At 43.8% G+C, this 130,000-nt stretch overlaps 7 protein-coding genes and 1 long non-coding RNA gene across 10 annotated transcripts in view; 7 read left to right on the top strand and 1 right to left on the bottom strand.

The window, feature by feature from the left end:
• Positions 1-6,439: 6,439 nt before the first annotated feature.
• On the top strand, positions 6,440-14,214 carry klf9 (Kruppel like factor 9). The gene is made up of 2 exons (XM_079515732.1): positions 6,440-7,873; positions 13,817-14,214. Exons 1-2 carry the CDS (start codon positions 7,009-7,011, stop codon positions 14,140-14,142), a joined length of 1,191 nt encoding a protein of 396 aa, XP_079371858.1. The 5' UTR covers positions 6,440-7,008; the 3' UTR covers positions 14,143-14,214.
• A 3,127-nt stretch (positions 14,215-17,341) lies between these two features.
• Positions 17,342-32,241, top strand: LOC306934175 (tripartite motif-containing protein 16-like). 2 transcript variants are annotated; one of them, XM_079516698.1, is made up of 8 exons: positions 17,342-17,897; positions 23,609-24,154; positions 24,887-25,054; positions 27,167-27,253; positions 28,992-29,225; positions 29,692-29,836; positions 29,938-29,985; positions 31,331-32,241. In XM_079516698.1, the coding sequence occupies exons 2-8, from the start codon at positions 23,672-23,674 to the stop codon at positions 31,900-31,902; spliced, it is 1,737 nt and encodes a 578-aa protein (XP_079372824.1). In that variant the 5' UTR covers positions 17,342-17,897; positions 23,609-23,671; the 3' UTR covers positions 31,903-32,241. The 2 variants fall into 2 exon arrangements, with proteins under 2 accessions (XP_079372824.1, XP_079372825.1); XM_079516699.1 differs by having other exon boundaries at positions 23,612-24,154.
• A 5,075-nt stretch (positions 32,242-37,316) lies between these two features.
• Positions 37,317-38,390, bottom strand: LOC306933720 (UDP-galactose translocator-like; the record flags this gene model as incomplete). The annotated part of the gene is made up of 1 exon (XM_079516030.1): positions 37,317-38,390. One exon carries the CDS (start codon positions 38,388-38,390, stop codon positions 37,317-37,319), a length of 1,074 nt encoding a protein of 357 aa, XP_079372156.1.
• A 2,968-nt stretch (positions 38,391-41,358) lies between these two features.
• On the top strand, positions 41,359-50,514 carry LOC306934191. The gene is made up of 2 exons (XR_013791298.1): positions 41,359-41,457; positions 48,257-50,514. It is a non-coding gene; the product is annotated as an uncharacterized lncRNA (long non-coding RNA).
• Positions 50,515-54,555: 4,041 nt separating this feature from the next.
• Positions 54,556-67,592, top strand: LOC306934177 (uncharacterized protein). Its single transcript, XM_079516702.1, has 3 exons — positions 54,556-54,640; positions 63,816-63,984; positions 65,685-67,592. Exons 2-3 carry the CDS (start codon positions 63,816-63,818, stop codon positions 67,088-67,090), a joined length of 1,575 nt encoding a protein of 524 aa, XP_079372828.1. The 5' UTR covers positions 54,556-54,640; the 3' UTR covers positions 67,091-67,592.
• A 10,071-nt stretch (positions 67,593-77,663) lies between these two features.
• LOC306934183 (uncharacterized protein) lies at positions 77,664-102,099 on the top strand. The gene is made up of 6 exons (XM_079516709.1): positions 77,664-77,776; positions 80,007-80,829; positions 95,747-95,941; positions 99,263-99,332; positions 99,697-99,939; positions 100,441-102,099. The coding sequence occupies exons 2-6, from the start codon at positions 80,422-80,424 to the stop codon at positions 100,716-100,718; spliced, it is 1,194 nt and encodes a 397-aa protein (XP_079372835.1). The 5' UTR covers positions 77,664-77,776; positions 80,007-80,421; the 3' UTR covers positions 100,719-102,099.
• Positions 102,100-112,109: 10,010 nt separating this feature from the next.
• On the top strand, positions 112,110-117,669 carry LOC306934111 (uncharacterized protein). Of its 2 annotated transcripts, XM_079516589.1 has the most exons (3): positions 112,122-112,832; positions 115,047-115,152; positions 116,331-117,665. In XM_079516589.1, exons 1-3 carry the CDS (start codon positions 112,470-112,472, stop codon positions 117,464-117,466), a joined length of 1,605 nt encoding a protein of 534 aa, XP_079372715.1. In that variant the 5' UTR covers positions 112,122-112,469; the 3' UTR covers positions 117,467-117,665. The 2 variants fall into 2 exon arrangements, with proteins under 2 accessions (XP_079372716.1, XP_079372715.1); XM_079516590.1 differs by lacking the exon at positions 115,047-115,152 and having other exon boundaries at positions 112,110-112,832; positions 116,331-117,669.
• Positions 117,670-122,179: 4,510 nt separating this feature from the next.
• Positions 122,180-130,000, top strand: part of LOC306933721 (uncharacterized protein) — a 31,675-nt gene continuing 23,854 nt past the window's right edge. Inside the window, exons 1-5 of the mRNA XM_079516031.1 lie at positions 122,180-122,308; positions 124,329-124,462; positions 124,809-125,005; positions 126,890-127,052; positions 127,660-128,273. Coding sequence (XP_079372157.1) covers positions 122,284-122,308; positions 124,329-124,462; positions 124,809-125,005; positions 126,890-127,052; positions 127,660-128,273 — 1,133 coding nt within the window. The 5' untranslated portion in view covers positions 122,180-122,283. The remainder of the gene's footprint in view (positions 122,309-124,328; positions 124,463-124,808; positions 125,006-126,889; positions 127,053-127,659; positions 128,274-130,000) is intronic.

Genomic DNA, 130,000 nt, shown 5'->3' on the forward strand with positions numbered 1-130,000 from the left:
TACCATCCCTCTACACTGGGGGTGCTGTTTATACCATCCCTCCCCACTGGGGACGCGGTTTATACCAGTCTCTCTGTCATACCATCCCTCCCCACTGGGGGCACTGTTTATACCAGTCAGTCTGTCATACCATCCCTCCCCACTGGGGGCACTGTTTACACCAGTCAGTCTGTCATACCATCCCTCCACACTGGGACCCCACATGTGGCCCCCACCTTCACCTAATGCGGCCCGCAGGTTAATATCAACTGGCGGCCTGAGGGCCACATGTGGCCCCCACCTTCACCTAATGCGGCCCGCAGGTTAATATCAACTGGCGGCCTGAGGGCCACATGTGGCCCCCACCTTCACCTAATGGGGCCCGCAGGTTAATATCAACTGGCGGCCTGAGGGCCACATGTGGCCCCCACCTTCACCTAATGCGGCCCGCAGGTTAATATCAACTGGCGGCCTGATCTAACCTCTTAATTTTGATCTCAAAGTGCACCAGATTGAAGCATTTTCATGGCAAATTTACAGATTTTTCTGGACCCCCCTTGAGGGGGGGCTCATAATATTATGTTGCTTAGGGCCACTAAACGCCTAGAACCGGCACTGTTTGTATCATTTATGTTGTTCTGTAAAAGTGGTGGTATTAGGGCTTGTTTGTGTGTGTGTGCCTCGACGGAGTGGGTGGTAGAGTTTCTGCTATCTGCGCGCTGGTTGTGGTGGGCCGGTCTGGGCCAAATTCACGCGAAAATGACCGGGCCGAATTTTTGTCCCAGTCCAGCCCTGGCTGCAATTTGAAACTACATGGCCCACGTAAAATCTGAGTCCCCACCCCACCCCCACCCCCTTTTCCCCTTATTGTATGTTTTTTGCACAATTTTTACCCTCTGATTTCCTGTTTTTTTAATATATAGAAGTGTATATGTGTACATCTCTAAATGTTCTGATGAATTGAAGATGGTGGACCCTGTTGTAAACAAGTGTAATGCTTTTCCAGCATGTCGTCCACAGTAACAGTCTATGTATTGAGTTGTGCTTTTTTGAAGTAGCCGACTAATAAAACAACATGGGAACGATTCTACAAATGTCAAGGACCCCCAAAATGATCTGTATATTACTAGGCCTTATATTACTCAACTACAAGGGAAAGTCACTTTAACTCAAGCTTACTCGAGTTAAAGTGGTAGGCTACTAGAAGTACCGGTAGTTGCTTTTAAAAGTACTTAAGCATTCAGAAGTGAATGCTGTTTAAAAATAGTAATACACTTAATTTAACCCATGCATTTAGGATTGAGGCAGATTCTAAAAACGCCTTCTAAATGCTGACCTATAGGTTTTCTGAAAAAACTTAAAATATCAGCATGATTTTTAAAAACATAGGGACATACATATGGACAGACTCAAAATAAACAATGGAATACTGTAGGCTACATACTGTTCGAATAATATACAAATATGTATGAACAGGAAGGACTGTAGTGTCAGTTGTATCCAATGTAATCTGTGAAATGTGTCATATAATCCCATATGGGATGGGCCAAAGTGGCATGACACGAAAATAAATATTTCATTCATTCATTCATTCATTCATTCATACTGTGTGTGTCTACAGAACCGGTTCCCATCTAGCAGTGTTGTTTTTGGCAGCAAATTTTGATTTTAGTTCATAGTCGTAGTCTTTTGAATAGTTTTCATTTAGTTTTAGTCACATTTTAGTCACCTGGAATGTCTTAGTTTGTTAGTGTAGTTTTAGTCGACTAAATATCATAAGATTTTAGTCGACTAAATCTACAGTTGATTTAGTCGACTAAAATGTATTTCGGCAGGCCTTGATGCCGTCGTAATGACGAAAATAGCCGATCTACAAGCTCACAACGCGTGTAGATCGGCTATTTTCAGCATGCAACCAAGTGTAAAATGACTTCTACTGGATCTCTTGTCCTTCCTTGACCCTTCCTAACATTTTAGTCTAGTTTTTATTTGTTGATGGAATCCTCGGTATATTTAGTCTTAGTTGTAGTCATCATAATAGCTTAGTTTTCATGTAGTTTCCATTTAGTTTCCGTCAGTGGAAAAAGGTAGTCGACAAACATTTTTCGTCGTAGTTTTAGTCGACAAAATCAACACTGACTCACTCTGTGCCTCCTGTGGGCGCTTCCCAATCACAAACCTGCCTGTAGCATGCACTGATAATGCCACATAAATAGACTAATATCTTAATTCCTAACCCATCATCGACACAATAAACCTGATCTACAGTAGATTGTAGATTTACGATGTAAACAACAAAAAGTCCTTTTTATTTTCTTCATTTTTTTTTATTGCAGTATAAATAGCAAAGTAGGGCTAAAGTGGTTTACCTGATTTTGATACTATGTCAAGTCATTTAGCTGGAGACCCCCCCCCCCAGACCCCCTCAAGGACCCCTGGCCTTGGACCCCCCCGGGACCCCCTCAAGGACCCCTGGCCTCGGACCCCCCCCCCGGGACCCCCTCAAGGACCCCTGGCCTCGGACCCCCCAGGACCCCCTCAAGGACCCCTGGCCTCGGACCCCCGGGACCCCCTCAAGGACCCCTGGCCTCGGACCCCATCGGGACCCCCTCAAGGACCCCTGGCCTCACCTTTGAGGACCACTGCTCCTGTACTGCTAGGGAGCTAGCCTGGGCAGCATTCCTTTTTCGGGTTCATGAACCGGTCGGGAGGATGATATCGCTACGTCATGTTGTAGTACTGTTTTGTCATCAATCTTCCGGAACTTCCTTTCCCCTAAAACCGATTTTTCACAATAAAAGCCGCAGGATACGAGAGCGCTTTTATCGTTATTCTTCCCGGTTTGAGGGAAAAGGAAGTTCCGGATGATTCTTCCTGCCTGATGACTACAAAACAATACTACAACATGACGTAGCAATTTACAATTACAATTTACCATTTAGGCATTTAGCAGACACTCTTAATCCAGAGTGATTTACAATAAGCAAGAACAAAAAGCATGGCAATACATCACATACATAAAAAATAGTTATCATGAAACATGCGTACGCTAAGAACATAACAGTGGAATTTATCTATATAAGGAAACTATATGTATTAAACTATACATATATAATATACTATAATATACCAGCGGTGGAGCCTGCAGAACCATTGCGGCTCAAGAATCCACCACTCCTGAATGAAGTGTCTGGTGCTGGGAGTCTGGTGCAACGCACAGGCCCTCGCTGTACTCCTGGTGAGAGCAGGAGTGGACCAGGTGAGACGTAGGAGGGGCCCGGACAGGAGGCAACCCACAGAGCCTAGTCCCTCCACATGCCAGAATTGTACCTCTCAGTCCCGGCATAGTAGTTCCGGAGTGGTTCCAACTGATTGTGCGGCCCTGTCTTTCCCTAGTGGGTCTGAACGAGGGTAGCTACTGGGACGTAAATCGGGACTTGATCATGATATGATGTTTGCGAGACCCGAAACCCCGATGACCTTGGGATACATCACTGAGGATACGTCCCAGTTGCATCCATGTGATATTTTCGTTCTTCATATACATATATACTATGAAGTTCTATGACTACATAAAATGCAATTCTAGTGCTGTCTACGTAACATGCTATAAATCTGTATAAAATGCTATCCAAGTCTATATAATGCTTAATGTAAATCGCTCTGGATTAAGAGCGTCTGCTAAATGCCTACATTGTAAATATAAAGTGCTATCTAAAGGGCTGGGGCCATGATGGAGTCTGAAAAGGTTGGGTTTTCAGACTACGGTGGAAGATGGGGAGTGAGGCTGCAGTTCTAGCAATATCATCGGCTCCAGACCGGTTGGTTCACACGGCAATGTTGTAACACAGACCAGGCTTTCCTCCGATACGAGGTGGAAAGCCCGGTGACGCGAGGTTACTAGGGAGCACATACAATGTAGCGACTGGAGAGAGGGAGGGGAGGGGTATTTTTGAGGGGAGGGCCCACCCCCATGCTCCTCCAGGGCCCGCCCCCATGCTTCTAGGAACTTGAATGAAGGACCTTGAATGAACCCAACCGTCTCCAGCAGCTCCTTGGAAGGGTTTGGAGCACAAGGATCCTGTTACGTTTCCAAGCCCGCCCCACCCCCGCCACCCCCCACCCCCCTGCCCCCCCCTTCCTCCTCCTCTCAATTCAATTCAAAGGAGCTTTATTGGCATGAGAAAACATACGTTTTTTACATTGCCAAAGCAAAAGTGGAACAAGACAATCAAGATAAAACAATAAAATAAAGGTGTAAACAGAGATGTGTAACATAATTAACACTTTGAGTTATACTATCTTGTGAAACTATATAAAAATGATTTAAAAATGCATTTTCTGTCAGAGATATAACTTTATACATCCATATAGGAGACATTAGCTTTAGACTGTTGAAAGTTGACAGCAGTATTTCAATGTTATAGCATTCATTTAAACATTTGCGTGATTTTCAAACTGTCCTTGTGTGATTGTAATCCGTGGGAATGGGAAGTATATGTCTCTGATGTCTTGGTACAGTGGGCATATGGTTAGGAAGAGCAGCTCAGTCTCTACCTCTCTCTCTCCTCTCTCTCACACACACACACACACACACACACACACACACACACACACACACACACACACACACACACACACACACACACACACACACACACACACACACACACACGAGAAACAGACCCGTCTTTATACATGACTATAGAGATCACCGATTTTGAGCAAGACTGAGCAAGAACCCCTAAATTGCTCCCGATTTGTGCAGATTTGTGCCTTGCATGGTTTCCTCCGCCATCGGTGTGTGTGTACAGTATATGTGTGTGTGTGTGAATGGGTGAATGTAATGCACAATCTATGTAAAGGTGTGTGAATGTGTGTGTGTATCCAAGGCGCTTTACATAGATAGATGCATTACATTCACCCACTCATTAGAATGGGTGAATGTAATGCACAATCTATGTAAAGCGCCTTGGATAAAGGGCGCTATGTAAATGCACCATTTTGCCATGAAAGTGTGGTGGTGCATTGTGTGATGGATGTTAACGGTGCAGGTGTGCTGTGAAGGGCACCAGAAGGTCATGACCTCTGCACGGCTTGCTGCATGGCTGCATGCTGCATGCTGGTTCCTGCAGGCTGCTGCAGGAACAGCATACAGTATAAACAGTACAGTACAGTATATGAACGTTGACGTCGAAATTTAAAAAAATGTCTTCTAAACGGTTTTCTGAAATACCTTATGTTTCTGTATCAGTGCATGGTGCTCAATATTTTCACGATTTTTCAAAAATAGCAGACCTACAAGTTCATAGCGCGGCACTCGGTGCCGCGCTATGAGCTTGTAGATCTGCTTTTTTTCCAATAGCTAAATAGTATAACATAGTGCTTAAAACACCAAAAGGGGTTCCCGCCCAAAATGTGTTAAACCTTTTATCCACATCAAGCGCCATTATTTATCCCATTTACTAGACCTGAGGATGATTTTACAAATGTCTTCTAAATACTAAGAGTTTCTGAAAAACCCTATGTTTCTGTGTCAGTGGTTCTCAAAACATTTTCATGTCAAGGACCCCCCAAAAAAATATATGTAATTGGCCGCCGCGACATCTACACATATGTTGTTCCCCAGAAGCAAAGATTTGAGTTAAAATCGTTCGCTCTGAAAGAATATGTATTCAAGGATTTGCACACATTTTCACGATTTAAAAAAAAATAGCAGATCTGCTAGCTCGTAGCGCGGCACTCGGTGCTGCACTATGAGCTTGTAGATCTGCTATTTTTCAATAGCTAAAGTATAACATAATGCTATAAACACCAGAAGGGGTTCCCGTTCGCCTTTCAGACCCAAAACTAGAGAATATATTTAGTTGTCATTGGATAAGATTATGTCCACATTTCCATGCTGTATTGATGTTAGGAGGAGAGATGTAACAGGCAGACGTTGGATCAAAATAACAATTATTCTACATTCTCTAATTGTATACACTTCTTGTAAATTAAGTAATGCAGATGTTTAACAATAATGTAACTCTTGAGAGTGTAAAATTAAACCAAATGGACCTGGTTTCTTTTTATACACTCAAGATTTTTTTTCCCCCGAAGGGGTCAAAGTAAGCATATTGCTGCTCTCTCTCTCTCTCTCTCTCACACACACACACACACACACACACACACACACACGCGCGCACGCACACACGCGCGCACGCACACGCGCGGGACCCTGCCCCCTCTCCGTCGCCGACGCCGATTGGCCGCTCGCTACTACTTGACGTGGGGGGCTATTCCAAGTGCCGCGTCACCGCTCCCTCCTTGGCCAATCGGTGCGCGTTTCCGTCGTGACGCCGTGGGATTCCGCGAATTTGGTTCTTGGAGAGTTCAGAGAGAGAGAGAGAGAGAGAGAGAGAGAGGCTCTCCAACATGCAGTAAAATAAGGACAAGTTGACGCATGTGTCACAGAGAGAGAGAGAGAGAGCGAGGACAGCTAAGGACACAACACCATCGATTATAGGAGAAGGAGGAAAAAAAACCGTCCTTGGTTTAATCTGGTATTTTAATCAGACCAGATTATATTGTATAGGCTATTTTATCCAGCCAGAGCTGCATGGGGGAAACACACGATTAGCACAACTTTAAACTTCATTTTACGCCGGGGGAGAATATTATATCTGCCTAATACAATACAACACCACCGCAATCATCACATTGATTTTTGACGAGAGAGCACGAGACACGTGTATCTAAGGCTATGAGAGAGAGAGAGAGAGACAGAGGAGGAGCACATGTTTCCCGGCGGGGCGAGCTAGGACGGAGGCAGTGCGGTGTGTGTGTGTGGTGATTTATTTATCTGTGATCTGTCACATGTCCGTTTGATCGGGTTGATTTCTGGAGTTGGAGAGAGAGAGAGAGAGAGGGAGAGAGGGGAGCAGCATCTGGACTGGATCTGGTCATTAAGTCATTTCTCTCACAGCGGATCATAAACATTAACGGTCTCATCCATCCATGCATGGATGGTGAATTCATAAAGTCAAGATGATGTCGGAGGTGGATTTGGCCGCAGAGACGCATCATCATCATCACCACCACCGTCTCTCGGTGTGCCTGGGCCCGGGTGAGGTGGCCCTGGGTCCCGGGGGAGGGAGCGTCTCCCTGGGGCCGGCGGCGGGTGAGGTCTCCGGTTGTCCCGCCGGCGCCGACGCGACGCTGCCGGCATCGGAGGAGGACAGCACCTCGCTGAAAGAGAGCCAGGAGAGCAGGACTTTACTGATGGTGGCCATGATCCTGCTGGACCTGAACCGATGCAACCACAACAACAACAATAACAACAACAACCACCCCGACTTGAACAACAACCGCCACGGGGCCGCGGGGGACAGCGACCACCACGGACACGGGGCCGCGGGGGACAGCGACCACCACGGACACGGGGCCGCGGGGGACAGCGACCACCAGCAGGACATTAAGATGGACCCGGTCCCACCACCACACCCACCGCCGGGCATCGCGGGTGGGATACCGAGCGGCGGCGGCCACCAAGCCCGGTGCGGCGTCCCCGGGGTGGACGCACCGCCACCGGGTGGTTCAGTGTCACCGCCACCGGGTGGTTCGGTGTCACCGCCACCACCGGCAGCTCGAGGGTCTTCTCCGCGGAAGAATCCTACCCGGAGCCTGCACCCGGTCCCCGTCGCGGTGACCCCCCTGGCGGCCAAACGGCCACGGAGTCACCGCAACAAGAGGGCGTTATTATCAACCTCCGCCGCCACCACCGGCTCCTCCACGCCGGGACACCGGCCTCCTCCTCCCGGTCCAGAGAAGAGGCACTGCTGTCCCTTTGCGGGCTGCGGAAAAACCTACGGGAAGTCGTCGCACCTCAAAGCGCACCTCAGGGTGCACACGGGTGAGTGTGTGTGTGTGTGTGTGTGTGTGTGTGTGTGTGTATGCGCGCGCGCGTGCGTGCGTGCGTGTGTGTTTTGGGGGGGGGGCATACTGACGACAATGACAACAAACCAATCATGCATGTAATTTATATGATGTAAAAACAAGTACACGAAACGCTAAAACACATTTCTCAGTTTTTTTCAAGGTGTAAAAATAGCCGATCGCTACAGCCCCCCCCCCCCACACGCACACACACACACACACACACACACACACACACACCCCCCCCCCCCACACACACACACACACACCCCACACACACCCACACACACACACAAATTGGCTGTTCTTTACTATAAGCCCCCCCCCTCTCTCTCTGTATGAGAAACTGAAATATGATATTTATATGTTCGTGTTGTTTAGGCGACAGTTCATGTCAACTGACACAAACATGCGTGCCAAGGAGAGAGAGAGAGAGAGAGAGAGAGAGGAGAGACACGTTGTGTTACTGCAAATGGATAACAGATTATAGGAAAGGAAGAGAGAGGCCCTCCCATGAATTGGCACAGCTGGGGGGGTGTGACCGCAGCCGGCGCTGTCGTGTCACTGTGTGTGTGTGTGTGTGTGTGTGTGTGTGTGTGTGTGTGTGTGTGTGTGTGTGTGTGTGTGTGTGTGTGTGTGTGTGGAGATGTTGACACGCACACAGAGATTGTGTTCTGGGAACGTACTGTCTCGGGCTATATAATATAAACGCCACCGCCCATTATGCGTGCGTGTGTCCGTGCACGCTATTACACGACATTGCAACTAAAGTGTGTTGTTGTGCACATGGTGTGTGTTGTTGTGCACATGGTGTGAACTGTGAATGATAGCCAGCCTGTAGCTGTAGGCTATAATAACACACCACAACAAGGTCAGATATTATTACGCATATCTTATTCTTATCCTTGCATTTGTTTTGTATTATAGGCCTAATAATACGTAATTGACATTTATCAAGGTAAATGATTAAAACAAAAGAAGATTATTGGTTGTTTGTTTGTTTTAGGCTAGCCTCGGTCCCAGGCTTACTTATCTGCGAAAAGAAAAGCCTGTCCACAACGTATAAGGCAGCGAAGCTATCGGCGGATGTATCCTCCGGAACGTCCGTCGGATGTATTTCCCCCGGAGGCCCGGATACGATATTTTCCCGACCAATCACAACACTTGTTTCATTCGCGGATAATGTAAACTGATTTGTAAAGCATCAACGTCATTTCCTTATGCGATATTTCCGCTAAAATCCCGCAACATCCGCCCAAACAAATGATAGCCTAGTCTACAGCATAGGTCTTGCCGAGGGTGGGCTATAGATAGTCTAATCTGCCGAGAGCATGTGTCTGATAGGCTAATATCAGTGGTTTTAAACCAGTGGTCCGAGGACCACCGGTGGTCCCTGAGGGGGTTCCAGGTGGTCCCCATGCAGCTAAATGATGGAGAGTTAATTGGTAACCAGGAACTTTTAACTCTTGAGAGCGTAAAATTAAACCAAATGGACCCTCATTTGGTTTCATTTTACGCTCTCAAGAGTAATTTTTTTTGTTAAACACCCGCATTACTTAATTTACAAGAAAGTCTACAGAATTAGAGAATGTAAAACAATTATGTTGATGGACGTTTGCCTGTTATCTCTCCTAATGCTATATCGACCTACCAACGTCAATACAGCATGGAATTGTGGACCAAAATCTTGTCCTGCATGGGTCTGGGGATCAGGCTATGAATCTCATCAAATGGTGCTCTGTCTAGTGTGGCTCAAATGGTTAATACATAATGGGCCTTGAAAAGGGTTGAAAGCAAGCCCCCAGTAAGGCTATCCAATTAACGTTGAAGCTGCCACTACCTACTGGCGAAAAGTGGAACTGCAGCACTTTCATGGAGGTGGACGGGGGGTGCATATACTTAGTTTAGACTAGTCATTGGTTAGACATGGGTTAAGGTTAGGTTTAGGTGTGCTGCCCCGTGGGAGGTTAGGTTTAGGGTGAGGGTTTGAGATAGGTTGTAGTTGATGACTGGTCTAACCAATGACTAGTCTAAACCAAAAACTGTCTAAACTAAGTACTGCACCCGGTGGACGGACGTCCAGTGACGTCATGTGCGTAAGCCCCGGACATCAAATTTGAGGTCCGGGGCTTAATTTCCGCTCACTCGAGCCATTTAGTTATAAACTTCCGGCAGTCTTCTGGGTGCTTCAAAACGCCACTGAGCAACTTCTACTGAAGGGGGGGGGGGGGGGGCTGACGCTCCGGTTCAGTCTCTACCCTTTTATTACTCTATGGTTGAAAGCCACTGGGCTAAATGAATACTGTGACCCGGCCACCCGGGACATGATGATGCCACATTTGCATATATATCGTAAAAAACATCACAAGTTATTAATGTGGCAGACCTGCAGCTGCTGCGAGACACTTTTGATGCTGTTTTGTTTTGTGTGACGCTGTATCTTAGTATGATCATGGATCAAGTATAGGAGCTTTTTCCCAGACAGAGTACGAGTACAAGTACTTCATTTTTAGTACTCGCCGAGTACCGATACGAGTACTTTTTTTTTGTTTGTTGAGTAACTACTTATTTTACCCCCTTTTTCTCATAGTTGCAGATGGATCTCCGATCTACACTTGTATGCTTGTAGATCGGCTGTTTTTTTGGAGATTTGCTGCAGTGTTGGGTCAGATTTATCTCCCGTTGCATTCGTTTAGCCTATAGTGTCAATTGGATGTTTTGGTACTCGGGTCACACACACACACACACACACACACACACACACACACACACACACACACACACACAATGTGGAGATAAGTCAGTGAACACATGCGGGGTCACTGCGACACTGCTGGCTGGCTGCATGGCTGTGTTGCCAGATTGTGTGAGGGAAATATATTTTTAGATCTAGGCCCTATAGGGTCCTTAGTTGGACAAATACAATATAATGTGAGGGTCCTTGACACGGAAATGTGTGAGAATCACTGATTTACATTAGGAAACAAGCCCAAATCAGCAATTATTACACGTTTAGAAACAACTTAACCCTGCAAGACCCGGATGTATTTCTACCTGCAAAAATGAGATTTCAACCTTACTACTACTTATACTACTAGGACTTTGTAGAGGAAATTAGGTAAAAAAAACAAAGAAAATGCAAATGTTATGCACATTTATAGTAAAAAAAGATTTATTTATAAACCCAGCTTAAGTCTACCAATATTTACAAGCAACTATACAGAAACAAATCCCAAAAGGTGCTTATAATAAGCGGACATGGCAACCCTGGCTGGCTGCTGTCCCCACATGTTCCTCTGACTGCACGGTGGTGTTCGGAGGTAACCTTCCCCTCCCCTCCCATCCTCCCCCTCCCTCTCCCCCTCCCCCTCACCCGCCCCTCCCCCCTGCACCACTACAGTTCCTCCTAGCTAGTAGCGACGTCATCTCTGAGGTTGTAAACATCACAAGAGCAGACGTGTTTTAGAGAGAGAGACAGAGAGACAGAGAGAGAGAGAGAGAGACAGACAGAGAGACAGAGACAGAGAGAGAGAGAGAGAGAGAGAGAGAGAGAGAGAGAGAGAGACAGACAGAGAGACAGAGAGACAGAGAGAGAGAGAGAGACAGAGACAGAGAGAGAGACAGAGAGAGAGACAGAGAGACAGAGAGAGAGATAGAGAGAGAGACAGAGAGAGAGACAGAGACAGAGAGAGAGACAGACAGAGAGAGAGATAGAGAGACAGAGAGAGAGAGAGAGACAGAGACAGACAGAGAGAGACAGAGAGAGAGACAGAGAGAGAGACAGAGAGACAGAGAGAGAGATAGAGAGAGAGACAGAGAGAGAGACAGAGAGAGAGACAGAGAGAGAGACAGAGAGAGAGACAGAGAGACAGAGAGAGAGATAGAGAGACCACGTGGGTGGATGGGTGGGCGTGCTGGTGTACTGTAGTCTGTTACAATGTGTTCTCTCTGTGGTTTGTTGTTGTAGGATGTGCTATTTTTATGTTCGCATGATGTTCTTTTTTCTGCACGGTTGGTTGTAGACAGTCAGTGGTGCAAAGTCACTAATAAGTACATTTACTCAAGTACTGAACACATTTTTATTTATTTATTTTTTACTTTTACTTTTACTCCACTACACCTCAAATATTGCACTTTTACTTGTGGCTATATCATTTATTATTTGAAAACAGTACTTACTTTGTAGATTTTAATTATCATTATTTATTACAAAACCACTTCAGACTACCTTTGGAAATCTGGACATAGTCGATCTACCAGCTCACAACGCGCTGTGAGCTGGTAGCACTGTGAGCTGGTCGATCTGCTATTTTCAAAGGATTTGTATACATTTCATGCATTTGAAAACTCGTGACATGGCCAGGATCTTCTGCATAATTGTGCGTTGACACACCATCGTCATGTTGCTGTGCTTCCATTGACAGTGAATGGTAGACTTTATCTTTGCATCGTCATGACGTTGTGCTTCCATTGACAATGAATGGTAGACGGCGTCATTGCGTCTGCCCGTGTGAACGCACCATAACGAGTAGCCTACTTGCTCCCGATGTGCTAGTTGGTGCCTTGCATGGTTTCCGCTGCCATCGGTGTATGAATGGGTGAATGTAATGCACAATCTCTGTAAAGCGCCTTGGATAAAGGCGCTATATAAATGCACCATTTACCATTTATTTTAATCATAGACTGTTGTACTTATACTCAAGTACATTTTGAATACCGAACTTTACCTGTAACAGACAGCGTGCGTGTGTGCCTGCGTGCGTGTGAGGGTGTGTGCGTGCGTGCGCGTGTGTGTCTTTTATCAGTGTGCTGTTATGACTCAGTATTTGTCAGTCGAGTTGGGACGTTTGCCAAATTATGTTCCTAGAAAAAGTGCTGTGACAAGCAGGACAGGTTTCCTGATAACAATTGAGAAACCGCTTCAGCAGTGGCATAAAGTCACTGAGTACACTTACTTAACCCATTCCTGGTGGGAACCCCTTTTAGTGTTTTAACTAAGCATTATGTTATGCTTTAGCTATTGAAAAATAGCAGATCTACAAGCTCATAGCGCGGCACCGAGTGCCGCGCTACAAGCTTGTAGGTCTGCTATTTTTGGACAGTTTTTGCTAGTTTTGGACATTATGAGATATTTCCCCCCCGACAGAGACAATGTAGTTTGACATTTATTTACAATGACAGTATATGTAATGTACTCTTATTGTATATGACGTGGATTACTCATGCAATACAAAAGTCAACAGTAAAAAGAAAAAATCACACCCGTGTGAACTGAGTGGTGCAACTCCCCTCTCCCCCTGATCCCCCCCCCCCCCCTCTATCTCTCTCTCTCTCTCTCTCTCTCTCTCTCTCTCTCTCTCTCTCTCTCTCTCTCTCTCTCTCTCATTAGCAGGCAACAGTGCAGCACTATCTCTCTCTCTCTGTTTCTGGCACAGCAGCGCCACTTTTGCCCCTACTGGTACTCATAGTAACATAGTCACACATACATAGGTTAACACGGACATTGCTGTTCCTTGGAGTGGTTGCACCACTCAAAAAGAAAGAAAGAAATAGACCAAAAATTGGTAACAAATTACCAAATTTATTTTCTACAAGAAAAGAAGAAAAAAATAGTTAAATGAAAGCATGTATTTCAAGATTCAAGATGTTTATTGTCACACAGTACAAAAGTACATGCGTTTGTGAAAACGGGGGGGGGGGGGGGGGGGGGGGGGGGTGCTCCACAATACACATAAATATTTTGTCCATTTATCAGTTTTCGTCTAACTTTACTTTTCCCTTTTTATCTCCCTCTTTTTTCCGTGTGTGTTTGTGTTGGTATGATGTGTGTTTCGTTTTATGTGTGTGTGTGTGTGTGTGTGTGTGTGTGTGTGTGTGTGTGTGTGTGCGGTGTGTGCGTGCGTGCGTGTCCCTCCTCCAGGCGAGCGCCCGTTCGAGTGCACGTGGCCGGACTGCGGCAAGCGCTTCTCGCGCTCGGACGAGCTGACGCGCCACTACCGCACGCACACGGGCGAGAAGCGCTTCGGCTGCCCGCTGTGCGCCAAGAGCTTCATGCGCAGCGACCACCTGACCAAGCACGCCCGGCGCCACGCGGGCTTCCATCCCAGCATGCTTCGCTGCTCCTCCTCCTCCTCGACCTCCTCCTCCTCGGGCGGTGGCGGTGGCGGCACCGCCGCCAAGAGACGGCGCTGCTCGGTGTCCGTGTCCTCCACAGACTCGGGGGACCAGAGTCCCGCTGGGCCGTGAAAACACACATGTGTATTATTATTTTTATTTTTACCAGCTGCTGCTAAGCTGCTGGCATATATAGTACTCAAAGTCAAAGTCATACAAAGTCCTACGATTTGTCAAACACGTTCTCCGCATTTGATCCTTGATCTCCAAGGAGCGGTGAGATGCAGCCGTGCCGCGCTCGGGAGTCATTTTGATGAGTTGATTTGTCTCTCCCCCCCCCCCCCCCCAATCCAACCCATTGATACTGAGTGCCAAGCAGGGAGGGCATTGGGTCCCATTTTTTACAGTCTTTGGTATGACCCGCGGCCGGGGATCGAACCCAAGACCGCCCAGTTTCAGGGCGGACACTCTAACCACAAGGCCACTGTCTGGCCGATGCCGAGCATACTCACGACCGGACTCACGACCGTAGTAGACACTTTTGTCATGATTGGCTGCCTCGTCTCTAGGCCACCAGACACTTTTTCCATGATTGGCTGCCTCGTCTCTAGGGCCACCAGACACTTTTTCATGATCAGGGAGAACCCAAAAGCCATCGTCTGAACGGACATGAAATCGTCTAGTCCGAACGGCACATTTCGCCCCGCCGTCGGTCGGTGTGTGTGTGTTTTTTTTTGTTCTTCTTATTTTTTTAATTGATCGGATACTTTGTCAGTGGTACAGTGAGACTTTAAAGCTAAAAGTACAACGCAAACGGACTTGTATACATCTCCCACACACAGATGGACCATAATAGTCGGACTGCTGCCTTCTCAACGTTATTTGCCTTTACCCACTTAGTTATCACCGATGATATCACAACTCGTATCGTGCACACACAATATCGGCGCCTGTCAGCAGGGAGTGTTGGGCGGGAGGAGCAGGACGAAGGCCCTACTATGTACGTCCTCCCGGTGGGGGCTCCTCACTGGAACGTGAGTCAGTGGGATATACAAAACCATATGGAGTTCTATGAACTAGATGGCGGACTGCCCCCCCCCCCCCCCCCAATGGAAGTTGCCTCACTGGCGTTCGACCTGAAGCACCCGGAAGAACGCTCCCTACTTCCACATTCTTCTTGATTTGGACACCAACATTTACTTCTACAAAATGTAGTTTTCATGTACGGAATAAATCAATAAACTCTGCACAGTTTTTCCTCGTCTTTCTAATCCTGAAGAAATTTTTTGGTTCTCACGAGGAAATTGGTACACGCACACGCACGCACACACACACACGCACGCACGCACGCACACACACACACACACACACCCGCGCACGCACGCACGCACACACGCACACACACACACACACGCGCGTGCACACGCACACACACACACACACAGTTAACTTGCCACTGCAAGACAAGGTGAATGTATTATTAATTATTGTTATCATGTAAATAGATCGAATTAATTAACTATTTGCCAGATAGAGCTTATTATACTCAACGTGACCGGAGGGTAATATTGGCAACGTTTATGATATGGAGAATTAATGAGTGTGGCCGGGGAATATAATTGACTTAACTGTAATTAATCGAATCAGGTTTACTGTTGTGGACGGTAGACGATATTCATGGTCGGTGTGATTCTCAACTCATGTCATTGCATTAACGGACTTCCATCTCATGTTTTTTTATTTTATTTTACAGTAATTGTAGCAATTATCTCTAAATCTGTTGTTTGACACGGTCATGATATACAATACGAAACCTAATGATTTATTTTATTTTATTTTTTTACATAATTTCTGTACATAATAAGTGGGAATCTGTACATTTATAGAATTATTTCTTTTGCATACCTGGATCTTCTATGGTGAATGGAACACAGTACCATTCTTAACCCATTCAGACCGTACGGCGTGTGGGAACGTCATAACTAATCCACTGTTGGATTAGTTATGACGTTCTCACACGTCATAACTTTTCATTGATATCAAACGAGAGAAAAATATTCTGATTATGTTTTTTTTTTTTTTTTAGTTCTGCACCATACTCCTTGCTCTTCGTTCACTTGTTTACGGCTCAGAAAGAATAGCCTGGTTAATAAACCAGACCGAATCAGCCGTTGGCAAAAAAAAGTTGCCTACCAGCGGATTACGGTCTGGCGAGGCTCAGTAGCACGCCTCTTTCCTACAGCAGAGAACAGGTCGGACCAATCGGGACACGGTATGCAATATAGGCGGGCTTTGGTACAGTGACGTTCAATGCTTGAGACCTTTGACTGACAGTAGCTCTGACCAATTGCGTCAAAGAGAAAATGTTCCCCGGGAAATGAAATCCAAGTGGAGCCAGCCCAGACTGATATACCGCGACAGTGTTGTGTGATATTAGTCTGGCTTATTAGCCAGGCTACAGAAAGAATGCCTCGTATCTGCTAATCTAGGGAGCTCTCCGTGGTTTTGACCAGATGGATATACTAAGCTCTTCATTTCTGACTGATTTCATGCCTCTCGTTCAAAATATGAACGCGAGGGATTATTCAGCGATTTTATCGTAACGATAGCGAGGTAAGCAAGCACAAGTATTTCTCCCGGTTTTTGTCCGGAACTGAAGGACAAAGAGTAAACTGAAGGACAAAGAGTAAAAGCGGCCATATCTGCGAGGCACCCCGAGCTGTTATTTTGAAAGAAATCCCGGTGCTGATTGTGCTAATGAAGGCTCTGTTCCATTCTGGACAAACAGAATCAGGGTGCTGCTAGTGTGCATGTTGACTCACTGGAAACACTGCTAGTGGGTCTCAAAGTGTTCTTGAGTTTGTTCCAAATGGCCCTGTAGTACGGGTGTGTAACTGTCTCTGAGAGTATAAATGGAACCAAATTTGGTTCCATTTGTCCAGTCTGAGTTACGGGTGGGCCCTTGAAATGATAATGTTTGAGACAGTATACCACTGCACAGTCAGTGCACACTAAATGAAACAGAGCCTTAAATATTTATCATCAGTAACACCTGTGAAGGAAGGAATACCGGAGAACTCGCCAGTTTACCAAGTCGCCGCGGCGAAAATTCTTCATCAATGTCTTCATCGTTATGCTAACATGCTGTCTTCATCAGTGTAGTATGTCAAACTCACAGATGCTATAGTTCATTTCAAATTGAGTGATCAAATTATTTTGTGCAATGAAATGGTCAGCTAGATGATGATAAAAAGGTGTGTACGTGAATACCAATGATAAGTATAGGCCTACCATTTCAGGATATGTTTACTAATTAATTACATGGTTTCGGTACTTTGGTGTTTAAACTTTTAGCATTCCTACTTTCTCTAGTGTTAACTCTAAACTATCCTCTCTCTCTCTCTCTCTCAATTCAATGCAATTTAAATGAAGGTGAAGTAAAACTAGAATGCACTAAATCGCGGCGAGTTGGTAAACTGGCGAAGGAAGTAGGAAGAGTGCATAGAGCCCGTTGGTTTCATTTGTACACTCAGAGATACAACAAATGGATAGATTAACACTTGGGGGATGTTACTGTGAAAGAGTGACTTATTGCCCATTTGCAGACCGCGGCCATGTTTCCATCAGAGTTTGGAAGCACTCGTTTTCTGTAAAGGAACGTCCTGCTGTCTCTTGCATTATGTGCTAATTATAAACAGGTGGTACACACTACACAGGGCAGTTGAGTGATATCTAACGAGCACTTCCAAACTCCAGCACTTCGAAAAAGAATCACCTGCAAGGATACTAAGTAGCTCATAACATGTCTACAGTGGATCTTTATGAAACAAACACTTAGATAGAAAGAGAATAATTCAAGGCAAGCTTTCCGTACAGCTGCAATGTTGGTGAGTTTGACGTTGTGTAATACAATCAGATAGGACTTTTCTGTTTGGATGAATGGGCTGCCATTGGAAGTTGCACTATAGGTAGCACCTTGCCATTAACTTATATGGTAAGATGGCCTCGGTCTGCATATGGAGAATTACAGGTCCTGAAGGGCGTAGGCCTACCATACGTGGTGCAGAGTTTTACCAACAGCTGTCGTGTGCAACTCAAAACTTTTCCCACTTCCTGCCTGGTGCATATTCATCATCAGAGAGTATAATGTTAGATGTGTTGCTACTCAGCCCCTGCCCGCCCCCTGGTGGTGGTAACTTGGAAGCACAACATTTACAGGAAAAACAAAAAAAGAAGGTTTTGTCAGATAGAATAATTAATAACGTCTTTTCTGTATCCGAATCTTTCACCAGCATTTCTCACGCTTGTATGAAACAAATTATTCCATCTGTCATCATGTAGCATGTATGCTTATGTCTGGCCAAAACAAATGTATGTTTATTTCTTTGATAAAACATATTTTATATAACAGCTAATGGGGTGAGATGTAAGAGAGGTTTTTGACACTTATCGCCACGGAGATGTATCATAAGTGTTGAAGTAGTGTATAAACATAAATAATACCCTCAACCTTAATCTGTAAATGTGTATTATGATGATCAATGCCGTTTTAGTTTTTTATTATCAGCATTACAACATGGCAAGCAACTATGATCCAGATGTCAGTGCCTTTCACAGTGTGAAGTTGTTTGTGTTTTATGCTTCTGTACTGTAATCCACTGGGTCCCAAACGGGGTCCCCCCCCAAAAAAAAAAAAAAAAATCACACCCGTGCGAACTGAGTGGTGCATGGTCTTATATAGCCTGATCAGCTGTGGTCTGACGTGACATACTAACCATAGCAACCATGCTCGTTTTTGAGTGGTGTAAACCACTCCTACAACTGGCTTTGTTAGTCTGTCTGTCTGTCTGTCTGTCTGTGCTCAAAAAATGAGCATGGTTGATGCCGATTGGTTGATGCTGATTTCATTACGTCAGACATTACGTCAGACCACAGCTGATCAGGCTATATAAGACCTTACACCACTCAGTTCACACGGGTGTGATTTTTTTGGTACGAACAAACACAGGTACAAAGCCAGTTGTTGGAGTGGTTTGCACCACTCAAAAAGGCGTATCAAAGCATATCAAAATATGCTCCTCATTGATTTACATTGAACGCTGAAACAGCTCTCAAAGTCACTCTTTTAGTACGTATACAAACGCAAACAAAGTTGATTCAGACAATATATTGTATAGAGCATCACCAAAACTCATGCCGTTTTATTTATTTTTTATAAAAATGTTAACTTACTGTTGATTGACTATTGGATACGGATCCAGTCCTAATAGAAATGGCAAAATATTTTCATAATATTTATCTGTGGAACAGAGTCAAACCAAATGGAATGATAACTACAATAGGCCTATCTCACAGAATTTCCCCGCCCCCTTTTTACGCCCCCCTTTCGGGGTTAGTGGTGATAGTGTGACGTCACTCCATAGACACTACATGTTAACAGAGGTTATTTAAGAAGTCTACAACTTTTGTTTTCTCAAGGTAAGGTTTGTTCTATCTGTTCGAGCTGATTTACCATCTTGTTTGCTTCATAATAATATTGGTCTGTCACATTTTTACATTAGGAAATGTACTTAGATTCTTCAGAGAAAAAAACGTGTAAATGCTAATGTTAAATGACACCACTATCTACCGGAAGGGGACGTGGAAAGGGGGCTGTGAGATAGGCCTATTCCAAGTGCTTGTCAGGGGGGGGGGGGGGGGGGGGGGGTGTCGCGACGTGAAAAGTTTGGGATCTATTTCTGTAATCAGGGAACGTTCTCATCATCACAGACCCTGCGATGCATTATCACAATGTCCATAGCTCTGTAATTATACTGCTTAGAAAACCTTTAAACATTAAAATGACTTTCATTTCTTAATAACGCTCTCAAGTTCATCCTTACATGCCAAGTTGAAGTCACAAAAAACATTTCTATACCACTGAGGATGTTTCTTTCATATCTTTAATGACATGGATTGTCACACAGATTGTCTACTCTACAGCAGGGGTTCTCAACGTTTTTGGCCGGGGACCCCCGGAAATGCTTTGGCAATGTCTCGGGACCCCCGTCCCCTCCCGATCCCCAATATAAATTGACTGCTACAATAACCTTAATAATAATAATAGAGACAATACACCATAAATAAATACTGAAACCAGGTATAACCATTAGGGAAGGTGTATGCATGTATATGTGTACTATGTAAACCCTTCATTTCCATTTTCCAGCCATTCAGTTGCAAAAAAAAAAAAAGATTGCAGGGGGTAAGTCCCTGCGACATACTAGCGTCATGTTCATGGGGTGTACTCGTACATCAAGCTGCCTCACGCTACAGAAACAGGAGATAGGCTCCTGCCCTATGGGCCTCATGGCTACAGAAACAGGAGATAGGCTCCTGCCCTATGGGCCTCATGGCTACAGAAACAGGAGATAGGCTCCTGCCCTATGGGCCTCATGGCTACAGAAACAGGAGATAGGCTCCTGCCCTATGGGCCTCATGGCTACAGAAACAGGAGATAGGCTCCTGCCCCTATGGGCCTCATGGCTACAGAAACAGGAGATAGGCTCCTGCCCTATGGGCCTCATGGCTACAGAAACAGGAGATAGGCTCCTGCCCCTATGGGCCTCATGGCTACAGAAACAGGAGATAGGCTCCTGCCCCTATGGGCCTCATGGCTACAGAAACAGAATATAGGCTCCTGCCCTATGGGCCTCATGGCTACAGAAACAGGAGATAGGCTCCTGCCCCTATGGGCCTCATGGCTACAGAAACAGGAGATAGGCTCCTGCCCTATGGGCCTCATGGCTACAGAAACAGGAGATAGGTTCCTGCCCTATGGGCCTCATGGCTACAGAAACAGGAGATAGGCTCCTGCCCTATGGGTCTCATGGCTACAGAAACAGAATATAGGCTCCTGCCCCTATGGGCCTCATGGCTACAGAAACAGAATATAGGCTCCTGCCCTATGGGCCTCATGGCTACAGAAACAGGAGATAGGCTCCTGCCCTATGGGCCTCATGGCTACAGAAACAGGAGATAGGCTCCTGCCCTATGGGCCTCATGGCTACAGAAACAGGAGATAGGTTCCTGCCCTATGGGCCTCATGGCTACAGAAACAGAATATAGGCTCCTGCCCCTATGGGTCTCATTTTTGGTGGAATAGGCGGGTTCCTTCCTCTTTAAGTAGTGTTGTTTCTGGAGAAACACTGAAGCAGGAAGTACTTTCACGCACGCACGCACGCACGCACACACACACACACACACACACACGAGCGCACACACGAGCGCACACACACACACACACAACAAAGAACTTGTCAGAGCTTGCGGCCTGGGCCCCCATGTGTTCTGCTCTCGTTTTCACTGAAACGAAACTCATCTCTGCTTCTCTTGTTCCTCCCTGTTTAATACCGCCCGTTACTGTTTCTGTCAGCAGACTGACAGTGCTTGCTTGTGTGAGTCTCCTACTCAGTAAACATAAATAATAAATAATACCCTCAACCTTAATCTGTAAATGTGTATTATGATGATCAATGCCGTTTTAGTTTTGACCTGAAAAGTTTGGGATCCATTTCTGTAATCAGGGAACGTTCTCATCATCACAGACCCTGCGATGCATTATCACAATGTCCATAGCTCTGTAATTATACTGCTTAGAAAACCTTTAAACATTAAAATGACTTTCATTTCTTAACGCTCTCAAGTTCATCCTTACATGCCAAGTTGAAGTCACAAAAAACATTTCTATACCACTGAGGATGTTTCTTTCATATCTTTAAGATGTCGCCTTCATGACATGGATTGTCACACAGATTGTCTACTCTACAGCAGGGGTTCTCAACGTTTTTGGCCTGGGGACCCCCGGAAATGCTTTGGCAATGTCTCGGGACCCCCGCCCCCTCCCGACCCCCAATATAAATTGACTGCTACAATAACCTTAATAATAGAGACAATACACCATAAATAAATACTGAAACCAGGTATAATCATTAGGGAAGGTGTATGCATGTACTATGTGTACTATGTAAACCCTTCATTTCCATTTTCCAGCCATTCAGTTGCAAAAAAAATAAAAAGATTGGGGGTAAGTCCCTGCGACATACTAGCATCATGTTCATGGGGTGTACTCGTACATCAAGCTGCCTCACGCTACAGAAACAAGAGATAGGCTCCTGCCCTATGGGCCTCATGGCTACAGAAACAGGAGATAGGCTCCTGCCCCTATGGGCCTCATGGCTACAGAAACAGGAGATAGGCTCCTGCCCCTATGGGCCTCATGGCTACAGAAACAGGAGATAGGCTCCTGCCCCTATGGGCCTCATGGCTACAGAAACAGGAGATAGGCTCCTGCCCTATGGGCCTCATGGCTACAGAAACAGGAGATAGGCTCCTGCCCCTATGGGCCTCATGGCTACAGAAACAGGAGATAGGCTCCTGCCCTATGGGCCTCATGGCTACAGAAACAGGAGATAGGCTCCTGCCCTATGGGCCTCATGGCTACAGAAACAGGAGATAGGCTCCTGCCCCTATGGGCCTCATGGCTACAGAAACAGGAGATAGGCTCCTGCCCCTATGGGCCTCATGGCTACAGAAACAGGAGATAGGCTCCTGCCCTATGGGCCTCATGGCTACAGAAACAGGAGATAGGCTCCTGCCCTTATGGGCCTCATGGCTACAGAAACAGGAGATAGGCTCCTGCCCTATAGGCCTCATGGCTACAGAAACAGGAGATAGGCTCCTGCCCTATGGGCCTCATGGCTACAGAAACAGGAGATAGGCTCCTGCCCTATAGCCTCATGGCTATACAGGGGCAGCGGTGGCTCAGGGGCAGAGTGGATGGCAACTGCAAGGTTGCCAGTTCGAACCCGGGCTCCCCCAGAGTCAGTGTCGAAGTGTCCTTGAGCAAGACACTGAACCCCTAATTGCTCCTGATGTGCTGGTTGGTGCCTTGCATGGTCTCCGCCGCCATCGGTGTATGAATGTGTGTGTGAATGTAATGCACCATATACCATGTTGGGCCCGGCGTTTTCATGAATGCAATTCTGTGATGTTTTTAGGCCCCAACATGGGCAGAGACCACCACTTTTCCAACCCGGAAGAAGGGGTGAAAAGGGAGTATATGCACTGGGTAAGCAACTCCATTCAAGTGAATAGGAGGGGATTTCCGGTGCTGTCTCTTATTTATAACTATGGGCTTACCCCCCTTGTCCGGCAGAGGAGATAGGCCTTTGTTCTTCATTGCAGAGGGCCAGAGGCTACAATCAGACTTCATTCATTTCTTCCAGTTGCTATAGTTTAAATATTTTTGCACCTTGTACAGTATGGGGTGCATACTTAGTTTAGACTAGCCTTTTTGTGGTGTCGAGTGAAATGTATGCCATAGGCGGGTTCCTTCCTCTTTAAGTACTTTTGTTTCTGGAGAAGCACTGAAGCAGGAAGTACTTTCACGCACACGCGCGCACACACACACACACACACACACACAAACAAAGAACTTGTCAGAGCTTGCGGCCTGGGCCCCCATGTGTTATTCTGCTCTCGTTTTCACTGAAACGAAACTCATCTCTGCTTCTCTTGTTCCTCCCTGTTTAATACCGCCCGTTACTGGTTCTGTCAGCAGTGCTTGCTTGTGTGAGTCTCCTACTCAGTAGTAGACCACCACGTACGTGAAACAGCAGCGATGGCCGAGGAGGGGGACAACAAGGAGACCAACATCTCTGTGTCTCAAGACCACTTCACCTGTGCTATCTGTCTGGGTCTGCTGAAGGATCCCGTGACTGTACCATGTGCACACAACTACTGCATGGGCTGCATCACAGCCTGCTGGGACCGGCAGGAGGCTGAGGAGGACGGCGGGGCGGGATGCCGGTGCCCGCAGTGCAGAATGACTTTCACCCCGAGGCCCGTGCTGTGCAGGAACCCCTTGCTGGCTGAAATGGTGGAGAAACTCCGGGACACGGCAGGTGGCGACGGAACTCCAGCTGTCGTCGCTGCTGGTGCCGAGGTTGCACTCGCAGCGGAGGCGGCGCCAGGGGAGGTGGAGTGCACGGCCTGCGTGGGGAGGAAACGCAAGGCCGACAAGTCGTGTCTGGACTGCCTGGCGTCCTACTGCGAGTCTCACTTCAACAGACACGAGGAGCTCCACTCGGGGAAAAGACACAAGGTAGAGTTACACACGAGACACAGAGTTATAGTGTCGAAGTAGCCTGGCCCAGCCAGCGTGCTTTCTGGTCTAGAGGGGCGGGTAGCCTGGCCCAGCCAGCGTGCTTTCTGGTCTAGAGGGGCGGGTAGCCTGGCCCAGCCAGGCTTATAATATTGGTTCACCGATCTGTCCGATCTTGGTGCCTTGTATGGTTTCCTCTACCCTCTGTGTATGAATGTGTGTGTGAATGGGTGAATGTAACGCACAAACTATGTAAAGGTGTGTGTGTGAATGGGTGAATGTAATGCACAAACTATGTAAAGCGCCTTGGATAAAGGCACTATATAAATAAATAAAAAATCACAACTGTGTGAAGTGAGGGGCACTAATATATTAAAGTCTAACTCATATTGATTAGGTGATGTAATGGTGATCTAAAACAAACGGTGCCAACACAAACATTAAACGCCATTAACAATAAAGAGACAATATGACGTAAACGACACATTATGACGCAAACTTTCCCTTCATTGTCAATGGCATTTACAAGACAAACATTGAACTAAAGACAAACGTTAAACCTGTGTATAGGAGGGACTTAACCTGACTCCGCCAGATGCATCAAGTCTGCCTGAGAGTTCCCAGATGGGAGCAGGAGGGGGGAACCCAGTGTACTCTCTGCTGCCCCATCTGGCGGAGTCAGGTTAGGAGGGACTAGCGCCTCTCAATAAACATAATTTACCATTTACCAAGGTGGTGGCGGCGGCGGCTCAACTGGACGAGAAGCTGTGCTCCAAGCACAGCAAGCCGCTGGAGGTGTGGTGTCGCACCGACCAGGTGTGTGTCTGTCCGCTGTGCATCATAGACGACCACAAGGGCCATGACGTAATCACGGCCGCTGCAGCCAAGGCTGAGAAACAGGTAGGGGAGGCATAATATGGACCACAAATCAGAAACAGGTAGGGGAGGCATAATATGGACCACAAATCAGAAACAGGTAGGGGTGGCATAATATGGACCACAAATCAGAAACAGGTAGGGGGAGGCATAATATGGACCACAAATCAGAAACAGGTAGGGGGAGGCATAATATGGACCACAAATCAGAAACAGGTAGGGGAGGCATAATATGGACCACAAATCAGAAACAGGTAGGGGAGGCATAATATGGACCACAAATCAGAAACAGGTAGGGGGAGGCATAATATGGACCACAAATCAGAAACAGGTAGGGGAGGCATAATATAGACCACAAATCAGAAACAGGTAGGGGGAGGCATAATATGGACCACAAATCAGAAACGGGTAGGGGGAGGCATAATATGGACCACAAATCAGAAACAGGTAGGGGGAGGCATAATATGGACCACAAATCAGCCAAAGCAAAATGCAACCAGGTGTGCACTGCACACTATAGTCTATAGTAGACTATAGTCTACTATAGTAGACTATAGTCTACTATAGTCTACTATAGTAGACTAGTCTACTATAGTCTACTATAGTAGACTACTATTATAGTCTACTGTATAGTCTATAGTAGACTACTATAGTAGTCTACTATAGTAGACTATCAGACAGACAGACAGACAGACACTATAGTCGCTGGGCATGGTAGGCTGCCATGCACAGCGACATTGGCAGGGGTTTCCACAGCTACCCCACACTGCAGTGCAGACAGCAGAGCAGGGGTTTCCACAGCTACCCCACACTGCAGTGCAGACAGCAGAGCAGGGGTTTCCACAGCTACCCCACACTGCAGTGCAGACAGCAGAGCAGGGGTTTCCACAGCTACCCCACACTGCAGTGCAGACAGCAGAGCAGGGGTTTCCACAGCTACCCCACACTGCAGTGCAGACAGCAGAGCAGAAGCTCTCAATGTTTTAACCATAATACTGCAGCCCGCCCTAGCCCGATGGTAAGTCCGCCTCTGCGCATGCACATGCACGGATGTACACGCGCAGCGTGCAGGCACGATAGAACGCGTTCCCCTCGAATCTCGATGCATGGATGAGCCAAATAACCAAATGGCTATTTGGCATGCAGGTTTACAGGCGAGTGTGCAAATGTTTTCCTGTCCTCCTCACATATACACTTATACACATAAGCAACACTGAACACAGCATTTTGGCAGTACTGCTGTGGCTGAAACGCGTAAGACTTGAATTGCACATTGATACGGGCAGCCAGTGTTGATTTCGTCGACTAAAACTAAGACAAAAAAATTTCGTCGACTACCTTTTTCCACTGACGAAAACTAAATGGAAACTAAATGAAAACTAAGCTATGACTAAAACTAAGACTAAATATACCGACAATTTCGTCAACAAATAAAAACTAGACTAAAATGTTAGGAAGGGACTAGTGGACAAGAGATCCAGTATAAGTAATTTTACAATTAGTTGCATGTTGAAAATATACGATCTACAAGCCCACAACGTGTCGCGCTGCGACGCGTTGTGGGCTTGTAGATCGTCTGTTTTCAACAAGTGAAAATAATCGTTACAACGCCGTCGTTATGACGGCATCAAGGCCTGCCAAGTTAGATTTTACTCGACTAAACCAACTGTAGATTTAGTCGACTAAAATCTCATGATATTTAGTCGACTAAAACTAGACTAACACTAAAACATTCCGGGTGACTAAAATGTGACTAAAACTAAATAAACTATTCAAAAGACTACGACTAAAACTAAAATCTAATTTTACATAATTCAGCTATTTTCAGCTTGCAACCAATTGTAAAATGACTTAAATGCTGGATCTCTTGTCCACTAGTCCCTTCCTAACATTTTAGTGTAGTTTTTATTTGTTGACGAAATTGTCAGTATATTTAGTTTTAGTCATCCTAGCTTAGTTTTAATTTAGTTTTCGCCAGTGAAAAAAGGTAGTCGACGAACATTTTTCGTCTTAGTTTTAGTCGACGAAAACATAGGCGAGGTGGTTGCATTTGGCGTATAGGAGGGCTATTCATTGAATGCATTGTTGTTTGTATGGGCCTCATTTTGTTTTACGTTGCATTCCTCTTATCCACAGAGTAAATTAAGTACAAGTTACAAGGAACAGATCACACAGCGAGAGAAGGAACTGAAACAGTTAAGAGGGGCCGTGGGACCTTTTAAGGTGAGTACAGAATAATAACTTAATAAGTCAACCCCAGAACACTAAACCTGGATGATTTTCACCCGGACAATTACATTTCAGTAATTTTCATAATGTTGCTGATGTCTGAGGTGGGCGGGTCTTTCAGTATACCTTCATGATGCTCAGTGACATCATAATGTTGCTGATGTCTGAGGTGGGCGGGTCTTTCAGTACCTTCATGATGCTCAGTGACATCATAATGTTGCTGATGTCTGAGGTGGGCGGGTCTTTCAGTATACCTTCATGATGCTCAGTGACATCATAATGTTGCTGATGTCTGAGGTTGGCGGGTCTTTCAGTATACCTTCATGATGCTCAGTGACATCATAATGTTGCTGATGTCTGAGGTGGGCGGGTCTTTCAGTATACCTTCATGATGCTCAGTGACATCATAATGTTGCTGATGTCTGAGGTGGGCGGGTCTTTCAGTAGGCTACCTTCATGATGCTCAGTGACATCATATTCATAATGTTGCTGATGTCTGAGGTGGGCGGGTCTTTCAGTACCTTCATGATGCTCAGTGACATCATAATGTTGCTGATGTCTGAGGTGGGCGGGTCTTTCAGTACCTTCATGATGCTCAGTGACATATTGTTGCTGATGTCTGAGGTTGGCGGGTCTTTCAGTATACCTTCATGATGCTCAGTGACATCATAATGTTGCTGATGTCTGAGGTGGGCGGGTCTTTCAGTAGGCTACCTTCATGATGCTCAGTGACATATTCATAATGTTGCTGATGTCTGAGGTGGGCGGGTCTTTCAGTACCTTCATGATGCTCAGTGACATCATAATGTTGCTGATGTCTGAGGTGGGCGGGTCTTTCAGTACCTTCATGATGCTCAGTGACATCATATTGTTGCTGATGTCTGAGGTGGGCGGGTCTTTCAGTACCTTCATGATGCTCAGTGACATCATAATGTTGCTGATGTCTGAGGTTGGCGCGTCTTTCAGTACCTTCATGATGCTCAGTGACATCATAATGTTGCTGATGTCTGAGGTGGGCGGGTCTTTCAGTACCTTCATGATGCTCAGTGACATCATGTTGCTGATGTCTGAGGTGGGCGGGTCTTTCAGTAGGCTACCTTCATGATGCTCAGTGACATCATAATGTTGCTGATGTCTGAGGTGGGCGGGTCTTTCAGTACCTTCATGATGCTCAGTGACATCATAATGTTGCTGATGTCTGAGGTTGGCGGGTCTTTCAGTACCTTCATGATGCTCAGTGACATCATACTTTTGTCTACTGCCCACACCCTGTTTAATTCTACAGGCAGGTGTTCGGGTGAATATCACCTGTGTTTAGGCAGCCTAACCACCTTAACCCATTTTGACTTGAGAAAAGATTCTACTAACGTCTTCTAAATCCTGACATGTTTCTATGTCAGTGGTTTTCAAACTATTTCACGTCAAGGACCCCAAAAATTATATGTAATTGGCTGCCGACCCCCCCCCCCCCCCCCCCCCCCCCCCCATCTGAAAATATGTTGTTTGAGTTAAAAACTTTGGCTCTGAAAGAATATATTCAAAGATTTGCCCCACATTTTCACGATTTTTCAAAAATAGCAGACCTACAAGCTCGTAGCGCGGCACTCGGTGCCGCGCTATGAGCTTGTAGGTCTGCTATTTTTCAATAGCTAAAGTATAACGTAATGCTTAGAACACCAAAGGGGTTCCCGCCCCAAAATGGGTTAAACAGTACATGTTTCTTTCTTAACAGTATTCTGTAGAGGCATCACTGGATGCCAGTGACGAGACCTTCAAGGAGCTGATCACACTCCTAGAATCAAAGTGCTCAGAGTTGAAGGAGTTGCTCAAAGCTCGAGAGCAAGCCGGTCTGAGTGAAGCCGATCGGATTGAGGGAAGGCTGCAGAACATCCTTCAACACCTGAAGCAGAAGGATGTTGAGCTGGGCCAGCTTTCACACACTGACGATCCTATTCATTTCCTACAGGTAATGCTGCCATCGCCATCGCGTGGATTTCTCTCTTTCTCTCTCTCTCTCTCTGTGTGTGTGTGTGTGTGTGTGTGTGTGTGTGTGTGTGTGTGTGTGTGTGTGTGTGTGTGTGTGTGTGTGTGTGTGTGTGTGTGTGTGTGTGTGTGTGTGTGTGTGTGTGTGTGTGTGTGTGTGTGTGTGTGTGTGTGTGTGTGTGTGTGTGTGTGTGTGTGTGTGTGTGTGTGCGTGCGTGCGTGAATAAAATACCTTACCTAAAATACCTAAAACATTTGAATCTATTTTATTATTCATAAAGTAATCTTGAGTTAATGCACTAATTCTGACAACAAATAATAATTGGCTGACCCCTGTAGTAACTCTGAGGACCCCTAAAGGGGTCACGGTAATCGGCTTCTTGTATGATATACTGCAGTCAGCAAAACTAATAATAATCATTTTTATTTTCTCTTCTCCTTATTCATAGAATCTACCATCTCTCGGTCCTCAAGATCTGCACGTTGTCATTGGTTCACACAACTACTTTGGGGCTGTGCACACGTTGCTCTCAAAGCTGAATCAGCATGTCGCAGAATGCCTCCAGAAGGACATTGACGACATAGCGAGTCAGGGTAAGAGTTTGAAGGCAACTTATAGAATGTATATATTCAAATATAATATATTTCAAAATATAATATATTTTAACATCTTGATCTGCCGTGCATTTTCACAGTGGAACACGTCTCTATTGAGGGCACAACCAGAATGGATTTGATGCAATGTGAGTAAACCTTATAATAGTTTTATTCAGTAATTTCATGTGTCACCATGTGAAATGCATGTTGGGAGGCACACAGATTAATGTATGGGTCACAGTTTTCCGTGCAACATTCCCCTTGCCTTCCCCACCGCACGCACCGGCACCTCCCCTTAGAGCGTTCTCGCTGACACCTGAGCGGAAAACGGCCGACAGCCGCGGACAGAAGAAGCTGTCCGCAGCATCTTTTCCGAGTTTTTAGACAGCTGGTGGATGGAAAAGAAGCTCCACCCCCGCGACAGGTTGCCGCGACGGACAGATTCCCGGAAACGCTTGCCCCCGCGGCAGTCAGCCGCAGGGGTGGAGCTTAATTTCCATCCACCAGCTGTCTAAAAAAACGGAAAAGAAGCTGGGAGACAGCCGAAAACGTCTGCGGCTCTCTGGTAGATGTGGCTATAGCTAGAGAGAGAGAGAGGAGTGTGTGTGTGTGCGTGTGTGCGTCAATTTAACAAAGGTGCAGACGATCAGAAATCAGCAGTGTGAGCGATACTCCTCTCCAAAGTTATGTTCAAAGTTTAACTCCTTGCCTCAAACGTCACTTGATATAACTTAACCCATTTTGGTCTGACGTCGAAATTAAAAAAATGTCTTCTAAATCCTGACAGTTTTCTGAAGTACCTATATGTTTCAGTATCAGTGGTGCTCAATATTTCATGTGAAGGACCCCAAAAATGATAATGTAATCGGCCACCGACCCCCATCTGAAAATATGTAGTTCCAGGAACCCCTCAGAAGCAAAGATTTGAGTTAAAAACGTTCGCCTCTGAAAGAATATACATTCAAAGATTTGTGCCGCACTTTCACGATTTAAAAAAAAATAGCAGACCTACAAGCTCGTAGTGCCACGCTATGAGATTGTAGATCTGCTATTTTTCAATAGCTAAAGTATAACATAATGCTTAAAACACCAAAAGGGGTTCCCGCCCAAAATGGGTGTGACACACTCCTCTCCTATACACCACCTCCTTTGCCATGCCAGACAAATACAACAGGGTTTTTCGACTCCCGTTCAGCCCGGGACGGGTGAATGTGATCTATTATTATCGTATTACGCACACTCTACATAATTTCCTGTTCATATATTGAACGGGTAAGGAAGGCCCTAGTCTATATAATTCAACTTTTATATTTTTTCGTCAATCAATGCCCCCTAGGCCTACTTTGTCATAATTGAGGTAATAAAACGAAAAACGAAAAATACAAATACATTAAAATTAATGTCATGTTTTCAATATTGTAGTTCACACTATTGGTGTACTGTAATGGCATATCACTTTTGCCATAATTAATTGGCATCTCTCTTTCCCAGATTCCTGCCGGCTGAAATTTGACAAGGACTCGGCTTTCCGACACCACAACATTTCCGATGATGGTACGAGGATTGGGTGGTGTCACCAGCCAATAGGCGGTTTTGATATTGATAACGGGTTTCAGGAAGCCAGGCAGGTGTTGTGTATCGACCCTCTGAATAGACAGCATTACTGGGAGGTGCTGTGGAACGTGGGAAATCGTGGTAGGACTATTAAAATAGCCATTTCATATGCTCGCTCGTGTATGAGCATAGAGGAGCGCGAGAGTGAATTTGGAACAAATGATAAGTCCTGGAGCTTATGCTGTTCCAATTCAGGCTTTACATTCCAACATGACGATGGCACCGTTGAGATCAACAGCCCTGTCACCTCTAGAGTAGGAGTTTTTGTAGACAAGTGCGCAGGAATTGTGGCTTTCTATGGTATCTATGGTGAGAAGGCAACTCTGCTGCACAGAGCCAGAGCCCGTTTCCATAAGGATATATACCCAGGGTTTTATGTCGACTCATCCACCGAGGTAAAGATATGTTCAGGCCCGGTTCTTCCTTCGAGCGCCATAAAAAAAACATGAATAGTATACTTAGCAGCGAAAAATCCTGCTTGGGGCGCCAGATTGCTCAGGACCGGCCCTGGATATGTTGAACAGTTGCAATCAATCAATCAATCAATCAATATTGTCATATATTACATTACACATCAACTGGGTTTGTAGATAGTGTACTGCATTAGGGCCGATTCATACTCCTATTTTACCGCTGTAGTGCCGAAATGATATCGGCTCGTCAGAAATTTTCAGTAGCACCGAAGAGCCGACTTTAGGACGGTATACCCGCCCCCCCGAACCTCAAATGACGTCACATTGTAGGCTCTAGAGAGCCGAACCGACTTTTATTCAGCTCTAAAATAGGAGTATGAATCGCGCCTTAGAGCAGGGGTTCTCAACCCGTGGGTCGCGACCCCCCGGGGGGTCGCCAAATTATTTTGGGGGGTCCCCAAATTATTTTCTAAAAAAAAACTGCACCCCCGACCCCCAATATAAATTGACTGCTACATTAACCTTAAACCATTTTGGGCGGGAACCCCTTTTGGTGTTTTAAGCATTGTTATAATTTAGCTATTGAAAAATAGCAGATCTACAAGCTCATAGCGCGCCACCGAGTGGCGCGCTATGAGCTTGTAGGTCTGCTATTTTTGAAAAATCGTGAAAATAAATTTTTTTTAAAAAAGGGGGGGTCGCGACCCACGGGTTGAGAACCCCTGCCTTAGAGTAAAGTGATGAGATTTTTGTATTCTTTGCCCTTAACCAATGAGTTACTGTATATAGGGTATTACACAGTAAAAACAATGAGTTACTGTATATAGGGTATTACACAGTAAAAACAATGAGTTACTGTATATAGGGTATTACACAGTAAAACAATGAGTTACTGTATATAGGGTATTACACAGTAAAAACAATGAGTTACTGTATATAGGGTATTACACAGTAAAACAATGAGTTACTGTATATAGGGTATTACACAGTAAAAACAATGAGTTACTGTATATAGGGTATTACACAGTAAAAACAGATATCCCCACAACAAGGTATTTGGTCAGATTGTTGTGATATATTATTTTGTCCATTTGTAATTCATTCAAATGTGTTAACTGTAAAACCAAATTGTCATTGCATTACTAATGTATAGTTCCTTTTTTTTAAATAAACGGTAATGGTAAATAAATGGTAAATGGTGCATTTATATAGCGCCTTTATCCAAGGCGCTTTACATAGATTGTGCATTACATTCACCCATTCACACACACACATTCATACACCGATTGCGGCGGAAGCCATGCAAGGTACCAACCAGCACATCGGGAGCAATTTGGGGTTCAGTGTCTTGCCCAAGGACACTTCGACATGTAGACAGGAGGAGCCGGGATTCGAACCGCCGACCCATGGATCATTGGACGACCTGCTCTACCTCCTGAGCCACAGTCGCCCTAATCATACTAAATGCTTGACATGGTCATGATGATGCACAACACCTCATAAAACAGTTGTTCTCAGCCTTGAGAACAACATGTGTACAGCATCAGAATCAGTTTGCTGTAAATTTGCACGGATTATATGGATAACTTCTATTTTAATAATTGACAGTTTGGTGTAACATAACTGTCAGGGAGTAATGTTGTGTGGGCCTATATTGTTACTTAATAGCTCCATCTGGTGGTCATTTGGAAGCACAACATTTACAGGACAAGAAGGTTTTGTTTTGATTGATTGTAATATTTAACAGTTTTACAGTACATTTCAAGCACAAACTCAATACAAAGACTGTTAACTGTGAGTGGACGACCCAATAATTGCATTACACTTGTTTACAAGAGGGTCCAGCTTGTTCAATTCATCAAAATGTGTGATAGACTAATCTTTAACAGCGTTTTAAATTCGTGCAAACTGCAAAGTTTTCTTTTATTTCCTTGATGAAAATCTTTTAAACTTCTAATGTGGTGACTGGTGAGTGAGGGGTTTTAACTCGCTACGGAAACTCATCAGAAGTGTTGGAACTAAGTAGTGTATAAAATCTATAAATAGCTAATTTTGTCAGAATTACATGGCAACCGTGATCCAATGTCAGTGCCTTTCAGTGTGAAGTTGTTCTGTCTCCTGGATCCCTGTGCGATCAGCGACGCTTTAGTTATGTTAGTTGAATAAAGCTGTAGGAGCCATTAGAAGAGAGGCATTATTTTGATTATTTCTAGTATTATTTTTGACCACTTGGTGACGGGCTGTAGAAGCACAGCACTGGGTGTGCATTTATAAGGTGACACAGGTGCACTGAGCAGGGCTAGACACAGGGATTGGGGAGCCAAACCGTTCTTACCAGCAGCAGCACAGCAGCTCAGCAGCAGCACTCAGCACCACTCAACCACAAATAGACAGAAAGGAAAGAACCATATTCAATACAACTGGTATGTTTGTCAATTCAACTGCTCACTTCTTATAAATAAATAACACTCAAACTGGATCAAAGACTGGACATCCATCTGTTACTGTTTTCTCTGTGTGTGTACTGCGTAGGATCACTCCCATACCATCAGTGTTGTCAAAATATTACTTTAACAGTAATATACTACTTATTACTTATTACTTTAAAAGTCACACCCGTGTGAACTGAGTGGTGTAAGGTTTTATATAGCATGATCAGCTGTGGTCTGACGTAATGTCTGACGTTAAAGATCTTTGGCTAGGTAGACTCGTCTTCTGATGTGATGATTTGTGACCATGAAGTTGATTCAGCTGGAGTTTTTGTCCGATGTGAGGTATTATATAAGGTAAGGTATTATATAGCCTGATCAGCTCTGATCTGACGTAATGAAATCACACCTGGATGTGATTTCACAACTGGCTTTTTTTGTGCAGAGAAAATGAGCATGGTTGCTACGGTCATCCAGTTCACCCGGGTGTGATTTAATTACGTCAGAAATTATTTTGAACATAGCAACCATGCTCATTTTTTTCTGCACACAAAAGCCAGTTGTAGGAGTGGTTTACACCACTTAAAAAAAGGAATAAAGTTACACTACTTATTACTCCCTGAGAAAGGTAACTAGTTACTTATTAGTTATTACTTTACTTATTACTTTTTTCTCTCGCCTCCAGTAATTGCATATTTTGTCCCCAAAAGTCTTACTTTTTTTAGCCTAAGTGCAGTCTAACAAGTTACACACACTAGTTTAGGTTGTTGTTCCATGTTCCGGACGGTTTAAGGCCCGCCCTTCTGCATCCGATACTTCACACATACGTACCGACGAGTGTGCATCGTTTCCGTATCCGCTCTAGAGTCTAGATCTAGAGCGGATCAGCAGTCTGCAAAGCAACTTGACCCCTATCCAGTCTACCATTATAAATAAACACTCAAACCCACAGTTCTACCAAGGCTTGTGAAAATAGTAATAATGTTACTTTAGGAAAAAAGTAACATGTAATATTATTACTCAAAATGTGAAAGTAACTAGTTAAGTTACATATTACTGGAAAAATCACACCCGTGTGAACTGAGTGGTGTAAGGTCTTAGCCTGTCTGACGTAATGAAATCATGTCTGACGTAATGAAATCACACCCGGGTGAACAGGGTGAACATAGCAACCATGCTCATTTTTTATGCACAAACAAAGCCAGTTGTAGAAATCCCCCCCGGGTGAACAGGGTGAACATAGCAACCATGCTAATTTTTTCTGCACAACAAAGCCAGTTGTAGGAGTGGTTTACACCACTCAAAAAAGTAATAATATTACTGAAAGTAGTATATTACTTAAGTTACTTGACAACACTGCATACCATACCTGTGAAGTAACTGCAAAGGAGACTGGAAAAATGGCAGTTACAAAAGCATTTGAGCAATTTGAGCTGACACACACATAGGCCTATCTCGTACAGAACAACATGTTCTGGTGGTTTTACTTGTGACTTGATTGATTCATATTAATTTTAGCAACAAAAGCTCACACCGTGAAATAAGGCATTGCTTCAACCAGCTCAGTGGCCTTGTGGTTAGAGTGTCCGCCCTGAGACTGGGAGGTTGGGGTTCAATCCCCGGCCGGGTCATACCAAAGACTCTAAAAATGGGACCCAGTGCCTCCCTGCTTGACACTCAGCATCAAGGGTTGGATTGGGGGTAAGTCCCTGCGACATACTAGCGTCATGTCCAGGGGGTGTACTTGTACATCAAGCTGCCTCACACTACAGAAACAGGAGATAGGCTCCTGCCCTATGGGCCTCATGGCTCGGCAAAGCTACTTACTTCAATTTAAGGGATTGGCACCATGCAAGATAAGATTAAACATACATGGTTGATTTAGCAAAACATTGATGTCCATGGGACCACACATCTTGGGCCAAACACTTTAGGCCAAGATGGCTGCACATTCATCAAAAGACTACACCATGGTTGTGTTTACAGTCAAATTATGAATATTATTTGATCATGCGCTATAATTGAGTGTCTTCTTGTGAGGTCACAGTAAAATGTGGTGTCAGTGATGTTATGTTTTCAATGTAGCGAGTCCCGAACTCACTGTTGGTCATTTTAATGAGTTCCAATGAATTGTGTAATGTTCTTTAAATTGCAATGTTAAACCCCGTGTTTGATATTAAATTACACTGGTTGGTTGAATGCTTGATTGATTCGATCAAGCAATCACTGAATTCAGCACTATTATACTGTTATTTATTTTTGAGGGGCGCTTGTGTGTACCACATTTGTGATGATTTGATTGGCTAGCTTTGTGTGTAGCCTACCAAATTGAGATGATTTGATTGGCCGAGCACGGAATGCGATGTATGGCGATAAAAGCGCCGCTCACTTCACACGAGTGATTATTTTTGAGTGGTGCAAACCACTCCAACAACCAGATTTGTCTGTATGTTCGTGTACCTGTGTACGTGCACCTGTGTACGTGTCCATGCACAGGTGAGCATGGTTACCATGGTCACTGACATTACGTCAGACCACAGCTGATCAGGCTATAAAAGACCTTGCACCACTCAGTTCACACGGGTGTGATTTTTTAAATAATGACAGACCATTCGTTAGACTCTAATCAAAGGCTCAGAGCACCTGCTCATATCAATGTGCACTGCTTGATTTTGTGCCGTATTCTGCAAAGTGTTGTTGGACATGAACTTGTTTAAACTAGTTCTCAGCGTCTGTTGGGCAGCGGCAGAGGCTACTCTGCTGAAAGACGGAGGTGAGGAAAAAAAACAAATCAGCTAATCGGACAATAGTTCCGACCTCGGCATGCGGTCGCTTCTCGCCCTTAAGGCGTGTTACCGGTTAAGGTGGTTGCACACGGGACGAAAAAACACGCTCTGTGTGCAGAGGCCTTTACTGTTGTTTGAATTAATCTGTCACGAGATGACTCTCATACACTATAGCTGTTCTGTCTGTGACGTGACGTCATTACATTGCCGTGGGTACCAAAAAAATAAATCACGATTACACCACTGACGATAATGATGAATAGCGGCCAGCGGCGGTCGTACTGCGCAGACTGTACATGCAGATGGCTCCGATCACCATGGCGGCTCCGCACACAAACTGATCGTCTATATGGAACCCGAACAGGTACACCGACATCGCCATGGACACCACGATGGAGCAGGACGAGGCGAAGCCCTTGAGGATGTTGTCGGCGTAGCGCACCACCACGGCCACCAGGAGGCCCCCGAACGCCTGGTTGAGGACGCACGCCCACACCATGGGCGTGTAGCCGTGGAAGAAGCCTCTGGCGGCGACCTGCGCGCCGTCCTTCCACCAGAGCGCCAGTGCGCCCAGGACCGTGCCAAAGAGTCCCATCTGGACGTTGCGGACCCAGAGCGAGGCGGGCGTTCCCTTGAGGATCTTCTCGAAGTAGACGCCCGCGAACCCCGACGACACGCAGCTGACCAGCACGGCGGCGAGCCCCAGCACCTGGTTCTGGACGTGGGAGTGAGCGAAGGCCAGCTCCGTCTGGCCCTCCTGCCGGCCCGGCACCTGCACGACAACCACCCCGGCGAACAGGAGCAGCAGGGAGAGCCACTGGACTCTGGACAGGGACCTCTTCAGCATCGTCACGCTGAACAGCGCCGTGGTCAGGATCTTCAGCTGGTAGGTCACCTGGAAGGTGGCGGCGGGCAGGTTGGACACGGCCACATACTGCAGGTTGTTCTGTAGCGTGTAGATGAGGGACGGCACGAACAGCTTCAGCGTGTCGCCGTACTGGACCACCACGCTGTGGTAGAGGGACCGGACCGTCCGCCTCGGACCGCATCCGTTCTGCAGGAGGACCACGAGCGAGCAGACCACGAGCTTGAGGACCTCGGCCACGACCACGGCCGAGGTCTTGATGAAGCGGTCGCCGGGCTGCATGCAGACGTACCGCATGCCCAGGATGAGGCACGCGTTCTGCACCACCAGCAGCACCAGGCTGATGTATTTCAACTTCCCACCGTTCGTCTCGTTGTGGTGTTTGCAGCCTGCCGCCGTCTTTGTGGCCCCTTTCTCTTCTTCTTCCCCGGCCTGGCTCGCCATGTTGGGCAACAGCGGCTGGAAAGAACTAACTAAGATGAGGGATGACTCTTGCACTGGTTGTCTGGGACCAAGAGACATCTAACCTGGGTTCACAAGGTGGTTCAATCTAACGTGTTAGCAGAGGCTGAAATGGTACCTGCAAAAGGGCCCTGTACGACACTGGGGCATCTGGGTTAGCTTATGAGACCCGGATAATGTTTTGTACAGGAGAACGCTGAACTTCTGAACTCCAAATTTAAGTTGATCAGTGGTCTTGAAGCCAGGTTCTTCAAGATAGACAAAGCTTTGCACACACCCGGAGACACTGACTGAATCTCACATATCCCTGAGAATGCAATGCCTCTTATGCTGTTGGCTAAAATGCCATCATTCGGCTATATCCATATTTGGAGTCCCATCAGGTCAGCCATGCCCAAAAACAGAGTCCCGAGGCCAGATCATATATAGGCTACTTAGATCTATCGGCCAGAACCAAACATGGAGTTTGGATACAACGAGTACACCACTAGTCCCCCCCAGGAGTAGAAGACCACCCCATGCGGTGTGTATGGTCTTCCAGGACTCGGCGTCCACCACCTTCCCTTCAGGCAGGGTCACCGTGATGGGGTCCATGGGGAGAGCAGCATTCTCAGCTGGCCCTCTCATTCCAACAGGGCATCACGTTCTGCTTTAAGCTTCGTGCAAAGAGACACGCTCTCACCAATATAAAATGGTAAATGCATGGTGCATTTATATAGTGCCTTTATCCAAGGCACTTTACATTGTGCATTACATTCACCCATTCACACACACCGATGGCGGAGGCAATTAGGGGTTCAGCATCTTGCTCAAGGACACTTTGACACCAACTCTGGGGGAGCCCATGTGGAACTGCATGGCAACCTTGCGGGGCATAGCAGTGGGCGTAGTTTTCTGGCTCAATAATCTGCCATTAATTGTTTCCCATAGAGATTTACAAAAATATTGATATAAATTATTTTAAGCCTATAATCAAGCCATCCAGGATCCTGGTGAATCATGACCATAAAACCTTTGATATTGTGGGGAAAAACAAAAAGAGAACACGCTAAACAAAGGATATTTATTAAATGTAATATAATTAAATATTTGAAAAACGCTTTTTCACAGAATCAAAGGTTTTATGGCCATGAATCACCAGGATCCTGAATAATAATACTAATTGATATAAAAATAATGTGTTTATTTGGGAAAAAATATTTTTGTTTATTTGGGAAAAATGTATGGCAGATTTTTCAGTGGTGCCAGAAAACCATGCCCACTGCTATGCCCTAGAGCAGTGGTTCCCAAATGTATTCATGTCAAGGACCCCCAAAATGACACTCATTAGCCCCGCGGACCCCCATTGGAAAAAGAATCACACCCGTGTGAAGTGAGGGGCGCTCTTTATCATCAGCTTTGTGTGTTTGTGTGTATGAGGGTATTACTGTGCTTAACGGCCTGACCTGAACCCCACAGAGAATTGTCAAGAGGAAGGTGTGAGACATGAGACTCAACAATACAAATTAATTTACGGCTGTTATCAAAGCAAACCTGGGCTTCCATAACACCTCAACAGTGACAAAGGCTAATCACCCCCATGCCACGCCCCATTGATTAAATTGTTCAAAAGTATCCCAGACCTGAAGTATTAACTGCATACATTTATATACTTTTCATATGGTCGACATTTCTCGTTTAAAATATATATTTTTAGTGGTCTCGTAAAATATTCTAATTTGTTGAGATAGGATTTTTTTATTTTCAGGAGCTGTGCCTGTATGCCATAATCATCAAGGTTCAAGGTTTCTTTATTTTTTCTCCAGAGGGAGAAATTTGTCTTGGACCCCAAGGACCCTCCCTGCAGCATACAGATACAATACAATACAATACAATACACAATACAAGACAACAAAGGCACACAGTGACCCATACAACATTTAAATACCACACACCGACATACCTAGTGCAAATGAGGGGAAGAACATCACCTCAAAACCTTCGACCCCTACCCTGTCTGCCCTCTGCAAATCATCAAGATTAAAAAAAAAAAAAAAAGTAAATACTTCACTTTATGCACAATGAATTGAGAATATATGAAAGTTTCACTTTTTGAATTATTTTACGGAAGAAAATGCATAGCTGAATACAGTGTGTGTGTGTGTGTGTGTGTGTGTGTGTGTGTGTGTGTATATATATATATATATATATATATATATATATATATATATATATATATATTGTAGCCTACTCACTGCCAACGTTTGACTTGTATTCATGAGTTGTATCAAATGATTTGCCCATATGAAGACGTCACATAAGTGGAAAAGCCTTTTAAAATAAATCATTTTTGCCTCAAAGCCAGAGTATTTTACTGTTTTATGTAGGCTACATACAGACATAGACAGTCCATTGTAATGTGCACATCAGTACTGCAGACAGTAACACCTCGGTGTTGAGGACTATGCTGTCTGTTATTTATAGATAACAGATATGCCAAATAAAAAGAAAATGTCAACCTGACTAAGTTCATGATTATCCATGCAGTAATTAACGGAGCCCACTAGGTGGCACAATCACACAGGAGTAAACAGAACACAACACAGACCCTAGTAATATCATATTCCATACCTTTTCTAATCTCTTTAAAATCCAAGCAGAATATAAACCTGTTCGATATAAACACCTCAATCACAATCGGTATAAACAGACCCGAACTGATTGAAGTTCTTTATATAAACGATTAATGGAAAATGGAGGAACCCTGATGTAAACAAGTTTAAGTGCTTTTCCTGGTTTTATGTCCTCGTAGCGGTTTTTGTATTGACCTGTACTGTCGTTAAACTGTACCCATTCTCCATCATGTATACTGTTAAAAACATTATCAATTTATTTCAATCAATCATTCTCGTTTGAGCCTAAAAGAGCGATTAGTGAGGTCTCGGTAGTATCAGTGTTGCATGATGGGTAGTGTAGTCAAAGTGGTGTTTATTACAGTCCAAACAAAGCAGCAGCTCTGTGTGTGTCGTGTCTACAAACGTCATTGATTCACTTTATCTCCTCCTTTCAGGTACCGTACAGTGTTGTGTAGCAGGCTTTATTGCGACAAGTGTGGGGAATGTATTGTCATGTATTGTTGTATGATTGATTAATTACTTGTGCATGTAATATATAGTCAATTTATGAGAAGACAGACGTGTGTTTGCTGTATAGCTGTATTGTGGTGAGAACTGCATGCAGTAATGGCTGGTAGGGTTCGCTTTCCCAGAAAACATCATGACAACCTTCTTAGAGATAATCTTCCTTTAGCAGCAACAATACCAACTAAGGCACAGTCAGTGTGGAACCAAAGATTATTGATTTTTAAAGATGGGCGAACTTCAGTGGAGCCATAGCCTAGTACCTTCCCACCACCCTCCCTCTCCCAGGCTGACAGCGACTGACAATATGTCATGTGGATTTGATGAATTGAACAAGATGGACCCTCTTGTAAACAAGTGTAATGCTTTATTGGGTCGTCCACTCACAGTTAACAGTCTTTGTATTGAGTCTGTGCTTGAAATGTACTGTAATTATGCAATACATATTTCAATCGATCATGAGCATTGTTCTCAATGCTCATGATCGATTGAAATATGTATTTTATAATTGCATTTCCAAGTCAGCCCCCATCAACCAAGAGTCTAAGACAGTTATGGAAAATTATAGTATTAAGCATTGGAACACATAGGCTATTTTATTTTACTTTTAATATGTCCATTAATTTCATGTTGTGCACATATTCACATATTCTCATCCTAAATATGGGGCCAGAGCCCCCTATGTGTCGTCCGTCAAATTGCAGATGTATACAGAGAGACTCTTCCGGACTCCTCTCAAATCTTGCGAGAGTTTTGTTATGTTGCTGGGATAAAGAAATGTCGATAACAAAGTAGATTTTCTCCTGATTTGTCTCGCTAAAAGAAGCCATTTTAGGATGAATATCTTGGACATATTGTGTGCCTTGTGATGATTGGGTCCAGCATTTAGTTCAGTGACCATGGAGTTAAGGAATGGTTCAGAACTAGCCCGTCTCCGGACCCCCCGGGTTGAGCTCCTTTGGACCCCTAACCCATAGGGTCCGTTCTCATCGACTTCAAGCGACGTGCTCATTTCAATACGCAGGCCGACTTACCCTCTTGACATCCTATTGTCCCGCCTCCAGCGCCGTAACTGGCTATCTGCGCGTCATTCCCTACGTCCTGCCTCTGTCGCAGGTAGCCAGCCACGGTGCTGGAGGCGGGACAATAGGATGTCAATAAGGAAGTCAAGGAAGGAAGGAAGAGAGCTGCCAAAACGGTCTAACAAAGATTAAAAATACTTAACGGCTTCTGAGCCGTTCGCGGAGGGTTCAGTTTTCTCCGTTGTCTCCTATAGCTCCTATATTCTTCTTTTGGAATATGTCAGCATCACACCCACAGTGCAGCACACGCGTCTGAGAGGGTAAGTCGGCCTGCGTATTGAAATGAGCACGTCGCTTGAAGTCGATGAGAACGGACCCTATGGGTTAAGGGTCCAAAGGAGCTCAACCCGGGGGGTCCGGAGACGGGCTAGGTTCAGAACTAGCCGCAATTTGCAACTCTAGATTTTCTTAATAATGGGATGAATCTAGAGTTGCAATAGAGAGTATGCACATGCATGATTTTCCCATCAGGACACACCCCCCTCATCTAGACTGAGTGGCAAAACATTAAGCAGCATGGAGTGTTGGAGTTTGGAAGCGCTCGTTGGAAATCACTCAACCGTCCTGCGTCCTGTTTCTAAATGTCACATAATGCAGGAGGCAGCAAAAGGTTGTGTCCAAACTCTGACACTTAGAAAAATTATCAAATGCAGGGCATTTCTTGACAAAGTAGCTCATAACGTTTCTATGGTGGATTTGTATGAAACAAAAACTTTGCAGATAGAAAGAGGATAATTCAAGCTTTTCATACAGCTGCAATGTTGATGAGTTTAACATTGTTTAATGCAATCAGACAGGACTTTTCTGTTTGGATGAATGGGCTGTCAAGACAGAAAGTAGTTTTTTGCCACTCAGTGGGCGTTCCCACATAACTTCCAGGTACAATGATGTCACACGCATACCCTCCATTGACTCCCTACTCATCCAAATTGCGTTTGCGATCTGATTGTATTAAACAACGTTAAACTCACCAACATTGCAGCTCTAGGCCAAGCTTGAATTATCCACTTTCAATCTGCTGAGCTTTTGTTTCATAAAAATCCACATAGACATGTTATGAGCTACTTTCTGTCAAGAAATTCTGTGCAGGTGATTATTTTTCTAAGTGCTGGAGTTTGGAAGCACTCGTCGTAAGTCACTGAACGGCCCTGTGTACCACCTGTTTTGAATTTGCACATAATGCAGGAGGCAGCAGCGCGACCCGTTAATAAAAACTATACTTTCTTGACAGAAAGTATAGCTCATAACATGTCTACGGTGGATTTTTATGAAACAAAAGCTCGGCAGATTGAAAGAGGATAATTCAAGCTTGGCCTAGAGCTGCAATGTTGGTGAGTTTAACGTTGTTTAATACAAGCAGATCGCAAACGCAAATTGGATGAATGGGGAGTCAATGGAGGGTATTGCAACTCTAGATTCATCCCATTAAAAAAAAATCTAGAGTTGCAAATTGCGGCTAGTTCAGAAGCTGTGTTCACGTTCACTCTCCCATTGGAAATCAATAGACTCCAACCTGCTTCCCGTCTCCTAATAATGTGTCCGCCCCCTTCACACAGATACGGGAAGTAAAGCAGGGACTAAATTCTTTTCGCTCCTATGCCACCAAAATGTGGAACGCCCTACCAACAGTCATTAAGACATGCGAATCCCTTGACTCCTTCAAAACCGCTCTCAAAGGGCACCTACGGATGGCTGCAATTCGAAACTGGCCCCCGTAAAATCTGAATCCCCCCCCACCGCCCCCCCCCCCCTTTTTCCCCTCACTGTATATGTTTCTTTTCCCTTTTTACCTCCATTATGATGAATTCCTGTACTGTTCTTTGTCTATATAGAAGTGTCTATTTGTACGTCTCTAAATGTTTTGATGAATTGAACATGGTGGACCCTGTTGTAAACAAGTGTAATGCTTAATTGGGTCGTCCACTCACAGTTAACAGCCTTTGTATTGAGTTTGTGCTTGAAATGTACTGTAATTCTGCAAACTGTTAATAACATTTTCAATCAATCAATCAATCAAGTAAAGTTGGGACCTCTTGCTATTGGCCTCTTGGGTGGAACTCTCTGGAACACTCCTAACATGCTAACCATATCATCATTGGCTTTGTTCGAGGCTTACAGATCTGATAAATACTTTTTGAAATGTCTATGGGAAAAATGCATGGGGAATTATTTCCTGGGCAGGAAGAGACACACAAGTCAACTGCTTGTGGCTGGTAGGTAAGCTCCGCAGAGCGGGCAGCAGTGTAGATGCCTCTCGCTGGCCGATCTGTCTGCCAGGCTGTTTTTGCCTTATAATATAGGCTGTTAATGGTAGCCATATGGATTTGGCGCTTTTAGGCAGACATGGTATAAGTATGCCTTAAATTCATACTTAGAAAATGTTTCAGATGAAAAAACAATAGAGATGATTTTAATCGAATGTTTAGGAAAAGTCAAGGATGGTGAACCTTTCTGAGAGCTTCGTGGGCAAAGACAGTACCTCCCAAAAACGGAGTAATCGGTTTGTCATTTCCATTCACAAAAATATATTTTAAAATATCTTGTCTCTTGTCTAAATGGACACTTTAGTGTCTTTGGGTGCTTTGTAGTTCACTGAGAACTACAACTCCCATGAGCTATCATTCTAATTGAAATGTTTTGACATAGGTGTGATCAATCATCCAATCAAGTGATGAATATATATTCTGTCCTATGTCACTTTTTGATTATGCCTGAAGAAGGTCAGTAGACAGAAAGCTTGCTAAATAAATACATTGATTGTGCACAGATCTGAGTGTGCGGAGCTTCCCTTTATTTTTTCTCATGTTCCCTTTGTGGCTCCAGCACCTCACTTAAGTTTTTTTTCAGCGGATGAGCGGTGGTTCTTTTTACAAAATATCTTTAGAGAAAATCTTTCCAATGCCCAGCTGTCTGGGAACATTGGCTTGTGATTGGCTGACAAAAGTACATATTGAAGATAAAAGTGAAGACGCCAAAAGTGATTGGCCGGAATGACTTTTGTGATGATTTGATTGGCTGAGCACTGAACGTGATGTATGACGATAAGCGCGCCCCTCACTTCACACCAACAGTAGGAGCAGAAAGTAAAGTAAATGCTGTTTATTTGGCGAATATTGCACCGGCCGTCTGGGATTAATTTCGTTCCATTATAATATTTATTTACCGGTATTTACATCATGGCCAACACTGATGATGTGCCATTACAGTTTTTAAACTAATACATATCTAAATATGAATGAACCTGGAAACTAGGTGATACATTAAAGGGCCACTGCACCCCTTTTGCAACCAGATCTTATTTTAATGATGTTTGGGGGACACTTTCCTGGGGTTTTTACGTGGGTAATATGTGTTTTTAGATATTTTAGTATTTCAAAATGTCCATGGGCTCCATGATGTCATGGACACTGGGCTCACTTCCTTCCTGGACTACAATTCCCATAATGCTTTGGTCCATTGCTCCTCCTTGTGGATAGGGCAGAGGACTGTCTTACTGAGACAACATGTAGTCCAGGAAATAACTGATCCCAGTGTCCATGACATCATGGAGCCCATGGACACTTTGAAATACTGAAATATCTAAAAACACAAATTACCCACATAGAAACCCCAGGTTTCTTGACAAGTGTTTCTTGTCTCCCAAACATCATTAAAATAAGATCTGATTGCAAAAGGGGTGAAGTGGCCCTTTAATTCACTTGATAAAAGGTGATAATTTGTCTGGTTTATGTTTTTTTTTAAAGTTGCATTCTTTACAATCTGTCTCTCGCAGAGCTGCCAGTTCTCTTACGCAATGAGCATGAGACATGCAATTGTCAACTTGACGTCAACTCATGCACAACTGAGAAATCCAGCGACAAAGGCAATAGAGCACCGAAGTCCTGACGTAGAGGGCAGTGAGCGCAAAGGTTCATGTATGTTTTTATAAGCATTGTACTCTCCATAGGGGGATTTTAGATCGCCTCATATAAGAACTGTGTTTGAAAAATAAACCGATCACCCCGGCCTTTTCACTCATATGGATATGAAGCATCGACTGAAGGTGGAAATGTACAAATATACCCAAAGAGTAACAAAATAAGCGTTAGAAACGAGCCAAACAACCCAGAGACTACATTTCCGGGTAGGCTGCTTCTTCCCGCAGCCCGTCGCACAACAGAAACTGAACGTTAATTACGTTTATTTTTATTTTTATTTTATTGATATATAATGTATCGTGGTTAGTACGAGTCGAGTCACCACCAGCTGAGCTTACGTCAACGAGGAATCTCAGGAACGCAATATGTTGACAGCTGGGCGTGACGTATATGCTCAGCGACATTGCATTCATATGTAGTTTCAAGGCTTTTGCGGTCACATTAATTCCATTTTCTCTAGAAACTGGCTGTATCAAATATGAATGGACATCATTAACGACGCACAGCCACTCCCCTGACAGAAACGCCGAGGTGGTCGGTTTATTTTTCAAACACAGTTCTTATATGAAGCGACCTAAAATCGCCGTTTGGGGATCTCAATGCAAATAAAAAAATACATGAACCTGGAGATTGACGACCTCTACTGAAAGTGACGTCAGACTTCGGAGCTCTATTCAATTATTGTATCGGAAGTACAGTAGACCTTTCCGTTACCGGTAGAAGTGGCCCTTTTATGTGTGTGCAGCCGGTGAGAACGGTCTTTTCATTCACGTTCACGTGCGGCCGCACGTCACAATTTGTGTTGTTAAAATGTTTCAAAATATATATTTAATTTATTCTCTATTTTGTTTAAATAACAGATCTACAACCTCACAGCGTGTCGCTGAGAGCTTCTAGAATCTGTTATTTTCAAAATAGCCAATGTAAAGTGGTAAAACACAGACTAATTTGCTTCTTTTGGGCTTGTTTTCATAGACCTTGTTTCTCTTGCTAACACTGAGTCACAGCAGCAACGACAACCAAGACGGTGAAGGTGCAAGACGATAATAGCAAGACATGCCATCTCGGGTTTACTTCCCGCATCTGCGTGAAGTAGGCGGTCGCCGTTTTTAGGAGACCAGTAGCAGGTTGTAGTCCTATTCATTTCAACGGGAGAGTGAACGTAAACAATTCTTTAGCCCTGTTGTCATTGAACTAAATATTGAACCCGATCGCTAGAAGCCACACAATATTCCCACGATTTTCATACTTTTTAAAATAGCTTTTTTTCAGAGAGACAAATCGGTAGAAAATCTACTTTATTATCGACATTAGCAGTGGCTAATGGGCAGTTTGTTTGTATTGATGTCACTTCCTAAATGTGTCACATTTTTATTTAACCTGACTAAAGATTACTGCAAATCTTTTAATGTATATTCTGAACGTTTTTAACTCAAATCTTTGCTTCTGGGGGGTCCCTGGAACAACATACTTTCAGATGGGGGTCGGTGGCCAATTTCATATAATTTCTGGGATCCTTGACATGGAAATGTTTGAGAACCACTGACATAGAAACAAGGGTTTTTCAGAAAACTGTCATGATTTAGAAGACATTTGTAGAATCGTCCTCAGGTCTAAATGGGTTAAGCAACTGCGGCCAGATATGACGTGGTACCAGATACAACAGCAACAATATGATATTGAATGTCCTGGTTCCATTGATTCCATGTCTAAAGTGTCTCTCTCATCAGTCAGCAGATACTGAGGACCAGGCTGAGAGTGAACTCCTTATTGAGAAGGTGGAGGGGGCTGCAGCGATGCATTGTGGGGCTGTGGAGACCAGAGAGACTGGCCGGGAGGCCTTCACAGGAGGAGGAGGAGATAGTAGCTCCCCCTGTGGCCTGGAGGACCACGGTGACAGGGAAGTGGCTGCTCATCCCAGCGAAATGACGGTTAGTGGATTCCTTCCCCCTGAACAGCAGGAGAGGATTCTCCGTCCGGTGCAGATGAAACCGGAACCTGCACAGATTAAAGAGGAACAGCGGGAGATGAGGCTCTGTATGGTCGAGGTGAAACTACAACCTCCACAGATTAAAGAAGAACAAGAGGAGGTACTTCTAAGAACAGAGGGTAGTGGGTCAACGTTGCCGTTACTAGCAGTGAATAGTGAAGATGATGATGAAAATGGAGAAATGGATACTCCAGCCAGCACCTCAGCTGAACATGTGAAAACACAAGCTTATATAGAGTACCGGGTACCGTCTGACACTGAAGACAGTGATGAGAACCTGGAATCATCTAAACAAACGCCATCCATGAGGAGTCAAACTAGAAAGAAAAGCTTTGCTTGTACGGTTTGTGGCAAAAGCTTTGTTTGTAGAGACCATCGGAAAAAACACATGAGGGTTCATACGGGTGAAAAGCCCTTTGCTTGTACAGTTTGTAGCAAACGCTTTGCACAAAAAGAATATCTGAAACCACACATGAGGATTCATACAGGGGAAACCCCATTTGCTTGTACGGTTTGTAGCAAAAGCTTTGTTTTCAAAAACCAACTGAAAGTACACATGAGGAGTCATACAGAGGAAAAGCCCTTTGCTTGTCAAATTTGTAACAAAAGCTTTAGACAAGCTGGATATCTGAAAATACACATGAGGATTCATACAGGGGAAAAGCCCTATGTTTGTACAGTTTGCAACAAAAGCTTTGCCGTTCAATCAAATCTGAAAGACCACATGAAGATCCATCTAGGGAAAAGGCCAGTTACTAGGGAATTGTCCTTTAATTGTTCATTTTGTAGCAAAAGTTACACCAGTAAGAAGATTCTAAAAACACACATGAAGATTCATAGTCGTGAAAATCCCTTTTGTTGTGCAATTTGTAGCAAAGACTTTACTCTTAATGAAGATCTGGAAACTCACATGAAGATGCATAAGCTCTTTTCTTGTACAGTCTGTGACAAAAGCTACCATATAGAAAAATCTCTAAAGCAGCACATGGATATTCATAAACGAGGAAAGCCCTTTGCCTGTTCAGTTTGTAGCAAAAGTTTTTACAATACAACAAATCTGAAAGACCACATGATAATCCATACAGGGGAAAAGCCCTTTGCGTGTCCATGTTGTAGCAAATGCTTCAATCGAGCTGGAACAATGAAAACTCACATGAGGATTCATACAGGGGAATCGTAGCCCTTATACATTTTCGTGCTAGAAGGCTTTCTCGCCTTTACTTGCAGTTGTTTAGTCCTCATAAAAGTGGTCCAGTTGTTATTTTGTGAAAAAACGCATTATTGGCCAAATACCTTACTCGACCAACGGCCATAAGCCCTGAATGGGGTGTTGGATTTTAGTGCTAATTCACTTATTTCCATCGCTCGGAAATCTTTTTTTCTTTTTTTTTTATTGCGAACGCAGTGAGCATTTACTATGAGACCCAGCAGATCATGTCTGTCTGTGTGTCACGCTGTAACACCACCCGCCCACCACCAGAGGGCGCAGCTGTATCACACACAAAAACACACACGCACACACACACACACACACGCACGCACGCACGCACACAAAAAAAAACTTAAAAAGGAAAGAAAACTTAACTTAATTCTTTTTACTTTTTTTGTTTTACTCCATAGTAACTCCGTTGCTGTGTTCCAGCCGTAAAGTGTGAACTCTCGTCGATCGCGAGACTTCGCAAGCTCCATCCCACTTGCATGGAACTCGCGAAGTCTCGCGATAGACGAGAGCTCACGCTTTACGGCCGAAACACGTCAACGGCGTTACTATGAAGTAAAGTGTGACACTTAACATACTGTTGATATTATGGAGAGAAGATATATACATATATACAAAAAAATGATTTTCGAGTGATGGAAATAAGCGAATTAGCACTAAAATCCAACGCCTCATTCAGGGCTTATGGCAGGGTTCCCCAATTCATTTTCCTCGAGGGCCATATTTTGACTAGGGTACCAGGCTGGGGGCCGAGTCCGCACGCGTGAGGTCGAGGTCTTGCCCTGAACCCCATTTGAAAAGGATGCCCAGTTTGACATGCACAGGCTACTGACCCCCATTTAATGCCATTTATATATGGGACCCCCCCCCCCCCAAAAAAAAAAAAAAAAAAAAGATCTTTTTTTTTTTTTAATTCTTCCGCGGGCCGCAAGGGGGCGCTCCGCGGGCCGCAAATGGCCCGCGGGCCGCCTATTGGGGAACCCTGGCTTATGGTCTCCTGTCACCTCTGAATAATGTGCTTGAAATATAATCTAATCTGCTGCTGCCTTTTTGTTTTTTTAATTTATTATTATTATTCTGTAGCATACAGTTTATTCTTAATTTTCTGTTTATTTCAATGCATTCTCATGTTCTATTCTAACTAGTTATATTGTGAGATGAGATTCAATTTATTGTCAATGTACAGTACAAGTACAGTACAATGTCATTTTATAATCTGCTCCTGTCTTAATACCGTTTTGTGTAAAGCACACTGACATGTTTAAATAAATGTATACAAAAAAAATAAAAAATAAATAAAGAAAATAAAGTTTGACTTCCAAATGACCCATTAGGAATACAATTCAGGCATTTAGCAAATGTTCTTACCCAGAGCAAAGTGGATGCTTTGGGTTTGTGGCCCCCAGCTGGGCCGTGGCTGGGGGCCCACTGGGCCCAGGGGAGGATTATCGGGCCTGTTGAGCCCAGGGGCCCCTGAGCTAGGGGGCCCCTGAGCTTGACCGCGTGACCGCAAAGAGGCTCAAGCTCAGGGCCCCCCCAAAAAAGGGGTAACAGTGAATAACAGTGACGCACACGGTCCTTGTCACTGTTCTTAACAATGGGCTTATTCATTTGTGTCAATAGAATAACCCCAAAAGTTTTTTTTTATTATTTTGTTCTGTAAAGTGACTTTGAGCACCTTGAAAAGCGCTATATAAATTGTATGTATTTTTTATTATTATTAACCCATTCAGGACAGGAACCCCGATCTACAAGCTCAAGCTCTATATGAGCTTGTAGATCTGCTATTTTTTTTTAATCATGAAAATGTGGAGCAAATCTTTGAATATATATTCTTTCAGAGCCAACGTCTGTAACTCAAATCTTTGCTTCTGGGTCCCTGGAAAAACATATTTTCAGGTCGGCGGCCAATTTCATGTATTTTTTGCGGTCCTTCACATGAAATACATTGAAAACAACTTATATAGCATTAGCAACATAGGTTATCACCCATAATCAAGAAAATGTTCGTAATCAGCACCTTAGAAATACCCCCAGTATGTGATAATCAACATACTGGGAAATCCGGAAGAGAAACTATGGGAGTGTTTGCTTTTTGTGTCACTGATGTCAATGACGGAGGCGCGCCGTACATGTCTGGTGGCCTTGATCCACGTGAGGCACCGCCGAGCGAGGCGCTAGCCGAGCGAGTCGCCGTGCCGAGCTTTGCGAAGGCCACCAGACCCGAATCAGCGCCGTCCGAGTTACGTCCCGATAGGCAGAGAATAGTATATATTAGTAGCCCCTAGTTTCCATGCACCGACAATAGAGTTGGAAATTACACGTTCAGGAGGGGGAGTCCTTGACCAGGCTATGTCTGCACCACCCTGCATGCGTGCAGTCCGGGGGAATACAGCCAAACACCACAATGTCTAGTATGCCAGTATGGCCATATTGGCCGTATTCCAACGTCCTGATAACGGTTGATTTTACGCCGTGTGAACACTTGGTTTTGGTGTGACTATTCTTTTCATGTGCCTGTGGTCTCCACTGGGTGCCCCAAACCTGGCGCATGGCGCCTGGTGTGACTATTAACCCATTTAGGACTGAGGCCATTCAGGCCAGATTCTAAAATAACCCAGCTAAATGGAGGAGTGACATATCCTGACATTTTCAACTACCTAGTGAATACTCCAGATGAGTATTAATAATTAGTCTTGTAAGATGCTGTTTAGATCATTTTCAACAAATACATAGCATATAAAACGAAATACAACAAATATATCTGGGTATTGAAAACCTCAAGGGATGCAACCGTGACGTATATACCGTGTGACCCCTTTGTTGACTTGAGATTTACAATGCTAGCACTTTTCACAAACTGATGGAGTATATTATAGTACATTGTGGGATGTATATTGAGATGGCAGGTATGTGACATTGAAAAGGACAAATCAAACACATGGGACACTTTATTGGAACACAATTTCTTTTGCTACAGCCTCAGTAATGAACCAGTGAAATTAGGGTATTTTATGATGCCTCTCATTGGCAGCTGCAGTACACCGTTGAAACGGACCAGAAGTGGGGCCGCTGTCTCATTTGGGGGTGTGAAATTTGTAGTCTCCGTGTGTGTCTATTTGACAGACATTTTACCTAATTTCTCCTTTCATTGTGTGGGGCCAAAAAATTGCGTCATATTTGAGGCACATATGACCTAAATTCTCCTTTCATTGAACTGAATTTATGTGATTTGGTTAGCCGATTTGCTCGTCTACATATCCCTCATTGTCAATGGCATTTATGTTTGTGTTGCCACAAATTCACGTCATATTTGGCGGACATTTTACCTAATTTCTCCTTTCTGACATTCCATTATGTTGATCTGAACTCATCAAACCCTGTACACTCAAGACACCCCCATGCCAAAGCACTCGCCCAGCAGTCTGCCGTCACCCAGGCGGATTTGTTCACTGTTCACGAGGGCGTCTTACTGGTTAAATGTACAGTATATTATTATATTATTGTATTATTATTATTATTATTATTACTAGTAGTAGTAGTAGTAGTGCAAAGACACCTCAATGTTGATGATCAAATCAAATCATGATGTTGCATTCTAAACAGTGATGATTTCGTCGACTAAAACTAGGACTACCTTTTTTCACTGACAAACTAAATGGAAACTAAATGAAAACTAAGCTATGATAACAAAAAAAACAAGACTAAATATACCGACGATTAAATAAAAACTAGACTGAAATGTTAGGAAGGGACTAGTGGACGAGAGCTCCAGTATAAGTCATTTTACACTTGGTTGCATGCTGAAAATAGCCGATCTACAAGCTCACAACTCGTCGCAGCGCGGCGCGTTGTGAGCTTGTAGATCTGCTATTTTCAGCAAGTGTAAAATTAGGCCCTTCGACGGCACCCACCAAAATACATTTTAGTCGACTAAATCAACTCTAGATATAGTCGACTAAAATCTCACGATATTTAGTCGACTAAAACTAGACTAATGCCAAAACATTCCGGGTGACTAAAATGTGAGTAGAACTAAATGAAAACTATTCAAGATACTAGTATGACTAAAACTATCTATCTAAATGTGCTGCCAAATACACTGGTTCTAAATCAATCTGATGCATAGATAACATATACATGCCAATATGCTATGACAAAGCATCTAACTCCTATAAATAGTGTTTCCACTAACTTAGTTTTTAAGCATTGAAGTATGGATGATTATCCATCCTGGCAGTAATGAACGCAGGCCACTAGGTGGCACAATCACACAGGTCAGAACGCAAGCTGGGTTTACGTTAGCCCATGGTCCAGAGGAGGTATAATTATGGATGATTACCCCCAGACTTCCCAAAACAAACTGGTCTGGCTACTACGAACTGCCCGAACCCACCTCACCCCTGCCCACTTTGACAGGCTGACACTTTGACACAAACCATGTGCAACCTAGATTCGGAATTAACATGGGACTAAATTAATTTCGCTCCTATGCCACCAACATGTGGGACGCCCTACCAACAGTCATTAAGACATGCGAATCCCTTTACTCCTTCAAAACCGCTCTCAAAGGGCCGTACAATCCTCCACACAATTAAGCCCTTATTGCCCCCCCCCCCCCCCCCCCCCCCCCCCCCACACACACACACAAGCCCTTATTGCCCCCCCACACAAGCCCTTATATTGGCCCCCCAGTGCCCCCACACAACCCAAAAAGTGCCCTTTCTTGAGGCAAAAGGGCAGGGGCTCTAGCCCCCCGTATGTATTGTATATATGGGCGAAGGATTGCTTCTTTTGGGCTTCTTTTCATAGACCTGGCAACCTTGGTGTTTTCAGTCCAAAGCAGCAGCTCTGTGTGTGTCGTGTCTACAAACTGCGTTGATTCTCTTCATCTCCTCCTTTCAGGTACAGTGTTGTGTAGCAGCCAGACATGCAGGCTTTATTGGCATATAAATGTATTGTTCATGTGACGCCAGCAGGCGTGTTGTTGTAATAGTATCGTGGTGAAAAGTGGCTAACTGGCTAACTCTCTATAGCCCCGTTTGGAACGGTTTTTGTTTGTTTTTTACCGTCCCACTCCACGGTAGCTCGTAGGCAGCTATAGGGGGTCCCGCGGCCGGGGGTCCCTGGCCGGCCTGTACGCCGACAGAGCCCCCGCTTCGGGCCCCACCGACCCCGCGTGCGAGGCAGGGGCACCCCGGACGGCCAATGCAGGCCCGCAGGTTGCCTGCCCGACCAAAGTAATTTTGTTTCTGCTGGATTATTGAAGTGATGGATGGTGGCAGGCGACAACTACAGCGAGCTTCATAATCGTCTAGCGCCTGAAACATGACTGTCTGTCATGATAAATCATAGTACCGTCATGTGAACCATATATGGCTAGGCAGGAATAATATGTGTGACAGTGGTGTCACTTGTCTTGTTGTTATGTTGTAGCATGAAATTAAATGAAATGATTACTATATTTACCCAGGGTATCTGGGCTAAGCTCAAGAACTTGTTTCCAGCCAGGCACTGCTCATAGAACATTTCATCGTAGTGGTTCAATGCCTTGTTCAAGGGCACTTCAGCGGTGGTAATTTTAACGTGTCGGACCGCTGATTCGAACTGGCGACCTTCCGGTATCAAGACCGCTCCGCAATCCGTTAGGCCACCGCTGCCACTGCATCGTAAAAGCAGGATCGATTCGACGCACTGATCATGTACCAAAGGCCTCGTTGTCCTGACCCCTTATCTATCATGTATACATTATGGATAAATAGTGTGGACTTGACTGTTTTTCGTCTGTGGCATTATTTTCCCCCTGTAAAGTGGCCTGTACATATTGATACCGGTAGTTTGTTGTGGGTTTCTAAAGTGTAGCTGCTTATTTGGTAGCCCTGGTCCAGTGCTTACAGACTCGCTGTAAACACTGGACCAGGGCTTCTTATTTGGGCTTGTCTCTTTAATGTTGTTTTTGTTTGAATCAATGGTTTTCAAACATTTGAATGTACTTAAAGGTAGGGTAAGTGATATTTGTGTTGGTTAAAACTTTTTTTGTTAAAAGGTTAAATCACTATATTCTGGTGGTAATCATTGCTATAGTGACTTAGGCCAACATTGCCACTAAAGGTTGCCCACCTGCCCCTGGCAGCTAAATAAAACACTAAAGGTTGCCCACCTGCCCCTGGCAGCTAAATAAAACACTAAGGGTTGCCCACCTGCCCCTGGCAGCTAAATAAAACACTAAGGGTTGCCCACCTGCCCCTGGCAGCTAAATAAAACACTAAGGGTTGCCCACCTGCCCCTGGCAGCTAAATAAAACACTAAGGGTTGCCCACCTGCCCCTGGCAGCTAAATAAAACACTAAGGGTTGCCCACCTTCCCCTGGCAGCTCAATAAAACACTAAGGGTTGCCCACCTGCCCCTGGCAGCTAAATAAAACACTAAGGGTTACCCACCTGCCCCTGGCAGCTAAATAAAACACTAAGGGTTGCCCACCTGCCCCTGGCAGCTAAATAAAACACTAAGGGTTGCCCACCTGCCCCTGGCAGCTAAATAAAACTAAGGGTTGCCCACCTGCCCCTGGCAGCTAAATAAAACTAAGGGTTGCCCACCTGCTCTTGGCAGCTAAATAAAACTTTCGGACAGGTTGCCTGAACGGGCAAGTGCTTGTTTGAGATATGTATCACGATAGAGGCCACAATACGATATATAGCGATATATCTCGATTAAACGTTTGTAACAATCGGCCTTTTACATTGGAAGGCTAATCATTAACTAAAGGAAAAAAACAACGGGACCGTCGGGTTAACTCTGTTATATTTTATATAGAAGCCTCAAGGTGAAATTGACCAAACAAAAAGGGCGAGCAACTACACACTGTTCACTTCGGGAAATACTGTCCCCGTCTCTCTCCCTACTAAACACAATAAACAAACGGAACAATACAACTGCAATCAACGATCAGTAAACACTCCCCAGACCCCCTCCCAACCCAAATGAGTCTCAGTGACCTCTTTGGGTCACAACATAAAATATAAAACAATAAACAAGTTCATACGGCGTTAGCGGCACGCTACCTCACGCCCACGGTATTAAACAATACATAGAAAGAAGGCTACTCTCGTCGGTCCTCCCCTCCGCGTGCACACGCACTATAGTCTCTTAAAGTTCCTATAATCCACACAGCATGAGGAGTCCACTCCCGACGGCGTAGTGAGCGTTCGGGGTCATCATCAAGGGGGCAGGCAGACTTTCCAACGTTGAAGCTCTGGGTCCTAGTGGTAGGAGGAGGGACTACAGGCGGACCCGTGGATTCATGACCGGGAAACCCCGTGCAGCTGGGCTTTAACGTTGAGCGCTCGGTTGCCCTACGTCACTCAGGACCTCAAAGTTGAGGTCCTGGGAGGGACTTCCGGCAGTCTTCCGGGTGCTTCAAAACGCCACTGAGCAACTTCCACTGACATGAATAGCTGGGGGGGCGGAGCTTCGCGCAAGTTCAGTCTCTATTATATATATACTCTATGGTCATCATAGGCATCCGTCCGTCAGTGATGGCGATGGGTTGCGCCTGAGTGGTCATGTTTTTTTGCAGCGGCGGCTGTGGCTGGACAGCCCTGCTCCGGAGTGGCAGTCTTTAGCGCAGTTGGCGCAGACAAAACGAGAGGGGACTGGCACAGGAGTGGAGTTTTTCCACCCACGTGCTTCTCCATCATCAGATGGGCATTTTGTGGTTTGAAGAGCATGTCTGTATAATTATCCACCACATTAGTCGTGCGAGGGGGAAATACAAACGTGTGATGAGGATGATGATGAGGATGATGATGATCGTCCTTTTGCAGAAGAGTGCCATGCGACTGCTCATGCTGACTGCTAGGACCGCAGCCTGCCTCCGTCGGCCTCCTGGAAGAGACCAGTGACAGGTAGGGCTGTCATGAAGTGACTGTAGATCTGCTATTTCTGCTATTTTTTTAAAAGGGTCTGAAAATGTATGGACATGTTTTGTCAACATTGAAACGATGCAAAAAAAAAAGATTATCTCAAATAATTGCGACTAGACTATTCTGTAATAATTGTGTCAGGTGTAGTAGTCTGGCAGCCGTGGGGGTGTGGAGTGGGACAGGTGTAGTAGTCTGGCTGTTTTTTGTTTGCATAAATCAGTGCTATTGAACACCCTTTACGTCTGTGTGTTGTTTTGAAAATATTGAACTAATGGAAAGTAGTAAAAAATGCTTTGGACAAAACCTCTTTAACTCTATTGATTGGACCCTCAAACTGTCTGCTAATAAAACAGCTAACTCCACCACCTCTCCCCCTCTCAAACTGTCTGCTAATAAAGCAGCTAACTCCACCACCTCTCCCCCTCTCAAACGGTCTGCTAATAAAGCAGCTAACTCCACCACCTCTCCCCCTCTCAAACGGTCTGCTAATAAAGCAGCTAACTCCACCACCTCTCCCCCTCTCAAACTGTCTGCTAATAAAACAGCTAACTCCACCACCTCTCCCCCTCTCAAACTGTCTGCTAATAAAGCAGCTAACTCCACCACCTCTCCCCCTCTCAAACTGTCTGCTAATAAAGCAGCTAACTCCACCACCTCCCCCTCTCAAACTGTCTGCTAATAAAGCAGCTAACTCCACCACCTCTCCCCCTCTCAAACGGTCTGCTAATAAAGCAGCTAACTCCACCACCTCTCCCCCTCTCAAACTGTCTGCTAATAAAGCAGCTAACTCCACCACCTCTCCCCCTCTCAAACTGTCTGCTAATAAAGCAGCTCCACCACCTATACAATATATAAACTCACGCCAACTTTCCGGAGGCAGTATTGCTTTGTTTTCAAAATATAGGGTTTACTTAATTTCCTGAAAAAAATATATTTTTAATTTCTTGAAAAAAAATGTCAAACTAAGGCTTTTTTCATGACTCTGAATCCATTCCAAGCATTAGGTTTGCACAAAAAAACACTCCTTGAGCTAAAAAAAGGCCGTACGGGTCCATTTAGTTTCATTTGACTCTCAAGAGTTAAATTATTAAGCATCTGCATTACTTAATTTACAAGAAGTCTACACAATTAGAGAACGTAGAATAATTGTAATTATTTTTGATCAACGTTAGCCTGTTATCACTCCTATGGTACCAACATCAATACAGCATGGAAATGTGGATAAAATCTTATCCAACCAAACAAAATATATTAACCCATTTAGACCTGACCTCGATTCTACAAATGTCTTCTAAAACAGTTTTCTGAAAAATCTCAAGTTTCTATGTCAGTTGTTCTCAAACATTCTCACGTCATGGACCCCCAAAAATATATGTAATTGGCTCCCAACCCCCATCTGAAAATATGTTTTTCCAGGGACCCCCCCCAGAAACAAAGATTCGAGTTAAAAACGTTCACTGTGAAAGAATACTTATTCAAAGATTTGCGCCACAATTTCACGATTTTTCAAAAATAGCAGACTTACAAGCTCGTAGATCTGCTATTTTTCCACAGCTAAAGCATAACAATGCTTAAAACACCAAAAGGGGTTCCCGCCCAGAATGGGTTAAAGGTTTTGGGTCTGAGAGGCTAATATCGTCAAATGGTGGTCCGTGGCTCAAATGCAGAATACATAATGAGCCTTGATACAATATGGGTTAAAAACCACTGGCCTGGAGGATCCCAGACAGTGACCGGTTAATAGTAAGTGCAGTGATGTAAATAGGTTTTCAATGTAATGAGTCCCGGGATGCAGGGATGGTCTTTTAGATGAGTCCCAGGGACATTTTATGAGTCCCACTTCAACAACGTTAGGAGTCATATTTTGCCATTTTTACAAATTGCAGCATTTAACTCCCATTTAATTTTATTTGGTTATAATGTGGTTATATGCATGTAGAAAACAGAAGAAGAAATGATTATTATAACTAAAGCTAGCAAAATAAACTAGAATCAAAAACAGTACAGTAGTACAGTAGTTCATACCGTGTATGCAGAGGTCGTTGTTTTATTGCGTCCCTTAACTATAAACTGCGTTTTGGGATGCAAAATGCACCCTATTTTAATCTCTGTAAGTGGTTGTACGGATATAACTAAACTTTGCTGTTTCATAGCTTTGCTTAATTACTGAATCAACCCTCCGCAAGGGAGTTATAACAAACAGGTCTGGTAATTGTGATTTAACACACACCAATTGTAACAATTATATTACTCAAACGTTCATAGCCTCGACGTTGCAACAACGCTCGCAAACAATCACTTGATTTTGGCCATTTTATTACTATTATCTCATAACACACTCATACACGTACAAACATACTTCTACTAAACTTGTGTACAGTATAAAGCCTTATTTGCCTTGTCTGGCCCGTGTTTAGATCTAGTTCAATAGCATTGATTGTCCTTAAATCTGATCATTACACAAAGTTATCAGAGACTGTGGCGCTTGGGTAATAACTGAAAACACAAAAGAAACACAAAAGACATACTATTAATTCACAGATATAGCGACTGCATAAACGCATCATTATGACTGAATTTAGAGTGTTAACGAACATATAACACATCACAAGGACTTACTTAAACGCATCCTCCCGCCTGTTACATTTCACTGAATGGAAGGAAAGAACACATTCTACACATCCTGCTCTGTGCTACGCTCGCCTCTTTCTCTGTCATCTGACACTTCCTGCCTATCTGTCTCCTACACCAGGGGTTCTCAACCTTTTTGGCCGGGTACCCCCGGAAATGCTTTGGCAATGTCTCGGGACCCCCGCCCCGCCCCCTCCCGACCCCCAATATAAATTGACTGCTACAATAACCTTAATAATAGAGACAATACACCATAAATAAATACTGAAACCAGATATAATCATTAGGAAAGGTGTATGCATGTACTATGTGTACTATATGTAAACTCTTCATTTCCTTTTTCCAGCCATTCAGTTGCAAAAAAACGTTTTTTGGTTTTTTTGGAAATTATTTGGGGACCCCCCAAAATAATTTGGCGACCCCCCCGAGGGGTCGCGACCCACGGGTTGAGAACCCCTGTCCTACACCAATGTCTCATAGTATGCTCTTTGCATTCCTATATAGTATAACACATTTTACCCCCCAATTAACTGTATTAGTATCTACATCCCTGAGATATACTGTAATTGGTTGATAAGAGGATCTCTGTTCTTATATAACACAGAGTATTTACTGTATAGGCAGTGAACTTCTTAATAGCACCAACATCTATACATAAATGACACAAACATGAAGTTACAAATATAAGCTGGGTCGGCACTTAATATTATAATGAGCCCATTCACGGAATAAACTCGACAGTGGTTCCAATGCTATCTCTCTCCTTCCTTTTGAAAATTCCTAAAATTACATGGTCAGGTTTTCAGGGCAAGTCACATCTCATATCGACTTGCCCTGCCTAAGGCTAGTAGTAAAAGGCGGTACAAGTATGTCTCTCATAACTTTCAACCAAAATGCATTGCCTGCAGATTGTATTGTGTGTGTAAAGCATTGACGAACCGAGATTCTTCAGAAACAGTATTTATCTATATTAAGTTTAGATTTGAATCTAATGTATACATTTGCATTACAAGTCACGCCCTTCATGTGGGTAGGACCCTGGGACTAAAGACCATTTGACATTCAATGTTTATTTTCCACAAAATAAACAGTTGTCTTATATTCGGCACAATACGGTAAATGCAAAACTTGGAATCACTGACACACATCATATTTTTTATTTTTACTTTCCAAAAGATTCTACAAAATGGCGTTGGATCTACAAGCTTACAGTTACAACATCTCATGAAGTGACTGTAGATCTGCTATTTCTGCTATTTTTGAAAAGTGTATGGACATTTTTTTGTCAACATTGAAACGATGCAAAAAAAATGTCATGGGTAGGACCCTGCGTTCTTCTCGTTATTTTCTCATACACCACGTGTCCAACTACGTACCGACGGAGATCTCCATGTATGGACTGATTGATAAGACTTCCGAGCTGAGCTCTGATAGAGCAACTACACGAGCCTCAACAAATGGTACCTATACTGTTCCCAAGCGTAAGAACTCATTCTGGCAGTCTGTCTTCTCAGTGAAGGGGGTCAAACCTTTGGAACTTTTTGATTGATTGAAATATTTATTAACAGTTTGCAGAATTACAGTACATTTCAAGCACAAACTCAATACAAAGACTGTTAACTGTGAGTGGACGACCCGATTAAGCATTACACTTGTTTACAAGAGGGTCCACCATGTTCAATTCATCAAAACATTTAGAGATGTACAGATATACACTACTATATAGTCAAAGAACAGAACAGGAATTCATCATAAAGGAGGTAAAAAGGGAAAAAAAACATATACAGTGAGGGGGGAAAAGGGGGGGGGCTACTCTCTGCCTATACGGTTCAAAAACTAGAGACGGGTGGTAACGTGTTCTACAGAGGACTCTTAAAGGAGCATTCAGTGATTTGGGTGATTTGGAAAAATACCCGGTCCACCCGGTAACAAGATGTGCACATGCACACGCTCTACAGTGGGGGGAAGTGCAACAGGCCAACAGCATGTGCACCAAGGCCCGCCCCACTCGATCATGATTGGAGGAAGGCCCCTCTCATCCTGATTGGATGAAGGCTTTGCCACCCAAAGCCCAAACCGAAACTAGGGTTTTTTGACCCCAGGGGCTCACTGGGGATAGGGAGGAACTCCTTATATGGTCAGCACACTTTATAGTAGGGAGGATTATCCAAAAAATAAGAAAAAATAAGTGATATTTGAATTAAGTGTAATCACTGAATATACCTTTAACTATGGTTGAAATCAAATCAACTGTGCTCACATGCAGGGACGGGGCCAGGGGTGATAGACAGACAGCTGGAGAGAGTTGAATAACCTTCAAATAACCAGAAGTTACCGAAATACAATGTGATTGTGATGTCCAAATAAATACACGTAAAATCTGGCTATATCCATTTGGATCACTGCTGAAACCTTAGCTGTGATTCTAGATGTGAGGGACCAACTGTTGCATTTTTGGGAAACTACTGTAATTAACATAAGTTGCAGGTGTGAGCAGTGGGAGGAGAGGGGTTCTCAAATGCCTTTTTATTTTTTTTATTTTTTACCATTAGGACCGTTTGCGTAGCCTGGCTAATAAGCCAGACTCAAATAAATCACACTGTCGTGTGGTATTTGAGTCTGGAGATGCTGTGTATCTTGTTTCCCGGGGGGCGGGTTCAAACATTTTCTCTTCGACGCAATTGGTCAGAGCTACTGTCAGTCAAAGGTCTCAAGCATTGAACGTCACTGTACCAAAGCCTGCCCATATTGCATACCGTGTCCCGATTGGCCACACCAGTTCTCTGGTGTAGGAAATGGGTGTACAATTGAGCCTCTCCAGACCGTAATCCGCCGGCTGTTTCGGTCTGGCTTATTAGCCAGGCTACCGTTTGCGGTGTGATCCGTTCTCATTCTTGGAATAGTCGAGTACAGTACTTGCTTCTCATGAGAGATATGACTGTAGTTTTGAGTTTTATTAAACCATTTTGGGCGGGAACCCCTTTTGGTGTTTCAAGCATTATGTTATACTTTTTAATCATGAAAATGCTGCACAAATCTTTGAATATATATATTATATATATTCTTTCACAGCGAACTTTTTTTTTAACTCAAATCTTTGCTTCTGGGAGGTCACTGTAACAACATATTCTCAGATGGGGGTCGGCGGCCGATTACATATACTTTTTGGGGTCCTAGACATGAAATATTGAGCACCACTGATATAGAAACATAGGGTTTTATATTGAGCACCACTGATATAGAAACATATGGTTTTATATTGAGCACCACTGATATAGAAACATAGGGTTTTCAGAAAACTGTCAGGATTTAGAAGACATTTTTTAAATTTTGACGTCAGGCCTAAATGCGTTAATAGCATAGCACTGCCACATAAAGGATTAAAAACAGCAGAAAATAAATACATAGATCCATATTGTGACGGTTTTGGAAAGGTTTAAAGCCTAGAGACTAATACTAGTAGAGCAGTGGTTTTCAACCCTGTGTGTGTGTGTCTCTCTCTCTCTCTCTCTCTCTCTCACACTCAGATGTGTACCAGTGATGTTCATCTATCCAGTCACAGCATGTGGTCTCGGCATCAACACAACATGCATTCCTACGACTCAGCACACCTGAGCTCTGCTGCCCCCTGGAGGACGGCTGCCTACATGACTTCCATCTTCACCCTTGAGAACAACCACTGCACTGAGACGAGCTGTGAGTAACGCACACTTAAACTTAAATTGAAGCATCAAAGCGTCTCTCCGTCGGAATTACCATTGGATCCCTTTATTATTAACCCATTCATACATTCCTACAACTAAGCTAGTAGCTTGTACATAGCTTGTAGATCTATTTTTGAAAAATCTTGAGAATGCGCTGCAAATCTTGAATATATATATATATATATATTCTTTCAGAGGGAACATTTTTAACTTCTGGGTGGTCCCTGGAACTACATATTGTATGTAGGGGCGGCAGTGGCTCAGGGGTAGAGTGACCGGATGGGAACCGCAAGGTTGCCAGTTCGAACCCGGGCTCCCCCAGAGTTAGTGTCGAAGTGTCCTTGAGCAAGACACTGAACCCCTAATTGCTCCTGATGTGCAGGTTGGTGCTTTGCATGGTTTCCACCGCGATCGGTGTATGTGTGTGTGTGTGAGTGAATGGGTGAATGTAATGCACATGTAATGCACAATCTATGTAAAGCGCCTTGGATAAAGGCGCTATATAAATGCACCATTTACCATTGTTTGTACTGTATGTCGATGTTGTCCAAAGTTCGGCCCGGAGACCCATTGCGAACCACTACTTCACGCTACCTTGTTTTTGAGGACTCTTTAGACGCGTTAATCACTGACCTAAATGGCGTTCTATCAAAAAGGATAGTATAATACAAATAAATATAGACCTATGTCTTTTTCAGAAATGAATTTGGACATCTGTAAAAACGTAGTTAAACATGCAGAGTGACGCATTACTTTACCTGTGTTACATCTTAACCCATTTAGGCCTGACATTGAAATTTAAAAAACGTCTTCTAAATCAAATCTGAAATACCTATGTTTCTATATCAGTGGTGCTCAATATTTCATGTCAAGGACCCCCAGAATTATCTGTATTTGGCCGCGGACCCCCGTCTGAAAGTATGTTGTGCCAGGGACCCTCTCCCCAGGGACCCTCTCCCCAGGGACCCTCTCCCCAGAAGCAACGACTTGATTAAAAACGTATATAATACATTTTTCACGATTTTTCAAAAATAGCAGATCAGATCTACAAGCTCATAGTGCGGCACTCGGTGCCGTGCTATGAGCTTGTAGATCTGCTATTTTTCAATAGCTAAAGCATAACCTAATGCTTAAAACACCACAAGGGTTTTCCGCCCGAAATGGGTTAATGATAATCCCGTAACGGGTGTACTGCTTCGTTAGGGCGAGCGTGACAAAATAGGCTGCAGCTTGTTGTCATCAGGCAGCGGCAACTCTGCTCGTTGAACACACGTGAACGGTAAAGATACCAAGGATGCGACAGTGATGCGACCCGGACGTAACACGGACGGGAAGCTGTTTATAAACCACAGTTCAGTGAGCGTCGCTGACGAATCCTTTGTATCTTTTACTTTTCTTCACCGCTGTTTGGAAAATCCTGGTGACACCGTTATAGATTTTAAAGGTAGCCTATTGGGTCTTAAAAGTTGTTAAATTAACACTTGAAATGTGCAGATGTATCTGCACATTTCAAGTGCAAGTGCAGACACATACATTGCGGTAATGTGCAGATGTATCTGCACATTTCAAAAGTGCTAAAAATTAAAAAAATATATATATCATTACAAAACAAATCGGTAACTTGGAGAATCAATTCAGAATTCCCTTCGAGTTGCTCTCTGTGAAGTTACATCCTCTGTGCTCTGTCTATAGGTCTCCAATTCCTTCCTGGCTGTAAAGAAGAGGTTTCCCCTGAAATGCAGGAGAGGAGCAGCAGTCTGGTCCAGGCGAAACTAGAACCTCCGCAGATTAAAGAGAAACAGCAGGAAAGTCTGGTCCAGGTGAAAGTAGAACCTCCGCAGATGGAGGAGAAACGAGAGGAGGTACTTCTAAGAACAGAGGAGGGTAGTGGTGGGTCAACGTTGACATTACTAGCAGCGGAAAGTGATGATGATGACGATGATCACGGAGAGCCTCCAGCCAGCACCTCAGCTGAACACATGAAAACACAAGCTTACATAGACTACTGGTTGCCACCACAGCCAACTAGCGATGACCAGCTCCTCTCCTCACACAGTTCCGAATCCGACGCCGAAGTCTGCGACGATTGGAAGACCAGCGACCAAGTGTCCGTTTCAAACGCACTGAATTCACACCGCTCCGAATCCGACGCCGAAGTCTGCGATGACTGGAAGACCAGCGGCCAAGTGTCTGTTTCAAACGCACTGAATTCACACCGTTCCGAATCCGACGCCGAAGTCTGCGATGACTGGAAGACCAGCGACCAAGTGTCTGTTTCAAACGCACTGAATTCACACCGTTCCGAATCCGACGCCGAAGTCGACGATGATTGGAAGACCATCGACGACGGGCGTGTTTCAGACACGCTGAAATCGCACAAAGGCTTTGCTTGTACCGTTTGTAGCAAAACCCTTGTTTGCAGGGACCACCTGGACAAACACATGAGGGTTCACACGGGTGACAAGCCCTTTCCGTGTACAGTGTGTGACAAAAGCTTTGCGCAAAAGAGTTATCTGAAATATCACATGAGGATTCACACAGGGGAAACGCCGTTCGCCTGTACCGTTTGTAGCAAAGGCTTTGTTTGCAAAGACCATCTTGACAAACACATGAGGGTTCACACGGGTGAAAAGCCCTTTACGTGTACAGTTTGCGGTAAAGGCTATGCACAAAAGGGATATCTGAAATATCACATGAGTATTCATACGGGGGAAACACCCTATGCCTGTTCAGTTTGTGGTAAAGGCTTTTACAATACGTCAAATCTGAAAGACCACATGAGAATTCATTCGGGGGAAAAGCCCTTTGCGTGTCCGTTTTGTAGCAAAACCTTTAAGAAAGCTGGAACAATGAAAGACCACATGAGGATTCATACAGGGGAAAAACCCTTTGTGTGTCAACTTTGTAGCAAAAGCTTTACCCAAACTGGACATCTGAAAACTCACATGAGGATTCACACAGGGGAATCGCCCTTCTTCTTTTACTCTGAATTATCCATCCATCCATCCATCCATCTTCAACCGCTTATCCGTAGTCGGGTCGCGGGGGCAACAGCTCCACCGGAGTGCTCCAGACTTCCCTCTCCAGAGCAACATTAGTGACTTCCTCCTGGGGGATCCCGAGACGTTCCAAGGCCAGTGAGTCGATGTAATTAATCATCTGAAAAAAAGAAAACTGAAACTCCACTTGTTTGTGGGGGAAAGAAAAAGATAGAAGACTATAATGCTCTACGGCAGGGGTGGGCAACTTTGACGATGGCGAGGGCCAATATATTTCCACAATCACTCCAGAGGGCCACAGTGCATATTACTGTCGCATTGCGACACGTTTTGAGCTTGTAGATCGGCTATTTTTGCTATATTTGAATTGAAAACCTGAATAATTGTTTGCTGTTTGTGAATTGGAATCCTGAAAAGTAACCTTTTTTATTGAATTTCAAATGCATTTAGTTATAGTTATGTTAACTTTATGAACTGTTAACATAACTACATTGGACAATAAAAGATAACATTTTAATACTAGTCATTAAGTACTAGTCATTTAATACTAGTTATGAAGTAATTCAAGCGGGTTTGGAATTGTAACGGCTGAAATCAATACTATAGTATTCTGATATCAACATACGGGCCACATTAAGTGTGGGCCGCATGTGGCTACAGGGAAATAGTAGCCCTTATACATTTTGTGAAACAAGCTTTACTCTTAACATGATCTGAAAAGAAAGAAGGAAAGAATATCTATCCTGAGACATCCAAGATTGCTGAACATAATCAAACCACTAAACCAGGGGTGCCCAAAAGGTAGACCGCGATCTACCAGTAGATCACAAAGACCACATGACATGGCCCTAAAACATATATAATTTAAATACAAAAATATATAATTTGGCATCTGACACTTGAATTAACTTGGTGACTTGATTGACATCAAAAATGGCCTGTTAACCCACAACAGAATACTTTGTTTTCAAGAGTGTTGAGCACAAAGATCAGTAGCATTAGAAAGTTCCATACAAAAACAAAAACAAACTATTTCCATTCCCCCCCCCCCCCCCCCCCCTATATATTTCCCATTCCAAGTGTGTTTGTCATGTTCTTTAAACTATTTTCAGCAATGAAGATCCTATATTTTTTTGGTGGGTAGATCTTGTTGGTGCTGGTCATTTGGAAAGTAGCTCTCAAGTCAAAAAAGTCTGGGCACCCCTGCACTAAACCAGGGGTTCTCAACGTTTTTGTCCGGGGACCCCCGGAAATGCTTTGGCAACGTCTCGGGACCCCCGCCCTCCCCCCTCCCGACCCCCAATATAAATTGACTGCTACAATAACTTTAATAATAGACAATACTCCATAAATAAATACTGAAACCAGATATAATCATTAGGGAAGGTGTATGCATGTACTATGTGTACTATATGTAAACTCTTAATTTCCATTTTCCAGCCATTCAGTTTTTTTTTTTGAAAGTTATTTGGGGACCCCCCAAAATTATTTGGCGACCCCCGGATGGGTCGCGACCCACGGGTTGAGAACCCCTGCACTAAACCATCCATGTGAGGTTCCAGTAAAGGTCATTACACACCAGCAGTGATGAAATTGAAACGATGCAATAAAAAACACTTTCTTTTGGTGATGCCTCACTAATACTAATACAGGTATTTGAGGTGAATGTTAGTTATACTTTCATTGCTTCATGCCTTCATCGCCTCGGTATAATCATCCTCAGTGTGCATATACTCCTAACCCAAATGGGAGTTTAAATTAATGTGAACTAATGTCAAAATAAATCACTCCCCATGTTGTGTATGGACCTTAACCCATTTTGGGGGCGGGAACCCCTTTTGGTGTTTCATTATTTTATACTTTAGCTATTGAAAAATAGCAGATCTACAAGCTCGTAGATCTCGCTACAAGCTTATAGGTCTGCTATTTTTGAAAAATCGTGAAAATATTCTTTCAGAGCGAACGTTTTTCGCTCAAATCTTTGCTTCTGGGACAACATATTTTCAGATGGGGGTCGGCGGCCAATTACATATAATTTTGGGGGTCCTTGACATGAAACGACTGACATAGAAACATCAGAAAACTGTCAGGATTTAGAAGACATTTTGTAGAATCGTTCCCAGGTCTAAATGGACCTTAACTGTTGCAGTAGACTTTGTCCAGAACCTGATGTACTTACTGTCTGTAACCAGGACTTGAGGTATCATGCCTCCAGGGACCCTTAAGGTGGCCTTACACTAGCCGATAATCGGGCATTTCTGACGCTCGGGGGGTGCCCGACCGTTCAACATCAAGAATGTTTGATATTTGCTCTGCCCCGCTCCCATTATCCTGTAGTGTGTGGTGCTATCAGATTTCAGATTGAAAAAAATCGGCTAGTGTAAGGCCACCTTTAGGCGCGATTCATACTCCTCTTTTAGAGCCGAATACAAGTCTGTTCGGCTCTGTAGAGCCTACAATGTGACGTCATTTGAGGTTCGAGGGGGTGGGTACCGCCCTAAAGTCGGCTCTTCGGTGCTACTGAAAATTTCTGACTGGATTTGGCTGCCAGTCAACACTGTGACAGATCCGATCTGGTCACTTGCAAATGCAGTGTGAACGGTCTGGCCAAAAGATCAGATTTGAGAAATAAATCCCAAAATCCGATTTTTAATCATATTTGACTGGATGTGACTGCAGTCTAAATGGGGCCTTAGGGCCGATTCATACTCCTATTTTACTGCTGTTTCGGCGCTGTAGTGCCGAAATGATTTCGGCTCGTCAGAAATTTTCAGTAGCACCGAAGAGCCGACTTTAGGACGGTACCCGCCCCCCCCCGAACCTCAAATGACGTCACATTGTAGGCTCTACAGCACCGAACCGACTTTTATTCGGTATGAATCGGCCCTTAGTCTCAAGTTCAGTATGCACATTCTTGCTAGTGTCTTCCTTCACCTCGGTAGCTTTCAGCAGCAATACACAAAGCATCATTAAATTAATGTTTAAATGAAAACCACTGTAAAGTAAAGCCACTGCAAGATTTTTGACAGGATTTTGGAAATATATTTTAAAAGACTACATTCTGTGTAGTCCAAATTCTTGTAGTGTATGGGAGGCCTTAGGTGACGGTAAAACAACCTTGAGTGATCAAAAGTCTTTTGTATTCCATAGTGTAATTGTATTGTTTTTCTCTTTATTTGAACATATTCTCATTTTCTATTCTAACTATTACTATATTGTGTTCAAATGCCATTTTATTATAATGTGTTCCGGTTTAAATGCGGCATACAAAGTTGATTTTGACTTCCAAGTCAACCATTAAAGCTGCTATAAGCAATAATATGTCAATCTATTTTTTTTTGTTTTGTATTCAGACAGCCAGCAATGGGTAGAACGCTCCCCCCAAAAAAATGTAGTCTCTGTGACACATCTAGGGGCCACAATCTGCATTCAAATATTTTCCTAGAGGCTTTGTCATTGGTCGATTTGCCTGTCTGCTTCCTGATTGGGTAGTCATTGCGACCAGGTTTTTTTTTCGACCAATGACAAAGCTTCTAGGAACATCTTTGATTGCAGATTGCGGCCCCTAGATGTGTCACAGAGACTCATTTTTTGGGGGAGAGCGTTCTCAGCCGTTTCGACCGAAAATCAACCGATAATTGGCTGCGATTGGCGTTGATGACACGTTAACCGATCTTATCGGTCTATTCAGGTCTACTGGACATGCTGGGAGCCTACTGAAAATGACAAGCCTCCTCATACCCTCCCCTAAACTTAACCGCAAGCATGTCGCAGCGCGGTCCTAATATTAACGCATGTTCGCCAACCTTAATCCTGTCGTTTTGGTCTACTGCCTACTAAAAACGACAAGCCTCCTCATACCCTCCCCTAAACTTAAGCGCAAGCATGTCGCAGCGCGGTCCTAATATTAACGCATGTTCGCCAACCTTAATCCTGTCGTTTTTTTTTTATCAGTCGGCAGAGCATGCCCATACTCAAACAATCGTACTGATCCGAACTGATAACTGCGGTCTTGTCCATTGATAACAGTCGAAGCGGGTGGCGTTCTACCCATTGCTGGCTGTCTGAATACCAAAAAATAAAAAAGCCATTCAAATTTTGACATATTATTGCTTGTTTAGCAGCTTTAAGGATACAATTACAATAGCATCCAACCCTTCCACGTTCAGCTTGGGGCCACCGCTGCACTTCCGGGTCGCCAGCCGACTCTTTGTGCCATACCGTACCGTACCGTACCGTACGTCCACCATCAAAGTGTTTCTGATGCACTGCCGGCCATCGCCTGCCAACTTTTGAGCTGAATGCGGACGGAAATAAAAGCCTGGGTGCCGAGGCTACGTGCCAACTAACTGCATTTGCACGACAGAGAGAGAGAGAGATTATGGGCTCCATTTTCGTCACCGCTAAACCCCTAATCCCTAGACTTCTTTGCCTTTTCTTTTTTTTACTATTTTGCTAAATATTTTTGAATAGTTAAAATGGCCAGTCTAGCCTGGGCCATGGCTCAGTGGTCCAGGCACCTTGGCTGGTAATCCAGTCTGGCAGTGTGCCGCGGGCTCGACTCCCGATCCCGACGGCCATTACTGCATGTCTTCCCCCCATCTCTCTCCCCATTTCCTGTCAGCCTACTGTCTGTCCCTCCATAAAAAATATAAAGTAAAGGCGAAAGCCACAAAAAAAAAAAAAACATTTAAAATGGCCAGTCTACAAGCTCACAACGTGTCAATGTAGATTGGCTAGTTGAACTATTCAAAAAAGTTTTTCAAAATAGTAAAAAAAAAAAAAAAGGCAAAGAAGTTTGGGGATAAGGGGTTTAGCGGTGACAAAAATGCAGCCCCTAAGTATTCCTCATGATGTGTGGGAGAGACAGTTGGAGTGGGAGGCAGCAGTGTAACAACTGGAAGAGCTGCCGTTTTTAAAAGGAGATTTTAAGACATTTTCTTAACGTTGCCACACGACTATTTAGGGCCTTTTCTTTTTTTTGTCATCAAAGTTTTTTAATGATTTTGCAATAAAGCATACAAAATACACATGACTTACACAAAAGAAAGAGACAAGAAAAACAAACAAAACAAACAAAACAAAACAACTAGCAGTCAAAAAAGAAAAACCCCAATGGACAACACCCCTCCACATTCTGTTGTTGACAATAGTGATTATATCCGTAATGTATTACCAATTACAAATTGTTAATGCAACCATCCTTTAATATACAAATAAAAGTAGTCCCATATTTCATGGAACTTCCCTTTGACATTGTTCCTCCTGGCAATTGAGTATTCGAAGGATGCAGTTTTATTTAGGGCCTTTGATTTTGAACACTGATGGCTGTCAGTCACAATGTGGGATGCCTGAAAACTGTCTGACTGTCCCACGCACAGTAACGCCTCAACTCATTGCCAACTATGCTTTCTAAATCAATGTGATTAGACTAGACCGCTGCCCGGCTGCAGAGCACCGAGTCGGTAACGATGGAAGTTGGAGATCCATGCCCCACCCGGCTATGCAATACTCGTACCGATGTCAGACTACCCGTTCCACCCGTCTGTCTGCTGTCCCTTTTATGCCCATATATGGAGATTTCTGCATCTGTCTCTCTGTGTCCCTTTATTCGTATATATATGGAGTTCTGTGTCATGCAGGCATGCCCAGATATGAAGTGTGTTTGGGCGGGAACCCTTTTTGGTGTTTATAGCATTATGTTATGCTTTAGCTGTTGAAAAATAGCAGATCTACAAGCTCATAGCGCGGCACCGAGTGCCGCGCTATGAGCTTGTAGGTCTGCTATTTTTTTTTAAATCGTGAAAAAAATGAAAATGTAGTGCAAAGCTTTGAATATATTCTTTCAGAGCCAACATTTTTAACTCAAATCTTTTAACTCAAAACATATTTTCAGATGGGGGTCGGCAGCCAATTACATATAATCTTGGGGGTCCTTGACATGAAAATGTTTGAGAACCACTGACCGAAACATGCGTTCATGTTTCAGAACACATGTAGGATTTAGAAGACATTTGTAGAATCGTCCTCAGGTCTAAAGGGCTAATCTCAATGTGACATCATGGCATCTACAGGGAAGGGGACTTTAGGCCGTGCTGCGACCCAAAAAAAAGTGCCTAGAAAATGATTTTCGTTCCCGCGTCTTTGGCACTACCATTTCAATGCATATTTCCATAGACAATACCCTTCTGGACTTTGGGTTAAAAGTTCTCCGCATAATATCCTGCAGTATTTTGTCACAAGCCAGAAATGTATATACAAGTGTATAACCAAAAAACGAAAATCTTGTTCTGCTGTTTGCTTGTAAAATGTGTTATATTGATTGTGGCAACACAACATATTTCTCAAATGTCATAATTACATATACCTAACATCTGAAACAAGTATTGGTGCCTTAGTTTAATCATATGTGAATTTAGATCATGAAATGTAGCAAATTTGTTTAAGAAAACTCTTTGATGGCACCTAGCTCAATGAAACATACACAATAGTTAATTTAGCCAAAAGCTTATGTTTCATACATAAAACAAATCACAACCTACTGGGTAATGAAAGGTAGAATAGAAAAGCAGCCCACCTTGGCCCAAAATGGCTGAAAATCTATCAAAATGTTCCCACGCCCCCTAACTTGGAATAATGCAAAACAAATGGACAAGACTAAAAATAAATGCACTAAAGGTCAGAATTATTACAACATATGGTATGAAACATTTATTCAAGTATCACAAAGTGTCACAGAATCTGGATTTAGCTAGGGCGCCCAAGCTGGCAACCTTTGGGGTCGCCATAGCGGCCAAATCCATGGCTGCTATACCTAAAATGGTTTTGGCTGTAATATTTGAACCAGATGAGCTACAAATGCAAACATTGTGTCTATGTCATGTTTTTTGACCATTACAAACACATTGGAATGCTTATAATTATGATTGAGTGTGTCTGGAACCTTAATTTGCATATTTACAAGATGGCACTAAGTGAAAACGAGTGAACTTTTGACATTTTTGACAAACTTAAAAAGCATTAGAACACATTGAAATGCTCCGATTTATGAGTACATCTATCCAGAAAACTCTAATATATATGTTTTTATATATATATAGTCACTATACCCAAAAAAACGTATTCAACATTTTCAGCCAGAACACCTTTAGGAACAGCCTAAAAAAAGCAACTTTTGTATGTTACACATTTAATTTATTTAAAACAATACAAAATGAAAGTAATGGAGTTCAGTACATTCCTATTGATAGAGTATGAGTAGGAGTATGACCAACTAACTTCACACTCAGCATGCACGTTGCTGCTGACCCCAGCACAGGGACATTTATATGTCCGGTGTCGAGTTGATTGGATAGGCGGTTGTCCAGAACTACTTACAGTATGTACGCCCATGCATGGGTATGGGCGTATCAGTATAGTATAGTGTAGTGTAGTGTAGTGTGTACTACACACTACACTACACTACACATTGTGTAGTGTAGTGTAGTGTAGTGTTAGTGTAGTCATATATGGAGATCCGGTTGTCCAGAACCGCTCATTCAAACTACCTACAGTATGTACACCCATACATAGATATTGGCATATCAGTATAGTATAGTATAGTATAGTGTGTATAGTATAGCATAGGCTATAGCATAGTACCAGTAAGTCTGAGGGCGAGAAGCGACCTCACCCTAACGGGCTGCACTAATTACTTTGGGGCAGGCCCATCTAGAGTTTACACAGACAGGTATCAGTCAAAAGGGAGACATCGTGATGTCACTCACAAGACCTGGGCACCATATATGGGGGCTTTCCCCATGTATGGGGATTTTGAGTGATACACTGACTGACTGACGGAAAATGCGCACTTTCATAGTAAATGCGACCTGCATTGTGACCGATGGTGAGTGACTACGTCGGCCCCCTTCAGTTTTTACATACCAGGTGGACATTGGGTTTGATGATGTCATCATCTACATGCTAAACAGGGCATTCACACACCTTGGCACCATGGGCAACGCAGTTAGAATCATGCTTTGACTTCTCCAGTGTCTTCAGAACTATCCAGTCACAACTGCTTACAGAAGCTTGCGTTGATGGGGGTGGACCATGGTTTGGTGGCATGGATCTCAGACTATCTCTCGGGCAGACCGCAGTATGTGAGACTGCAGGGTTGTCTGTTCGGAGGTGCTGGTGAACATCACGGGCGCTCCCCAGGGCACAGTGCTGTCACCTTTCCTGTTCACCCTATAAACATCTGACTTCCACTTCAACTACAAGACATGTCAGTTGTCACCTGCATCTCAGGTAACAACACTGTTGAGCACGCATGGTTACGGAGGTTGTGCATTGGAGCAAGGCAAATAGCCTCTGGCTCAATGCTAGCAAGACCAAGAAGATGGTGGTGGACTATGGCATGACCAAGAGTGTACCTCCGGTTCCCAGCAACATATTAAGGTAGTGGAGAATGTAGACAACTACAAGTTTCTAGGAGTGCACCTGAACAGGTCGTTGGACTGGTCTGACTACTCTGGTCTTCTGTTCTTCTCAAGAAGGCTCAGATCTTTTAGTGTGTGCAACAGGATGCTGCAAATGGCTGGTGAGGAAGGTGTTTTATGTGGCGGCCATATTGGATTTGGCCGCCATGACGACCCCGAAGGTAACTGGCTCGGGTTCCCTAGATAAATCATTAGAGCATGCCCTGGACTACATCTGGGCCACATTTAGTCCTTTTAATATTGATTGGCGCGGAAAAATCCATAAGGCCCGTGACTATTGCTGAAATCTTGTCCATATACAGTAGGTGATTATGGTCATTAAAGCTAATTATACTAATTATGAAAATTGTTCAACATATGCAAGTTAGCACCCATACATATTGTATTACTTGTATAAATGTTTCATACCATATGTTGTAATAATTCTGACCTTTAGTGCATTTATTTTTAGTCTTGTCCATTTTTTGCATTATTCCAATTTAGGGGGCGTGGTAACATTTTTATAGATTTTCAGCCATTTTGGGCCAAGGTGGGCTGCTTTTCTTTTCTACCTTTCATTACCCAGTAGGTTGTGACATTTTTTATGTATGAAACATAAGCTTTTGGCTACATTTTCTATGTGTATGTTTCATTGTGCTAGGTGCCAATCACTTAAGTTGAAGCGTTTTCTTTAACAAATTTGCTACATTTCATGATCTAGATTCACATATGAGTAAACTAAGGCACCAATACTTGTTTCAGATGTTAGGTGTATGTATTTATGACATTTGAGAAAGATTTGGTGTTGCCAAAATCAATAACACATTTTACAAGCAAAAACAGCAGCACAAGATTTTCGTTTTTTTGTTATACACTTGTATATACATTTCTGGCTTGTGACAAAATACTGCAGGATATTATGCGGAGAACTTTTAACCCAGAGTCCAGAAGGGTATTGTCTATGGAAATATGCATTGAAATCGTAGTGCCAAAGACGTGGGAACGAAACCGAATGAAAAGGGACCTCGCAGCACGGCCTACTTGGGCTCATTAGGTCCACTGGCAGAGGCTGACCAGAGCCTTTTGTGGTGGTTCTGAACCAGTGTTTATTTCGTCGACTAAAAAATTAAGACGAAAAATGTTCGTCGACTAACCTTTTTTCACTGACGAAAACTACATGGAAACTAAATGAAAACTGATCTATGATGACTAAAACTAAGACTAAATATACTGACAACAAATTAAAAACTAGCCAAAAATGTTAGGGAGGGACTAGTGGACAAGAGATCCACTATAAGTCATTTTACACTTGGTTGCATGCTGAAAATAGCCGATCTACAAGTCCACAACGACGCGTTGTGAGCTTGTAGATCGGCTCTTTTCAGCAAGTGGAAAATCATTACGACGGCATCAAGGCCCGCCAAAATACATTTTAGTCGACTAAATCAACTATAGATTTAGTCGACTAAAACTAGACTAACAAGACATTCCAGGTGACTAAAATATGACTAAAACTAAATGAAGTTTCATTCTAAAGACTATGACTAAGACTAAAATAGAAATGTGCTGCCAAAAACAACACTTGTTATGGACAACTGTGCATCTGTCCCACTCGACACTGTGCACTGCACTGCACTCGCGCGCGCGCGCACACACACACACACACACACACACACACACACACACACACACACACACACACACACACACAGAGATCGGACTTGGTGCATTTATAGATCCCAGTTCGAGCCCGGCCGGATTCCCCCATGCAGCCTAATGTGTGTGAATGGAGGTAAAGGTGTGTGAATGTGTGTGTGAATGTAATGCACAATCTATGTAAAGGTGTGTGAATGAGTGAATCTATGTAAAGTGCTTTAGATAAAAAGCGCTTTATAAATGCACCATTTAGTGTTTTTCACTCAAGCATAGCTTGCCATAGAGCTATGGCTGGTTATCCATGCAGTAATGAACTCAGCCCACTAGGTGGCAGAATCACACAGGAGAAAACGGAACACAGTCTGCGTTTACGTCTAGACACACTACAGACTACAACGGAGCCTCAAAGTCCAAACAAAAAAACGGCACACAATTTTGTTTTTTTATTTTTGTTTTTTCAACACTGACCCTAACATTCCAAATCCTAAACTGTTTAAAATAGTCTAATCATTTTATCATTCTCGTTTGATTGAGCCTAAGAGCGACTAGTGAGGTCTCGGTAGTATCAGTGTTGCATGCTGGGTAGTGACTGTAGTCAAAGTAGTGTTTATTACAGGCCAAACAAAGCAGCAGTTCTGTGTGTGTCGTGTCTACAAACTCCTCCTTTCAGGTACAGTGTTGTAGCTTAATTAGGATAATTAAGTGTGGGGAATGTATTGTCATTGTCGTGATTTTATTATTGATTTGTACCATAATGCAGTCTAATCTATTGTGAGATGACAGACGTGTTGTGTTGTGTGCTAACGCAGTGGTTTCCAAACTTGTCCATGTCAAGGACCCCCAAATCGACACTCATTAGCCCCCATTTGAAAATATACGCCAAGGACCCCCTCCCCCCATGATAGAAGATTTTTACGACTCTACCAGTGATTCTCAACCATTTTCAATTCAAGGACCCCCAGTTGCCCCCCCCCCCATTTCTATCTCTAGGACCCCCAATGTAGCCTATATTGTAAAATGAATGTTAATTTAACTCAAGAGTGTACAAATGGAACCAAATGGACCCGTTAAACGGGTCCATTTGGTTCCATTTGTACACTCTCTGAGTTACAGACCCATAAGGGTCCATTTGGTTCCAAACGATCGTTTAGCTGGGAGTGGGGACCCCCTGGAACTCCCTCAGGTAGCCCTGGGGGTCCCCGGACCCCACTTTGGGAACCACTGTGCTAACGGAAATGATGTGGATAGCCCATTATTGACTGTCAATGTTTGTTGTCATGCTGTAGCTAAACTGTAGCTACACGTGGCTATGAGAGTTTGATTGATTGATTGAAAATTGTATTAACAGTTTGCAGAATTACAGTACATTTCAAGCACAAACTCAATACAAAGGCTGTTAACTGAGTGGACGACCCAATTAAGCATTACACTTGTTTACAACCGGGTCCACCATGTTCAATTCATCAAAAATAATAGAAAACGAGTAAAAGAGTATAATGATACGTCAGTAGTTTCCAAAGTGTGTTCCGGGGACCTCCATGGGTCCTTGAGGGAGTTCCAGGGGGTCCCCATGCTACATGATAGTTAGTAACCAAATGGACCCTTATGTGTCTGTAACTCAGATTGTACAAATGGAACCAAATGGACCTGGTTCCATTTGTACACGCTCTTTTTAAGAAAGTACTGCCGAAGCAGACAACCCGCAACACTCCAGGTTAGAACAAAATCCTTACGGTGCAGCTCGAATATACAGGTTGAAATGAAGAAAATGCCAGCACTCATTGCATGTCCTTTTCACATTTTTATTCTAATTACCTCTGACGAGAGTTGATAACGAACGCGTTTCGGCCTGTGTGGCCTTTATACGAAATTTTTTACATATTTTTACAATATAAATTATTGTGGGGGTACCAGAGATATAAATTCCATTACATGGGTGGTCCGTAGACTAATGCATGTCAAACTGGGGGTCCTTGAAATTAAACGGGTTGAGAATCACTGCTAGAGCCGTAAACATCTTCTCTTATGGGAGTCCCGACTCCCTGGCATACATCTCTTCAAATGGGGGTCCGTGGGGCTAATTAGTGTCAATTTGGGGGTCCTTGACATGAAAAAGTTTGGGAACCAAGTGCTGCTATAGGTGAATAGTCACGTTAATTAACCGAAGAGTTAATGTACTGCAGTGTGGTTTTTGGCAGCAAATTTAGATTTTAGTTTTAGTCAGTCTCTTCACATTTTAGTCACCTGGAATGTGTTTAGTCTAGTTTTAGTCGACTAAATATAATACGACTTTAGTCGACTAAATCTACAGTTGATTTAGTCGACTAAAATGTAGTTTGGCAGGCCTTGATGCCGTTTTAATGACTGATTTTACACTTGCTGAAAATAGCCGATCTACAAGCTCACAACTTATACTGGATCTCTTGTCCACTAGTCCCTAACATTTTAGTCTAGTTTTTATTTGTTGACGAAATTGTCGATATTTGTTTGTCATCATGGCTTAGTTTCCATTTAGTTTTAGTCAGCGAAAAAAGGTAGTCGACGGACATTTTTCGTCTTAGTTTTAGTCGACAAAACAATACTGGCACCGAAGTCTGACGTCAATATCGGTAGAGGGCGCTATAAGTCCATGGGTTCATGTACTTATTATTTGCATTGTAATCCCCATAGGGGGATTTTAGTTTGCCTCATATAATAACTGTTTGAAAAATAAACATGTCATCCCGGCCGTTTCAAGAATCAACTGACTGAGAGACAGACTGTAACATAGATGAGTGACTGACTGTTGTAAACGATACAGAGACACCTCCCTGACAATAACGCAGAGACAGCTTGTTTATTTTTGGACCACAATGCTTATATGAAACCATTTTAAGATGAACCCATGTTTTTCTCCATAGAGACATTACTTCCGTGAACCAGGCAGAACCAGGGGATGAGCGAGTGATCGACGTCAGGACTTGGGTGCTCTATAGCCTGGCGGGGGCCAGACCTATGGGCCAGACTCCTAGCGGGGATTCACTGAAGATTCCTCCCCACATATCAATCTGGAGTCGGACCCCATTGGCAGCTTGAAAAGTGGGCGTAAGTAGTTGCCTTGACAGGCAGACCCATCTAGCCAATCAGCGTACATCACAAATCTGACGTCATTACAGCGCGCCACTCTGCTCCTCAGTTGAAAGACCCAAAGACCCTGTGGAAAGACCGCGCTAAAACAAGTTGAAAGACCCAAAGACCCAGTGGAAAGACCGCGCTAAAACAAGTTGAAAGACCCAAAGACCCCGTGGAAAGACCGCGCTAAAACAAGTTGTAACCATGTGGGACGTTAACTATATCTGCCGTCTTTGCAAAGACAACCTTAGATATAATGGCGCAGTGATGGTGCGTAACACCACTCTGATATGGCAACGGGGAGATTCCAACGTATTTCAACGTCTGGATGCAGTCGGCGTGACGTTGGAACGAACGGAGAACAAATCGTGTCGAGTTTGCAGTAAGTGTGTCCGGTCCATTAAGGAAATAGAACAATCCATGCTGACCATCCAAGAGTGGAGGCGTTCAGAAGAGACGGATTCAGACGTTGGCGTGACGGAAAAAAGACGGCGAGAGTCTCCGCCGAAGACGCAGAGGAAGTTGAGAAGAAGAAGACCTAGAAGAGGTCTCCCCGCAACTCGCACATCAGAAAGAGCAGGCATGCCCCCCCCTCGACACATTGTGACAGAGGTAAGTTGTGGTCAGTGTTGTTTTCGTCGACTAAAACCAAGACGAAAAATGTTCGTCGACTACCTTTTTTCACTGAGGAAAATTAAATGAGAACTAAGCTATGCTCACTATAAGACTAATTATACTGACAATTTCGTCAACAAATAAAAACTAGACTAAAATGTTAGGAAGGTACTAATGGACAAGAGATCCAGTATCAATCATTTTACAATTAGTTGCATCCTGAAAATAGACTATCTACAAGCCCACAACACGTCACGCTGCAACACGTTGTGAGCTTGTAGATCGGCTATTTTCAGCAAGTGAAAAAAAACATCAAGGCCCACCAAAACACAGTTTGTTCGACTAAATCACCTGTAGTTTTAGTAGACTAAAATCTTATGATATTTAGTCGACTAAAACTAGACTAGCACTAAAACATTCCAGGTGACTAAAATGTGACTAAATGTAAACTATTCAAGAGACTATGACTAAAACTAAAATCTAAATTTTCTGCCAAAAACAACACTGGTTGTAGTAGGCATACCACAGACGTGAAGTAAATCAGCTAAGATGATGTACTAGGGCAGGGGTCCTCAACCCGTGGGTCACGACCCCCCGGGGGGTCGCCAAATTATTTTGGGGGGTCCCCAAAAAAATTAATGAATGGCTGGAAAAGAGAAATGAAGGGTTTACATAGTACACATGCATAAACTTTCCTTAATGATTATATCTGGTTTCAGTATTTATTCTTGATGTATTTTCACTATTATTATGGTTATTGTAGCGGTCAATTTGTATTGGGGGTGGGGTGGGGAGGGGGGCGGGGGTCACGAGACACGGCCAAAGCATTTCTGGGGGTCCCCGGCCAAAAACGTTGAGAACCCCTGTACTAGGGCAGCTGTGGCTCAGGAGGTAGAGCAGGTCGTCCAATGATCTGTGGTTCGGCGGTTCGAATCCCGGCTCCTCCTGTCCTGTCCACATGTGGAAGTGTCCTTGGGCAAGACACTGAACCCTACATTGCCTCCAATGAGTCGGTCGGTGTGAGCTCGCCATATATATAATATTAGTTTCGGTTCGTCCCGTTTGTACTGCGCCAGGTCGCACCGCGCCTGTTCGCGCAACTCATAGCGCGGCACCGAGTGCCGCACTACAAGCTTGTAGTTCTGCTATTATTTTTTAATCGTGAAAATGTGGCACAAATCTTTGAGTGAAGGTTTTGCTTCTGGGGGGGTCCCCTGGAACAACATATTTTCAGATGGGGGTCCACGGCCAATTACATATAATCTTGGGGGTCCTTGTTTGAGAACGACTGATGTAGAAACATGGGTTTTTCAGAAAACTGTCAGGATTTAGAAGACAATTTTGTAGAATTGTTCCCAGGTCAAAATGGGTTAAAAACAATTCATTCCAGTGCTGTTGACCGTGGGCATGTTGTATTACAGACAGAAACTGCACTTAACCCATTTTGGGCGGGAACCCCCTTTGGTGTTTTAAGCATTATGTTATACTTTAGCTATTGAAAAATAGCAGATATACAAGCTCATAGCGCGCCACTCGGCGCGCTACGAGCTTGTAGGTCTGCTATTTTTTTTAAATCGTGAAAATGTGGCACAAATCTTTGAATATATATTTCAGAGCGAACATTTTTAATTACAATATTGGCTTCTGGGGGGGGTCCCTGGAACTACATATTTTGAGTTTTGGGTCCGTGGCCCAATAGAGATAATTCTGGGGGTCCTTGACATGAAAAAGGTTGAGCACCACTGACATAAAAACATGGGTTTTTCAGAATTTTTTTTTGAGGGAAAGTGAGCTGCAAGTCCACAGAGCCATCCTGGAGCACAGGGACTTTAACCCATTTAGACCTGAGGACGATTCTACAAATGCCTTCTAAATCCTGACAGTTTTCTTGAAAAACCCCATGATTCTATGTCAGTCGTTCTCAAACATTTTCATGTCAAGGACCCCCAAAAATATATGTAATTGGCCTCCGACCCCCATCTGAAAATATGTAGTTCCAGGGACTCCCCAGAAGCAAAGACTTGAGTTAAAAACGTTCACTCTGAAAGAATATATATTCAAAGATTTGCACGACATTTTCACGATTTTTCAGGAATAGCATACCTACAAGCTTGTAGATCTGCTATTTTTCAATAGCTAAAGCGTAACATAATGGTTAAAACACAAAAGGGGGTTCCCGCCCAAAATGGGCCAAAATGGACCACTGACATAGAAACGTAGGGTTTTTCAGAAAACTGGATTTAGAAGGCATTTGTAGAAACGTCCTCAGTTCTTAATGGGTTAATATATTAAACAATCATTAAACTCACCAACAGCTGTAGAGCAAGCTTGAATTATCGATTCAATCTTTCATACAAATCCACCGTAGACATGTTCTGAGCTACTTTCTGTCAAGAAATTATGTGCAGGTGATTCTTTTTCTATTGTGTAAGAGTTTGGAAGCGCTCGTCAAAGTCACTGAACGACCCTGTGTATCACCTGCTTCTAATTAATGCAGGAGGCAGCAGCAGACCCGTTAATAAAAACGAGTGCTTCCAAACTCCAACACTTAAAAAAATATATAATGGCACTGAATTTCTTAGCAAAAAGTAGCTCATAACATGTCTAAGGTGGATTTTTATGAAACAAACACTCACAAACACAATGTTGGTGAGTTTAAGGTTGTTTAATACAAGCATATCGGAAATTTGATTTGGATCAATGGGTTTTCAATGGAGGGTATTGCAACTCTAGATTCAACCCACTATAAAACAAAATCTAGTGTTGCAAAATGCGGCTACAGCATCAGGGCTGCTAACTTTTCAGAAAACCTTGGAGTGAGAACTGGTGGCGTGTGCAGTATATTATTATTTAGATCTTTAATGTAAAATGAAACCAAATGGACCCTTATACGGATCCATTTGGTTTAAATTATTGTTAAACATCTTAATTTGCTTAAAGTCTACACAATTAGAGCATGTAGAATGACTAGAAGTTTGGGCCACTCCGCGACCCTCACCTCTGGAGCCACGCCTATGTGGCAACACCGATCTGACTGATATGGAGTAGCCTGGCTTGGCCAGAATCAGTGTTGTTTTCGTCGACTAAAACTAAGACGAAAAATGTTCGTCGACTACCTTTTTCCACTGACGAAAACCAAATGGAAACTAAATGAAAACTAAGCTATGATGACAAAAAATAAGACTAAATGTGTTGACAATTTTGTCAACGAATACAAACTAGACTAAAACGTTAGGAAGGGACTAGTGGACAAGAGATCCACTATAAGTCATTTTACACTTGGTTGCATGCAGATTTTCAGCAAGTGTAATAACAGTCATTACGACGGCATCAAGGTCTGCCAAAATACATTTTAATCGACTAAATCAACTGTAGGTTTAGTCGACTAAAATCGGTAAAGTCGACTAAGTCGTTGGGGCGAACGGTTATCGAGTTACGTGGATTACAGACGTACACACACACGTGCACACAGAGAGACTTGGTGCATTTATAGAGACGTTGTGTCAGAATACCCGTTCCAACCATCTGTCTCTTTATGCCCATATATGGAGATGTCTTTATCTGTCTCCTGTGCCCATTTTATTCCTATATATGGAGTTCCGTCAGGCTTGCCCAAATATGGAGTGTTGTGATGTCAGGCATGCCCAAATATGGAGTGTTGTAATTTCAGAACAGGCCAGCTCCATATATGGACCCTGGACAGGGGCCCTGTCCAGAGCCCGGCAGAGGCCTTTTGTGACGGTTCTGGACAACCGTGGGTCCGACCGACTCGACACCCGGCACTGCACTCCCTGTAGGGGTGTGGAACACGCATGTCGAACTGTAAAATTTGAAGTCGGTTCTCGAGTTACGTTGATTACAGACGTACAAACAGACAGACATACAGAGATGTGGTGCAACTGCATTTATAGATAGGTAGGTAGGTAGGTAGATACTGTAGATAGATAGATAGATAGATAGATAGATGCTGCGAGAGTGAGGTCTAGCCAACACCAACTCGGGATTCCTGGATCACTGCCCTCCACAATTTCCTATCCAACATCAGGTTCTTGAGCTCTGCAGTGTTGTTAGCCAAGCTATCACGCCGCAGCACGTCTACTTAGGTGGTACGCTTCTTTCCCCTCCTTCCTTCTCTCTCTGACTTTGTCCGTGACCCGTGGTAGGTCCCCATAGAGGTCCACATTTCTGATGCGGTCCGTCCATGTGACACCTAGTGCCATTCGTAGCATTCTTGTGCAGACACTGGAACAACAGAAGCTGACTCAGAAGATCAAGGCGATCGAGGAGGCTCATGTTAACCGGAAGCATGGCATGAGCTGATCAATGCCATCTCTGGCAGAAACTCCTCTCAGACTTCCAAGATCCGGGGAGACAATGCAGAGGAACGGGTTTCTGAAGCATGGTACCAGCACTTCAAAACACTCCTAGGTAACCCGCCTGCAACCGAGGATGAGGATGATCCGATCTGACCTTCCCATTCCAGATGGACCATTCACCCTGGATGAGTACCAGAAGGCCAAGGCTACGATCAAGTGCGGCAAGAGCTGTGGGGAGGATGGATCGACACCAGAGGTTCTGAAATACGTGCCCATAGACGACATGGTGCTAGATTTCATCGACAAAGCACACACGTCTGGAGAGAAGCCGGAGCTATGGTGCACAATGAACATCGTTCCAGTACCAAAGGCAGGTGACCTCGCCAAGACGGACAACTACCGTGGCATCAGCCTGAGCTCACAAGTCGCCAAGACCGCTAACAGGATGATCCTCAACCGTCTTAGACCAATCTTAGACCCTCTAATGAGAAACTCACAGAACGTCTTTTCCGCCCAGAACGAACAACAGTCGGGCAGATACTGGCACTGAGGAGGATAACGGCAGTGATCACCTTCATTGACTTTTTTAATTTATTTACCCAGGGTAGTAGCTGAGCACAAGTGCTCTTTTTCAGCAACGCCCTGCACATAGTAACACACAGACAGACACACATTAAAACCTGGGAGCTGACCAGTACAACCACAGTCTTTTACTGTTGGCCACTAAGCAGCTCCACTGGGGTTCAGTGCCTTGCTCAAGGGCACTTAACTTCAGCGGTGTTGGGTGAGTGATGTTTAATCACTTCCCAACCCAGATTAGTCCTGCCCGTCCGGGGAATCGATTTTTTTTTTTTGCAATGACAAATTTGTCTGGTTTCCAGGCTATACAGCAGTGGTTCCCAAACCTCTTCATGTCAAGGACCCCCAAATTGACACTCTGTGTGGAGTGGAACCCCATTAGAAAATATATGCCAAGGAAACCCCCATAAAATAAGATTTGTATGGCTCTAGCAGTGATTCTCAACCATGCAGTTTAATTTCAAGGACCCCAGGTTTGAGCTGAATTGGGCCATTTAATGGCATTTCTATCTCTGGAAACCCCAATGTATATTGTACAATTAACTCTGAGAACCATGAGAACCAAATAAACCCTAACCGGTCCATTTGGTTCCATTTGTACACTCTCTGAGTTACAGACCCATAAGAGTCCATTTGGTTCCTAATTATCATTTAGCTGGGGACCCCCTGGAACTCTCACGGACCCGTAGGGGTACCCGGACCCCACTTTGGGAACCACTATACAGTATATGGAGATATGTCCTTGTCCCTTTCATGGGCATACATCGAGATCCACCATGTCATATGGCCATATAATGGACCTGGCCCTTTTTGTGCCCATATATGGAGCTGAGCGATTACTGATTACAGTAACTATCGCCAATGAGTCAGCGAGTGACATCAAAGTGACAAGGAGTGATGCTACATTCCATCACAGTCACCTACAACAATATATAAGCAGAGCTGTCTCCATAACCCTCTCAGAGCATTTAACCTGCTTTTCTGTGGCAAAGTTCCTTTCTAGTCAATATAGTTGACAAGTTGAGTCTCTTTGAAGTCGCTCGTTCCTCGCCTGCTAGCGGAAAAAAAGGACAGATGATGTCATCGAGTGATACAGAGCCATTCTGTGGATGGACAATGGTAAATGCGGAGGAGGGGTGGGATGTTGAGACTCTGGGCTCAGAGAATGCACTGGAACATGGTGGGACAGACCTCCCAGAGACCACTAGCGCTCCAGTGATGGAGCCAGAGCTACAGAAGCCATCACCTGCTGAACCCTCCTCCTATGACCATTTGGACATTGCGACTTTAGGAGACGTGAGAGGGGATGAACAGAGGGAGTACATTCCCACTACTGTGGCCATGGGTATAGCCACCACAACCCTACATTCAAAGATTGCAGACCTTGAGGGCCAGAATGCAGACCTCAATGACAAGAATGCAGATTTCGAGGACCAGATTAATCTTGAGGAACAGAATGCACACCTTGAGGAACAGAATGCAAACCTTGATGACCAGATTGCAGATCTTGAGGACCAGAATGCAGTCCTTAAGGACCAGAATGCACACCTTGAGGAACAGAATGCAAACCTTGAGGACCAGAATGCATGCCTCGATGCCCAGATTGCATACCTCAAGGACCAGAATGCAGATTTCGAGGACCAGATACAATGCCTTGATGACCAGAATGCACAAGTTAAGGACCAAAATGCAGATCTTCAGGACCAGAATGCAGATCTTGGCAACCAGATTGCATGCCTCAATGGCCAGAATGCAGATCTTAACGACCAGAATGCAGATTTTGAGAACCAGAATGCACAATTTAAGGACCAGAATGCAGATTTTGAGGACCAGAATGCACAATTTAAGGACCATAATGCACACCTTGAGGAACAGAATGCAAACCTTGAGGACCAGAATGCAGATTTTGAGGACCAGATAAAATGCCTTGATGACCAGAATGCACAAGTTAAGGACCAAAATGCAGATCTTCAGGACCAGAATGCAGATCTTGGCAACCAGATTGCATGCCTCAATGGCCAGAATGCAGATCTTAACGACCAGAATGCAGATTTTGAGAACCAGAATGCACAATTTAAGGACCAGAATGCAGATCTCGAGGACCAGATTACATGCCTTGATGACCAGAACGCACTACTTAAGGACCAGAATGCAGATCTTGAGGACCAGAATGCACAATTTAAGGACCAGAATGCAGATCTTGAGGACCAGAATGCAGATCTTGAGGACCAGATCGCACGACTCAATGGCCAGCATTCACAACTCAAGGACCAGATGTGCAGGCTGGTCCTTATGTTGTGCAATGAACAGAATGCACAACTTAAGAACCAGAATGCTCTCCTTTATGACCACAATGCACTTCTTCAGAACCGGATTGCAGATCTCGAGGACCATGTTACATGCCTCAATGGCCAGAATGCAGATCTCGAGGACCAGGTTACACGCCTTGATGACCAGAATGCACAGCTTAAGGACCAGAATGCACGCCTTGACGGCCAGGATGCAGCCCTTAAGCACCAGAATGCAGATCTTGAGGACCAGAATGCAGATCTTGAGGACCAGAATGCAGATTTTGAGAACCAGAATGCACAACTAAAGGACCAGAATGCAGATCTTGAGGATCAGATAAAATGCCTTGATGACCAGAATGCACAAGTTAAGGACCAAAATGCAGATCTTCAGGACCAGAATGCAGATCTTGGCAACCAGATTGCACGCCTCATGGTCCAGAATGCAGATCTTGAGTATCAGATTGCACGCCCCAATGTCCAGAATGCAGAATGCATTCTGGACATTGCCAACCAGAACGCACTACTTCAGAACCAGATTGCAGATCTTGAGGACCATGTTACATGCCTCAATGGCCAGAATGCGGATCTCCAGGACCAGGTTACACGCCTTGATGACCAGAATGCACAGCTTAAGGACCAGAATGCACGCCTTGACGGCCAGAATGCAGATCTTGAGTATCAGATTGCACGCCTCAATGTCCAGAATGCAGCCCTTAAGGAGCATAATTCAGATCTTGAGGACCAGATTGCACGCCTCTATGGCCAGAATGCAGATCTTGAGTATCAGATTGTACGCCTCAATGTCCTGAATGGAGACCTTAAGTACCAGAATACCAACCAGAACGCACTACTTCAGAACCAGATTGCAGATCTTGAGGACCATGTTACATGCCTCAATGGCCAGAATGCGGATCTCCAGGACCAGGTTACACGCCTTGATGACCAGAATGCACAGCTTAAGGACCAGAATGCACGCCTCTATGGCCAGAATGCAGATCTTGAGTATCAGATTGTACGCCTCAATGTCCAGAATGGAGACCTTAAGTACCAGAATACCAACCAGAACGCACTACTTCAGAACCAGATTGCAGATATTGAGGACCATATTACATGCCTCAATGGCCAGAATGCGGATCTCCAGGACCAGGTTACATGCCTTGATGACCAGAATGCACAGCTTAAGAACCAGAATGCAGATCTTGAGGACCAGGTTACACGCCTTGACGGCCAGAATGCAGACCTCAACGACCAGAATGCAGATTTTGAGAACCAGAATGCACTGCTTGAGAAGCAGAATGCACACCTTGAGGACCAGAATACAGATCTTGAGGATCAGATCGCATGCCTCGATGACCAGAATGCACTACTTAAGGAGCAGAATGCAGATCTTGAGGATCAGATCGCATGCCTCGATGACCAGAATGCACTACTTAAAGGAGCATTGAGTGATTTAGAAAACCACCCAGTCCGCCCCAGTGACAAAATGTGTACATGCACACACTCTACAGTGGGGGGAAGTGCAACAGGCCAACAGCATGTGCCCCCACTCGATCATGATTGGAGGAAGGCCCCTCTCATCCTGATTGGATGAAGGCTTTGCCACCCGCCACCAAAACTGAAACTAGGGTTTTTTGACCCCAGGGGCTGACTGGGGACAGGGAGGAACTCCTTATATGGTCAGCACACTCTATGGTAGGGAGGATTATCTTAAAAAAAATAAAAAAATAAGTGATATTTCAATTAAGTGAAATCACTGAATATACCTTTTTAAGGAGCAGAATGCAGATCTTGAGGTATATAGACATGCAATGTGGGCCTTCCCTCCCGAGACCACCAGGCCTGTGTCTACCTGGCTACCAGTACCAGGTAGACAGGACTATTGAGAAAGGCCCTGGCCACCACCTGTCACCAGGTTGCCCACAGACTGGACCTTTCCTTGTGGAACCTGACAATGCGTTGATACTCTCTTTGCACTCTCATGCACAGACCTGCTGCTAAAGTACACCTACGTTTTACCACCTTGACCTTATGGCTCTTTCTGGAAACGACACGAACGATGGAGCTTGCACAAAAAAAAGTTTCACCCACTTTACACCTGCAAACCTGCGATGTAACAATCAATGGATTCTGCGGCGGTGGCGTTCCATTTTCTGAGGTGAATGCTGGACAAAAGAGGAGGAAGACAGACCAGCTGAGGAGCTTATTGCCAGCTATTTACCATGACTAGGTCCATCTGCTTGGGAACGATGCAAGTTGGAAATCAGGAGCGTATGCCCACTTGGTCATGCAATACCGCTATAACCGTTGTATCCGTCTATGTCCTTGTCCCGTTTATGCCCATATCCAATTCAAAAATAGCAAAACAAAAAACCAAAAAATAAAACGCGATTCCAAAAATTACCAAAAAATTAATAACATAAAAAAAAGAAAAAACATGGGGGCACGGTGGCACAGTTGGTAGTGCTGTCGCCTCACAGCTAGAAGGTCCTGGGTTCGATTCCCGCTCGGGAATCACATTAGATAATTGACACAGGGGTGAAAAATGGGTTACAAAATCGTGGGATAAAAATGTATTTAAAAAAAACAAAAGAAAACCCAATAACTAACAAAAACAAACTGAAATGACAGGCAAAATGCCCTTAGTTTTAGGTTTTGTCAATTTATGAGCTTTAATCTATTTATTTCACTGTAGTTTTACACCAGCTGTCGGCTCCACCATATGGCACCTTGCGGTCCGTGACGTCACTCGTTTACAATCTGACAAATACCCGAACGTATATAAAAAAATCACACCTGTGTGAAGTGAGGGGCGCTCTTATCATCTTACAACATCAATTACAACATAATGTTTGTTTAAGCAACGGGTGCTAATGTTTGTTTTAGTCCTCAAAACAAACATTAGATTTCTCTTTGTCTGGCGTTTTCTTAAACAAGCATCGTTGAAAAACGAACATTAAAGCTGTATATAGGAGGCTGTAAGTGAGGGGCACTAAATATATTAAAGTCTAACTCATGTTGATTAGGTGATGTAATGGTGATGTAAAACAAACGGTGCCAACACAAACATTAAACGCCATTAACAATAAAGAGACAATATGACGTAATGAGGCACAATATGACATACATTTTCCCTTCATTGTTAATGGCGTTTACAAAGCAAACATTGAACTAAAGACAAACATTAAACCTGTGTATAGGAGGGGCTAGTGCCCCTCAAAAAAAAACTACCTACGATTTTGAATAAAATTGAAGCAAATCCGCTCTAGAAACGAATTAAAATGATCTGGGAAAAAAACCTAAAAACCCCTAGATATTCTGTCATACGCCAGGGACTCTGAGTATAGCCGCTCCAGTGGTTCCAAAACTATTTCATGTCAAGACAAATTAGCCCCGTGGACCCCCATTTGAAGAGATATGCCAAGGACCCCCAAAAGAGAAGATTTATTTTACGACTACCCATTTAATTTCAAGGACCCCCAGTTTGACATGCATTAGTCCAGGGGTCCTCAACCCGTGGGTCGCGACCCCTCGGGGGGTCGCCAAATTATTTTGGGGGGTCCCCAAATTATTTTCCAAAAAAAAAAAAAGATTTTTATTTTTTTTCCACAATTTTTCAAAAATAGCAGACCTACAAGCTCGTAGCGCGCCACTCGGTGGCGCGCTATGAGCTTGTAGATCTGCTATTTTTAAATAGCTAAATTATAACAATGCTTAAAACACCAAAATGGTTTAAGGTTATTGTAGCAGTCAATTTATATTGGGGGTCGGGAGGGGGCGGGGCGGGGGTCCCGAGACGTTGCCAAAGCATTTTCGGGGGTCCCCGGCCAAAAACGTTGAGAACCCCTGCATTAGTCTATATACGGACCCCCATTTAATGGCATTTCTATCTCTGAGACCCCCATTTATATTGTAAAATCAATGAGTGTACAAATGGAACAGAATGGACCCATTAGGGTCCATTTGATTTCCATTTGTACACTCTCTGAGTTACAGACCCATAAGGGTCCATTTGGTTCCTAACTGTCATTTAGCTGGGTACCCCCTGGAACTCCCTCAAGGACCCCTGGGGGTCCCCGTACCCCACTTTAGGAACCACTGCCGTAGACAGCGCAGATGTGCCATTAACCCATTGAGACCTGCGGAACCTGATTCTACAAATATCTTCTAAAGCCTGACAGTTTTCTGAAAAAAACCCCTATGTTTATATATGTCAGTGGTTCTGAGTAGAAGTAAAAGTACTGGAAATTGGTACTCAGAACTGCAGCCTCACTCCCAACCTTCCGCCGTGGTCTGAAAACCCACCTCTTCAGACTCCATCATGGCCCGTAGCACTTGCCCTATTGCCCCAACAATTTTATGTAGACTTAGATAGCATTTTATGTAGACATATAGCACTATAAAGCAGAGGTCTGCAACCTTTATGAAATGAAGTGCCGGGGTTTTATTTTCTAGATAGTCGGTGTACTATGTCAACATTAATTTTAATCGACACCTCAACAAAAACATATTTTGATATTCCACGAATATTTTCTTTCACATTATTATAATGATCATTAGACATTTTAGACTATAACCCATTCATTTGCAATAACCACCAGACTCACTCCCCAGTCAGAGTTCAGAGTTTTAATGAATGTAGAATTTGGATGTAATTACAAATTTGAGGGACATCATTTATTTGATTATTTTTAAATAGTTTATTTTAAATCAAAAATCCTGTCTCACACTGAGCCAGTGATCACCCTCCTTTGTGCCAATGGTTGCCTTCCCCTGCTATAAAGTATACATGCATAGTTCCAATGGTTGCCTTCCCCTGCTATAAAGTATACATGCATAGTTCCAATGGTTGCCTTCCCCTGCTATAAAGTATACATGCATAGTTCCAATGGTTGCCTTCCCCTGCTATAAAGTATACATGCATAGTTCCAATGGTTGTCTTCCCCTGCTATAAAGTATACATGCATAGTTCCAATGGTTGCCTTCCCCTGCTATAAAGTATACATGCATAGTTCCAATGGTTGCCTTCCCCTGCTATAAAGTATACATGCATAGTTCCAATGGTTGCCTTCCCCTGCTATAAAGTATACATGCATAGTTCCAATGGTTGCCTTCCCCTGCTATAAAGTATACATGCATAGTTCCAATGGTTGTCTTCCCCTGCTATAAAGTATACATGCATAGTTCCAATGGTTGCCTTCCCCTGCTATAAAGTATACATGCATAGTTCCAATGGTTGTCTTCCCCTGCTATAAAGTATACATGCATAGTTCCAATGGTTGTCTTCCCCTGCTATAAAGTATACATGCATAGTTCCAATGGTTGCCTTCCCCTGCTATAAAGTATACATGCATAGTTCCAATGGTTGTCTTCCCCTGCTATAAAGTATACATGCATAGTTCCAATGGTTGCCTTCCCCTGCTATAAAGTATACATGCATAGTTCCAATGGTTGCCTTCCCCTGCTATAAAGTATACATGCATAGTTCCAATGGTTGCCTTCCCCTGCTATAAAGTATACATGCATAGTTCCAATGGTTGCCTTCCCCTGCTATAAAGTATACATGCATAGTTCCAATGGTTGCCTTCCCCTGCTATAAAGTATACATGCATAGTTCCAATGGTTGTCTTCCCCTGCTATAAAGTATACATGCATAGTTCCAATGGTTGCCTTCCCCTGCTATAAAGTATACATGCATAGTTCCAATGGTTGTCTTCCCCTGCTATAAAGTATACATGCATAGTTCCAATGGTTGTCTTCCCCTGCTATAAAGTATACATGCATAGTTCCAATGGTTGTCTTCCCCTGCTATAAAGTATACATGCATAGTTCCATTATATAGATATTATACTGTTATACCGTCAGACGGACATTATTTTAATTGCTCTCCTAGATGGTGCAGGAGATGGTGGTCGATACAAATTACCATTGACTAGGGCCGAGCTACACCAGGCTTTTCAAAGCGCATGTGCGGCGTATCCGCGTATTGGCCGTATTACGCGCAAGCGCTTGGTGTAGCTTGGGCAATTATACTTAATCATACTTAATTATATGCACGTGGCCGATGGGACTAACATCACCTCCTGACTTGTCTCATTCTTCTTTTTTTTACCTAACTAATTAGTTAGTTAAGATCATAGAGAAAACTTTTTTTTTTAATATAAAAGTTGAACCGAGCAGTTGCAACCACTTACATTAACCCATTTAGGACTGAGGCCGATTCTGAAAAACCTCATGTTTCTATATCAGTGGTGCTCAACCTTTTTCATGTCAAGGACCCCCAGAATTATCTGTATTTGGCCACCGACCCCCATCTGAAAATATGTTGTTCCAGGGACCGCCCCCCCCCCCCCCCAGAAGCAAAGATTTGAGTCTGAAAGATATATATTCAAAGATTTGCGCCACATTTTCACGATTTTTCTAAAATTGCAGATCTACAAGCTTGTAGCACGGCACTCTGTGCCGCGCTATGAGCTTGTAGATTTTTCAATAGCTAAAGTATAAGATAATGCTTAAAACACCAAAAGGGGTTCCCGTCCAAAAAAAGTACTGCAGTAGAGCAATCCCCAGATATTACATGGTACAGATAAGACGGCTCTCTAGGTCATCCTCAGACCAGTCCTCCATCACAGCTTCGTGTTATCACCAATTCTCCATACATCTGGCCAGCTCGTTGGTGCTTTGCGTTCCTGGGTCTTGTGTTATATATGTGGGACGTCCTCGTGTGTTGGTGCCCACAGCACCAATTTGCTGCTGGCTGGCATAGATAAGACACTATGATATTGAATGTCCTGGTTCCATTGATTCCATGTCTAAAGCAGTGTTTCCCAACCACACTTTTCATAGCCAAAAAAATCCCAGGGCACACCTAGATATACGGGGGGGGGGGGGGTATAATTTATATATATATATATATATATATATATATATATATATACTTTTTACACACACACACGCACGTTTTATTTAACAAAAATATTTGTAATATTTATATATTTTATTTCCTGACCTACCAATGTGAATACAATTGCTTTCATCACGTCACGCATGATCCATAAAGTTTGAGTGCATGCAGTGCACTTTGCACACACACAGTCACTTTCTGACGTCACTGCATGCTAGAGTCTGTGTTGTGTGTGTGTGTGTGCCCGTGTTGCTCGCAATCTGGACACGGTGAATCACACAAACAATGTTTGTTCACGGCAGTCAGGCAAGAAAGACTTCCTAAAGTTTCCATAGCTTCTCTCTCTTGTGTCGTCTCACTCGTCTGCCGTACTTCTCGACATGAGTTCAGCTGTATGTAGCTCCGCCCTGGCGATTTGTAAGCCCATCACTGCCGCTTTTGCAACACAGTGTGGGCTTGTAGGTCAGCTTAAAAGACAACAGCAAAAAGCAGGCTGGAATGCGCAGAGGCAAGCGGTGTTTATTTTTATACAGTACGTGCCAGGAGAGTAGGTGATCTCCTCATGTAAACAAAGCCATACATTAGAATTTCTATGGCCGAGGGTTGTTAGGCTGGTGAGGATAACAACAACCGCAGGTAGCCCAGTATCTATTGCTATCGGGGGAGGGTCGGCCGTCGGGGTTACTTTTCTTCCTGGAAATAAAAACGTCTGGGTTCCGAGGCTACTTTTGTTCAAATCAAACGGCACACCTGGCCATTTCAAACGGCACACTAAAGTGCCGCGGCACACAGGTTGGGAATCACTGGGCTAAAGTGTCTCTTCTCAGTCTGCAGATTCTGAGGACCAGGCTGAGAGTGAACTCCTGATTGAGAAGGTGGAGGGGGCTGCAGCGATGCATTGGGGGGCTGTGGAGACCAGAGAGACTGGCTGGGAGGCCTTCACCGGAGGAGATAGCAGCTCCCCCTGTGGCCTGGAGGACCACAGTGACGGGGAAGTGACTGCTCATGCCAGCGGAACAGAGGTAAGTGTCCTTCCTTTTTGAAAATGCCCATAATGACAGGGTCAGACCACAGAAAGGTAGACGCCTCTTCCGGCTCTGGTGCTTCACAGAAGCTTCTGTGTGTGTCACAGAGCGGACGTTCGGGTCTGACAAGTGCCGCAAAAAGATGCGCTGTGATTGGCCAGTAGTCACTTGAGTTTGATTGATTGAAATATTTATTAACAGTTTGCAGAATTACAGTACATTTCAAGCACAAACTCAATACAAAGGCTGTTAACTGTGAGTGGACGACCCAATTAAGCATTACACTTGTTTCCAATAGGGTCCACCATGTTCAATTCATCAAAAACATTTAGAGACGTACAAATAGACACTTCTATATAGACAAAGAACAGAACAGGAATTCATCATAATGGAGGTAAAAAAGGGAAAAGAAACATATACAGTGAGGGAAAAAAGGGGTGGGCGGTGGGGGGGATTCACGTTCAGCTCCGATCATTTGTTTGTTTTCCTTGGAGGAGCTGCGTTGGGTCCCCAAGTCGGCTCCGTGGCCGTACCTTGAGTTGGCTGTGTGGCCGTGACCGTCTCTTGTGTTGTCCTTGTGTTGGGTCCCCAAGTCGGCTCCGTGGCCGTACCTTGAGTTGGCTGTGTGGCCGTGACCGTCTCTTGTGTTGTCCTTGCGTTGGGTCCCCAAGTCGGCTCCGTGGCCGTACCTTGAGTTGGCTGTGTGGCCGTGACCGTCTCTTGTGTTGTCCTTGCGTTGGGTCCCCAAGTCGGCTCCGTGGCCGTACCTTGAGTTGGCTGTGTGACCGTGAGTGGCAGCGTGGTGTAGCGTGCCTTGTCCTTCCACACCTCCTCCCCAGAGTGTAAATATTGTTCCGCCCTCTCGTCGACACACACACGGCTCCTACAACCAACTGCAACTTCCACTGAGGCAGCTACTGTATGTGTTTTTGTTTTTAAATATCTATGGGTCAGACATTTAAGGGTTTTTACGGCAAGTGCGTCTCACATATTTTTCTTGCCCTGTAGGGGATACCGTTGAACCTATTAACCCGAGCTGTCTACGCTCGTGTTTCCTCTAGACTAGGGTTCTCAACTTCTTGAGAAGTAGTAGAAAACTGTTCTCAACAGTTTTCAACTTTTACTCAAGTACATTTTGAATTCTGGACGTTTACTTGTAACAGAGCATATTGCTACATTGCAGTATTCATACTTTTACTTAAGTAAAAAACTTACTTTTTCTACTAATGTGAAATGTAAACTTTCACACTCATTGTCTCCACCAGGGAGAGAGTATGTTTTGCACTCTGTCCGTCCGTCCGTGTGTCCGTGTGTCCGTCCGTCTGTGAACCGCTAATCTCCGGCACCATTAACCCGGTCGATGCCAAATTTTGCACACACACTCCCTGGATGCCAACGATGAACCTCTGCCCCAGAACGGCCTGTTATAGTGCCACCAGGAGGCCGCTTTGTGCAAAACATGTTTTTGGACAGTACACCTACAGATTTTGTCCAAACATCACGCAAATTGGTACACAGTCTCTCTAGAGCCATTCAACGAAACGGGTCTTTCAGATTTCTCAGACTCCATCCTGATTTGCTAAGATTGGCTTCCAAAGTTCGCAGGAGTGCTCAGTTTCAAACAAAATGCTGCAAATCATGAACACATCGTGTGATTTCCGTGAAATTGTGCACGCACATTCCCACTAGGCCGAGGAAGAAATGCCACATGGACATTTTCAACTCAGCCTCATGGTGGCGCTATAACTGGCCGAAAAGTGTTTTTACCTCTAACTGCACGGATCTGTGGATAACTTTGTATGCCAACTCCCTAGAGGCCAAGGAAAAACCTTTGCCTGGAATTTTTCAAATCTGCTCTTTATAGCGCCACCAGGAGGCCGACACATTTTCTAATAATACTCCTTCAGATTTTATCCAAATTTCACGCAAATCGGTAAACATGCTCTCCATAGCCATGTGATCAAGACGGGTTTGTTTGATTTCTCATAATCCACCCTCATTGGCTACGATTGGCTTCTAAACTTTCAGGAGTAGCCCGCTTTGTACCCGTTTTGTACAAATCGCCACAACTACTCAACACAGTGTCCGAATGTGGTGAAACTGTGCATCCATATTCCCACTATGCTTTCGAATAAATGCCACTTGACCGTTTTCAAATCAGCCCCATGGTGGCGCTACAACAGGCCAAGCCGCGACACACACACACACACACACACACACACACACATTGCTCCTAAACATTTTGCCAAACATCACACACACACTCCTATCCTCCTGGTGGAGACCTGTGCCCAGAAGGGCACTTTTTCTAGTTTTAGCTCTAGTTTAACCCATTCAGTACGGGAACCCCTTTTGGTGTTTTAAGCATTATGTTATACTTTAGCTATTGAAAAATAGCAGCCCTACAAGCTCATAGCGCGGCACCGAGTGCTGCGTTAGATCTGCTATTTTCGAAAAATCGTGAAAATCTGCCTCAAATCTTTGAATAGATATTCTTTCAGAGCGAACGTTTTTAACTCAAATCTTTGCTTCTTGGGGGGTCCCTGGAACAACATATTTTCAAATGGGTGTCCGCGACCAAATAATTTAATAATTTTTGGGGGTCCTTGACATGAAAAAGGTTGAGAACCACTGACAGAAACATGAGGTTTTTCAGAAAGTTGTCATGATTTAGAAGACAATTTTTAAAAGTTTAGCTCTAGTTTTCCATAGTCCACTATGGAATCGTGCTATCGTGCCAAAACCCCCATACATGGGAAAGCCCCCATATATGGTGCCCAGGTCTCGTGACATCACTATGATGATATCTGATAATCATAGTCATAGTAAATGTGATCTGCTGTCGCAATTAAGCCCATATGGAAGCCCACATATGTTGATCTTTCCCCATCCATCCTTCCTCTTCCATGTCTCCCTTTTGACAGGTATGTTTGACTGTCTCCCATACCTGTCCAGTCAAACTCTAGACGGGCCCGCCCCAAAGTTATTAGTGCACGGCAGCCGGCGAAAGCTGGAGTTCTCAACAGGCCTGCAAATTAAGGCCTGGCCCTCATCAAACCCTGTACACTCAAGAGAATGTCCCCGCTATCACCCTTAGATCTCCATATATGGAGCTGACCTGTTCTGACATTCCATATGTTAATCTGACCTCATCAACCTGTGTGTGTGTGTGTGTGTGTGTGTGTGTGTGTGTGTGTGTGTGTGTGTGTGTGTGTGTGTGTGTGTGTGTGTGTGTGTGTGTGTGTGTGTGTGTGTGTGTGTGTGTGTGTGTGTGTGTGTGTGTGTGTGTGTGTGTGTGTGTGTGTGTGTTGTATGAAGCTGCTGAGTCAGGACCTGAACTCTGCTGCCCCCTGGAGGATTGCTGCCTGCACTGTTCCCATCTTCGACTGTGAGTAACGCACACCAATTGGTTTCATTTTACGCTCTCAAGAGTTACATTTTTGTTAATCATCTGCATTACTTAATTTACAAGACGTCTATTAATTTACAAGACGTCTATAGTATAGACGTCTATACAATACATACAATTTGAGAATGTAGAAGAATTGTTTTTTTGATCGTGTGCCTGTTATCTCTGCTAATGGTACCAACATCAATACAGCATGGATTTTTTTATTTAGTGTAGCAGAAGGCACATGGGTCTGCTCAAAATGAATCCTATCATTCATTACAAAACAAATTGGTAACTGGGAGAATTGATGCTACCCAATCAGAAAACAGTTTCTCTCTGTGATGTGACATCCTCTGTCCAGGTCTCCAATTCCTTCCTGTATGCAAAGAGGAGGTTTCCTATGAACATCAGGAGAGGATGGGTGGCAGTCTGGTCCAGGTGAACCTAGAACCTCCACAGATTAAAGAAGAACAGGAGGAGGGTGGTGGGTCAACGTTGACATTACTAGCAGTGAAGAGTGAAGATGATGAAAGTGGAGAGGCGGAGCAGTATCCAGCCAGCACCTCAACTGAAGCTTGCACACACTACTGGGTACCAACCACAGGTGACCAACAGCTCCTCTCTTCACACGGTTCTGAATCTGAAGGCTTTGATTGTATGGTTTGTAACAGACGCTTTGTTTATGAAAGAAATCTGCAGAAACACATGAAGACTCACGGGGTAAGGCCTTTTGTTTGTGAGGTTTGTTGCAGAAGCTATATTTTTAAAGCACATCTGAAGACACACATGAAGATTCATGTAAGGCCTTATCGTTGTAACATTTGTAGTAAAGGCTTTAAACACATTTTTTATCTGAAAAAACACAAGATTATTCATACAGGGGAAAAACCCTTTACTTGTACAGTTTGTAGCAAAAGCTTTGCAGTTAAGGATTATCTGAAATCTCACATGACTACTCATACCGGGGAAAAGCCCTTTGCTTGTTCAATCTGTGGCAAAAGCTTTTCATTTAGTTATAATCTTACAACCCACAAGCGTATTCATATGGAGAAAAAGCCCTCCTTTCCCTGTACAATTTGTAGTAAAAGCTTTAATTATATTGCAGGTCTGACAACGCACATGAAGACGCATACAGGGGGAAAAACCTTTACTTGTACAGTTTGTAGCAGACAAGTAAAACATCTGAAAAGCCACATGAGGCGGGTTCATAGGGAAAAACCCTTTGTTTGTACAGTTTGTAACAAAAGCTTTGTTTTAGAATCTTATCTCAAATCTCACATGAGGATTCATACAGGGGAAAAACCCTTTACTTGTACAGTTTGTAACAAAAGCTTTGTTTTAGAATCTTATCTCAAATCTCACATGAGGATTCATACATGTTAACCCCCTTATGGCTATTGACGTATTTGACGTAATTAATTAAATAAAATCCCTCATTACCCTTGACGTAAATGACATAATCGTTTCATTCCCTATAATCGGGGGCTTAATGCAGCAAAATGTAGCAACCTTTAGCTTGTTTGGCTAATGGCCGATGTAATCTACCTAAAACCGTCCGAAATCCACGCGTGCACGCTCTCTTTATGTGCATCGCTGCGTAAAATGCGATATTTGGGGCTTGATTAGAGCTTAATTTGACTTGGTTATTAAAATAAACGATGATAGCTTAGCATCCCGGACATCTGACTGTGTAACACAGTGAAGAAAGCTAGCGGATGTTGTGATCCGTTGGACAGGAAATGACATCGCCAGATTCCCTCTATTCGGTCAAAATTGGCATAATGGTGAAGTTACCACCACCATCAGGACTCGGTGTCTAATACTATATGATTACCGTGTTAGAATGAGATAGTGTGTATGTCACAGATTTTTCTATTGGCATTAAAATAATGAATTAAACATATGAATAGTGCAGGTAGAAGGCACAATCCACTGTTAATTAGGGTTGCCATAAGAGGGTTAAAAGCATGGGGAAATTGCTTGTTCATTTTGTAGTGAAATATATTCTTATATAAAATGTCTTCAATCCGAAAAGACACCGAGGATTCATGCAGGATAATAACCTTTACTTTTACATTTTGTAATCATGACATTAAAAAAAAACTTTCTGTATATGCACAGGAACATTCATACAGGCTATAACAACTTATAGTTTCAGGCTGGCAAATGTTTAGAACAAAATACATCTTTTCTTTTTTTGATTTTTTTTATATATTTTTTTTTCTAGAGGGACAGACAGTCGGCTGACAGGTCAATTTGCTCAGATACATGACGTAAATTATCCATTAATTGTCAATGGGATTTAATGTTTGTGTTAGGACAGAATCTACACCAGGGCTGGGCAACTTTGACGATGGAAAGAGCCACTATATTTCCACACTCTCTAGAGGGCCATATATTACTGTCGTAGTAAAAAATAGCCGATCTATTTTTGCTATATTCGAATTGGAATCCTGAAAATTAACATTTTTATGTAATTTCAAATTCCTCTATTTATACTTGTGTTGAGCAATGAGCTACTAATTTAGACTGAAGTAATAAAGCGGGTCATGTTTGCATGTTGTGGAATTGTAACAGCTGAAACCAATACTATATCAGTATTCTGACATTAACCTGAGGGCCACATTAAGTGAAGGTGGGGGCCGCATGTGGCCCACCCCTGATCTACACTATAGCTGTATATAGGAGGGGCTAGCGCCCCTCAAAACGGGGTCCGTACCTCTAAGAATCCATCTTCCTAAATTGCATTAAAATTACTTCTATACTATCTGTTTACTCAATCTGTTTCTTGGTGATTTGGCAAAGGAATAACATGGAGTCTCATTTCACTTTTTTAAGTAGCACACATTTCCGGAGTATCTCATGTGGTCTAATGTCAGTTTGACCTCTTTGAGGAGAGAGTCCAACTGTATCCCTATATCGTAATGTCTACAGGTATTTGTGTGTTTTTGAGACAATTTTCGAAGCACCACACATGTTTTCAGCTCAGTCACACTTAGTTGTACGGCTACAGCTACAGCGGATACACACCAGTTTTTCTAATACACCAAATGAACCATCTGTAACCAGAACAACTGAGATGTTTCTTGGTGATTCTCTGTGTGTTGCTGTGGTGAAAATGGAACCTTGGAAAGAAAACCATAACCAGACACCTGACTGTCCTCTGTCAGTGGTTCCCAAACCTTTTCATGTCAAGGACCCCCAAATTGACACCAATGACCCCGTGGACCCCCACTTGAAAATATATGCCAGGGACCCCCATGAGAGAAGATTTGTACGGCTCTAGCAGTGATTCTCAACCCATTTAATTTCAAGGACCCCCAGTTTGACATGCATTAGTCTATGGATCCCCTATTTAATAGCATTTATATCTCTGGGACCCCCAATTTATATTGTAAAATCAATGCTAATTTAACTCAGAGAGTGTACAAATGGAACCAAATGGATAATGGGTCCATTTGGTTCCATTTGTACACTCTTGAGTTACAGACCCATAAGGGTCCATTTGGTTCCAAACTATCATTTAGCTGGGTCCCCCCTGGAACTGCCTCAAGTACCCCTGGGGGTCCCCGGACCCCACTTTGGGAACCACTGCTCTATGTGACACCCAAACAGTGTCTCTATCAGTGTTTCCACACCTAAGCGCAAAACAGCCGACAGCCGCGCACGTCTTAAGCTGTGCGAAGCTTATTTTCCGAGTTTTTAGACAGCTGGTGGATGGAAATTAAGCTCCACTTCCGCGGTGACTCGCGCGGAGGAGAGCGTTTCCGGGAATCTGGCCGTCGCGCAAGTCGTCCGCGGAGGTGGAGCTTCTTTTCCATCCACCAGCTGTCTAAAAACTCGGAAAATAAGCTGCGCACAGCTTAAGACGTGCGCGGCTCTTTTATAAGTGTGGCAGCACCTTATGGGCTTTTTCAGGTTTGTCAGGGGTGGACTATATGTTGCCTTGTCATAACATAAAGGTCAGCAGCTAGAGGCTGTCTATTTTTCACAGTTATCTTTTTGGTGGTGAGAGTCTCGTAAAGTGATTTGCACTTAATCCAATATGCCACCATTGACAACCTATTAAAAGGCAATATTCTCTCAATTTCATTATGCTTTAAGTATTATGTGACGTGTCAAACTAGGGGGTTGTCATGAACCTGAATCCATTCCAAGCATTAGTTTTGCACAAAAAACACTCCTTGGACTAAAAAGGCCATAGCCGCATCACTAATGTGATGAGGTCAGCACATTTGGGCACATTTAGGCAAGTGGCTATGGCCAAATTTAGTCCAAGGAGTGTTTTTCATGCAAAACTAATGCTTGGAATGGATTCCGAATCATGAAAACCCCCTAGTTTGACATGTCGCATGATACTTAAAGCATAATGACATTTTGGAAATATTGCCTTATAATACACTGACACCACGGCATGTAAACAGCGCCTCAAACTATGACTCCGCCCACAACCGGGGGAAGTTGTGATTTGCGCTCCTGCAATGCAATTTGCGGCATTTTCAAAACAATATTGAGCAGAGTAGCGATTATCAAACGTATTTGCAATGCCATACGTTGAAAGATCTGTTGCCCGTGGACAAGGCACGCTACCTCCGCAAGTTAGATAGCATCGGCATAGATGTTTGTCCGTATGTGATTAAGGATTGGACCAAGTTGCATTGGCAGCCATAGAAAATTCTTACCCCAGGCTAAAACCGGATGTGACGTTTTTGGGCGTTCCTCTCTAGCGTGGTGTCAGTGTATAGGTTATCAATAGCATAGATATTATAAGAAATAGATGCCTCATTTCATGATCTCTCAACCATTACAATGATCACAACTCACTGATTTTTCAAAACCCATTTCCAAACATTTAAGTTTATAATAATATTTTCAGACATGGAGACAGACAGACATGTAAACCAGAGCATTGTCCACGAGACCACCAAAGCTGGTTTGCCTGTAACAATGGTCTGACATTATCGCAGGAATGTTAATGAAGGGTGATGGATGGTCTTCAGCAGACATCTCCATAAGTGCCAGGGTTTGGGTCTCATCCTGCGCTGTGACGTTGCCTGTCGAACTAGGGTCCACACACCCGTTTCGAATGGGATCAGTGTATTGAAACGGGGAAAATCAGGTGCAATCAGGCCTTTCAATAGACTGAGTAGACGTCTACCCGTCTACTCAGGTGCTCAGTAGGTTGATTCCTTCCGATTGTGTCGGTTGATCTGTGCAGTTTAATGCATCGCATGCAGCTACTGGAGCGGTGCCGTGTCGTTAGTCAGAAGGTTCCTTGTTCCGAAATTACTATCCCTATCTCTAATCCTAACCTAAACATAACCGCAAGCACGGGAGCAGTGCATCTCTAATCCTAACCTAAACGTAACCGCAAGCACGGGAGCAGTGCATGTTCGATGTTACGGCTGCATTGAAAGGAATGATCACCTACTGAGCTCCAGTAGCTGCATGCGATGCATTAAACTGCACAGATCAACCGACACAATCGGAAGGAATCAACCTACTGAGCACCTGAGTAGACGGGTAGACGTCTACTCAGTCTATTGAAAGGCCTGATTGCACCTGATTTTCCCCGTTTCAATACACTGATCCCATTCGAAACGGGAGCACCACACCACACCGGACCATCAGACGGCGGAAGATGCTCTGAAACTGCCCTGCAGTTGGGTTGTTGTTCCAGCCGCCTAAAAAAAAAATGAAAGGGGGAGAAAGAAAACACAGATGCATGCATACAACAGTTAGTACTTCTGAAATAACTTTTCTCACATACTTTGTTGAATAGACAACATATAAACTTGTGAAGGTGGGCCTACCTGATGCCCTGATCGATCAAAAGAGAAGCTCCAAGTGGTCCTGACTGAATCTGTAGGTGCAGATGTATCGTTGCACTTGAAGCAGCTCAGGAACCATCAGCACCATGGTGTCAATGTTGATGATGAAGCCCATGACCGACAGGTACCTTAAAAAGAAAATGTGTCATTAATATGATCATGCAAAAAATAAAACACCACAAGAGCACCAAAGTTGGAAAATGACATGTCCACATATGCAGATATGATACAAGTCCGTGACAATGTATGGTGCCAGTAATAGAGAAATCTGGTAAATAAAAGTGTACTGAAAAATTATTGGGTGCTACTCAACAGTACAAGTCATTGTACTGTTGAGTAGCAATAACTCTAGTAAAAAAATTATTCAACTCTAGGATGCCGACACTACAACTACAAACATTATTAAAACATGACTGGGAAAGCTCAAATATATTAACATAATGACGTACATACCCAAATAGATTGAAAATCACTTAACAGAACGGCAATCCAAGAGAACAAAACACTCAGATGGTGAATAGATTGGAACAAGAGAACAGAGCACCATGTGAACCCGATGAAGAAACGGAGAACAGAGCATCATGTGAACCGATGAACAATAACCATGTGAACCTGATAGGGAACAAGAGAACAGAGCATCATGTGAACCTCTATCATAACATGCCCATTTAATAGTCACCATGTGAACAGAAGCTAAACCAAAAAAAGTGTTTTTTTTCTGTTTGTTTTTTAACCTCTTTGATTGGTGAAGGGGTTTGCCATCCTTCAAAAGCAAACCGATCAGGTATCGCCTGGCTCTCAATACAAACTCTAGGGTCTCAGCCCAATTCAAAGCACCCAGGGGAGCTTTGAATCCTTTGGCACAGGGATATATATATATATATATATATATATATTCATATCGAACAGCCTGTCAATTATCTAAAAATTAAGGATGGTCATGTAAATATGAGGGGAGTGGTATCCTTCCCAAAAATGCAATATTACAGAACAATGCTTGCATGCAGTACTGTACTACCTCAATGAATTCAGCCGTTGCTTCACAGTGTGCAAACGGTTTATATCCAAGATCTCGTAGAGCCACTGCAACTGACAGGCTCAACGTTTGTGCAGCCAGGGACACCTTCATCTTTTGGCTATCGAACATTACATGCTTGTCAGTCACTTTGTTTGCGGCATGCAGTCCAACTTCTCGCTGCACACTGTTGAGGTGCTGGATATAATTCCAGTTCGCCTGACCAGTCGCACTTGTGATTGGACTGTATGCCTGCAACATGTTACGTGACAGTTTGAGCATGTGACAAGCAGCCATCACCACAAAAACCCTCTCATCACTGTTAACAGGATGTGGAAAGAAGGTCTTTAGAGGTTCACGTGGGTTTCCCTTCAGTTCGCACCCCAGTTTGTTGCACATGCTGATGTTGGAGGCATGCCCATCCATGGTGACACAGACAACTTTGATGTTTCGTGCATCTAGTTGTTCTATTGCATGCACGAGAAGAAGTTTCTGTGTCTCTGGTGTGAGGGTCTTCGTCAGGTAGTAGGCTATGGGTGTCTTCCAATGGCCTTGAAGTCCAACCACCATAAACACAAGAGCCTCAGTCGCGATGTCGGTCTGGTTGGCACCATCACCCATGTTGACAAAGCCACACATGCTCTGTGTATGCAGAGAGTATTGGACGTGTTTCTTGATGTCCATGGCATCCAACATAAGTGCCACACATCCATACTTCTCTGGGTCTGCCTCGCGTCTCCTCTGCAACATGTCCAACATCATCATGTTGAGGCCTGGTCTGGCATCGACAGAACGCATCCACCTTTGTGAAAAGAATACAGAAAAAAGTTACTTAATGTCTTTGAACCACTGTTAATTTGTTACTAAGTGCAATCAAACAACACAAATAAATGAAAGAATACCTTTTGTAATGTGTGTGGATGGGGGAGCTTCAGATGTAGACTGTTTCTAAGGTAGTCGTAAGCTTTTGGACCATGCATGTGCAGAGTGAGGGCAAACTCTCTCTGGTCCTTGGTGTACTCATGGTCTCGCTTTGCCAAGAGAAGCGTCGGCACATCTGAAATTCAGTAATCACAAACTAATTAGGAAGCCCCCTTGAATCACTAACTCGAACAAGTCTAATAAAATATTACCATAAGCTATAAATAAGGTAGAAAGTAGCATTTTCATTTTACCAGAGTAGGAAGCAAGCCTCTCCTTCGTCTTCATTTATGAGGTTCATCTCCTGTAGATGCTCCAGGACATTTGTCACCTTTTTATTTGCACGCCGTTCTCTTACGTTGCCATTCCTGATCTGTCGCTTCAGCCTCTCCACTGTAGCCACAGCTGCTCTAAGTTTAACCTTTAGAGCATCTAGAGAACCAGGCAATGCATACGAGTGAACCTAGTAGGAAGAGAATGTTGTGAGTGGACGACAGCATGTTTCACTGCGTGGACAAATATGACTGAGTCTGAAAATGGTGACAGAGGTTTGTATACAGTATGACCGTGATGCTCACAGTGCTTTGGATATAGCCACCACAACAAATACTCACATCATCAACATGTGTCTCTTGGGGACGCTGAGGACCAGTCGTTGACAGGCCCAACACAGAGGAGTGACCCTAGTAATAGGAAGAGAATGTTGTGAGTGGACGACAGCATGTTTCACTGCGTGGACAAATATGACTGAGTCTGAAAACGGTGACAGAGGTTTGTATACATGACTGTGATGTAGGGCATTTAAGCAACTAGTCGACTATAGTTTACTAGTCGACTAGTAAATCCACTAGTCGACCTTGTTGGTACTAGTTGACTAGTTGATAAAAAAAATAAAGTTTATTTTTTATTTTATTTTTCCCGATGTTGTAGGCCTCAAGATCAGGTAGATTATAGTTATAGTCACCATGTACACAGTTTTTCAATGTACAAATATTTATTTCCCAAAAAAAAAATATATATTTTTTTTATTATTTTTTACATAACAGGTAGTTAAACAACTAGTCGACTAGTAAAAATGACTAGAAGTGAATGCCCTAACGTGATGCTCACACTGCTTTGGATATAGCCACCACAAATACTCACATTATCAACATGTGTCTCTTGGGGACGCTGAGGACCATTCGCTGACAGGCCCAACACAGAGGAGTGACCCTAGTAATAGGAAGAGAATGTTGTGAGTGGACGACAGCAGCATGTTTCACTGTGTGAACAAATATAACCGTCTGAAAACGGTGACAGGGGTTTGTATATGACCGTGATGGTGCTTTGTATATAGCCACTACAAATACTCACATCATCAACATGTGTCTCTTGGGAACGCTGAGGACCAGTCGCTGCATAGGAGTGATCCTAGTAATAGGAAGGAATGTTGTGAGTGGACGACAGCAGCATGTTTCACTGTGTGAACAAATATAACCGTCTGAAAACGGTGACAGGGGTTTGTATATGACCGTGATGGTGCTTTGTATATAGCCACTACAAATACTCACATCATCAACATGTGTCTCTTGGGAACGCTGAGGACCAGTCGCTGCATAGGAGTGATCCTAGTAATAGGAAGGAATGTTGTGAGTGGACAGCAGCATGTTTCACTGTGTGAACAAATATGAGTACGTCTGAAAACAGTGACCGTGATAGCTCACAGCTGTTTTGGATTCAAATACTCACAACATCAACTTGTGGATGCGTTTGTGTCTCCTGGGGACACTGCGGATCATTCACTGACAGGTCCAAGCCGCCCAACACAGGGGAGTGATCCTAGTAGGAAGAGAAACAAAAACCTGCTCAGCAGTGTCCTATTGAATTTCCATCACATTACATACACATAATCATGGAGCCCTAGGATGTTTATGTTTATAGCTGAATTATACTGTATACTTACACTCTGAAGAGGAAGTGGGAAGACACTAGGCATAGTTCCATGTCTAAGCCGGATAATCCGACGTGTCCTGTAAAAGTCCTCCGGATTGAAGTGTTTGCTGCAGAGGTAGGAGCTCTTAGTAGTGGCAACAAAACCTTTTCTTTGCAGAGAACGTTCCCATTCCCTCCTCAAACTTTTCTCTGCAGGGAACCTTCAAAGAGTGAGAAAGTTACCAGTATATGAAAAGAAGTGTCTACAGAAACTCTACGCCTACATATTCATTCATTCATTCAGTTCATCTTTAAATGCATTCATTTCAATTATCCACAGTATTTAAAACAGCTTTTGATACCATACACTTCTACACATCAACTTAGACATTGCTCACAGATTTACTTTAATATACCCACATCAGTTGGCAAAAAATAATTCATGTTCAAAGCTCCTTGTGACTGGAACAATCTACCTGTCCATATACGTTCAATAACATCTTTTCATTTGTTTAAAACTATGCTGTCCTCTCATCTTGAGACTACCTGTTCATGTTTTCACTAATCATCACTAACAGATCCATGATGCAATGATCCATGTGTTATGTCTACGTTATGTCCATGTTATGTGAAATGTTGTTTTGTTTTTCCTGTTTGTCTTTTGTTTATCTATGAATTGTATTGTTTTGTCTTGTCTTGTTTTTGTCTGGTTGAATTGTCTGTAAAAAGTGTCTTTATGTATGAAGTGTACTTTGTGAATCGCGGACCCCCTTGAAAACGAAATGATTCATCTCAAGGGATTGTTCCTAATAAAGAAATTTCAGACATATCCACCACTTAACCCTGTGTATTTAGTTGACTGTGTCCCCTACTTTTTCCCTCTATAGTCTACACACTAACCATTTTAGCTTAAAATAACCCATCTACAAGCTCACAACATCTACCTTGTACTGACAATCACCTCATTTGCATAGGTTTATTTGAAATAATGCTCAAGATATTTCACTTTTGTGTACACAAATAACTAATCTCATGCCCCCCACACACAGTTTACTGTACTGTACAAGCCAAGCTTGCCAAAAAGAAATATTATTTCTGTAAATATACGTTTACTGCTACTAGTGATGATGATGTCTTGTATATTATTGTATGTCTTTAAAATAAATGTGTTGATAAATGGCATTACTGTACCAAAATGGAAACAAGCTCTCGGAGCTTTTTGTGTTATCCATTTAGCATCATTCATCATTGTATAATCGTACCACTGTACTATTTGCAAACTGATAATATAATATAATACACGAGTCAATCCAAAATCAGTTTGAATAATGCACATGCAGACGGAAACATTGATTATGGACAATGTCATTGATACAGTAACTAAAGTATAAGCTTTCATAAGATAGCTGTCGAATTGCAAGTCGACATAGAACATATAATTAACATATAATGATATAAAACATTATATATAATGGCCAAAATACGTTTTTACAATATTACCTGTGAAAAGTGATTCCCAGCGATCTATTTTCCAAGGTACATCTGTTTGTACATCCCGAAGCTGAACATGAATTAACCATGTCTTTGCCTGGGAAACTAGCCTCGCGGACCTAGGCGTTTTGGTTTACTATGAACAAGTTTAAACAATTTAAACGGCAGTAAAAGTAAATTCGCTAATTCAACTAGTATCCGAGGGTCTGGTGGTAAGTTGCAGCGTCCCGTTCTATCCAGTTCACAGAGCTGTGTACAAAAGGCCCGCCCCCACCTGCCTCTGATTGGCCTACCGAACTTCCTCTTCTGTGAAGGCAACCTTCCGGCTTCCGCTCATTCTTCCGCTATTCTTCGCAAGGAATGTCGGGAAAATAGTGCCTTCAATGGTGACACACCAAGGGGGCAGGCAGACTTTCCAACGTTGATGCTCTGGGTCCTAGTGGTAGGAGGAGGGACTACAGGCGGACCCATGGATTCATGACCGGGAAACCCCGTGCAGCTGGGCTTTAACGTTGAGCGCTCGGTTGCCCTACGTCACTCAGGACCATAGAGTAGCGCGAAGCTCCGCCCCCCCAGCTATTCATGTCAGTGGAAGTTGCTCAGTGGCGTTTTGAAGCACCCGGAAGACTGCCGGAAGTCCCTCCCAGGACCTCAACTTTGAGGTCCTGAGTGACGTAGGGCAACTGAGCGCTCAACGTTAAAGCCCAGCTGCACGGGGTTTCCCGGTCATGAATCCACGGGTCCGCCTGTAGTCCCTCCTTCTACCACTAGGACCCAGAGCTTCAACGTTGGAAAGTCTGCCTGCCCCCTTGCTCAGGACCTCAAAGTTGAGGTCCTGGGAGGGACTTCCGGCAGTCTTCCGGGTGCTTCAAAACGCCACTGAGCAACTTCCACTGACATGAATAGCTGGGGGGCGGAGCTTCGCGCCAGTTCAGTCTCTATTATATATATACTCTATGTGACACACGCCTCAGAGCCGGAAAGGGCGTCTATGTATTATGTCTATGATCAATAGGGCCATCTTGGATTAAGGCAAATTTAGGGTATTTGCAGTGAGCAGATTAGGGTAGAGGTTTTATCAGGTACACCTAATGTCCTGTCAGAATCAGTTGAGAAACAAAATAATCAAATTTTGTCCAACCTGAGAGGAAGTTTTTACTTTATTTTATGGACTATTACTGCTTACTTGTAGATGAGATGCCTGTTTTACAAGTGCTCGTTGTAGATACAGTGACTTACTTACACATTTGTTCAGGAATGTGTCTAGGCGCCGTTGAATGCACTTAAAAGAACAGCATTGTACCCCTCAAATGAAAAGGTGGACGTCGCCCACAGTGGCCCAAGATTTAGCACACTCTTATAAGGGACATGGAGAAGCTGGTGAACATTGTAAGTGGTATGTTCTTTACCATACAGTACTGTCATCTTCCTCACAAACTTGGTCAACATCTTATCAGCTTCCTAAAGGATAAAACCAGAAAAAGAGTTGTTTACATCATGGTCCTCCATTTTCAATTCATCAGAACATTTAAAGACATAGGCCTACAGATATACCCTTCTATGGAAAAAAAAATGAAATCATTAGAAAATAAGGGAAACTGTACAGTTCACATTTCTTAATGGCTGTTTGTAGGGCGTTCCACATTATAGTGGCATAGGAGATGTGAGGAATGATCTGTGATCGTTTGGTTGAGTCTAGCGAGATCGTCAGTTGATTAGTGAGGTCTCTCGGTACCAGTGTTGCATGACGGGTAATTAAGTGGTGTTTACACTTTACAGTGTGTCACAGGTTTTTATAAGTGCAGTACTAAGCCTTCTAATTATGGGATTGATTGGGAACTGATATATCGTCCTATAACTATCGAGGAACTATGTGGCTTAAAACCTAAATCCAAAATGGCGGCCTCCATAAAGATGAACTGAGCGGCGAATGAACTTTAATATAATCAGGGTATTTTTATACACATGGCTACGGCTGCTAAATCCACCACGGACTCGTGCTGCAGACTCTGCGGAGATACATTTTGGACCCCCAAAAACAAACACAATCTGTTCATCCGGGACGTGAAGCAGGACTACGCGTTGGTGTTGGAGGAGCTCACGGGGACGGCGGTGACGAAAACCAGCGACGACGACGTCTCATCGAAGTCCGTGTGCGGGACCTGCCGCACGAAATTAAACCAGTATCGCTCGTGCACGGAGAAGCTTCGAAAACTCGCCGACGAGATTAGACGTTTGGACGAGAATAAAAGCCTGGGTGCCGAGGCTAGACGTTTGGCTGCTAATCGAGGAGCGACCAGAGGCAGACGGTGCAGACCACTACCAGAGGTGAGTACAAATCAAAGGATGGAAATACAAGCCATATATTATATTAGTGATTGATTGAAATGTTTATGTCGCACTGTGACTGCATACTGTGACAGTCACAGTAGGCCTATGCAGCAGAATGGGTACATTTCAAACGAAAGCACATGTCAATACAAATACTGTTGACTAGTTCCTTTCGGAACCCTACGTTCAAGTTTCTGACATTTTGATGACTTTATGTAGGGTTCCTTCTCACCGGATTCAAGCGACATGGGATGCAATCTGATTTCCCCTGACTTACCCCAGTGCTGCGGTGTGGGTGTCACGCTGACATATTCCAAAAGAAGCATATGGACGCTATAGGATACAACGAACCCTCTCACCCCCCCCCCCGAACGGCACAGAAGCCGTTAAGTATTTTTAATGTTTGTACGACCGTTTTGGCAGCTCTGAAATTCTCTCTTGTTGACATCCCATTGTACCGCCTCCAGCATCTCGGTTGGCTAGCAGCGCCTCCCTACGCGCCTCGTAGGCGCAGCTAGCCAACCGTAGGCGCAGCTAGCCAACCGAGATGTCAACAAGGAGGGACCGAAGAGAGAATTTCAGAGCTGCCAAAGCGGTCGTACAAACATTAAAAATACTTAACGGCTTCTGAGCCGTTCGCGGGGGGGGTCAGATGGTTCGTTGTCTCCTATAGCGTTCATATGCTTCGTTTGGAATATGTCAGCGTGACACCCACACCGCAGCACAGGGCTAAGTCAGGGGAAATCAGATTGCATCCCATGTCGCTTGAATCCGGTGAGACCGGACCCTACGTGGTAGGTCCAAAGGAGCTCAACCCGGGGGGTCCGGAGACGGGCTAACTGTTGACTTGAACACACGAATCGTGATTAAGCATTTCACTTGTTTACAACAGGGTCCACCATTTTTTTGTATTAATTGAAAATGGTGGGCCCTATTGTAAACAAGTGTAATGCTTTATGGTGTCGTCCACTCACAGTTAACAGTTTTTGTATTGAGTTGTGCTTGAAATGTACTGTAATTCTGCAAACTAGTATTTCAATCAATAAATCAAAATAGTAATATCAAAACAAGTAGGCTACAGTATCAAGTCGGCCATACCGTCCATGACCAAAATTAGGTTTTGACACGCCAGAGATGTTTAATAACTAAATACATTTTTTAACTGACAAACCAAACTGAAACTAAATAAAAACAAACAACGGCTCAAACTTATATGTCTGAGAGTCTGCTTAAAAGAGCGGTTTTGAAGGAGTCAAGGGATTCACATGTCTTAAGGTTGAGCCCAATGCTTTCTTGTGTTTAATCCTATTAGCAGACACCTTTGTTTGTATTGACTGTATATATATATATACTTATCCTGTGCTTGTCTAGTTGTCTTTGCAAACTAATACAGTATTCAATCAATTAATCAGATCCCAGAGCGTGGATCCCATCAGAGGAGAGAGGGTAGGAAGAAAAGACAAGCTCTGCTTAGCCTCTGGTACCACAGGTGTTCACTGCCGGAAATGTTCAAAATTGTATTCGTTTTGTAAACCTAAGCAACCCAAGCTTGTAGATCGGTTATTTTCAAAAGTCTGAAATGTACAGTGTGGGTTGAAGTGGTTACTGTGCATTTTGTGATAATAATAATCCAAATCTACAAAGTAACTAGTAGTAACTAGTAACTAAGGTTTTCGTCGCTTCCAGTCATCCCGGTTCTCATACATCTGGCCAGCTCGTTGGTGCTTTGCGCTCCTGCATCCAGTGTCCTGCAAGTCTCATTCTCCTGGCTGCTATTTTGTCGCTCACCCTGAATATTCCAGCACACAGATTCTCGTTGGAAACATGTGTAGGCTACTCTTGCTGTAGCCTTGGCACCATTTCATTTAGGGTATATGAGCGGATGATATCCTTACGTCATGTTGTAGTATTGTTTTGTAGTCGACAGGCTACAAAACAACTTCCTTTTCCCTCAAACCGATTTTTCTCAATAAAAGCTACAGGCTACGAGAGCTTTTATTGTTATTCTTCCGGTTTGAGGGAAAAGGAAGTTCCATTTGATTGTTCCTGACTTTACATGACGTAACGATATCATCCACTCCGGTGCAAAATCTGCAAATTTGACCTTTAACTCTCATTCAATCGTTTGGCAAATGATTCTCATATCATGCCAATAAAGCTCCTTTTGAATTGAAATGGACTAGTATTTATAATGGTACATTGTGTGTGCAGACCAGGGACTGCTCTGCTGCCCCCTGGGGGACTACTGCCTGCATAACGTTCTTCACCTTCACTGCAGCGAACAACAACAACTACTGCACTGGCACTGAGACGGGCTGTGAGTCAGTCACACACACACACACACACACACACACACACACACACACACACACACACACACACACACACGCTGTCAGGCAAAGGGGGGCAGTGGTGCGCTCGCTTGCTTTCCTCATCTTCCTCCCTAGCCACTGGACATCACCTACCGACTATGACTAAAACTAAAATAGAAATTTGCCAAAAACAACACTGCATCCCAGGGATCAGCATACAGGAGCTTGTAACATATTTTGTTATATTGCTCAGCATGTTTTAGAACATGTCCTCCACCTTGCACTGTCCCTGTTGTATTCTGTAGAAGATTCCTGCCTGCAGCTGAGGGACGCTTTGTGCCCACTTGAGTTGGAGCCATCCTCCAGTAGGTTCTCTTGTAGATGCGATTTGAACTCTGGGCGGGAACCCCTTTTGGTGTTTTAAGCATTATGTTATACTTTAGCTATTGAAAAATAGCAGATCTACAAGCTACGAGCTTGTAGGTCTGCTATTTCTGAAAAATCGTGAAAATGTGGCGCAAATCATTGAATATATATATATATATATATATATATATATATATATATATATATATATATATAATATATATTCTTTCAGAGCGAACGCTTTGAACTCAAATCTTTGCTTCTGGGGGGGTCCCTGAAACATGTTCAGATGGGGCTCTGCAGCCAAATGCAGATCATTCTGTGAGTCCTTCACATGAAAAAGGTTGAGCACCACTGACAGAAACATAGGGTTTTTCAGAAAACTGTTAGGATTTAGAAGACATTTTTTGAATCGACCTCAGTCCAAAATGGGTTAAGTTGACTAAGTACATGTACAATTTGAGGTATTTTCATTTCAGTATTTCCAATTTTTAATAAGGCTAATTTGAAAATGTGAAAGGGTGTGAAAGAGCCTATAGATATTATATTCTCAAATGATTTCATACATTTTGAAAAACATGAAATGCAAGATTTCTGTTTTTATGTTGTGATATTGATACTTTGACTTAAGTATATGAGTACTAAAATCAGAAGTTTATCAGAAGACAGGATTTTTGGGAAGATTGGGATTTTAGAAATCGTTTTTTTAAATCGGCCTTGGGTCAGACAATTATAAAATATCATTGCAAAACAAATGAATAGGTAATAAGAATCAATTTGAAAACACATTGAGTTGCTCTCCTCTCTCTCCTTCTAGCTCTCCAAACCCCTCCTTTGTGCAAAGAGTTGGTTTCTCCAACGGCGGTCCAGGTGACACCAGGACCTGCAGAGATAAAAGAACAACAGGAGGAGGTGTGTCTAAGTCCAGAGGAGGCTGGCGGGTCAACGCTCTCAGACACGGAGCCTTATATAGAGTACCGTGTACCATCAGAACCGACTAGTGATGACAAGCAGCTTTCTTCCCACTCTTCTGAATCCGACGCTGGAGACATGAGGACCCAGGTGACGCCACCAGAACCTCCAGAGATAAAAGAGGAACAGGAGGAGGTACTTCTGAGTCCAGGGGAGGCTAGCGCGTCGACGTTCGGAGAGACGGAGCCTTCAGCCAGCACCTCGACTGAGAACGTAAAAAAACAAGCGTATGTAAAGCACTTTCTAGCTCTCCAATCCGGTCCTTTGTCCAAAGAGGTTTCTCCTGAACAGGACGAGATGGGTCCCAGTGTGGTCCAGGTGACGCCAGAATCTCCAGAGATAAAAGAACAGGAGGAGGGCCTTCTAAGCCCAGAGAGTTCATCATTCAGAGAGACGGAGCCTTCAGTCAGCACCTCGACTGAAAACATAAAAACACAAGCTTATGTAGAGCACTGGTTACAATCACAGCCAACCGGTGATGACCAGCTGCTCTCTTCACACTGTTCTGAATCTGACGCTGAAGACATGAGGATTGATTCCGGGGGAAGACCCTTTAGTTGTACCGTTTGTAGCAAAAGCTTTACTCTCAAAGGAAATCTGAAAAAGCACATGGCCATTCATACAGGGGAAAGACCATTTGTCTGTCCATTTTGTAGCAAAAGCTTTAACCAAATACAAAATCTGAACAAGCACATGAGGATTCATACAGGGGAAAGGCCCTTTACTTGTCTAGTTTGTAGCAAAAGCTTTAACCAACCTCAACATCTGAAAAGACACATTAGGAGTTTTCATGTAGGAGACAAGCCCTTTAATTGTGCAGTTTGTAGCATAAGCTTTACTCTTAATGAAGATCTGGAAGAACACATGAGGATTCATACAGGTGAGCTGTTTTCTTGTAGTGTGTGTGACAAAAGCTTTGATCAAAATGTTTCTCTAAAGATGCACATGAAGATTCATACAGAGGAAAAGCCTTGCCAATGACTTATTCCATATTTATTAATATTAAAAAAATAAATCCTGAAGAAACCGCATGGGCTCGCTATGTTGATGGATGGCATACGTCGTAACGAGGCATATATTTCTTATGTACTTTAGGGGTTTCACACCTGCCAAGTTGTGCCAACCGACAATGTAATGGCTGGTTGCAATTTGCCCATTCGGTAACGTCTTCAAGTTGGGATTCAACCTTGTTTGTCTTATATGTTCTGTTCAATGTTTCCCAATTCTTTAGTCATGCGCATGCAACTGTCGCCAGGGGCATCATCAGCTGGTTGGGAAGCTGTCATGAAGGTCAGACTCGGTGCTATCGACTGCGCCACCGTGCCCCTCGTTCGTTTCTTTATCTAAATTTTTATCCCTCGATTTTGTAACCCATTTTTTCACCCCTGTGCCAATTATCTAATGTGATCCTGGGCTCTCTACACACCCTCCGCCAACCTAGTCCCCATATATGGGGGACATGGGGAGAGCAACGGACTTGAACTCATGCTTCCTTCCTACCTGAGTGTCCAAGTTGCTCCTTTACACGTGACAGGGGGGAGTTTCCCTGGTTGGACGTAGCGCGTGGAAGGAACACGTTATTCCAACCAGTTCCTTTCCCCTCCATTAGGCGCCCCGGCTGGCCAGGGGGAGGCAGTTTGTTTAGAGACCAGGATTACTGCATGTTTTGTGAGGGTACCTACCCTAGGGGACACGGGGAGAACATGCAAACTCCGCACAGAAAGGCCCTTTCGCCAACCCCGCCTCGGGTATGGGCACTGATGACGCGGAGGAGGAAACACGCCACCAGCACCCACAGCGCCCCGAGCGGGAATCGAACCCAGGACCTTCTAGCTGTGACTCTTTCGTATCTTTGACCTGATAAGGATATACTCTGTCAGCATCAATGGCAACTGGTCAGCTTCTTGTCATTGCCATGTCGTCTAGTTCATCAGCATCAATGTCGTCTAGTTCAGCTATAACGGCAGCCGTCTGGGTTCTTGTCATGGGGGGGGTCAGGGACGTGCAGAGAGTGTTAGAGAGGCAGGGGCTGAAATCCCGTAAGAGGGCACTTTTGGCCAAAAATTGCTGATCTACAAGCTCTCAACGTGTCGCAGCGCGACGCGTTGTGGGCTTGTAGATCTGCTATTTCACACACACACACACACACACACACACACACACACACACACACACACACACAGCAGCTCGTAGATCTGCTATTACACACACACACACACACACACGCGCTATTTTCGGGCGCAACACAGCACTCTTTAGCTAGTGGAGATGCGGTGTGTACGACATGAATTTCGAAAAAACAAAGTTGTTCAATGCAAAATGCTGCGTTCAAGTTCAAAAAGCCAATTTTCCTGAACGCTGCATGGAAAAGAGTGGCATTTTGCATTTCTTTCACCATGTAGTAAACGCTGCATTTGTGGTCTGGAGAGGGCAGTTTTTTTACAGACGGGTAAAAGGGCAGGGGCTGAAGCCCCCTTTGATGTCTGTGTGTGCACGTCCCTGTGAGGGGTCATGAAGGACAGACTCTTGGTTTATTTGAATTTGTTATTAAACGTATGTTATTTGACACATACAGAACATGCATATTATCATTCTGGTGGGTTTGCTTGAAACCTGATACATCACAAAGTATAGCTTATAACGGACCTATTAATATATCTATCTGAGACACGTACTGCAGCATTGGTATTTGGTGGTGTTCATTTTTCACCATGGAATAAGGCAAATTTCATGGGACCGCGCCCACTAAAATAAGCTTGCGTTGTCGCCCCTCAACTTCTCCGCACGTCCAAAATAAACGCACGCCTCTCGTTGAAAACGGAATACTAGTCACTGCCCGTCTGAAATGATTTCAACTGCTGTCATCATGGAAATCAAAGCTATTCAGTCATTGTATTCTTATATTTCAATTTTATTTGAAATGATTCCTATTTTCTATTCCAACCGGTTTGTATTGTGTTCAAATCTCGTGATGTGTTTCTGTTGTCTTAATACTCAATTATTATTATTTTTTATGTAAAGAATTGAATTGCCTTGTTGAAATGTGCTATACAAATAAATGTATACCTATCCAAATGACCCCTGTTACTCGTTCTAACTAGTAACGTCAATTATATTGTTCAGCATTGTGTGTTATAGTTGCGATTCTATAAGCCATCCACTTGAGAAATATGTTTTTATTTACACTATTGAAACACCCCAGGCAGTTTTTAAGTTGCTTGATTCAGTATTTATTTAGATATTTTGATGATCATGATCACCACCTCTAATGTGGCGGATCATCTATGATAGATCGAAAACACCAATCATTGGTTCTGGTGACTGATATTGTCCTAATATGTTTATTTGATTTAATTCAATTATTTTTCATTTTCCCCATTTAAAAAAAATGTCTCTGGGGTGAAAGAGACAAACTTGTTTGAGCGTGAAATACCCCTTCAACGAGCAAAACCACCGCATCCTCTTCATTACACTGTGCGGGGCGGCTGTGGCTCAGGAGGTAGAGCAGGTCATCCAATGATCCATGGGTCGGCGGTTCGATTCCCGGCTCCTCCTGTCTATATGTCGAAGTGTCCTTGGGCAAGACACTGAACCCCAAATTGCTCCCGATGTGCTGGTTGGTACCTTGCATGGCTTCCGCCGCAATTGGTGTATGAATGTGTGTGTGTGAATGGGTGAACGTAATGCACAATCTATGTAAAGCGCCTTGGATAAAGGCGCTATATAAATGCACCATTTACCATTTTATCTGGAAGTTATGCAGGAACGCCTACTGAGTGACATAAAACTACTTTCTGGCCTTGACAGCCCATACATCCACACAGAACAGTCCTATCGGATTGCATTAAACGACATTAAACTCAGTTTGCCAAGTCACTTTATTGCCACTCTATTTCCCATTCACTTTATGCATGCGCATACCCTCTATTTTTTTGGATAGCAGTAAATTATTTTATTCAGAGAATTGTTGATGAAGGTATTCCTTCTCATTCATGCTGGGAGATCCCTCCATTTTGAAAGACCTAACCCCTGCTAGGTACATGATTATGTGTAATGGGTCCAAACGGACCCATGCTGGGTAGAAGACTGCTAGTCAGGAAGTCAGGATTTGGTTTCATTTTACACTACATTTTACATTGTACACAATTTAACTCTTGAGTGTGTAAAATTAAACCAAATGGACCCTCATGGGTCCCTCATTTGGTTTAATTTTACACACTCAAGAGTTAAATTATTGTTAAACATCTGCATTACTTAATGTACAAGAAGTTGACACCATTAGAGAATGTAGAAGAATTGTCAGGCAAACAATTCCATGCTAAGAGAATAGTACTGCCTGTAGCAGACAACCCGCAGCACTCCAGGTTCAAACAAAATCCTTATAGGTGCAAGGCTTGAGGATATAAGTAGAGATGAAGAATGCCAGCACTCATTGTATGTCCTTTTGCATGATTTTATTTACCTCTGACTGAGACTGACAAACGGACGTGTTTCGGCCTGTATGGCCTTCCTCAATTCCATGCTAACAGGCAAACTTTGCCTGTTATCTCCTTTTCTCCAAACCTACAGCATGGAATTGTAGACAAATTCCAATGCATATACAACAACAACAACATTGCCTTTAGCTTTGGGTCTGAGAGGCTAAATGTCATCAAATAAGTGTTGAAAACCCACTGCTTTAAATTACCTGTTGTCCATTTAAACGTATACTATAGCCACAGGGGGTCGCTGTCTCTCCATCTACATCAGCAACACCACCAGCGGTTACACATAAAGTTGTGGGTGTTGCAGAGCTGACGGTGACCTGTAGAATTCTGTGACCCCGAGGTGTACTGTACTGGCTGCCCCTCGGTAGCCCACTAGTTTATCCTTGGTTTTATTATTGGTTTAGTTCAGTTTGTTTAAATTAATCTCTAGTAGTAAACAGTCACATTTGTTGGAATGAGAGTTTCAGTTTATAGGCTCTAAATGTTGTGATGAATTGAAAATGGAGGAACCTGATATAAACAAGTCTTTAGTGCTTTATTTTGGATGTTTTTTTTTATCCTCGTAGCAGCTTTTGTATTGACTTGTGCTTTCATCTGAAATGTAACCATGTTCTACAATACTGAATAAATCATTCAATCAATCAATTCATGATTCCACAAATTTGCTCAGAAAAAGAGTTTGCAATTTCACGTAGAAGACCATATTTATAAAAGTCTATCAGCATTTTACGTTGTAATAACTTTACATACCGTTGGATGAGATTCTGCCTCTCAGGCCCAAAACTTTGAATATTTTGTTGTCAATATAACTATAATATAACTGTTTTATTGATCAACATTTGCCTGTTGTGTTGTGGCAAACGTTGATAAAAATAAAAAAAAGTTGTTCTACATTTTTCTAATTGTGTAGACTTCTAGTAAATTAAGTAATACAATTGTTTAACAATAATTGTAACTCTTGACCCTTACTTACGGGTCCATTTGGTTTCATTTTACACTCTCAAGAGTTACAGATCTAATAAGGGTCCATTTGGTTACCAACTCTCCATCATTTAGCTGCATGGGGACCACCTGGAACCCCCTCAAGGACCACTGGTGGTCCCCGGACCACTGGTTGAAAACCACTGAGTCACATGATTGGATGGGTCACCGATGTGTGTGTAACAACAGCGGGATGCGGAACAGCCGAGTAAGTGGAGCTGCGGCCGGGCGAAGTGTTTCAGACAGTTTCAGTATACTTTACTTTGATCATTCATGAGGATAACACCAGTAAAACACTAAAGACAAAGAAGAAGAACCAGAAGAAGAAGAATGTCCGCTCGAGTCAGCAAAGCTGGTAAGATCTACGTTCTGTTTCTGTCTGCTGACCGTTATCTGCTGTCAACACACACTGTGCGCGCGTGCGTGTGTGTGTGCGCGTGTGCGTGTCAGTTATACAAATTTATTTTCTGACTTTTCTGACTACTCATGTCAAATAAATAATAATAGGCCTAATAATATTAATAATAACCTGAGTAGTAATTCATTTGTTTGTAAAATAAATACTAAATGGTAAATGGTGCATTTATATAGCGCCTTTATCCAAGGCGCTTTACATAGATTGTGCATTACATTCACCCATTCACACACACACATTCATACACCGATTGCGGCGGTGTATACCAACCAGCACATCGGGAGCAATTTGGGGTTCAGTGTCTTTCAGTGTCCCAGGGTATCTGGGCTAAGCTCAAGAACTTGTTTCCAGCCAGGCCCTGCTCATAGAACATTTCATCGTAGTGGTTCAATGCCTTGTTCAAGGGCACTTCAGCGGTGGTAATTTTAACGTGTCGGACCGCTGATTCGAACTGGCGACCTTCCGGTATCAAGACCGCTCCGCAATCCGTTCGGCCACCGCTGCCACACTTCGACATGTAGACAGGAGGAGCCGGGATTCGAACCGCCGACCCATGGATCATTGGACGACCTGCTCTACCTCTTGAGCCACAGTCGCCCCATTATAAATTAAATGAGCAAAAAATACATCATAGCCTATCAATTTTATACCACATGCTGTTGTAGCCTATTTTAAGTTAACCACTTTCATCATGGCCTCCTTATTGTGTATCGTCTCTCTCTCTCTCTCTCTCTCTCTCAATCTCACTCCCAATCTTCCGCCGTAGTCTGAAAACCCACCTCTTCAGACTCTACCATGGCCCGTAGCACTTGCCCTAGCCTAGCCCCTTAGATAGCACACTATGTAGACTTAGATAGTATTTTAAACAGACTTATATCTTGTTACGTAGATAGCTCTAGAACTGCACTTTATGTAGTCATAGCACTTTATAGTACACATGTATAATATATTATATAGTATAGTATGTATAGTTTACATAGATACTCCACTGTTACGTGCAACGAACCATGTTCAACCCAGATTCGGCACAAACAAGGGACTAAATTCTTTTCGCTCCTATGCCACCAAAATGTGGAACGCCCTACCAACAGTCATTAAGACATGCAAATCCCTTGACTCCTTCAAAACCGCTCTCAAAGGGCACCTACGGATGGCTGCAATTCGAAACTGGCCACCGTAAAATCTGAATCCCCCCCCACCCCCCCTTTTCCCCTCACTGTATATGTTTCTTTTCCCTTTTTACCTCCATTATGATGAATTCCTGTACTGTTCTTTGTCTATATAGAAGTGTCTATTTGTACGTCTCTAAATGTTTTGATGAATTGAACATGGTGGACCCTGTTGTAAACAAGTGTAATGCTTAATTGGGTCGTCCACTCACAGTTAACAGCCTTTGTATTGAGTTTGTGCTTGAAATGTACTGTAATTCTGCAAACTGTTAATACAATTTTCAATCAATCAATCAAACGTTCTTAGTTTACGCATGATTCATGATAACTACTTTTTATATATGTGATGTATGCCATGCTTTTGTTATTGCTTAATGTAAATCGCTCTGGATTGTAAATTGTCTCTCTCTCTCTCTCTCTCTCTCTCTCTCTCTCTCTCTCTCTCTCTCAATTCAATTCAAAGGAGCTTTATTGGCATGAGAAAATGTACGTTTACATTGCCAAAGCAGAAGTGGAACAAGACAATCAAAACAGAACAATGTATTTACAAATAAATATTGGATATAAATAGGAATTAAATAAAGGTGTAAACAGAGCTGTGTTATATTAGCACTTTGGGTAATACTATCTTGTGAAACTATAAAAAGCACTTTCTGTCAGAGATAGTTATACAATATACATCCATATAGAATACGTTAGCTTTATACTTTTGATAAAGAGTGTACATATATGGTTTGTATTCCTTAAGGTGCTTGTATTCCATTTGACATCCTCTCTCTCTCTCTCTCCAGAGTCCTTCACCATGAGGCTGAAGGACAAGCTCCACCCATCCAAGGTGAAGAGCCCGGTGGAGAGAATCAAGCACAACCCGTCTCGGAGAGCCTGTGTTCAACCAGATGTCAGCAGCACACACACAAACAGAAAGGTACACACACACACACACACACACACACACACACACACACACACACACACACACACACACACACACACACACACACACACACACACACACACACACACAGCAAGGTCGGAACTATATACATTGATTGATTGATTGAATTGTTTATTAGGCAGACATGTAAACGCTACAAACGTTTAGTCTAAAAGGGTATCACTGAAAAATGTCCTTGTGCCTGCTTGCCTGTCTGTCTGCCTGCTTCTTTGCTTGCCTACCTGCCTACCTGCCTGCCTGCCTGCCTGCCTGCCTGCCTGCCTGCCTGCCTGCCTGCCTGTCTGTCTGTCTGTCTGTCTGTCTGTCCGTCCGTTAGCCTGTCTTGCTGCTAGTGGACCAGGAGCGCGTGGTGGTCAGCGCTCTGAGGTACTTCCAGACTCTGGTGGACAAGCTGTGGGTGGCGGACCTTCGGGGGGCGGCGGCGGACCGGCGGGGGGCCAGCGTGGACCAGCTGTGTGGTGCGGCGGGGCAGATCCTGGAGGCCACGCGGGACCTGGTCCAGGCCGCTGAGAGGTACGTACTCCCCAAAGCCATCTAATAGAAGAGTTACGACATTGAGGGGGCAGAAACCGAGCGCTCGAGCGCTGTTCATGCAGCCTGAACTGAGACAAGCTGGAGTTGGAAATACATTGTTTTCAACGAGGGCTGCGCAAATAAGAGCTATTTTAAGCATGTGTGCAACATGACAACTGTTTTAAAGTATTGTACAGTAACAACTAAAGTCTCTTTAATGTTTATGTTGTACTATTACTACAAAACAATCTAAAATAAAGGGATTTAAGATCATTAAAGCGGGGCTGTTGCCCGAGTCCAATGCGTTTCTGCCTACTTCCGGTCCAGGAATTGTCCCAGTTGGTTGTCCCCATTCTCAATAGAAGTCTATGTAGGAGAGCCGCCATTGGACTGAAGCCCCATGAAGTGAACGCAGTTTGCATAACTCTGTCTATATCTAAGGCTCTGGTAGTCCCTCCCTCCCTCCCTCCGAGGTAGAATCTGAACCAAGAGTGTGCGCACGCAGCACGCTTATCCTAGCCTGGTATCCAGCCTGCTTCGCTACGTTCGCCGGAAGAGAGAAAAAAAAATCCGCCGAACGTAGCGAAGCAGGCTGGATACCAGGCTACGCTTATCCGACACACCAAAGGTTCGACATGCGGAAATCGCCCGGCGCTCCCAACATGCGTTGCTCCAGGGACATGCACACATAGACATCAAAGGGGGCTTCAGCCCCTGCCCTTTTACCCGTCTGTAAAACAACTGCCCTCTCCAGACCACGGATGCAGCCGTGGTGGAAGAAATGAAGAAACTCCTTTCCTGTCCATGCCATGCCGGAAGGCAGCATTCAGGAGAATTGCTGTTTTTCTCCGAAGTCTCCTGAACATTTTTGCGTTGAACAAATTAGTTTAGAAATCCATGTCGTTACACCAGCATCTCCACTAGCTAAAGAGTGCTGGGTTGTGTCCCGAAATTAACTGATCTACAAGCTCTCAACGTGTCGCAAGCGATATTCTCCCGTCACATAGCCTACTTGCCGAGCAAAACAAGGAAGTGATGTGGCTCGCTCTGGTGGGCACAAAGCGTAGCTACTTTGTGAATGTAATAGTTTTATTAGGTTAATATTGCTATATGTTTGTAACCGTTTTAGAAAAGCAATAAGCCACGCGAGGTCCCAGCTTACCATGGATTTTACAATGGACGAGAGGGTTGGAGACACTCGCTGCGCTCGTGTCTCACCACGCCTCTCACCCATTGTAAAATCCATGGTAACATGAGACCTCTTGTGGCTTATTGCTTTATTCTTTGGCAAATGGGGAAACAGACAGTATCATCATCCATGGACTTTTTAAGTTACGTCAAATTAATTTAATTTGCCATATTAAAGAAGACTCCAATCAAGTTATTGAAACATTGAGTTATATGTCTCTATAAATCCCGTTCCAGATATCCACTACAATGTTCTAAATATTTTAAGTTTCATATATATAAGTTTGAAACTCAAATTGGTTACGTCATCCACATATGTCGGTGTTACAGTACTACGTTTTTAATCTCATTCAAGATGAAAACCAGACAGTGTATTACTCGTTTTAAACTTAATCAGCACGCTAAAAATATGTATCTGAAAATAAGCTGTGCTTTGCTGCCCGTCTGCATGTGACTTGTGACGTTTTGTAAACAAACAACTCCACTTGTCACGGAAGCTACATCCCATAGCCTGAAGGGATGCGACGCTGTGATTGGTTCAGAAGCACACAGCCTTCAGTTTTAGACTGAAATGTCAAAATAGAATGCCCAAAAAGCCATTTCACCCCATCTTTAAATGTTTTATATGTTAAGTCTTTCTTCTAATTATTATCGACTTTCCCTCACAAATAGACCTGTCTGTCTGATTGTTTGCAGTGAGACGGTTTCCTCTTCCTGTCTGTCTGACCTCTATGGGTCTGTGGCTCAGCTGATTGGATGGACCGATCAGCTGACGGTGCGTCACACTCCTCATGACGACGACGAGGTTTCCATGGCGACGGTTACCGTGGCGATCCAGACAGCGCGGGATGCAGTGAAGGTAGCCCCTCCTATGACCAGCTTTCCGGGTTTGTGTAAACACAAACGTTGGCTTGTGATTGGCTGATCACCCCATAGCGATGATTTGGCTGAGCAAAGTACATGTTGAAGATTAAAGTGAGGGCAGGAAAGTGAAGACGGAAAAGTGAGGACGCAAATTGTGTGCGCAATGACAAAATGCTGTGTGTTGTTGTTGCGGTTGTTGTTGTCTTGGTCGGTGGTGAGAAATCCCGACCGCGAGTATCACAGCGCCTTCTACAGGCCGTTGAAAAACCTTGTCTTCCCCGGAAACGGCCCCTGAATGTCGTTTCTGAGATAGAGGGCTTTGAATGCAGCCTATACAATGCAAGTGGATGCGCGCGCATCTTCAAAATGTCCCACTTTGAGTGTTATGCTAACGAACGGTAGCTAACGATTCGAGCTAACGATTCGATCGGATAAAAAGGAGGTCCCGGGTTTGGCAGGCTAGGGTACTAATTTAACCCTACGGTTTCGCCGGTTTTGGCGTACTCCGTGTTAATTGAGGGATGAATAAATAATTCTGTCTGTCTGTCTGTCTGTCTGTCTGTCTGTCTGTCTGTCTGTCTGTCTGTCTGTCTGTCTGTCAGGAGTTGGTGAGGCTGGCCAATGGAACGCCACATGGCCTCGCACCCTCCTCTCCCGGCCTATTGGACGCCACTTCTGCCAAGGTTCCAGCCAATGAGGGAACAGAACCGAGTCGTCAGAACCTCCCATCTGAGGAGGTGCCGGCTCCTCCCCCTAAACCCCCTAAACCCCTCCCCCTGCTAAACATGCAGACGGATAAGCCCCTCCCCCTCCTACACATGCAGGCGGATAAGCCCAACCCCCTGCTAAACATGCAGACGGATAAGCCCCTCCCCCTCCTAAACATGCAGATGGATAAGCCCCTCCCCCTCCTAAACATGCAGGCGGATAAGCCCCACCCCCTGCTAAACATGCAGGCGGATAAGCCCCTCCCCCTCCTAAACATGCAGGCGGATAAGCCCCACCCCCTGCTAAACATGCAGACGGATAAGCCCCTCCCTTTCCTAAACATGCAGGCGGATAAGCCCCTCCCCCTCCTAAACATGCAGACGGATAGGCCCCACCCCCTGCTAAACATGCATACGGATAAGCCCCTCCCCCTCCTAAACATGCAGGCGGATAAGCCCCTCCCCCTGCTAAACATGCAGACGGATAAGCCCCTCCCCCTGCCAAACAGGTGAGACACATACAATGTCTTGTTGTGAATGTTTTTTTTTTATGTGAAACGTTTTATTGGTTTAGTGACAAACTTTCTCTAAAATCAAATATGCTAATGAGCTAACATTCAAAGCTAGCATTTATTGACAAATTATGATATTATATTCACGCCAGCATTTTTGAGTTGAGCTCTTATTTTGAAAAGCCCTGGAACAACATATTTTCAGATGGGGGTCGGCGGCCAATTACATATATTTTTGGGGATCCTTGACATGAACTTTTTTGAGAACCACTGACATAGAAACATGGGGTTTTTCAGAAAACTGTCAGGATTTAGAAGCATTTCAAAGCACATCAAAGCGCCACAAGGCCCGCATGCAGCTTACAGGGCCCTGTACGAGGTCCTCATGCAGCTTACAGGGCCCTGTACGAGGCCCGCATGCAGCTTACAGGGCCCTGTACGAGGCCCGCATGCAGCTTACAGGGCCCTGTACGAGGCCCGCATGCAGCTTACAGGGCCCTGTACGAGGTCCTCATGCAGCTTACAGGGCCCTGTACGAGGTCCTCATGCAGCTTACAGGGCCCTGTACGAGAGACTATTTAAATTTACAATTTAGGCATTTAGCAGACGCTCCAGAGCGACTTACATTTAAGCAATAACAAAAGCATGGCATACATCACATATATAAAAAGTAGTTATCATGAATCATGCGTAAACTAAGAACGTAACAGTGGAGTATCTATGTAAACTATACATACTATACTATATAATATATTATACATGTGTACTATAAAGTGCTATGACTACATAAAGTGCAATTCTAGAGCTGTCTACGTAACAAGCTATAAGTCTGTTTAAAATACTATCTAAGTCTACATAATGTGCTATCTAAGGGGCTAGGGCAAGTGCTACGGGCCATGGTGGAGTCTGAAGAGGTGGGTTTTCAGACTACGGCGGAAGATTGGGAGTGAGGCTGCAGTTCTGACTGTGATGGGAAGTGCATTCCATAGTTTCGGAGCCAGAAGGGAGAAGAGTTTGGGACGTGTGGAGCGTTGTCCCGGCGTTTTTAGTGAAGGTACCTCCAGCTTCCCTGCGTTGGCTGATCTGAGTGCGCGGGAGGGTTTGTAGGGTACGATCATACTTGTGAGATATGGGGGGGCCATGCCTTTGGTTGCTTTGAATGCCAGCATCAGAGTTTTGTATTCTGTGCGGGCAGCGACCGGGAGCCAATGGAGGGAGTGGAGAAGGGGGGTGACGTGTGAGAATTTTGGCTGGTTGAAGCTTACAGCTTACAGGGCCCTGTACGAGAGAGTATTTCATGCAGCTTACAGGGCCCTGTACGAGAGAGTATTTCATGCAGTTTACAGGGCCCTGTACGAGAGACTATTTCATGCAGCTTACAGGGCCCTGTACGAGGCCCGCATGCAGCTTACAGGGCCCTGCTGTACGAGAGACTATTTCAAAGAGGTATAGAGCTACAGCTGTTGCTTCCCATTTCAATGTGACGCAACACAAGAACCCCCGCTAGTGTTTTTTTGGTCGTCCAACAGTTTCCTAACCACGCGGTGGGAGGAGACTAGAAAACAGCAAACAGCTAGAAAACGGCGACCGCACTGCGCCGCACGCGTTCTTTCAGTTTCTGACTGTGTTACACGTGCGTGAATCACATGGGGCCCTTTGATTTGGTGTAGGGGGGGTTCGAAGATAGGAAGTTGATCAGCTCTGCTCAGGAAGCGCGTGTGCGT

This window comes from Electrona antarctica, assembly GCF_951216825.1.
Source record: "Electrona antarctica genome assembly, chromosome: 12".
Lineage (NCBI taxonomy): Eukaryota > Metazoa > Chordata > Actinopteri > Myctophiformes > Myctophidae > Electrona > Electrona antarctica.

Bases quoted from the DNA above. Each gene is read 5' to 3' on its own strand.
- klf9 (XM_079515732.1), top strand. From the start codon at position 7,009: ATGATGTCGGAGGTGGATTTGGCCGCAGAGACGCATCATCATCATCAC. The intron at 7,874-13,816 runs GTGAGTGTGTGT...TCCCTCCTCCAG, and splicing joins GCACCTCAGGGTGCACACGG to GCGAGCGCCCGTTCGAGTGC.
- LOC306934175 (XM_079516698.1), top strand. From the start codon at position 23,672: ATGGCCGAGGAGGGGGACAACAAGGAGACCAACATCTCTGTGTCTCAA. The intron at 27,254-28,991 runs GTGAGTACAGAA...CTTTCTTAACAG, and splicing joins GGGCCGTGGGACCTTTTAAG to TATTCTGTAGAGGCATCACT. The intron at 29,986-31,330 runs GTGAGTAAACCT...TCTCTTTCCCAG, and splicing joins CAGAATGGATTTGATGCAAT to ATTCCTGCCGGCTGAAATTT.
- LOC306934177 (XM_079516702.1), top strand. From the start codon at position 63,816: ATGTGTACCAGTGATGTTCATCTATCCAGTCACAGCATGTGGTCTCGG. The intron at 63,985-65,684 runs GTGAGTAACGCA...CTCTGTCTATAG, and splicing joins CCACTGCACTGAGACGAGCT to GTCTCCAATTCCTTCCTGGC.
- LOC306934183 (XM_079516709.1), top strand. From the start codon at position 80,422: ATGTGGGACGTTAACTATATCTGCCGTCTTTGCAAAGACAACCTTAGA. The intron at 80,830-95,746 runs GTAAGTTGTGGT...GTCTCTTCTCAG, and splicing joins CTCGACACATTGTGACAGAG to TCTGCAGATTCTGAGGACCA. The intron at 99,940-100,440 runs GTGACCAACAGC...ATTATATTGCAG, and splicing joins CTACTGGGTACCAACCACAG to GTCTGACAACGCACATGAAG.
- LOC306934111 (XM_079516589.1), top strand. From the start codon at position 112,470: ATGGCTACGGCTGCTAAATCCACCACGGACTCGTGCTGCAGACTCTGC. The intron at 112,833-115,046 runs GTGAGTACAAAT...TTGTGTGTGCAG, and splicing joins GGTGCAGACCACTACCAGAG to ACCAGGGACTGCTCTGCTGC. The intron at 115,153-116,330 runs GTGAGTCAGTCA...CTCTCCTTCTAG, and splicing joins CACTGGCACTGAGACGGGCT to CTCTCCAAACCCCTCCTTTG.